Source organism: Acomys russatus, chromosome 29 (assembly GCF_903995435.1).
Source record: "Acomys russatus chromosome 29, mAcoRus1.1, whole genome shotgun sequence".
Taxonomy (NCBI): Eukaryota; Metazoa; Chordata; class Mammalia; order Rodentia; family Muridae; genus Acomys; species Acomys russatus.
In genome coordinates this window covers 11,434,784-11,575,719 of record NC_067165.1, presented here as the reverse complement: position 1 = coordinate 11,575,719, position 140,936 = coordinate 11,434,784, and the positions used below count along the sequence as shown (strand labels likewise).

General features: G+C 42.1%; 4 protein-coding genes and 1 non-coding gene across 6 annotated transcripts; 2 read left to right on the top strand and 3 right to left on the bottom strand.

The window, feature by feature from the left end:
* Positions 1-27,004: 27,004 nt before the first annotated feature.
* Positions 27,005-27,148, bottom strand: LOC127212097 (small nucleolar RNA SNORA48). Its single transcript, XR_007833482.1, has one exon. It is a non-coding gene; the product is annotated as a small nucleolar RNA SNORA48 (small nucleolar RNA).
* A 1,296-nt stretch (positions 27,149-28,444) lies between these two features.
* On the top strand, positions 28,445-45,728 carry LOC127211333 (cytochrome P450 4B1). Its single transcript, XM_051171155.1, has 12 exons — positions 28,445-28,687; positions 33,021-33,162; positions 33,338-33,382; positions 34,572-34,699; positions 40,319-40,443; positions 40,677-40,828; positions 40,958-41,064; positions 41,844-42,034; positions 43,502-43,635; positions 44,738-44,802; positions 44,902-44,984; positions 45,344-45,728. Exons 1-12 carry the CDS (start codon positions 28,508-28,510, stop codon positions 45,525-45,527), a joined length of 1,536 nt encoding a protein of 511 aa, XP_051027112.1. The 5' UTR covers positions 28,445-28,507; the 3' UTR covers positions 45,528-45,728.
* Positions 45,729-48,688: 2,960 nt separating this feature from the next.
* LOC127211586 (cytochrome P450 4A10) lies at positions 48,689-58,951 on the bottom strand. Its single transcript, XM_051171548.1, has 13 exons — positions 58,744-58,951; positions 57,198-57,342; positions 56,491-56,535; positions 55,967-56,094; positions 54,524-54,648; positions 54,044-54,198; positions 53,537-53,643; positions 53,255-53,445; positions 53,039-53,172; positions 52,017-52,081; positions 51,817-51,893; positions 49,314-49,487; positions 48,689-48,946 (listed from the first exon to the last, which is right to left on the bottom strand). The coding sequence occupies exons 1-12, from the start codon at positions 58,930-58,932 to the stop codon at positions 49,319-49,321; spliced, it is 1,530 nt and encodes a 509-aa protein (XP_051027505.1). The 5' UTR covers positions 58,933-58,951; the 3' UTR covers positions 48,689-48,946; positions 49,314-49,318.
* Positions 58,952-79,458: 20,507 nt separating this feature from the next.
* Positions 79,459-89,092, top strand: LOC127211542 (cytochrome P450 4A14). The gene is made up of 12 exons (XM_051171446.1): positions 79,459-79,679; positions 80,732-80,864; positions 81,487-81,531; positions 82,007-82,134; positions 83,324-83,448; positions 83,816-83,970; positions 84,613-84,719; positions 84,800-84,990; positions 85,094-85,227; positions 86,038-86,102; positions 86,222-86,298; positions 88,924-89,092. The coding sequence occupies exons 1-12, from the start codon at positions 79,485-79,487 to the stop codon at positions 89,090-89,092; spliced, it is 1,524 nt and encodes a 507-aa protein (XP_051027403.1). The 5' UTR covers positions 79,459-79,484.
* Positions 89,093-105,524: 16,432 nt separating this feature from the next.
* On the bottom strand, positions 105,525-129,384 carry LOC127211660 (cytochrome P450 4A12B). 2 transcript variants are annotated; one of them, XM_051171676.1, is made up of 13 exons: positions 129,195-129,384; positions 122,958-122,972; positions 122,656-122,788; positions 121,972-122,016; positions 121,434-121,561; positions 110,881-111,005; positions 110,366-110,520; positions 109,816-109,922; positions 109,531-109,721; positions 109,299-109,432; positions 108,360-108,424; positions 108,138-108,214; positions 105,525-106,078 (listed from the first exon to the last, which is right to left on the bottom strand). In XM_051171676.1, the coding sequence occupies exons 1-13, from the start codon at positions 129,381-129,383 to the stop codon at positions 105,910-105,912; spliced, it is 1,533 nt and encodes a 510-aa protein (XP_051027633.1). In that variant the 5' UTR covers position 129,384; the 3' UTR covers positions 105,525-105,909. The 2 variants fall into 2 exon arrangements, with proteins under 2 accessions (XP_051027633.1, XP_051027632.1); XM_051171675.1 differs by lacking the exons at positions 105,525-106,078; positions 108,138-108,214; positions 108,360-108,424; positions 122,958-122,972; positions 129,195-129,384 and adding an exon at positions 124,222-124,410 and having other exon boundaries at positions 109,240-109,432; positions 122,656-122,797.
* Between the last annotated feature and the right edge of the window lie 11,552 nt (positions 129,385-140,936).

Sequence of the window (140,936 nt, the reverse complement as noted above, 5' to 3'; positions counted from 1 at the left end):
ATATTATTAATTATTTGAACATAGACTTTAAAACTTTTCATCTGGCATTCCAATCATATTAATGTCTTTATATTTAGCTAGTGGAGAGTTATGAACTTTTGGAGGATCCATGTTTTCTTGACATTTTTTACATTTCTTACAGATTTTATTTGTTTGTTTTGAGATATAGTTTTACAATATAGCTAAGGCTGGCCCCAAACTCATGATTTGCCTGCCTTAACCTCCTTAATGCGGGCATTACAGGCATATGCCACCAGTCCAGGCTCTTTCTTATTTCTATGTTGCAATTTGCACACTTATTGCTACGTACGTCTCTTTTATTTTATACAGGTTCTTCTTAGTGTTCATCCCTTCCCTCAGAGAGCTCAGTTACCAATACCTCTTAAAAAGTAGAAAACTACCACAACAGCAACAGCATCCAAAGAAACTAGCCACAGAAACACAATTAAATGAATTACAGACAACTATCACACTACTACTAACAATGAAAAAGTGATGATATAACATAAACTATGAAATTACAAAGGGACGAAGGTAAAAGCAGTAGTAAAAAGTGAAGTTAATTATAAGATGAGAAAGGGAAAAATATGGTTAAATAAATGAAATTAGAAAAAGAAAATATTAGGAAGAAGAGAGTAGAGCAAGAGATTAAAAACCTCTAAGTATGAAATAAAAATGCATAGATGAAGTCAGATGAAGGTATGAATAGGAATGAAGGTCTAGGTGTAAAATATTTGAAAAATGGATATAAAACAGTAATAAAAGTGAATTCAAGATAAGTAACTTGCAAAACAACCCCAAAGCACTCTGTTTCACGCTTCTGCTAAATGATGTGATCGCTCAGCCTCCTGCTATGCCACCGTATGTGACATGTGCTGTCATACATCCCTGCTGTGGTGGACTCCCATTCCACTGGAACTGCAAGCCCAAATACATTCTTTCTTCTATAAGTTGCTGTGTCATGGTGTCTTACAGGGGAACGGGAAAGTGGCTAATACAGAGATTAGTAGCAGAGAGTGGGCTGTTGCCGTGACAAAACTATGTCTCTTTTGGTTGTTGTTGTTGGGGATTTGGATGGCTTTGGAACTTTGGACTAGAAAGTGGATGCATGCTGTACGCAGAACTCAAGAGGCAGTTTCAGTAGGAGCGTGGAAAGCAGTAGTACTGAGAGAGAGTGTGTGGACTGTGGAGGCCAAATGCAATAGTTTCAGAGGGAATGCTATTAGCACAGGCTAGAGGCGATTTACAGGGGATTTGTAGCAAAGACTACGGCTGGCTTCTGCTCTTGTCCTGAGAATTTTCCTGACGGAAATTGTGAAGTAATAGGCTAATATTTTTGGTGGAGGAAAACTTAAGACTGCGTAATGTTGAGTGCGTTGTATGGTTATTGACAATGTTTATGTAAATTCTACAATGAAAAAATACAAGTGGGGCAGAATGATTGGTAAAGTGGATGCTAGGAATCTTAGCGTTCTAGTCAAGGCATTCGCTAAATAACAATCTGTATTGTTAATGATATTAGCATCATTTAGTTACTTATTACTGCAATGAAGAAGTGTGCCTTCAGGGCAACATCTAAGCCAGATAAGCTTCCAATTTGTGAAAGAGAACTTAAGACATTTTCTACTTCTGCAAAGCAACTGCATACAAAACCTGCTGCAAATATGAGTCCACGGGGTGAGGGTCCAGTCCAAGATGGAAGCCAAATGGCAGTGTTGTCCATGTGGTGCTGGCTTTAGAGGCATGAAGGATGAAGAGTGAAGGGCTTGTGTATTCTTTCTTCACAGTTTTAAAGAGCTTCTGAGGCCAGACAGTGTGAAGCAGAGGAGTTCTTGTATGAAGGACCTGAAAGGGTAAGAGTCTGTGAGAGGCCATTGCACAAAGCTGCGAAAGAGAAACCTGGGTTTCAATGGAGACTTAAACAAGTTGGAGATTGTAGAGCCATGAGACATCTGCAGAGGAGAACTTCACACAGGAAGTGCAGCCATCTGGAGGAAGGGAAGGAAGGGAGGGAGGGAGGGAGAGAAGGAGAGGAGGAAGAAGGAAGAGAGAGAGAGAGAGAGAGAGAGAGAGAGAGAGAGAGAGAGAGAGAGAGAGAGAGAGATCACAAGCAGGCAGCAAGTTGGAGAAGCAGAGCCATCTATGCTTTTTGAACCAGATTGGAGCTACAGGATTTAGTGTTTTCCCTGCTGGGTTTTAGTCATGCTTTGGGCCAATATTTCCTCACTATTCCCCACTCCTCTCATTGGGATGGTAATGTATATTAAGTGTCATTATATATTTAAAGTATATAATTTGCCTGAGTCCCAGAAGGGACTCTGGAAATTAGACTTTTTAAAACAGAAGACTTACAGCAAATGTTAGAAGGGATGTGGAGAATAATTCTTATTCATGGTAGGTAGGGATACAAATTAAAACAGCCATGATGGAAATCAGTTTGGAGATTCCTCAAAAACTTAAAAATTTGGATTTCCATATGACCCAGATATTTCACCCCAGGGTACATACCCAGAGAACTTTATCCCCTATCATAGAGATATTTGTATCCACATGCTTATACTGCATCTAAAATGAAATACTAGTCAGAACTAAAGAAAAATGAAATCACAAAATTTGCAAGAAGACAGATTGGCTTAGAATATCTAATGTTAAGCTGAGGTCACCCAATCTTAGAAATAAACTCTCTCTCCCTCCCTCCCTCCCTCCTCCCTCCCTCCCTCTCTCTCTCTCTCTCTCCCTCCCCCCTCCCTCCCTCCCTCCCTCCCCCCCTCTCCTATCCCCCTCCAAGTGTGTGTGTGAGTGTGTGTACACATATATGTGTGTCTTAGTTAGGGTTTCTATTGCTATGACGAGACACCATGAGCCTGGCAACTCTGATAAAAGAAAACATTTAATTGGGGCAGCTCGCAGTTTCAGAGGTTTAGTCCATTGTCATCATGGCGGGAAGCATGGCAGTGGGCAGGCAGACATGGTGCTGGAGAGGGAGCTGAGAGTTCTACATCCAGATTGATAAGCAACAGGGAGTGAATGTCACACTGGGCCTGGACTGAGCATCTGAGACCTCAAAGCCTGACCCCAGTGACTCACTTCTTCAAACAACACCACACCTACTCCAACAAGGCCACGCCTCCTAATAGTGCCATTACCCGTGAGTCTATGGGGATGTTTTCTTTCAAACCACCACAATGTGCATGTGCATGCCTGTGCGTGAAATAAGAGAGAGAGAGAGAGAGAGAGAGAGAGAGAGAGAGAGAGAGAGAGAGAGAAATATTAAGGTGTGAGGGTATATATTTATAAAGAATAAGAAAGGGTAAATATTAGTTAACTAGAAAGGATGAAATTCATGTAATGGACACATGAGTCACTAAAATGATATAAAACTAATAGCTTTTCTAATATAATTCTGTTATTGATATTTTCTTTTTATATTTTGGCATGCATATGTGTGTAAGTGCATATAATATATTGATAACAACATTATAAAATCCAATGGGAAGCTCTATAGTTTCAATATCAGAATGGTTCTTCTAACCATATACTGAGTTGTATAGACTTTGGGTCTGGCTAATCTTGTGCATAGTGGGTTTTTTTTTTAAATTTGTAAGTCCTTTATAGTAAATTTTTAATGATTAAAAATAGCACTAAAATGTTAACGACTAGGGGACCTTTGAAGTTGATCTAAATGTATTTTGCATTATGACATGGCCATAAGTTTATGTGGTGGGTTGAGTGAGAAATGTTCATGCATTTGATGCTTGGTGCCAGTGTATTTGCTTGGGAAGGTTTGGGAGGCAGTGTCTAACTGGAGGAAGTATGCCTCTGAGGGCCGGGTTTAAGAAAACAAATACATTTAGTTTGCAAATTAAAATACATTTAATTGGAAATTACATTTAATTTGCCTTCTCTGTCTCATGTTTTCAACAAAATATGTGATCTCTCAGCTTTCTATTTCTGTTGCCATGCCTGCTACTTTCTGCAATAACCCACTGGCTCTGGGGCTTCCTCCTCACCCTAGAGGTGGACCCACAATAGCCAGATCTTTTCAGTCTGAGCTCCCTGCTACCTAAATCCCACCTCTGACTCTCCCTCTCTTCATAACTGCTTCTTGTGGCTAACTTCCACTCACATGCTGGCACAGTGTCCTTAGGATTCCTGGCTTATGTTTTTTTTTCTTTGTATTTAGGACTCAAGATAGTACCTGGCTATAGATTCTCAAATAATGACAAGTGATGCAGTGGGTTTTTCCTCCAATATTAGCCTGCTATACAGGTGAAGTTACTATGCTCCAAATCTCCCCACTGGACTTAATGTTTACAGACTCTTGGGGGTTGCCTACCAGCTTATGTAACTGAACACAATGGATTATTCCCTTGGTGTGTGCAAATAAACACAACCAGATGATGAAAGAACGGAGAAAAATTTATTACTTGCGGCAGATCATAGAATCAACCTCCAGACCATATGTTCCTTGACAAAATAAATACAGAAAATTTACTCAGAGAAGGCACATATACTTAAACAGGAAAGAACTAGAGGTGGACACGTTTCCAAGCATACGCATTTTATTCAGCAGTCTCAGGTTAAGATCACAGTTCAGGAAGGAAGGCTGATGAACTGAGTCCTGGGTATATGGAGCCCATTTCCGGGAGCTTCTGCTTGAAAGGTTAAAATGATGACTAGGAACACGTTTGAACATATTTATTTTGCATCCTAAAGATGGAAGACAAGTATTTTTTTGGGGGGGGCACTTAGCCTGCTTCACAAAGATGTCTGTCAAGGAACACTTCTGGTCCTCTTCAGCTTCTTTTCCCCAAAGGATTTTAGATGAAATAAAAGGAATTAAAGACAAGGTGTGTTAATATAGGAGTTTGCCTCTCAGGGCACCTGCCTCATTTAATGGCTAACATTAGAACTGTCAGTTCTTTTTCCTCAGGACTGTGGCCCCGTCTGGCTTCACCCTGTGGTGGTGGCTTCTGGTTGCTGACCTTGAGGAAGTTGCAGTTGGAGTTACAGACGGTCTCCTACACTCCTCCTCACCGTGTCGTTTAGTTGTGTGTCCTAGCTGTCTCATTTCTTTCTTGACCTCTGATGGTTCTTTCTTCCTTTTCTTGGACTATGAACCCTCCTTAACTCCCTTGACTTCTCACTCTGGGAGCTGCACGCAGGAAACTTCTAATCAGCCACCTCACCCCAGGAGAATGGGTAGACTTTCTGAAATGATGAAAATACTCCTGGCATTGAGTTTTAGTGAGACTATAATGATGATGATGTTATGTCCTGTCATTACAAGTCTTAAGATTTCATTCATTGACAATTTCATGTATGTATACAGTGTATCTTGATGACATATACTCTACTCCCCTTCCCCAGACCTCCCCAAGTCTCCCTTTTCACTTTCATATCCCCCCCCTTCTCTTCTTACCCAGTGAGTACTGTTCATGATACCCACAATGCACCTGGGTGTGGGCCCACTGAATGGAGCATGGACAAGCTAACAGAAGCCACTCCCCTGAAGAAAATTAACTTCCTCTAGTGGCCACAGACTGTCAATAGCTCATAAAGCCCATATCTCACTTATTTTGGAATATTCACTGCTTGCTCATGTGATGGTTACGAAAGCTCTTGTGAGTTCATGAATATAATTGGCTGCACCATGTCCAAAAAAACCAGCATTTTGTCTTGCCATAGCCTGTAAGCTCCTTGCGTTGGTGTTCTGCCTTCTGGGGAGAAATGGAAAAAAAAAAAAAAAGGTCTCTACTTTCTTCCTTTCCAAGGAACTCTTCCATGGAGGACAAGGACCAGACCTAGAGCATGTGTGTAGTGTCTTTCTTTTTTGCATATCTGTGGCTGATGACCATTTGGTGAGAGGTAAGTAGTGCTAACTCCTTCTCTGAGCACAGGACTTCCTCTTGTTCCCTTTACCACAGCTGTTTTGTCACAGCTGGAGAGACCTCTGATCAGGTTTGGAGAAGTGAGGAGAGCTGATAGAACAGCTTGGCATGCTTAGACCTTTGTGTCCCTAGATAAAATGGAGGCTCCTGGCTCTGCTTTAAAATACCCGTGGAAGCACTATAGGCTGCTGAAGTATTAAATCAGGATTCACTACTTGAAAAAAAATTTTTTTTATGAATTTTTGTTTTTATTTTTTTGAGACAGGGTTTCTCTGCATGGCCCTGGCTGCCCTGGAACTCTGTAGACCAGGCTGTAGCCTGGCTGCCCTGGAATTCTGTAGCCTCAAACTCAGATCAGCCTGCTTCTGCCTACCAAATGCTAGGGGTAAATGTGTGCCCAGCTAACACATTTTTTATGTTGTTGTGATTTGTTTTTTGAGACAGGGTTTCTCTGTGTAACAGCCCTGACTGTTCTGGACTTGCTTTGTAGACCAGGCTGGCCTTGAACACGCAGAGACTTGCCTACCTTTGCCTTCCAAGTGCTGGGATTAGAGGTATGTGTCACTTCTGCCTGACACAAATGGTTTGTTATTTATTGTTTATGTACTTATTTTTATTTTGTGTGTGTGTGTGTGTGTGTGTGTGTGTGTGTGTGTGGTGAGTGCATGTATGTGTGTCACATGTGAAGGAGCCTGTAGAGGCCAGAAAAGGATGGCAGATCCCTTGAATTTAGAGTGTGGGTTTTGGAAACCTAAACCTGGGTCTTCGGTAGAGCAGTAAGTGCTCTTGACTGCTGATCCATCTCTCCAGCTTGGAATTAAGTAATTTTTAACTTCATGTTCCCTCATGTGCTCCCAAAGCAATACCTACTGCGGTCACCTTTCCTTTGGCTATAGCTTGCCCAACACCTAGCACTTTGCTGTCCACGTCTTGATAGGAATCTGTACTTCCCTATGACTTGGCCCTGTGCTGTCTTAAATTTCTGTGAGCCTCTCAGGTCTCGCCATCTCAGAAAGTTAGCTCCCTTGGTTTCTGGTTAACGTAGGAAGCACACGGCTGGGGAAACGCTAAGATCTCAGTAGATAGAAGAGGTAAAACAGTGCCTTGAAACCAAAAGAACCCACTGTGGAAGTCTGGTATACCTCCTTAATCCAATCTAGGAAATGCATTGACCTTATCACAAGGCAATAGAGACATTCAGAAAATGAAAAAGTGTAGCCATTCCACTTGATAACAGGTTAGGTTAGGAGGGGCTAGGTTAGCATGGGTCTAACAGGAGACACAAGTACCCATGGAGAAGAAGTGGCTTAAGTTATGTAGATTTGAAATAGCAAAACACAGAAACGCATGGTCTCAACTCAAGGAGAATAGAGTCCACATGTCTCACCACCAATTGTAACTGGACATACCAAAAGAAATCATTTGAATTCCCCTTTGATCTTCTTTCAGTTCCTAGGTATAAGCTATCAGTGGGAAAAGGGGCCCACAAAAAACAGAGGAAGAAAGAGGGAAGTGTGCCCATGGCTGTAGGTAGAGACTGAGGTGAGGTAAAAATCTTTGTTACAGGACTTATAAGAGAGATAACTAGTATCTTACAGTATAAGGTGATTACATTATTAGAACATACTTTTGTTAAATACTGAAAATTTCTGAACTGTTTTGTATTAGGCTAGCTTAAAACATAAAAATAAAGATTATTTTAGGATTAACCTGTGTATAGAGATATTGTTACTGGGCTTTGATCCAACTAAACAATATATAATTAATGTTGAGATGGTATAATTATGCTAGTCATAAAATAAAATTGTCACTGAAAAATAATTTATACATAATAGGAAATATATTTGGTTATAAATGATATTATGAAATTGGACATTTTAATATCTACTTTGGTGCTTATGTATATTCTTAAAATATCAAGATTTTATATCTTATTAAGGTACTTGCAAGTTAAAATGTATTTCTGTACCACAATGTAAGCTTAAATAAAAGTTTGCTCAATTGCCTAGTAACATAAAATAAAAAAGATACTTGCTTATGTTTTCAGGTGCTTTTGCTGGGATTCTGACTACCTATCTCAACAAGGTCAAAGTTCATTTAAGTTTATGTTAAAGTCTTTTACATGACAACTCTATAAGAAAGCATTTAAAGTAATTTTAGTACAATTAATACCCTATGTGCCCATGACTAGAAAGGTGTATAGCTGTGTACATGAACTTTGTGTATTACGCAAAAGTTTGCAGCTTAAAAGACATGCAATTCCAATACATGTAAAATGCTTTTACTCATTGTATCTCGACTTTTAGCATCTAAAATGACCGTTAAAAATCTTCTGACATTTCTTCTATTTTTAATCCATACCACTCAGCCGCAAACACTGCCATTTATTCAGCCTTGCTCTTTAAAACTGTGATCCATATAATTTTTTCCCTGAAAATAAATATTTTGTTATAGTATATGTGTGATGCGCTTTTGTATCAGAAAATGAATCTGTTTGTGGTTTCTTGTACTTAATAAGAAGTCTAAATTCAGGACTGCTGTCAGCGCTGAAGACCTGTAAGTGGCAGTGCGCTCTGTCCATCACATGCACAAACCGAAATGGAATCTTTAAGCAGTATTTAATCCAGAGAGCCAGGAATCTGAGAAAATAATGGGTTAGTGTCCTAAAGGTCTATCTTCTGGTGGCACACGCCTCTAATCCCAGCACTTGGAAGGCAGAGGCAGGTGGATCACTGAGTCTGGAAAGCTAGTCTACAAAGCAAGTCTAGGACTGCCAAGATAACTCAGAGAAACCCTGTCTTGAAAAACTAAAACAAAACAAAACCTAAAAAAAAAAAAAAAAAAAAAGAAAAGAAAAAAGAAAAAAATCTTTCATGCCATCTTTAGTCAGCAGATTTTATAGGAGGTGGGAAAACAGAAGCAGCCAATCAATCATCCTAGGGGGTTGGTCATCTCTGTGGTCAGGTGGTCAGTCCTGTCTCTGAGACTTGTATTGTTGTTTTTTCTTATCTTCTCCCCAGAGCAGAGGAAGGTTCACAAACACCAAAGCCATTGAATCTTGAATTCCTCTCGAGCCAGTCATTCGGATGCCATTTAGACGAAAGGTTAAGGCAGGACAAACAAACATTAGCAGGGTGTACATGGGAATTCCTTCTTAGGGAATAAAGTACAAATGCATTATGTAATCTGCTGTGCCCTTATCATCGTGCCCCTATCATAGCTGTTATCCTATTGAACCAAAGATTCACAAGTAGAAGCTGAGGACTGGAGAGCTGGCTGGGTGGTTAAGAGTGCTTGATGCTTTTCCAGAGGGACTTGGCTTGGTTCCCATCACCCACTTTGAGTCACTCACAACTGTCTGTGACTCTAGCTCCAGGGGATCTGATGCTGCTTCTGGCATCAGTGGACACCTACACCTAAACACACACACACACACACACACACACACACACACACACACACACACACACACACACACTCTCTCTCTCTCTCTCTCTCTCTCTCTCATACTTACACACACACACACATACTCACACACACTCACTCACACTCACTCACACACACACTCTCTCTCACACACACACACACCTTAAAAAGTACAAGCTGAGTTTATTGTTGTGTCTATGTGTGTGTACATGTGACAGGGTACAAGCGATAGTTTTGCGGAGTTGGCTTCCTCCTTCTACCCTTACCTGGGTTCCGGGGATATAACTCAGGTCACTAGGCCTGTGCAGCAAATCACTCTACTTGCTATTTGGAAGGCTTCTGTGTTGTTCTTCTGTCTAATGATGCTAATTATTGTTGGCTTTGAAACTTTGGGTTCGGTCCTCTTGTATAAAAGCCTCCTAAGATGTAAAGTTTGGTAGGACATTTTACCAAGTTGGTGGTGGTGGTGCTAACCCTTCCTAGTGTCTGGGCTTTAACCATGACAACTCCTAGTAACATTAATGTGAGAGCTCCAAAGATTTTGGTCTCTTTTCTCTTCTGTTCTCTTCTTTCCTTCCCCTCCCCTCCCCTCCCCTCCTCTCCCCTCCCCTCTCTTCTTTTCTTTCTTCTTCCTATTCTCCCTCCCACCCCCATCTCTTTCCTCCCTCTCTCACCTCCCTACCGCTTCTCAATACTTATTTCTTTGACGTTCTGGAGTCCAGACTCTGAAATCAAGTTATCAGCAGGGTTGGCTCCTTCTAGAAGCTTGGAGGAGACAAGATGCTCCACACCTGTCTCTCAGCTTTGAGTGGCCCCAGGCACTCCCCAGCTTGTTCCGTATCAGTACATTTTTTTTTTGTATATGTTGTGGATTGATTTAAAAAAAAAAAAACAAATTGAATGAAAGTAACTAACTTCTAATAGCAGGAACATTTATGATGGGGTTATCAGAATTGACCAAATACCACAACCAAAAGAATCCCAACAGAGGCAAAGGTACAAGACTGGGAACTATAGAACAAGCCACATTTAATATAAATAAAGACATTTCTCAGAAAATTTTATTTAAAAAAACGAGGCATGTAATAGGAATGTTATTTTAGAAAGAGGGAAAAAGAGATGAAAAATACTTTTAAAAAGAAAGTCATGCTTTATAAAAACGGAATAAAAATAACTTTTCAGGACTACTTTTCAACTCAAGGGTGAAAAACAATAGCCCACACTACAATACATATTTAAATATATTTTTATTATTTTCATTATGTCTAGGTGTGTCTGCCACCAGAACCAGTACCGTGTGAGAGACACTTACATATTGCCAAGCGCAGCTGCATAATGTCTGGCTGCGGGTCTCTGTGCTTGTTCCCATCGGCTGCAGGAGAAGACTTTGATGATGGCGGGACAAGGAACTGATTTATGAGTATAGGAGTCCTTTCATTGCTTCATCTTTTTCCTTTTTTTTTTTTAAAGACCAGTATTATTAGTTTTTTTTTTTTTTTTTTTTTTTTTGTATTATTAGGTTTTACTCCAGGTCCTTGTGGTATCCAGTGTCAGGTCCTTGGTCACCCAAGCAGTGCCAGTTTTGGGTTCCATCTTGTGGAATGAACCTTAAGTCAAGTCAATTATTGGTTGGTTACTCCCGCAAGCTTCGTGCCACTGTTGCACCAGCATATCTTGCAGGCACTGCATCGCTGTACATAAAGGGATGCGGATGGCTCGGTGTTTACGCTTCTTCTTTTATAGAGAGTGGAGTGTCATCCTGTATCAATGATGCCGGAAAGTAGGGGTGATGGTTCTGTGCAGGCACCAGCTCTACATCTCCATGATTCACGAGTTGTGTAGGTGTTGTCTTCAGCAGTGGGGACTTTTAGCTACCTTTCTTACACAGCCTATGTCCAAGTGTTTAGGGGAGTGTGCACACACAGACACACACACACGTTTTCCACTAATTAATTTACTTATTCACTTTACATACTGATCACAGCCCCCTCTCTCCTCTTCTCCCGGTCCCACCCTCATACCCTTTCCCCCCCATTTCTTTCTCCTCAGAGAAGGAGAGGTTCCCCCATGGGTACCAACTTGCTCTGGCACATCAGGGCAAGACTAAGGGCATCCTCTCCCACTGAGGCCAGACAAGGCAGCCCAGCTAGGGGAAGGGGATCCAAAGTCGGGCAACAGAGTCAGAGACGGCCCAGCTCTAATTGTTAGGGGACCCACATCACAAGAAGAACAAGCTGCACATGTGCTACACATGTGTAGGGGGCCTAGGTCTAGCCTGTGCCTGCTCTTTGGTTGGTGCTTCTGTCTTTGTGAGGCCCCCTGGGCCCTGGTTAGTTTTCTCTATAGGTCTCCTTGTGGTGTCCTTTACCCTTCTGGCTCCAGCTTCCTCAGTTCTTCCCTCAGCTCTTTCACAAGACACCCAGAGCTCTACCTCTTGTTTGGCTGTGGGTCTCTGCATCTGTTCTCATTAGCTGCTGGATGAAGTCTCTCAGAAGACAGTTATGCTAGGCTCCTGTCTGCAAGCATAGCAGAGTGCCATTTACAGTGTCAGGGGTTGACTCCCTCCCATGGCGTGGGTCTCAGGGTGGGCCAGTCATTGGTTTGCCATTCTCTGAATCTCTGCTCCATATCTATCCCTACACTTTTTGCAGGCAGGACAAAGTTTTGGGTCAAAGGTTTTGTGGGCGGGTTGGTGTCCCCCTCCCTCCACTGAAAGTCACTCCCAGCTACAGGAGATATCTCCTACTGCTAGGACTCTCAGCTAGGGTCACCCCCAGGAGCCTCCTCTGTCTCAGGTCTCCAGCTTGTCCCAAGATGCCCTCCTACCAATTTCTATACTCTGTCCCAGCCCTCCACCTCCCTCTCCCCAGTCTTATCCCCACTTCTGTTTCCCTCCCAACCTCCTCTCCCTCCCAGCTTCCTCCCTCCAATGACTATTTTATTTCCTCTTCTGAATGAGATTCAAGCATGCTCCCTTGGGTCCTCTGTGTTACTTAGCTTCTTTGGTACTGTGTGTTGTAGCATGGTTATCCTACACTTTACGGCTAATATCTGTTTATAAGTGAGTATATACCATGCGTATCCTTCTGGGTATGGGTTAACTCACTCATGATGATCTTTTACAGCTCCATCCATTTACCTGCAAATTTCATGATGTTTTTGTTTTTAATAGCTGAGTAGTATTCCATTGCATAAATGTACCACATTTTCTTTATCCATTCTTTGGTTGAGGGACATCTAGGTTCTTTCCAGCTTCTGGTTATTATAAATAAAGCTGTTATGAGCATAGTTGAGCAAGTGTTCCTGTGGTATGGTGGAGCATCTTTTGGGTATATGCCCAGGAGCGGTATAGCTGGGTCTTGAGGTAAAAATATTTCCAATTTTTTTTAAAAAAAAAACTGCTAGATTGATTTCCAAAGTGGTTGTACTAGTTTGCACTCTCACCAGCCATGGAGAAATGTTCCCCTTGCTCCACATCTTCTCCAGCATGTGCCATCACTTGAGTTTTTGATCTTAGTCATTCTGATGGGTGTAAAATGGAATTTCAGAGTCATTTTGATTTGCGTTTCCCTGATGACTAAGAAGGTTGAGTATTTCTCTAAGTGCTTCTCAGCCATTACATATTTGTTTGTTGAGGACTGCCTGTTTAGCTCTGTACCCTATTTTTTAATTGGGTTATTTTGTTTGTTGGTGCTCATTTCTTGAGTTCTTTATATATTTTGGATATGAGCCCTCTATCAGATGTAGTGTTGATGAAGAGCTTTTCCCATTCTTTAGGATGCCATTTTGTCCTAGTGATGGTGTTCTTTGCCTTAGAGAAAGAAGCTTTTCATTGTCTTTTTTAAAAAAAATTAATTTAATTTTTAAATTTATGTGTGTGGGTGTGAGGGTGTCAGATCTTGGAGTTACAGACAATTGTGAGCTGCCATGTGGGTGCTGCGAATTTAACCCAGGTTCTTTGGAAGAACAAGCAGTACTCTTAACCACCGAGCCATCTCTCCAGCCCCAGAAGCTTTTCATTTTCATGAGGTCTCGTTTATTAATTGTTGATCTTAGAGCCTGAGCTGTTGGTGTTCTGTTTAGGAAATTGTCTTCTGTACCAGTGTGGTCAAGGCTATTCCTCACTTTCTCTTCTATTACATTTAGTGTATCTTGCTTGATGTTGAGGTCTTTGATCCACCTGCACTTGAGTTTTGTGCAGGCTCATAGATTCAGACCTATTTTCATTATTCTATATGCAGACATCCAGTTAGACCAGCATTTGTTGAAGATGCTTTCTTTCTCTTTTTTTTTTTCTATTGTATGGTTTTGGCTTCTTTGTCAAAAATCAAGTGTTTTTAGGCATATGAGTTTATTTCTGGGTCTTTGATTCAATTCCATTGGTGGACCTGTCTTTTTATGCCAAGACCATGTGGTCTATATTGTTATTTCCCTGTAGTACAGCTTGAAATCAGGCATGGTGATACCTCCAAAGTTCTTTTATTATACAGGATTATTTTAGATATCCTGGAGTTTTTGTTTTTCCATATATGAAGTTGAGAATTTTCCCCCAAGTCTGTAAAGAACTGTGTTGGAATTTTGATGGGAATTGCACTGAATCTGTAAATTACTTTTGGTAATTTTTTGGGCCAATTTTACTATATTAATCCTACCGATCCATGAGCATGGGACATCTTTCTGTCTTCTGATACCTTCTTCTGTTTCCTTCTTCAGAGACTTGAGGTTCTTGTCATACAGGTCTTTCACTTGCATGATTAGAGTTACACCAAGATATTTTATATTATATGTAGCTATTGTGAAGGGTGTTATTTCCCTAATTTCTTTCTCAGCTCATTTGTCATTTGTACTCAGGAGGGCTACTGATTTTTTAAAAATTTTATCTCGTCTCCAGCCAATTTGGTGAAGGTGTTTATCAGCTGTAGGAGTTCTGTGAGTAACAGTACTTTGACTTTCCCCCTTCCAGTTTGTACCTCCTTGATCTCCACTGTCTTACTGCTCTAGCTAGAAATTCAAGTACTAGATTGAATAGAGAGAGAGAGAGAGAGAGAGAGAGAGAGAGAGAGAGAGAGAGAGAGGGAGAGAGAGGGAGAGAGAGAGAGAGGGGAGGGAGGAGGAGAGATAGCGAGGGGGAGAGAGAGAGAGAGAGAGAGAGAGGGAGGAGAGAGGGAGAGGAGAGAGAGAGAGGAGAGAGAGAGGAGAGAGAGAGGAAGGAGAGGGAGAGAGAGAGAGAGAGAGAGAGAGAGAGAGAGAGAGAGAGAGAGGGCACCCTTGTGTTGTTCCTGATTTTAGTGGAATTGCTTTAGGTTTCTCTCCATTTAGTTTGATGTTGGCTCTAGGCTTACTGTATATTGCCTTTATTTTGTTTAGGTGTGTTCCTTGTATCCCTGATCTCTCCAAGACTTTTAACTATAAGGGGTGTTGGCTTTAGTCAAAGGATTTTTTCAGCATCTGATAAGGTGATCATGTGTTTTGTTTTTTTTTTTTTTTAATAAAAATTCAGTTTCTTTGGTGGGTTACGTTGATGAATTTTTGTATATTGAACTACCCTGCATCCCTGGGATGAAGCCTACTTGATCATAGTGGATGATGTTTTTGGATTTGGTTTGCAAGTATTTTATTGAATATTTTTGCATCAATGTTCAAAAGGGAAATTGGTCTGAAATGCTCTTTTTTTTTGTTGAGTCTTCATTGAGTTTAGATATCAGAGTAACTGTAGCTTCATAGAATGAGTTTAGTAATGGTCCTTCAGTTTCTATTTTGTGGACTAGTTTAAGAAGTATTGGTATTAGCTCTTCTTTGAACGTCTGGTAGAATTCTGCATTAAAACCATCTGTGCCTGGGCTTTTGGTTGGGAGACTTTTAATGGCCACTTTTATTTCCTTAGGGGTTATAGGTTTTTTTAGATTGTCTACCTGATTTTGACTTAACTTTGGTAAGTGGTCTCTATCAAGAAAATTGTCTATTTCATTTAGATTTTTTGATTTTGTGGAGTACAGGCTTTTGAAGTAAGACCTAATGTTTCTTTGGAGTTTCTTAGTGTCTGTTGTTATGTCTCCCTTTTCATTTCTGAGTTTGTTAATTTGGATACTGCCTTTTCTGCCTTTTAGTTAGTTAGGCTAAGTGTTTGTCTATCTTTTTGATTTTCTCAAAGAGTTAGCTCTTGGCTTTTGATTCTTTTTATAATTTCATTTTTTCTAATTTATTGATTATTATTTGAGTTTGATTGTTTTCTGCCCTCTACTCCTCTTAGGTGTTTTTGCTTCTTTTTGTTCTAGAGCTTTCAAATTTACTGTTAAGTTGCTAGAATGAGATATCTCCAATTTCTTTATGAAGGCACTTAGTGCTATGAACTTTCCTTTTAGCACTGTTTTCATTGTGTCCTATAAGTTTGGGTATGTTGTGCCTTCACTGTCATTGACTTCTAGGAAGTCTTTGACTTCTTTCTTTATTTCTTCATTGCCTCAGTGGCCATTGTGTAGAGAGTTGTTCAGTTTTCATGAGTTTATAAGCTTTCTGCTGTTTCTGTTGTTAAAGTCCAGCTTTAATCCTTGGTGGCCTGATAAGATACAAGGGGTTATTTTAGTTTTCTTTTATGTGTTGAGGCTTGCTTTGTGACCAACTACACGGTCAGTTTTGGAGAAAGTTGAGAAGTTCTGTGAGGTACTGGGAAGAAGGTATATTCTGAGTTTGGGTAAAAGTTCTGTAGAAATCTGTTATGTACATTTTACTCACAGCATCTGTTAGTTTTATTATTTCTCTGTTTAGTTTCTGCCAGGGGCCTTTCCACAGCATGAAGGTCTTTGCTGACACGGCAGCCCACAGAGGAGATAAGGAGTCAGAGAGGAGAGTGAGTGAGTCAGGCGATGGTCAGGGGAATTCAGCAGCTCTGACTTTCTAGCAACCAGGTGCTTCTTTATTTATACAAGTTTCACAGAAGAAAGACAGATTACCCAAGTGGTACAGAGTATGTGTTTTATTTGTTTTTTTTTATTACAGGTTCAGTCACAAATAAAAATATAGACAGAATAGAATTTATTCTTATTATTACTGCTGTAACCCCAATTTAAAGAATCTGGAGAATGTCTCCTCCAAAGCAGACACATATATTATATGGCAGACTGCTTTTAGGCTGGCAGTGCTTGCTGTTTGAAAGCACTCCTGACAAACAGAAAATATCTTAACTGGTCGTTTTATGAATAGCAAATACTGATACCTGTAGGCACAAGGTTATTGTGTAGTTTATTGTATAATTTGTACACCTTGCACATTCCATATATATGTACGAATATATCTATACTAATAATTTCAAAAGTTTGCTTATTTTCAGAGCAAAAAAACAGGATAATAATGAAGACAAAGTAGGCAGCCTGGGCTGGGTGATTCAACTTCGGAGACTGCCTCTGGCATGGAAAGCAAGTTGCTTCAGCTACTGTTTCCTCGAAAAATTACATGCATATCAACTTTAAAAGGGCTAGCCCAAAGCATCGATCCCAAAAAGAATGAACAAAAACAGATACAGCTAGCTTTTTCAGAGCTTGGCCAATATCTTATTTTTCTAAGGGTACCCAAAAGATGTTTATACCCCCAGACAGCAAAAGGTAATTTGAGAGAATGTCTACCCCATTCCCAATAGGTGGGATGGTTGTATTTGGTGGGCTGCCAATGTTCATTTTTGCCAAGGGGGTTAGTCATAAGTTAACAAAAGTTTTATTTAAGGATTTCTTCCTCCTATCCTTCTTTCTCTCTTATCTTTCTATCCCATCTAGCATTAGGGGAAAAGGGGGAAGGAGGGAAGGATATAAGGGGGGCTATAGATTTATAAAATAAAAAGTAGATTATTGAATCTACTAGACTCAAATATTTTACGTTGGTATTCAAATATAGTACGTTGGTATTGTAGATTGATCGAAATTTAAGACTATTCTATTCAACTTTTGCTTTATGTATTATATATTGTATGTTGATGGAAACTTAAACTTTATTATATTTTTTGTTGGTTGAAACTTAAGATCATTTTTTTTTTGACATTTACTCAATGTATTATACATGTTGCAACTCATTTGAAAAGGTGAAAGCTAACTGTTATAACCTGTTCAGGATGGTTGGAGATAAAAGTTGGTAGTTAATCACCTATAAATCTTACTAGATACTACATTATTTAATTATAGAATAGGCTTTATTTAGTTTCTTGCATGTTTTCAAAGGAATAGATAGATGATGGATAGATAGACAGTTGGTCTTCAAACACTTCAGAGACGCACAGAATATGACATTTAGTAATAAAGGGCTTTTATGACAGAGAGATACATCTGCTCCTGGCAGCACCTCCAGTCTAATTATGAGGGCATCAAGAAATGAGAGTGGCAGAATAACCACTGGACTGAGGAACTGTTCTTATCCCTAATGCTAATGACAGACTGACTGTCCACTATGATCAAGCGTGATACTGAGAAATTGGCTGCCCAGCCTTGCAGAGATTAGGTGGGTCAGTCCTTCAGGATTGCTGCTTCACAGAGCAATCTGTCAGAGGGTTTTGGGCTGGCAGGCTGAAGACTGGATGCTGTGACATTGGGGAGGAACCCGTAACTGTCTAGGCAGTCAGCTGTATCTGTCCTGTCAATACTTTTGGAAGTTGCTTGCCTGCACTTCCTTCATATTAGATAGTATTCCCTACTGGGGTCTCTGATGGGGTTGAAGACTAGATAGCCACAGTGTTACTATAAGCTTTAGTTTAAGAGTTAACAGAACAAAAACAAAAACAAAACTTTGGACACTAGGATAAGACTCAGTAGGATAGGATAGATAGTCCAAGATTGTCAAATACAAATGGACTGGTCATTGTAGATGTGACTTTTACTGGATAATTCTCATAATTATTTTTATTATATATTATTTTATTGTATATAGTTTTTCATATTTAGTAGAAAGGGGGAGATGAAGCGGAAATAAACTTGCTTTTGTTATGATCCCAAGTGTGGGAAGGGGAATGGGCCTGTGAGAGAACAGGTGATGTTAATCCACTAGAAGACGCAGGAACTTGATTGTTGCCAGCTGAAAAACATCCTTGAACAGACTCTGGGAGGATATATATATATCTCCAAAACAGAGGCAGAGCTTTTTGGGTCTTGGTATTGTTTGGCTGTTCATCCCTCCAATTCAAGATGCTCCTAGAGAGAACCATTCCAGCAAAGTCGGGGCTCCAGGCTTCAACTGCTGCTCCGGGGTTCTAGTTGCTGTTCCAGGTTCCAGCAACTTTTGTTGAATTGCTGATTTGCTGAAATCCTGCTAACTATGCCAGGAGAATCATTCATAGGAACTTATACCCAGAAGATTTCATTCTTGTTTTCTTTAATCTTCTTTTCCTCTTGTTTAGGATAGTCAGGTTATAAGGGAGGGACACTCATAAGTTCATAATAAAGTATAATTGTTGTTTATATTCTAATTTTTTTTTACCTCTCATGTCTGGTTGCAAGCTTTATTCTGAGAATTTACTGCCTAATGTTGTGTAAACTCTGCTCCCCAATTGTCCCCCTGTTATGTCCATAAATCAGCTTACAGCCAATTGATGAGCAGGGGAGAGAATGGTGCTGGACTTCATGCCAGCCAGGGGAGGAGGAGCTAGGAGAAGAAGCAAGGGATTCAGCCAGGGTTCAGAGGAAGGAGCTGGAGACAGGAAAGCTATAAAGTGCAAGTATTGCTGGGCTGTTTGCTGGGAACAAGACAAGATACCATAGAGGGTTAAGAACAGACTTAAACTACTCAGACGGTGTTGTGAAGCCTTGTATCATAAAATAGTCTAAATAATTTGTGTGATAGCTGGGTTAAGAAATAAGCTAAGAGAAACAAACGGTTTTATAAAAATAACTTCAACGAATACCTAATTTTTCTATATGTATCATATCATCACCTATGCTATAAAATAGGAAAAGTTTATTTCAGCCAATCTATCTTATTTACTGAATTCTATTCCTCTAAGTAGTATACCCTGCACAATCCCCTATCTTTCAACTACGTTTTTAGATAGCTCTAATCCTATAGTAAAAAGAGGCCTTGAATCTGTAACCTATTATCTTGGCCAGTCAGTTTGTCAAATATCTCTGTTTACCCTACACCAATCATGCTGTTTGAGGATTCCTGGGATAATGGCCTTTTCTAGCTATATGCTTATCTGTATATCAAGATCTCCAGGACATAAAGAAGACTTCCAAATAGCGGCCAGATAAAGTCAATTTTAGGATTTTTCTAAGAAGATTCAGATATAATCTTTCTCAGGAAAAGACATATTGAATCATAATGTAGAAAGTTACTAGCAATGCAACACATAGAGACCAAAACCCAGTGGAAGGACAGCAGTTGTAGCAATCCACCACTCAGCTTTGCTGGCACTGTGTCAGGCAGCTGTGATGGATTCATGACTCTTGCTGTTTCCAGTGGATATGGCTGTGCCAAGTTTCTTTCCCAATGACCTGTCCCTTAGTGAGAGTTAGGTGTTGAAGTCTCCCACTAGTAATGTGTTTTTGTTGTTGTTGTTGTTTGTTTTGGTTTTTCAAGACAGAGTCTCTCTGTGTAGCCTTGGCTGTCCTGGACTTGCTTTGTAGACCAGGCTGGCCTCGAACTCACAGCGATTCGCTTGCCTCTGCCTTCCAAGTGCTGGGATTAAAGGCATGCGCCACCACGCCCAGCTTAGTAATGTGTAATATAAGGTTTAGTAATGTTTCTTTTACAAATGTAGGTTCCCTTGCATTTGAGGCATAGATGTTCAGAATTGACAAGTCATCTTGGTGGGCTTTTTCTTTGATGAGTATGAAGTGTCCTTCCCAACCTCTTTTGAAAGTCTATTTTATTAGCTATTTGAATGGATATTCCAGCTTGATGCTTGGGTCCATTTGCTTGGAAAACTTTTTTTTCCCAGCCCTTTACTCTGAGGTAATATCTATTTTTGTTGCTGAGGTGTGTTTCTTGTATGCAGCAGAATGAGGGATCCTGTTTTTGCATCCATTCTGTTAGCCTGTCTTTTTGTTGAGGAATTGAGTCCACTGATATTAATGACCAATGGTAGTTTATTTCTGTTATTTTGATGTTGGTGATGTTAGTGTGTGTGTGTGTGTGTGTGTGTGTGTGTGTGTGTGTGTGATACATATATCTTATAGAATAGTAGGCTTCCTTAAAGGAATCTATATTTTTTATTTGTTTACTTTATATTTATTTTTGTGGTTTGAATGCTTGACTGCATGTACGTGTGTGTGCCTGGACCTCCTGTGGAGATCAGAAGAGGGTGTCAGATCCCTAAAAATGGGGTTGTAGATGGTTGTTAGCCAACATGTGAGTGCTGAGAACCAAACCTGGGTCCTCTGGAAAAGCAAAAGTGCTTGTAACTGCCCGAGTCATTTCTCCAGACCTAAGCCTATACTTTTTTTTTTTTCAGTTTTTATAATGTATTTTTGCAATCTAAGGTAAATAGCAAGTCAATCTCATTATTAAACAAAAAAAAAAAAAAAGAACTACCCGGTAAAGCAGTAAGCTATGCTGATTTTATTGGAAGTTTTTTTTTGTTCCTCACCATAATCATTTTATTATTTGGAGATTTCATTCAGTGCACTGTGATGACACTTGCTCCCCATTCCTTTCAGGTTCACCCTCCCACCCCTGTGCTCCCACCCCACCAAAAAAAAAAAAAAAAAAAAACCTACTAAGCCCAGTTTATGTTGCCCATACACTCATTGGAGCACGATCAAATTCCCAGTGGCCAGGCCATACTTAAAGGTAACTGAGCCCATCCCACCGCATGAAAGAAGCCATCAGTTGCAAAGAGCTGCACTTCATCATCTTTATCAAAAATCTTAAGGATGCTCTGCAATAGCTTCATGTCTGGACTCTTTCTTTGGGGCGAGGAGAGAGTTGCACAGAATCCTTCAATGTCTCTCCTTCTTGGTTATGAGTCTGCAGTCATTGACACCACTACAAAAGTGGCTTCCCTCCCATAGCAGCTGTAGACGGGATCATGAGCATCAGCATAGTTTCCAGAGGCAGTAGGGACTAAGGAGGTCTTTTGAGGAGACTTAACTGGGAAAATGAACCATTCTTCATCTCTAAAATATTGTTGTTGCTCAGACTCAGGGTGAGAGTGCTGTTGGGAGCATGCCTGGGGCCATGACATGTGTGAGTAGCTCGAAAGGTGTCATCATCATCATCATCATCGCCTTCGTCATCATCATCTCCATGTAGTAGGCTGGGGCATGTGACCAAGTGGTGGCTGCATCTTTAGATCTGTTTCTCTCCACCAATGTATGGCCTCCCCATTCTGCCGTCTTTTTTTTTCTTATTCAAGCCTATATTTTAAATCAACGGTGTTATTGAAAATATGAATACAGGTAGAATTTGAAGTAGCCATGATACAAAGGGCAAATATTCTCAATACTAAAATTCAGGCTTATGGCAATTTTATGCAAAGTAGCAATCATGGAAAATCATAGACTGGATTTGCAACCTAAGAACCTGTATCTGTAAAAAATATTTTTCTTAAACTTTTTGAATTCCCAGAACTCGTGTAAAATAATCTGGGCTTGATGGTGTACATCTGTAATCCCAGTGCTGGGCAAGCAGAGACAGGTTAATGCCTGGGTTTATGGAATAGGTAATCCAGAAAAACAGGTGGGCTACAGGTTCAGAGAGAGACTTCATCTCAAAAAGAAACCATGGAAAGCAATGGAAGAAGTCACCGAACATTAACCTCTGTTGTCGACACACCTGTACATACACACAAACATCACACACACGGAGAGTATGATCACACCATCTTACACAGATGGCCAGGGAGCGTTGGAGAAGCAGGGGTCTGAGTCTATGTTTTCTCTGTCATGTTATAGTCTTATGAGGATGTGGCAAAGCCATCACTGTGATGTGTGGGTGTGCGCAGGGACATGGGAGCATCTTGGAAGAAGCCTTGTATTCTCTGGAGGCTCAATTCAGGAGAGATCATGTAGAATAATTGACTTGATCCAGCCCAGTGGCACCATAAACCTGACAGCTCTCTTGCTTTTACCAACTCCACTATATTTCTTCTCCCTTCACACTTTCATGACCAAAGGACTCACCCAAAGTTGGCTGAGATTGACGCATCTCACATAGTACACCAACTTTCCAGGGTGTATGGGGGGTTTCCATGATCACAAGTTTCCTGTAAGAACACAGTGAAGAGGGCTGGTTGACCAGGAGATCAATAAAGAGGACAACGATCTAGAAATGGGGTCTGGTGTTTCAAAGCTCCTTGAGTGTTTCAACGTTCACTCACAGCAGAGAATGCTGCTCCAGCACGGCTATGAATATTATTTGCAACCCTGATGCTTTCATTAAGAATCTATACTCAGGGCTGGAGCGATGGCTGTGGGTTAAGAGCATTTGTTGCTCTTGCAGGGGACCCAGGTTTGATTTCCAGCACACACATGGTGGTTCACAACTCCCTGGAACTCCAGTTCCAGGGGATCTGGTATCCTCTTCTGATCTCAGTAGCACCAAGCACACATGTGGTGCACACACGTACATGTAGGCAAAACACTCTCTCAAACAAAAATGAATGAATCTTTAAAAAAAATACAACTATACTAATGACTTTCTCAGTTTACCTGACTTCACAGAGACCTTTGAGTGTCAATTGAATGTTTAGACAGTGGTGGATAGAGTGGTGCCACATTATGAGTGGCTGTTGGACCTGCATTCTCCACTTCTGCATCGAAGCACAGCTTTTGAGATTGTTTCACGAACATGGCTGTGGTCCCACTGAGTGCCTTTTTGCTCTGTGCAAAAGCAAGGGAAAGGTACATTTGGTCTCCAGAATGCCACAGATTGGAATGATTTGAAGAATAAGGCACACACTCAAATGGCTGCCAGGGGAGAAAGTGCACACACTCAAGAATAGTTTAGATTATGGTTTGAATTGGTGTATTTGGTGAGATAGGCACTGGAGGGAGGCTTCCTGGAGAAAAGCTACAGGGTAAAGGCATCACCCTCATCTATGGCACCTTCTCTTCCTCACATCTATAGCCCCAGTCTTCCTCTGGTAAGTGACAATTCCAAATTTGCAAATGTCCTTTTTGAACATCTGAGAAGGGGCCTTCCAGCCTCCCTAGAGGCCTGAATCATAGTGGCTTCTTAGCCATGTGCCACTGGATAAGAAATGCTACTTTAAGCCTAGGATTTGGGCCAATGGCATGTTGGGAGATATTTAACGGTTGACTTTCCAGGGAAGAAAGCTGTGATAACGTTCACAATTTCTTTGGTGCTAATGCTCCTACAACGACCAATTTCAAGCTGCTAATGTCATGTCACAGAACCTAAAGTTGGGACGAGACACAGAATCTTCCTTTGAGTCCCAGTTCCAGTTGGTTACAGCACACTCCTGGATTGTGGCTTGTCTCTAAGCCTCTCTTCACAGCAACTGTTTTTTTTTTTTTTTTTAATGGCCACCTTGAGAACCAGGCTACGACCAGTGGATGGAAGCTCCAGAGAAGTATATATGGCTTCCAGGGATCACTACTCATGTGGTAAAGTGTAGGCACCTTTTAGAGTAGAGCTCAGGACTTACCTGCTATTGACCCTGGGCATGTGGTCACTTGTCTTTGCCTTAGAAGCATGAGTGGTTGCTAGACTTTAGCTAGGGAGTGGGGAGTAGGGATTGAGTGATAGAATCATCATGAGCATGAGAAGATAAGCAGAATCTCTGAGGCTACTAATGACATCCTAGTTCTAACTTTGCCTCCTAGTTTAACATACACACACATGCACACACACACACAAACACACACACACATGAGAGAGAGAGAGAGAGAGAGAGAGAGAGAGAGAGAGAGAGAGAAAGAGAGAGAGAGAGAAAGAGAGAGAGAGGAGAGAGAGAGAGAGAGAGACAGAGAGAGGGAGAGGAGAGAGAAGAGAGAGAGAAAGAGAGAGAGAGACAGACAGACAGGCAGAGAGACAGACAGAGAGAGAGAGAGACAGAGAGAGAGACAGAGAGAGAGACAGAGAGAGAGAGACAGAGACAGAGACAGAGACAGAGACAGAGCATCCAGACTCCTTAATTTAAGACTAGAAGTGCTTTCGTTGAGTGACACTGGGTCTAGGTTTCTTCTGGAAATAACAAATCACTATGGGGGAAGGTGAATAAATAGATATGGACATCTTTAATTATACTACCAAAATGGCCCGGGATAGGTGGGGTCAGGATCTTGGAGTTGGTGTTGTTTAGCCCATGACTTTGGCCCCTGGGTGACCTGCCTTTTGCCCTAGAAGTGTAACTAGCTGTCAGATTGTAGCAGGAAGTAGATGGCTGGGTGTGACAGGCTATAATTTTGTTTGCTGTGTTATCTAAACACAGGGACATCCTATATTTGGGGGTAAGGTCAACCCCAAGCGTGTAAATTCATGGTACTAGGTAGAAGAAGGGTTCAGGAAAATGATGCTGGGGAAATACTCACCCAAAGTCTACCCTAACCACTCGAAGCTTTCTACATTAGCCGTTTTTACTTTTAGGTGAACCTCATATGGTCCTTGACAAGGGCTACGACTTATTAATCAGCTTGGAGTTCCCTTAGGTCCTTCCTCAAACACCCCTTATTACACTTCCTGGTGGGGACATAGTGATATACAATTCACTGTAAAACGCCAAGGTCAGCAGATGGCTCATCATGATCCCTAGCTCTCTGGCCCACGTGAACTGTGTTTTCATTGGGATAAAGTGAAACCTGGATATGAATTTTCAGAAGTGGGATAAATCAATAGAGAAGAAACTTACAAAAAATCTTTTTATTGATTCTTTGTGAGTTTCACATCACGCACTGCTGTTCTGCTCATCTCCCCATCCCCTCATACCTGCCCTTTGCCCTTGCAACCTCCCCTCCAGATAAAAAGCACACAAGCAAGCAAAGAAAAAAAAAAAGCATTGAAAACATCTTATCCGTGGAAGCTGTACTATGCCATAGTGTGTCCCACAGTATATTCCTCTGTCCACACATTTTCACTTGCGAGTGTTCATTGCAATGAGCCATTCATTGGTCTGGTTCAAGATCTTTGGCTTCTGTGACATCATCAATATTGGATCCTTATCGGGACTTCCAATTATCCTGTGATTGTTCTGTGTCATGGCGATCCTTCAGCTTTGGAACAGCAGGACTGGCCCTTTTGTATGTCCCAACAGTTTGGTTGACAGATGATATAGATTTTGGGGTAGGCCAACTCAGAACCCTGGATCTGGGCCTTGGTAGTAGCAAAGTTAGTCGGCCCACTGGCTCTGCCTTATCTGCACCACCAGGGCAAGCTCCCCAGTACTGCTCTGCTCTGGCTAGGCCACCCAGTGCCTCCATCAGCAGGGGGTGGGGTTGGCTATCCTGATTTCATGCCTTTGGCCCTGACTTACCCACACCCATGCCTCCAGAGCCAGTTCCACTGTGTTGCCCATTCAAGGTGCTGGGACCACTCTCTGTGAGGGGCTGAGACAGCTTTCCCACTCGCACACTCTTGGGGCTGCCTTATCTGTGACTTAGCCATCAGGGCTAGCTCCCCTGTGTAGCCCAGGATTGCTCTCCCAAGTGTTATAGCCAGCAAGGGGAGAGGGATAGCTCTCCTTTTCTCATACCCTGCCCAGGAGAGGTGCAGGGCCCCACTCTCTGCTGCAGCCACTGGGAGGCAGGGCCAGCTCACCTGCTCTCATGACCCCAGTGCCAGCTTTCCTGACTACCGCAGATGGTAAGGGGCGAAGGGGGGGATTCACCCCTCTACACCACCCACACCACCTCATGGGAGAAGATGAGTGACAGAGCCTACTCTCCCTTGCTCTTGTCCTCAAGACTGGCTCACCAATGCCCTCTCAACCAGGGCCAGCACTACTATGCTGCCCAGGCGAGGTTCAGGGCCTGCTCTCCCAAATGCCTCAAGTATAGGGCCAGATCACCAGCTCTCATGACTATGGGGCCAGTTATCCTAACTGCCTCAGATAGAGAGGGGCAAAGGGGTGCAGGGTAACCCCCCATAGGCCACTTAACAGCAGAGGAGTAGTGGGGTCAGCTCTGCCATGCTTGTGCCCTCAGGTTGTTCATTCGTGCCCTGCCACCTGTTCACTGTGCTGCCTGGGTGAGGCACAGGGCCCACTGGTGACAGATGGGGCCAGCTCTCCATAGTGCCATAACCAGTGAGGAGTGGGGCCAATTATGCACAGTACCATGGACATCCACATGGTCTCCAGTGACTACGCCAACCGGGGACATCCCATGTTCGTGAGTGGTAATATGAGTCATGGACATCAACACTGACCCTTGCCACTGTGTAGGTGTGGATCCAGACATGACCTTAAGTGACAGCTTTGGCTGGGACTTCACCATAGCCCCAGGGGGTGGGCCTGGCCACTCTCAACAGGCTACTCTTTCTAGTTCCATCTCTTTTCCTAATGCCCAAACTGCTCCCATTTGATCACTGCATACTTGCACCAGCTGTGATAGCTCCAGCTGCAAGCTAGCCATGCAGCTGATAGGTACCTGGGTGACATCTTTCATCCTGGTTGTGTAGTGTGGCAGGCACTGAGTGTCTATGGCCCATAGGTGACTTGCTAGAATGTATGTCTCCAGGTAGCATGGCAGCCTGCAGATCTCTGTCTGTCTTCCTCCTCCCATCCTGTGCTGCCTGGATTTGATTTGATTTGATTTTTATGAGTCCTAGACATAAAACAGCTTGGGGTACCAAGCCAGGCATCATGCTAGGATGAACAAAGGACCGCCATCTGCTCTGCCCCTGACTGATATAAGAACACCACTGTCACCAAGGTGTCTATTTGTCAATTGCCAGGGGGTGTAGAAAAAGTTTTGGAGTTTTCTTCCTTATACTATCTCTTGCTCCTCTGCCTGTGGGCAGGCCTGGGTATGCTAATTCCCCAATCTCCTCTGTCAGGTTGACAACTCACCATTTGCTGAGTCAGGCCCTACTGCTGGAGTTCGAAGTCCATTCGTGCCTCGGCTTGGCCCTGTCACCCTACACCACACCCAGTCTGCATTTTTCTGTCTATACTGAAAATACGACTCCCACGGATTGACCCTCCTTCTTGTCCTCCATATCCCCTTTCTGATTTGATTGACTGATAGGGGACACCAGGAGGAGGTTGGGGAGTGGTAAAAGAAAGGGTTGGGGGCACAGTTTCCTTTGCCAGCATTATGCTGAGCAAAGGCAGTCCCAGCCAGTTTGTGGGAAGGTCATTCTTGTTCCTTCATGCAAGAGCGATAATGAGATTCTTGCTGTTGCTAATTCACGGACGCCACGCCAGATCACGTTTGCTGCTTTCCAACCCCAACTACCCTTCTGAAAAGAGCCTTATATCAAAGTCCTTCACCCAAAATACTGGCGGCGGATTCTGTGCTCTGCAGTTGCCCAGGATGATACAACTCTACATCAGAGGGAAACAGCAGACATCTCTTGCAGCAAGGCAGGTGCTTCTGCCAAGATTGTCCTTCAACAGAGCCCTCAGCTGTGGCATTCGGAGCCGGGAATGCCATCCGGGAAATGACATTTCTCTATTCCTCACTGGGCCCGAGTAGCTCATTAACCATTAATCATCAGTCAAATCAAGAGAGATCCGATGATTAACCATCATTGCCTTGAAAGTCTATTCCATATCCCTGTCCAGTTTGTACTGTGGTTTTGGAGGTAGTTCATTCTCCTTTGATGCTTCTGGGGCTGTACCAGTCCCTAAGGTCATCTTGTTCGACAGTGGGAGCTGTCTAATGAGAAATCACAGGTGACCTTATCTGGGAAACAGAAGAATGAGTACCTATGACCTTAGTTGGTAGGTTAAATGAGATAATGTGTATTGAGTCTATTAAACATACAATGCACTTGTAAAATAAAAAGGCAGGTGTTATGCTAATGGTTATACCAAAAACTACCCTCTGTTCTCTAAGAAACCAAGGTGGGATGCTCATGGTCTGCTTTTTTTTTAAAGCTATGTTTCGGTGGAAGGCAGGCAGGCTCTCTCCTCTGTTGCTTATGAGCTTTGAGACAGCCATCTCCACCCTATGGCACCCAGCCCAGTCCCGGTTGCTGCTGGCTGTAGGGTGTGGCAAAGGGGGTAGGAACTGGCAGTGTGCCTGTGTCCAGAGTATAAGGCAATCTGGGAGCAGCTGCAGCCAGTTGGGAGCCTGGGCCCCGCAAATTTAGCCATGGTGCTCAGCCTCCTCTCCCGGAGCCTGTCCCGCCTGGTCCTGTGGGCTTCGGTAGTGATCCTGATCGTAGGCATCCTCAAGCTCGCCAGGCTGCTATTGCGGAGGCAGAAGCTGGCCAAGGCTTTGGACAGCTTTCCAGGGCCTCCCACCCACTGGCTCTTTGGCCATGCTCTTGAGGTATGTGAGGATGTGGGGGAGTTGGGCCTAATTCCATGGAGGCTGAGAAGGGAGGCTATAGGTTTGAGCAGGGGGTGATGCCTGGAACCCTGACTTCTAGTCATCTTTCCCAATCCTGCCTTTTGATCTGGCTTCAGAAGCAGCACAGCCCTTTAGAGTTGGCGCTTAAGAAGGCCTGAGATGCTTTCCCATTATTCTGAGGCCCAAAGTGCAAGTTTATGTTGAGGCTTGTTGATAGATCACATGTGGTGGTGGTGGTGGTGGGGTGAGAGGGAGAAACTAAACCCTCAAAGTGAGTGACTGATCTCTTAAGTGTCCTGCTCTGTGCAGCATAGATTTCTGGTACCAAGGAGGACATTAAAGTGAAGGCAGAGGAAAGTGTTGTCTCCTGAGACCTCCCAGCATGTCTGAGAGGTTGGTGCCCCAAAGTTGGGAGGTGCCTTCTATATCCCCTTTGCGTGGCCAAGGAACTATAGCGTTTCCCCCAGGCTCAGATCCTGGTTGGTGCTCCGGTTAAGGAAGCACAGTAGGGGTTCCCCTTAGCGCCCAGTCTCTGGAACTCCTCCTGTCACGGGGATCTAGATCTTTTGAACACAAGGCAGGGGTTTGGAATCAAGTGGGAGAAACTGATCTTCCACCTCATCCCCCCAGCATCTGAAGACTCTAATATTTTAAGTTGGAACTGGAAGGCTGGGGTCGAAGTCTTCTGGAATGTTTTGTAGTTGCAGGAAGGTTTGGGAGCCCAGGCATGGATGCCAGGGATGAGGTCTAGGATGGATGTGTAATTCTCTCTACTTCTTTATTCCTCCATCTGGGGAGGCATTGACACTGGACATGAACTTGATCTCTAATCTTACTCTTGCCCCTTACAGATAACCTGTTGAGGATAACGTATGAACTTCTCTGTACCACTGAACATCCAGGATTTAAAAAAAAAATGATGGTTTGGTGCGAGAAAATAGGCATTAGTGACTTCCCTGCTTCTAGGAGAGTGGGTGTGCTTCCTCTTGAGCCCACTTCTGCTTCATTCTTTTCATCTTAGCACCTTTCATCTTTTCTACTAGTCCGAAACTTCTGGAAACTGAAGATCTAGTCTGATATATTCCTGTGCCCTCAAGGTCCAGCACAAAACTTGGGCATGGGTGAGATATGGCTGAATGAACTATATACGGCTGGATTGTAGGGAGACGTGTCCAGAGAATGGAGAATGCTGGGAAAGGGGGGTGGGGAATCAGGAGGACTTGAGAGGGTCTCTGCCAAGTGTGGACAGTTGCGGCCACGTCCTGAAGGAGCATGAGAGGCAAGTGGGAAGACTTTTAATCTCCTCTCTCTGTGCCCCCTTTGTGCTTACCTGCTTTCTTCAGAGTTGGGGGGCCCTCAATCAGTGAATTTCTATGGCATATGGTCCTTACTCTCTCACAGCTCCATGCCGAGGCTGGTTACTCTCTTCTTCCCAGGTGCTCCACTCCACTTTGCTTGGAAATATACAGTGAGCCTGGAACACAGCCTAGCTTTAGTTTCTTGACACCAATACAACTATCTGGAGGGCATTGGCTTGACACCAGGAAGGAAATGCCAAGGTGGCTGATCTTGAGCACTGTAAAAGTGCCTGGAGAACCTTCACAGGCACAGCACCGTCGCATTTCTCCAGGGCTTGGCAGCCCTGCTGTGGTTGGATTCACACCCAAACCAGTGACTGTGAAGTTCAGGGCGTGGATTTGTTTCCCTAGTGTGAGTAAAGATGGGAGAAGTTGAGATTCAAAGGGGATAAGGTGCTCAGTTAATGGCACATCATGGTTCAGGGTTCAAGTCAAAGCTAGACTAGGGATGTGTGCATTTTAATCCACAACACAGTGAGTCAAAAAAGCAAACAGAAAACCAGTCAAACAAACAAAAGAGCCAAGCGACAGAAAAGGGATCCTAACACACGGCACGGAACGGAAAGGAAGAGAGTTGGCGGGTGAAGGGCCTGGGGGTGTGGAATGCCTACCAGGGTTGGGCTCTCCCTTCTTGGTTTCCAGTTACAATCTGGAGACCTTGGTAGCATCTACTTCTCATCCTATTCAGATTTCAGAATGAGTCTCTCTGAGGCAAGGAATATCCTGTTTTTCCAGGGTCCCCTGAGGAGCACAAGGAATAATTTGAATATAATAGATATTGCCTGTGGGCTTAAGTTTGAGGAACTAGGCAGGAGCTGACATACCCAAGCCGTGTGTGTGTGTGTGTGTGTGTGTGTGTGTGTGTGTGTGTGTGTGTGTGTGTGTGTGTAGTGCAGTGTGGGGATGTGTACATGTGAGTGCAGATGCTGGCAGAGTCCAGTGTCAAATTCCCAGGAGCTAGATTACAGGAGGTTATGGGAGGACCCCCCTGTGGGTGCCAGAGCAGTATGGCTCTTAAATGCTGAGCTGTGTCTCTACCTCCTTCTATCTCACTTTTTGAGACAAGGTCTCTTACTAAACTTGGAGCTCTCCATTTTTGGCAAGACTAGAAGGCTAGCAAGCTTCTCTTCTGCACCCCCTCCCATCTTTCTATCTCACCTTGGGGTCACAGATGCTAGCCACCATGCCTGGCTTTTAAGTAGGGAGCTTGGGTTCAAATTCAGGTCTGCATGTCTGGTAAGCAACTGCTTCCCCCACTGAGCCATGTCCCCAAGCAGATTGATTTTTGTCCTTAAGTGGTCTCCAAGTGTGCTCTCGCTGCTGCAGACTGGTGAGGCAGCGAGCATGTGCCTTGGACACCGGCCAGCTGATCTCTAGGTCCATTAGGGAATGGCCTGAGCAGAATTGTTTACAGGAAGGAAGCTCAGTCACGATCCCTGGTCTGCTCTGCCACGTGAGATAGTTCCGTTGGCTTTCAAATGCACTCTTCCCACTCATGAAGGGGTCATAGTTCAACTAAGCTCCATTAATGTCCCTTTCTGATCAGATTCTTGGAGTGTACTCACTTAGACTATTGGAGAGCAGGGCCTTCCTATTGTTAACTGCTGCAGGGGTCAACACTGGTGCAAATGAGTGGATGAGGCAGGATGCTTGGGGGAGCTGGGTGCAGTGACTTTATCTCCATGTCCTGTTTTTCTCCTGCTTCCTTCCTTTGTGAGAAAACAAGCTGTCCTAGATCTGATAATAAGTGTCCCAGCTCAGGGTATCCGAGGATACATCTGAGGCATCTGTTGTGTAACTCGGAGAAGTCTGCCAGCAGCCACACGGCCCTGTAGAACAATGTCTCAGCAGCCATTTTGAGGTATTGCAGCTGCAAAAGCGAGCCCAGCTGTTGTGAGCTGTCCTCACTCTCACTGGGCTCCTGGGGACAATTAGGGCCCATAGAAGAAAGCCGTCTCTAAGGAGGCTGTGACAATCTGTGACTGAGGCCAAGGTCTCATGTCTGTGGTTGAGATACTGCAGAGGACCATGGGAAAAATGAGGAGCAGGGTTTAAGGAAACCCCGAGTGTGGGAAATAATCCACTCAAGAAAGATATGGACAACCACACAGATTAATCCAAGAGCATCAGCATTCTTTAATTTTGGCCGGCAACCAAAATTAAGTCTGGGGTAATGCCTCAGAGCTTCTTGGTACCAAAGCTCAGCCGTGCAGAATTTTCAAAGACTAAACCCACAATGGCATCAATGTTAGGTGAGGATTAGAGAACCCTTGCAGCATTTACTTAAGCAGAACGCAGTAGTTATTTAGACATAGCGTGACAACTATTTTTTGACTTAGACCTTAACTATTTTTGGTTTGGAAATCCCAAATGCATTGCCAAGATGCACATGGCTATTGGGAGGGTAGAGGGTTGAGAATTCTCTAAGTGGACCAAAATGGTATGAGGACAAGATGGCGTCACCTTAGTCACTTCAAGGGCTGACAGAAAAGAAGAAAGACACAGCAGAAGGGAGCTGTTCAGGGATACCAGCTAGAAAGGAGGCAGGGGCACCACCAGTATTCCTTTTACCTGTAGGTGAAGATGTTCTATTGTCACTTCTGTTCCTTGACATTGCACACATAAGGCAGCCTTTTGGGTTGAACTCAGGATTCAGAAAGATGCTTCTGCGGGGAGATTACACCAAACTGAAGATGACTGGGAGCCAGACCGCAGAGAAGGCAGATGGGAACGAACGTGGGATAATGTCTGGGGTCTTTGAGGGGAGTGGCTTGGATGTGACAAGGACTCCTGGACTTAGAGCAGCAGCTCTGGGGCTGGAGAGGGCATTCATGAGGATGGAAGGAGGTCCCAGGGTTCACCTGGGCAGCATTCTTCCTTCTCTGTCTGAAGACTTGGGGTCTGCTGGGGACACTGGGTTCCTGAATGGTCCTTGTCTTCTATTATCATTTCAGATCCAGAAGTTAGGGAGCCTGGACAAGGTGGTATCCTGGACTGAACAGTTCCCCTATGCCCACCCACTCTGGCTTGGACAATTCATTGGTTTCCTGAACATCTATGAGCCTGACTATGCCAAAGCTGTATACAGCCGCGGGGGTGAGGTGCCCTGGAGAGAGGGTGGGACTTCCTGAGAATAATAGGCCCAGGGACCAAGTTGAGGGAGGTCAGGGCCTGTGTCTAAGAGAATGACCATGTCTCTACCTCACTCATCACTATGCCTCATTGTGGGAATATCCTATTTCTCCCCAACTGATGTCCGCTTGTCCTGCAGACCCGAAGGCCGCAGATGTGTATGACTTCTTTCTCCAGTGGATCGGTAAGTGGGCATCTGTATTTCTGTGTCTTCCCTTCCCCTCTCTTGTGCTAAGTGGCCAGAATCCTGCCACACTCAGCTGGCCATCCCTCTGGTGGACTGCCTGGCTGCTGAGTGCCTGTCCTAAGCTTAGTGTTGCCGTGGAGAGGCAAGGGAGCTCCTGCCTGCCAGGGATACAGGAGTTAGACACCATCCCTTGATGGACACTGATCTCTCCATTCTGAGCAGAGAGGCAAGGCAGTGTATACTTGGAGAGCGGCTTCCTAGAGGAGGCAACCCTAGAGTTGATCCTACTGACTGTTAAATGGGGTCGTGCTTTGCAGAAGAAGGGTCTGAGAAATGTCTAATAGTTATAGGACCATGGAGGCTGCAAGCTGTCTGAATGGCTGGAAAGCAGACTTCGATTAGTAGATGAGACTAGGCAGGGAAGATGGGCCAATTTTGGCTGTCAGTATGTAGACTAGACTGCTGTGGAAAACAGTGGGAGCTGTTGATTCATCTTCTAACGAACTAACTAACTAACTAACTATTTTGAGACAGGGTTTCACTATGTTGCCTTAACTGGCCTAGAACTCTCTATGTAGAACAGACTGGCTTTGAACTCACAGAAAGAGATTCATCTGCCTCTGACTCCTGTGTGAGTGCTGGGATAATGGTGCATAAACACCACACCTGGGCTTATTCTTATTTTTACTTTTATTTATCTGTATGTGTGTTTGTGTGGATGTATGCCATTTCTGCCCAGGTACCTATGGAGCCAGAAGAGAGCATTGGATCCCCTAGAACTGGACTTATATGTGGTTGTGAGCTGTATCATATGTGTGCTGGGAACTGAACCCAGGTCTTCTGTAAGAGCACTAAGGGTTCTTGAATCATCACTCGGGACTCCACTTGAGCTTTCTTGATCCAAGGCCGTATGTGTCTCTAAAGTTTCTGGGAGCTAAGAAAGGGGTTGTTGATAGGAAGGTAACACTCCTAGACTATTGACTTTGCCAAGATCTGCTACCTTCTCCATGTTGGAAGGCCCTGGCAGCCTGGAGTGGGGACCAGAGTCTATACTGGGTCTTGTGGTGCACTTCCCCGGACTGCTCCAGACTTGGGAGTGTCAGAGGCTGTGTGTGATTGATCCCATCTCTCAAGGGTAGAACATGATTATCTGGACTTTACAGCCTCCTTCTCATCTCCCTCTCAGGGAAAGGATTACTGGTTCTGGAAGGGCCCAAATGGTTCCAGCACCGCAAGCTGCTCACACCTGGCTTCCATTATGATGTACTGAAGCCCTATGTGGCCATATTTGCCCAGTCCACACATGCCATGCTGGTGAGTCCCCTCCCTGTGGCAGGCTCCTGGAATTGGGGGCTGTTCGACCACCTCTGTACCCATCCCCATTTGCCCTGATGAAGGCAAGTGGTACTCTCCTGTGGAGAAGTTTCCTGAGGCCCTGCTCTTGTTATGCCTGCAACAGTGGTGCCAAAGGCCTGCTTTGCCTCTCTCTGCTGTTCCCTACCGAGACTCTAAGCATTGGAGTAGCTTTGATTCTTGTCTTTGTCAAGAGACCTGGCTCTTTCTTGCTACTGCAGTTGGTTCTGGGAAGCCAGCCTAAGTCCCTTAGTAGAGCAGAGTTTGAAGGATGCCTGTGCTTCACAGTATCAGGAATTCCCTTTACATTCCAACTTCATTTACATTGTCACAACTGTTTAAATCTTCATTTCTAAGAAGGATGTCAGGTCTCACAGGTTTAGAGCTCTTCTTTGAAAGTCTGGTAGATTCTGCACTAAAAACATCAGGGCCCGGGTTTCTTTTGTTTTGGTCAGTTGACTTTTAATGACTGCTAATTTACTAGGCATTATAGGCCTATTTAAATTCCTTATCTGATCTTGAATTTAACTTTGGCCATCAGTATGTATCAAGAAAATTATCCATTTCTTTTTGGCAGATTTTTGTTTTTATTATTTTTTTCTTTTTCCAAAACAGGGTTTCTCTATGTAGTCCTGGCTATCTTGGACTCACTTTGTAGACCAGGCTGGCCTCAAAATCAGAGATCCACCTGCTCTGCCTCCTCCCAGGTGCTGGGATTAAAGGCGTGCACCATCATTGCCTGGTATTTACAGTTTGAAAAAATATATCCTCATGACTTTCTGCATTTCTTTGGTGTCTGTTGTTATGCTCCCATCTCTTCATCTCTAATTTTGTTAATTTAACTATTTTCTCTTTGCCTTTACTTAACTTAGATAAGGCAACAATTTCTACTTCATCCATTCATTCATTTCTTCACTTTGCATCCTGGTCATAGCTCCCTCCCTCCTCTCCTCCCAGTCCCACCCTCCCTTTTTAAACCCCCTTCCTTATTCCTCAGAAAAGGGAAATCTCCCTTCCCAACCATCCTAGTTCATCAGGTCACATCAGAACTGAGCTTGTCCTCTTCCCCTGTGGCCTGGAAAGGCAGTCCTGCCAGGGGGAAGTGATCAAAAAGCTGTTATCAGAGTCCATATCAGAGACAACCCCTGCTCCCCTTACTAGAGGACTCACATGAATCCTGAGCTGCCCTTTGGCTACACCTGTGTAGGGGGCATGGGTCCAGGCCATGCATGGTCATTGGTTGGTGCTTCAGACTCCACAGGCCACTCTGGGTCCTGGTTAGTTGGTTCTGTTGGTCTTCTTGTAGAGCTCCTGTCTCCTCCAGGTCCTTTTCTCCTTCCCCCGACTTTTCATTGAGACTCCCTATGCATTGCCCAAAATTTGGCTGTGAGTCTAAGCATCTGTTTTGAACTGCTGCTTGGTGGGGCCTCTCAGAGAACAACTCTGTTAGGCTTCTTTCTTCAAGCATAGCAGAGTATTGTTAATAGTGTCAGGGATTGGTTCTTTGCCATGGAATGCGTCTTGGGTTGGGCCAAGCATTGGTTGGACGTTCCCTCAATATCTGCCCTATCTTTATTCCTGCACATTTTGTAGGCAGGGTAAATTTTGGGTCAAAGTTTTTGTGGATGGGTTGGCCTTCCCCTCCCTCTACTAGGAGTCTTGTCTAGTTAGAGGGTATCATCTTCAGTCACCGGCCCCTGCTACTAGGAGTCTTTGCCAGAGTTCCCCTCGGATTCTCCCAGGAGCCTAACCTGACTTAAGTCTCCAGCTTGTCACAGAGACCCCACCACCACAGCTTCTATTTCTCTGCAGGCTTTCTGTCCTCCTGCTATCACTCTCCCTAGGTCAGATCTCCACCTTCATATCTCTCTGCGCTCCCTCTCCTAGCTTGTTCTCTCTCTTCAGCCACTACTTCTGTCTTTTCTATTTCCCCTTCTGAGTGATATTTGAGCATCCTCCCCTGGACCTTCCTTGTTACTTATCTTCTTTGAGTCTGTGCATTGTAGTATGTTTATCCTGCACTATAAGGCTAAAATCCACTTATAAGTGAGTAAATACCATGTGTGTCCTTCTGAGTCTGGGTTACCTCGCTCAGGATGATCATTTCTAGTTCCATCCATTTGCCTGCAAATTTTATAGTTTCTTTGTTTTTAATAGCTGAGTAGTAGAGTATTCCATTGTGTAAATGCATTACAGTGTCTTTATCCATTCTTCTGTTGAGGGACATCTAGGTTGTTTCCAGTTTCTGGCTATTATTAATAAAGCTGCTATGAACATAATTGAGCAAGTGTCCTTGTTGTATGGTGGATAATCTTTTGGGAGTGGTATAGCTGGGTGTTGAGGTAGAACTATTTCCGATTTTCTGAAAAACTGCTAGATTGATTTCCAAAGTGGTTGTACAAGTTTGCACTCTTATCAGCCATGGAGGAATATTTCTCCTTTCTCCACAACCTCGGCAGCATGTGCTGTCACTTAGTTTTTGATATTATCCATTCTGATAGGTGTAAGATGGAATCTCAGAGTTGTTTTGATTTGCATTTCCCTGATGACTAGGAATGCTGATCATTTCTTTAAGTGTGTCTCAGCCATTTGATATTCCTCTGTTGAGAATTCTCTATTTGTTCTATGCCCTATTTTTTAATCGGGTTATTTTGTTTGTTGGTGTTTAATGTTTTGAGTTATTTATATATAGGATTGGTGAAGATCTTTTCCAGCCTTTAGACTGTTGTTTCATTCTATTGACAGTGTCCTTAAGGCAACATTTTTCAACCTGTGGGCCACTACTCCTTTGAGGATCAAAGAACCCTTTCATAGGGGTAGCCGATCAGATATCCTTAATACGAGATATTTATATTACAATCATAACAGTAGAAATATTATGTTTATGAAGTAGCAATGAAATAATTTTATGGTCGAGGGTTGCTGGAACATGAGGGTATTACAGGGTCGAAGCATTAGGAAGGGGAACCATGGTGATAAAGCTTGTCAGCCTTATAGCTTCATTGATTCTATATTTTGTTTGTTTCTATTTCATTGGTTTTGGCCCCAAGTTTGACTATTTCTTGCCATCTACTGTTCTTGGGTGTGACTTCCTCATTTTGACCTAGAATTTTCATGTGTGCTGTTAAGTTACTAGTATGAAATCTCTCCAGTTTTTAATATAGATACTTTGTGCTATGAACTTGCCTCTTAGAACTACCTTCATAGTGTCCCATAAGTTATGGTATGTTCTGTACTAATTTTCCTTCTAGACTAGATTTCCCCATTCAGTCTTAGAATTCAATTTAATTTTTGTCTTGGCCATTTTTTTTTTGTTGTTGTTGTTGTTCAGAAGGGTGCGGTCCAGTTTCTATGAGTTTTTAAGCTTTCTATTGTCAGATAGGATGCAGGATGTTATTTCAATTTTCCTGTATCTGTTGAGACTTTCTTTGTATCTGATTATATGGTCAGTTTTGGAGGTTGTTTCTTTTATGAGGTGCTGAGAAGAAGATATGTTCTTTTGTGTCTGGGTGAAATGCTCAGGAAACATCTGTTAGGTACATTTGGTTTATAGCTCCAGTTAGCTTCAGCATTTCTCTGTTTAGTTTTTGTCTGAATGACTTGTCTATTGGAGAAAGTGGGATATTGAAGTCTCCCACAAATTTAGGTACTCTTTTTAAAATGTATTCATGGTGGATTTTTTTCTTCTATAAGAATGTAGTGTACTTCTCTACCTCTTCAGATTAGTTTTATACTAAAGCCTATTTTGTCAGATATTAAAATGGCTACACCAGCTTGCTTTTTGGGCCTATTTGCTTAGAACACCTTTTTGGTCCTTTTACCTTGCAGTGATGTCTATTCTTGATGTTAAGGTGTGTTTCTTGGATACAGCAGAAGGATGGATCCTGTTTTCAAATATATTCTGCTAGTCCGTGTCTTTTTATTGGGGGGAATTGAACTCGTTGATGTTAGGAGCCCATTGAATGAGCAGTGTTTGCTGATTACTGTTATTGTTGTTGTGATGGTGTTGATAGGGTGTGTGTGTGTGTGTGTGTGTGTGTGTGTGTGTGTGTGTGTGTGTGTATGTGTGTGTGTGTGTCCTCTTTAGATTTGCTGGCCTGGGATTATTTATTCCTTGTGTTTTTCTAGGTGCAATTAACTTCTTTAGGTTGATGTTTCCCTTCTGTGGGGCTATATTTGTAAATATATATTGCTTAAATTTGATTTTATCATGTAATGTCTTATTTTCTGTATCTAGTGTGATTGACAGTTTCGCTGGGTATAGTAGTTTGTGCTGGCATCTGTAGTCTCTTAGAATTTGCAAAAAATTTATCCAGGCCCTTCTGACTTTTAGAGTCTTCACTGAGAAGGTTAGGAGCTATTCTAATAGGTCTGCCTTTATATAGTACTTGGTGTTTTACACTTGCAGCTGTTAATATTTTCTTTGTTCCGTACATTTAGTGTTTTGATTATGTGCCAAGAAAATTTATATTCTGGTCAGTCTATTTGGTTTCTGTATGCTTTTTGTATCTTTTTAGGCATCTCTTTTTTCTTAAGGCTAGAGAAAATTTCTTCTATGATTTTGTTGAAAATGTTTTCTGTGCCTTTGACCTGGGTTTCTTCTCTTTCTTCTTTTCTACTCTTTTTAGATTTGGTCTTCTCATAGTGTCCCAGATTTCCTGGATGTTTTGTGCCAGGAGTTTTTTAGATCTAACATTTTCTTTGTCTGAAGTATTCATTTCTTCTACCTTGTCTCAAATGACTGAGATTTCTTATTCCGTTTCTTGTACATTGTTGGTGAGTCTTGCCTCTGAGGTACATGTTGGAATTCCTAAATTTTTCATTTCCTGATTTCTCATAGTTTAGGTTTCTTCTAGTCATTTTATTTTCCCTTTCAGGACTTGAACAGTTCTGTTCATTTTCTTCCATTGTTTGTTTGTGTTTTCATAAGTCTCTTCAAGGTATTTATTAATTTTCTCTTTAAGGAGCCTCTATCATGTTCAGAAAGGCTGTTTTAAGGTTGTTGTCTTGTGTTTCAGCTGTGTTGCAATTCTCAGGGCCTGCTGTGATAAGGTTGCTGGGCTCTAATGGAGACGTATTGTCCTGGATGTTATTGTGTTTTTATGCTGGCTTCTAGGCATCTGGGTTTGGGAAGATTGTAATTCTAAGTGTTGGTACCTGCTCGTGTCTTTGTTACATGAATCTGTTGGTCCTTGGCTTCTGTTTCCCTCTCTGTTTTTTAGGAGGGTTGGTGGCTGTATGTTGCCTGGTAGGTAATTCTTCTTGATTCTGATAGGTGTTGCCATGGGAGGTGGGTTTCTGGTAAAATGTATTTCTGGGTATTGGGAGTTGACACTTGGGAATAAAGGCTAGGAGAGGCAAGGGACCCACAGGAGGGAGGTTGTCAGGTGTTCCATAGGGATGTACTTAGTCCCCTGAGGATAGGACCTGAGAGTGAGGAGAGACCACAACAGGGATGGGACCGGGGGATTGGATTTGGAGAAGAAGGAGAGGGAAAGATTTCCAGTTAGCCTACTTGCTACCCTGGCCAGGCAGCCCAACTCGTTCCCACATTACCTCCCTTCTCTTTCTGGATTCCAGGACAAGTGGGAGAAAAAGGCTAGTGAAAATAAGAGCTTTGACATCTTCTGTGACGTAGGCCACATGGCACTGGACACCCTCATGAAGTGCACCTTCGGCAAAGGAGACAGCGGTCTAGGCCACAGGTTAGGAGCGTCTCTGCCTAAGGCTTTCAGATAGAGAAGCTGGAAGGGTTCCCAATCTCTCTTGGAGAGGAGATAGGTCCTGCCCTGATTTGTCCAGACCCTACTCAAGGTGGGAGACATTACTGCTAATGAGGCTTAAGGGGGCAATGAGAGGAACAGGAAATATCCTTGGTAGGGTTCCTAAAAGAAAACTGCTCAGGCCTATCCCTCTCCCTCCTCCCTCTTCTGTATAGAGACAGCAGCTACTACCTGGCAGTCAGTGACCTCACACTGCTGATGCAGCAGCGCATTGACTCCTTCCAGTACCATAATGACTTCATTTACTGGTGTACTCCACATGGCCGCCGCTTCCTGCGGGCCTGCCAGATAGCCCATGAGCATACAGGTGGGCCTTTCCCTCATGCCTTCCCTGCCTCGACACCAAACAGGAAGCTTTGGTTCTTCCTCTGGGATCCTCTGCACCCTTCTTGGTACAGGGTCAGGGTAGGCAGTAACACCTATGCTCTTGGTCCAGATGAGATCATCAGGCAGCGGAAGGCAGCCCTACAGGATGAGAAAGAGCAGAAAAAGGTGCAGCAGCGGAGGCACGTGGACTTCCTGGACATTCTTCTGGGTGCTCGGGTGAGTGCACCTGTCCTACCCGACAGCTGGTTCTACGGAGGTCTTTAGACTCTCTTCCTAAGGTAGGCTTTTTGTCCAGCAAGTATAACCTACTGCTTGCCATGGCACAAATAAACAAAGGTAAAACATGCAGCATATGTGTGTGTGGTTGGGTTGTGACACCAGGGAACTGGCAGCCTGGGTCATGTGTTGTAGCTTGAAGACATTTCTAGGTTTCCAAGATCCCTAAAAATCTTGGCATTGCACTCCCTTCCTTTCTTTCCTTTTTCTCCCTCCCTCTCTTCCATTCTTCCTTCCCTCCTGCCCTCGTTCCTTCTCTTCCCTCCCCCTTCCCCTATCCTTCCTTTCCTCCCTCACTTCCTTCCTTAATTTCACAAAATTCGGTGCCTATCCTGAGTCAATTCCTCTGTTAGATTGTGAAGGTGAGAAAGACATGGTACAGCCATCCTTCTGCGTACAGTATCGTGACCAGGTTTGGGGAGGCAGTAGGTAGATTTGACAAAAATGGTTTCCCTTGCCAGCTGGAGCAATGTCACTAATGAGCACTGTTGGGATTGAGTAGAGTCACAAGTTATATGTTCAGAGGGCTCAGGGAGCATTTCATGAATGGGAAGCAACTAGGCTGGGATTGAAAGGGACAGAGGGATTTGGAGGAAGACTCCAAGTCTACCAAGAAGCTTTCTTATGTTTCCTCAGTGTTGCATCTGACAGCTACTGTTGAGCATTCTTCTTACCCCTAACTCAACGGCTTTGGGCTGTTCCACTGTGCCTTCTCTCAGGATGAAAGTGGGATCACGCTGTCAGATGCAGACCTCCGGGCTGAAGTGGACACATTCATGTTTGAAGGTCATGACACCACCACTAGTGGTATCTCTTGGTTTCTCTACTGCATGGCCCTTTATCCTGAGCACCAGCAGCGATGTAGGGAGGAGGTTCGAGAGATCCTAGGAGACCAGGACTCCTTCCAGTGGTGAGTGAATCTGAGAGTGAGCTTGACGCATCTTGCTCAGCCTAGGGAGGGCTTGTATCCACCCTTCCAATGCCTGACAAGGACAACACACAGCTGTTCCTGAAATGAGGTGAGATTGGCAGCAGTTGTTCCCTTTTTCTGTTGGTGTATAGCTTTCTTGGGGGGTTAATTATAGATGATACAGCCCATTCTTCCCAAATGGAGGCTTTTCAGTGTCACATAAAGTTGTCAACAAAGGCTGGATTTCATAATGATAGAGGATGAATCCCTACTGGGCTTCTGGATGGAGTATAGAGGTCTGAGAAAGAAGGGGACACAGGAGATCAAAGTGAGAGGACATCTGGGAAAGCCAGCCTTGCCAGCTGCCACCTGCCTTTGGCCACAGCCCCAAGAGTCTATACTGGTGAAGAAGACTGATTCCTAAATGCCAACAGTTAAAAACATCTATGTGGTATCCGCCCGTTCCTCAGCTTGAGTCCGAAATCCTGAATGTGACACCAGCAGAAACAGCTTCTCCTTCAGAGTGGTCTCTGGGAGTCCCACCCGGGCCTCTCATGCTGCCCCCTCCTCTTAGGCACTTGTAGCCTGACAGTCACCTTCTCCCGCTGAGTTCCTCATGTGCCTCAAGCACAGGGCAGGACACACAGTAGGGATACAGAAAACTGCCTACCAGGGGCACTGATCTATAATATCAGTGTCAGAGAAGGCTGTAGGATGGAGTAACATCAAGTTACCCAGATGTCAAGGGTAGAGGAGTGAAAAGGCTTGAATAGACTTTGAAGAAGGTTACAACTCATGTGAAGAGAGCTGCGCATTCTAGGCTGGACAGTCGTGTACATAGTCTGAGGCAAGGAATTAAATACTTATTTTATTTTCAGTTACTTTTATCCAGAATCTGAAGTGACTTTAGAGGATGCTTATTTAATAAAATAGTAGGAGAAATGAAAAGTCATGATTAGGGGAAGAGTGACTTGGAGTTTCGGGCTCTCTCTGATGGCTGAACCTTACATTTGAGTCTGAGCTTCCTGGTTACCAAAGGGAACCGTGAAACTCACGTATAGTTTATCATTATTCATCCATAAATGTTTGTTATTTTCTTCAACTAACATGTATCAGGCTGCCTTTTTTTTCTTCATTCCAGGCCCACAAGGGAAGCCAAGTAGAAACTAAAGAAATGTCCCTTGTGTGACTTCCGTAAGGCCCCAAATGACACAAAAGTAGCCTTGCCTTTGAGGGTTGGGTACACACATGTCTTTGGGTTCCTGTGCCCTCTCTTTCAGATTACTAGGTCTGCAGGGACACCCAGTGTTGCACTATGTTTAGGCACTTGGAGCCCTGTGGCTCCTCTGTTGGAAGTGTGCTGGTGACAGGAATTGAAAATGATATCACGGTAAAGCTAGAAATGGGGCCTACCTTCTCCTGGGACCCCACTGCTCCCAGTTCCCAAGTGTCCTGTGTTGCTGGCAGGGATGATCTGGGCAAGATGACCTACCTGACCATGTGTATCAAGGAGTGCTTCCGCCTCTACCCACCTGTGCCCCAGGTGTACCGCCAGCTCAACAAGCCGGTCAGCTTTGTGGATGGCCGCTCTCTACCTGCAGGTGGGTTGGGGGGAAACAGTACCACTGGGCAATCTTTACAACATGAGGAGAGAGCTCAGGCTGGGTGTGCAGACCCTGGGCCCAAGCACCTGCTTCACAGAGAATGAGTTAAACTTGCTTCTGCCACCAGACCTCCAGTCTCTCCTCTGTAAAGTAAGACTGAGGGTATAAAGAGAATATAAAGTTCATTTTTCTTATAGGTTTCAGAGTGGTTATATGCACTCATCTTTCTGTAGATTAAAATAGCAAGAACTATTTTTCTTTTGTCTTCCAAAAGAATCCAACATGAGGTATTCCTTTGAGGCAGTGATTGGGAAAGCTGGGTTTTCTTTTGAGTTCCATTGACCATTACTGCGGTAGGATCTAGGCATGGCTAAGCACTGGGTATAGTGACTGCACTGTTCTCAGAGGAGGGGTTCTTGTAAGCTAAAACTTTTCACTTTTTTTTCTGTTAAAATTATAGCAAATCATTCTACTATGGTACTATTTGACCATCAAATTATAACAATATGTACACACCAAAATTTTTAAAAAAATGAAAATGGAGGTGAGAGAAGAATGTGTTTTTCATAGCTGTCAGAACTAAAAAGAGACAACGGTGTTCAGAGTTCTCATGTACACTGAGCCTGTTCTGACTTCAGCCTGGACAACTCCAGGGAGAAGACGCACATAGGCTATGACGCAATGCGTGTACATGCCCAGCTCTGTGTTGTGGCTTCGTAAACGTATTCAGACCTGAGCCTGACATGTAGCAAGCATCAAGTGAAGGGTGTCTTTTATTATTAATAGCACAATAATTTCCTGACAATCAGTTAGTTGAAAGCCAGCAGGTTCTAATAAGGAGCTCCTGCCTATCCTACTTTGTGCTAGGGTGGGTTCACTGTCTTTGTTTTCAATCCACAGATGTCTGACTCAGACACTATTCTTAGTGCTGGCCTAACGGAACTGAAGATAGTGATTATTCAAGTATGAATGTGAGCAAGAGCTCAGTGTTACTGGCAGGGCACAGGCAGAGGCTAGTGTCCCAGGTAGGGGTGTGTTAGGGGACTCAGGCCTCGCTGCCTCATGATCCCTCGTCATTAAACCTCTTTTCTGCTTACAGGAAGCCTGATCTCTCTGCACATCTATGCCCTCCATAGGAACAGTGCTGTGTGGCCTGAACCAGAGGTACTGCTTCTCTGGGCCTGGAGGTCAGACAGGGTGTGGGCTGTGGGGTTACCCTCTGCCAGGATTTGGTGAGTACTTAAGAAAGGCCCATCTCCTTAGGTCTTTGACCCATTGCGCTTTTCTCCTGAGAACGTGACAGGACGCCACCCCTTTGCCTTCATGCCTTTTTCTGCAGGGCCCAGGTAGGGAGAGGGATCCCTGGCTGTCAAGACTGGGTATGAAAAGTGAAGGCTGTCATTGGGGAGGCATCATTATGGACTTCTCTGTGACAAGGGGGCCCGTTTGCTATTTTACTGGGAAATGGGTTGGGTAGGTGTTTTTATTCTGTGAGAGATTGCGAGCTAGAACTTCTATATGAAGTTACCCAGAGGGGCCCTTTACCATGCTCCTAAGATTTGATTTTTAAGCCCAGGTGAACAAATCAAACAGCCATTATGTGTCCAAAATTTGTTAATGTTTTTCTGTGGGCCTCTAAGAATACTGGACTCTGTCACTCTAGACAGCCAATGGCTTAATGATTTTTTGTTGCTGCGTGCTGCAGGAATTGCATTGGGCAGCAGTTTGCCATGAATGAGATGAAGGTGGTCACGGCACTTTGTTTGCTACGCTTTGAGTTCTCTCTGGATCCCTCAAAGCTGCCCATCAAGATCCCTCAGCTTATCCTGCGCTCCAAAAATGGCATCCACCTCCACCTGAAGCCGCTGGGCTCTGGGTCTGGAAAGTAGGTCTCCAGAGCACAGGGCATGGACGGCACAGCCTGCAGCTTTTCCTGGGAAATCATCCTCCTAGATTGAATGTGGAGTCATCATGGATCCCTGCCTTTGGGAGGCTTATAGATATGAAATCGCCAGCACTGACAGTCTCCTGGAAGACACACCGCATAAACATGTGTGCCTAATGACTCAGTGCCTGGATTCTAGAACTCATTCCCTCACACCACAGACATCTGCTGAACATCTGGATGAATTGAGAATCTTCATTTATTTCTCATAACTGTCTTTCTAAAACAAAAACAGTGAACAAACCCAGCCCGTGGGAGGGAGAAGCAGGTAGATCACTGTGAGTTCAAGGCCAGGATGGTCACTCTGAAGACAGAGTGAGTTCTAGGTCAACCAGGGTCACCCAATGAAAGCCTACCCAAAAAACCCAACCCAACCCAATCCAACTCAACCCAACCCAACCCACCAAATAAAGAGCCAAATCCAAACCCAAACCCAAACCCAGCCCAACCTAATCCAAACCAAATAACAGAAACATACATTCAGCCAGGGAGGACAATGGAAATGTTGCCTTGAGATTTGTGAAGGCTGGGTGTGAAGGAGAGATGGGTTGGATAGAAGGGAAATTTCACTGACATGCATTTCTTTAACTGTCTCTGTGTGTATTTCGAATCTGACGGACATGAGGAAAAGTTGCTTAAACTAAATTTGCACAAAATAAATAATAATAATAAAAAAAGCAAACTCCTATCACCAAAGTCAAAGAATATGGAAGGTGTTTTTAGTGGTGTGATTTCCTTCTTGGGATGTGTTTCTGTGGCACTTTTGTCATTCTCCACTGGTGTTTCACAGCCATGCAGTGCTCTGGGCATGCACAGTATTTCAAAGGAACATGGTGCAGTAGCATTCAAGAGGGGCACTTTCTGGGAGAAGGGAAACTCCTTTCCATAAGGTGAGGCATGAAGGTACAAAGGACTTCTGGGGTGGAGTTCAGGGTGGGGCCTACATAATGACTTAGAGATTTTCCCCTGGTCATCCCTGCAGCAGCTGCTTGATACCTATGGGCACCTACATCTCTAGGGTTCAAGGTCTAAGGTTGCTGTGAGGATTAAATCCAGGAATTAGCCCCACATGAAAGAAAGGGCACTAGAAGCTAGGATCAGAGGCAGGAGGCAGGAATTCTAGCTCTGGGACTTGGTGAAGTCTTTAGGGCAGTGATTCTCAACCTGTGGATCATGACCCTTTTGGGAGTCGAATGACCCTTTCACAGGGACTACCTGAGATAATTAGAAAACACGCACATATTTACATTATGATTCATAACAGTAGCAAAATCACAGTTATTAAGTAGTAATGAAAACAATTTTCTGCTGGGCGGGGGGGGTGTTCACCACAACGTAAGGAACTGTATTAGAAGGTTGAAGCATTAGGAAGGCTGAGAACCACTGCTCTAGGGCGTCCTGGGAAATGTGCCATATACCTCTCCTTCTACCAATTCTTTACTGCTTAGGGGAAAGCCACATCTTGGAAGATCTGCCTCTGGACACTTGCTGACTCCTGTAAAGCCTTAAGACGTAGATCTCCTTGTACACTAGAAGCTGAGATGCAAAGGTGCCATTGTAGTATGCCCATTGGCTATGAGCCTTAATGTCACTAATGTTCTCTTTTGTCCTAGCACCCAGACAATCTATTCTCTGAGCAAATGTAGTAAGCTTTCAACAGTTATCATCACATGGATGCCGATTCTCCAGTCATAACCACTATGTTTCTTTGAGTGCACCTGCGTCTAAACTGTACCGTCTTAGATCGTCCTTGGCACTCATGTGGTATGAACAGAGTGGAGTTATCCTTCTCTGATAGGAAGAAGCTGTGGCTGCTTTTTAATATTAAGGGAAGGACCTTGAGGGACACTAGTCTAGGAGGACCTTCAGCTGAGAAACTTCCTGACTGATGTCTTTTGGTCAAGACACCATCATTAATATCAGCTCTTCTTGGATGTTTGTATCAGTGGGAATAAACCCAACAACTCTGTACTCTGGTGTGTGTGTGTGTGTGTGTGTGTGTTGGGGCCTCCTGGGGGGAGGGAGAGTGGACACTGGAACTGGTGGCTATCACAAATGACCACTGCTTTATCTTTTGACTTTTAAAACTCATCCTGAGGCTCCATGGATACTGGGCATGCATGTGCACATGAGGAGGTGGAATGTATTCTGGGTGTGTAGAGTGATTGCTTGAGTGTGTCTTTGTGTGTACCACGGAGGGGGAATGAAGGGGACAGTTAACTGAGCCAAAGTCTTGCTCATTGCTTCCAGGCAGTAGAACAGTAGAATCACTCTCTGGTTACATATTCGTCACATTTGGAATCCTGTGGTTAGACTATTTATTTATTTATTTAACATCCTGGGCATACCCTCATCCCTCCTCACCTCCCAGTCCTACATTCCCTCCCCCTCCCCATCCTCCCTTCTTTCTCAGAAAAGGGGAGCCCCATTTCCAGTTCACTGCAGATCAAGTTGTATCCTGACTGAGCACGTCCTCTTTCCTGTGGCCTGGCAAGGCAGTGCCACCAGGGGGATGTGATTAAAAAAAAACTGGCAACAGGTCCATGTCAGAGAGAGCTCCCGCTCCCCTTACTAGAGGACCCACATGAAGCCTGAAAGTCTCATAGGCTACATCTTTGTAGGGGGCCTCTGTCCAGTCCATGCATGGTCCTTGGGTGATGCTTCGATCTTAATGAGCCCCTCTCGGCCCTGATTAGTTGGCTCGTGGGTGCTCCAGTGGTGCAATTGGTTAGCACGAGGCACTTATAGAGTACTTGTCCTTGGCTGGCCACCTGGAGTTTTGGGTTCTTATTTCCCTGTGTTCTCTCAGCATGGCTAGCATGAGACTTTATGCACTGTTAGACTGAATAATGGCTTCACAGTGGTTTTCAGAATGGAAAGACGAGTACACTAACCACAGGACTCCAAGCGTGGTGACCATGTAACCAGAAAATGATTCTACTGCCTGGAAGCAAGGAGTAAGGCTCAGTTCCTGTCAGGCACATTCCCCCTCTATGGTACACACAAAGAGACACTTGTGTAAGCTCCTGAGTTTTGGAGCCTGGGAATGTTTCCTCATAATTCAAAAGGAACTCAGTAGGTTAGATTGAGTAAACCATACGGAGATAGGAAAATTATCTGGGATTCTTTTAGTGGGCTTGATGACATCACGAGAGCATTTGTAAAAGAGAAGGAAATTAGAAGAGAGAGAGGCTGAGAGAGGATTCTGGCTTTAAAGCAGGGTCACATTCCAGTGCCAAGGAATGGTGATCTGCACTGATAGGGGAGGAGGTCTCTCTGGAGCACTCTTCTGAAGAAGGTTGGTCGCAGCAATAACTTGGCTTCTGGCCAGTGATACCCATTTCAGACTTCTGAGCTCCAGAACTGTAAGGTAAAAATTTTTTTTGGTTATTTCAGATCAGCAGGGCTGTGATAGGTGATTATTGGTGTCATGAAGAAGTCATGTAGGGAAAAACAAGATGGCAGGGAAGAGGCAAGGAGAAGAGGCTGGAGGACTGAGGAGATTGGAGATCAGGTGCACAGCCAGAGGTGAGTAGTAGGAGACAGAAAGACAGATAGGGAGTCGAGAGGAAAGCGAGAGGGAGAGTTGGACAGACAGACAGGAGGCTAGGAGTTCAGAGCAAATGTGGGAAGGAAGATGAGTGGATAGAAAGCAAGATGGTGACAGAGACAGATGACAGGAAGACAGGGTGTCAGACAGAGTGCTCATAGAGTCTGTCCTTGTCCCTACCAGAATTAGTGGAGCTTCTTGAGACGCAGGTGGATCCCATTCTTGGATTTCAACACAAGTCTTGCGATGGGCGTGGGGACCCTGGTGGGATCTGGCAGCAGCTCAAAGCGGAGCAGGGTCAGGGCCACAATCACCTTCAGCTCATTCATGGCAAACTGTTTCCCAATGCAGTTCCTGGGTCAAGAAAGGACAGTAAAACTCATTAGCCTCTGACCCGTTTTAAGGATTGACCCCCAAAATAGCCCAGGATAGCATTCAGGCCCTCCCATCACAGGTTCAGTCTAATCTCTGTCATTGCAGGTCATGGCTATTTCTACCCCAGGCCTTGGCTCTCCTGACTTTTGATATAACTTCTACATGTTTCAAGGCTACTTTGACCCTAGTTCTTCTTTTAGAGATATGATCTGTTAGGCTAGTATTCAAAGGGTTAGACCTCAAACATGTGAATTATTTAATAAGTTAATCATTGCTTAGATTACTCCATTCAGGGAGATACAGGACATAGGTCCAAAGAGTGGAATTAGATGTCAGTAGGAAAGTTTTACAGGGGGACTGTGTTGGGGATCCTCTTACTTAGGGAGCCTCCACCTTCTTAATCCATTAGCATCTATAGCCTTCTAACTCTGCTTCAGAAATGTCCATTGTTCCTTCTTCGGTTTCCTTTTCTGGACTTCTCTGGCCTCTCTGACCCTCCCTCCACACTGACCCCCTCTATACCTCCATCAGGCAGACCTGTATTTAGATGCCTAGCTGCAGCTACCAATAGCTGGCTTCACCTCTTTGCTGCCCACCCCACTTCCTACTTCAGATCAAGTTGTTGAGGTGTCTGAGAATTCCCTTCCCCACCAGGTTTCATGTTTCTAAAGCTCAGGCCAGTGAACAGCTGGATTCTATTTTCTTGTGATTGTCCCTGTTCCTCCCGGGGAACCCAAGGTACCATCAGTGCTATATTTAAGAACATGCCACAGTCATGGTATGGGGGTGATGCCAGGAACACAGAACATTCTGCAAACTGCTCAAGGAGTTACTCAAAGAATGGAGGAAGAATATTTAACCACAGATGTATTCATCTTTATAGAATAGAGTTTTGAACTCTTGGAGGCAGGGATAGGATAGTCTCATTCATTCCCATGTTTTTAATCTAACATAGCACATGACATACATGGGAGTAGCTTAAAATTTTATTTTACATTTTAAATAATTATTCTTACTCGGTCTTAAAATTTAATTCATTTGAATTTAAGGAATAAGAGAAATGGAAGGAAATGTAATGACAATTAAAAAACTTCTGACCAAAGCAAAGTGTGGTGGCCTGTGCCTGAATCCCAGCACTTGGGAAGTAAAGACAGAGGGATCATGAGCTCCAGGCAAGCCTGAGAGTCCATCTCAGAAAACACCAGAAGCAACACGGTTCACTCCAACTCAAGCTGAGTTATCAAGTACTCCCCTGTAGTGACGGTGACACGATTTGCAGTGAGTGGAGACAGAAGCATTCAGTCCTGAGGCACACCAAATGCTAGGCAGCCTGTGTCCAGAAGAACAACTTACTGAAAGCCTGTTCTGTGAAGGCTGACTTGCCACTTGAGGGATTCGTGAAATACAGGCTCAGAAAAAACTGCATCTAGGCTGCCTTTTAAAGCTCACAGTAAGTTGCCTCCCACAGGAGTCTTTGAGGATTTTCCTAGGAACTGTTGGAAAGTCTTTATCTGGTTCAGTAGATATTTCAAGAGTGTTTTATATTTAATACACCAGAAACACTTATAAAATGCTATCTGTTATCTATAAAACAGAGGGTTTACTTAAAAGCAGTTTACTCTTCTCCTTTTTAATGCTTTTCCCCCCTGAAGTTAGACTACACAGCCTTTAAGTGTAAATCCAAGGAATATACATTATAAGTTTCGGCCACTGGGCAATTGTAAGAGGGATGTGGATGTCAACACTGATTCAAAAACCTATGTTGGGAGAGACTGCAAAGATGGAACAGATGCACATTGCATATGTGGGCCTTCCCTCAAAAGACCCATTGTAACATTTTCCAAGTATCTGAATGGAGAGTTGCGCACGGCAGACACCCAAGAAAGTTAATCACTCACAATTAGATTTTTAGAATTGGAGAATTACTCAGGAAGGATGGTGGGTCAGGCTGAGGTTTGGAAAAAGACATGCCCCTTAAGAGTCCTAAAATTTGAAAATCTAGACACCTGAAGTTAAATTCACATAAAAAAAAAATCAATTTAAACTCCTGTCCTTAAAGCGAGGAGGTTATCAGAATATACACAAGTGTGTCACACCCACTGACATAGAAATTTGACTGGCAGATGGGAAGGTCATTGGGTCAACATCTTCGTAGTGTGTCCTGAAATGCTACCCTCCTTTTGTGCACGGACACATCCTCAAGAAGCTTGCCCCCCCCATAGCCATGAATGAGGATCTACCTGGAGCTGTCATATATGCAAGAAGGCAAAACAATGTATACTCCCCCGTCACACGCAAGATGTCTCACCTTGCTCCTCCCGAGAAGGGCAGGAATGAATGGCTGTGTCGGGGAGAATCGGGTGCAAACCTGGAAGGGTCAAACACCTGCAGGGAGACATCATCTCAGTCAGGACAGGTAGAGGTCAAACTTCTGCTTTGAACCCACAAGGGTACAGGATGCCTTGAGATGAGAACAGTAGGAGACCCATTCCCCTGTCCTTCTCTTACCTCTGGGTTTGGCCACACCTTTGGGTTGTGGTGTAGAGCATAAATGGAGAGTGTGACTGAGATACCTGTGGGGCAGATAGGAGTAGGAGAGAAGATGGGTTACACCTAGGGGGTGAAGCCTTGGCACCTGAGACAGCAAGGGACATGCCTGCACAAAAGGTCTGGGTACTATAGCACATCACTTTTGGTAGATGTGGGTGAGTTGGAAATGAACATGAGGCACAGGTAAGGAACATAGAAATGGAGTCAAAAGAAGAGGATGATAAAAAAAAAACATGATAATTGGGCATGGGGAGACAGATAGACTGGTAAAATGCTTCTTGTACAAGCATGAAGAGCTAAGCTTGATCTGCAGAACCCATATAAAAAAAGCTGTGTGTGGTGGCCCATGTTTGTCATCCCACTGCTGTGAGGTGGGGGCAGGCAGGCCCCTATGGCTCACTGGCCAGCCAGACTAGACTAATTGGTGAGTTACAGGTCAGCGAGAGACCTCCAGAACTTAAAAAAAAATCCAGTGGAGACAGGACCTGTGGAATAATAAGTAAGCTTGTGTTCCTGGCCTCAAAATGAACACCACACACACACACACACACACACACACACACACACACACACACACGTGTGACTGTGATGACATATGAAGAGTGAGTTTGGCTATGAATTATATAGTGTAGGTACATGGAATTGAGTCTGGGTTATGAAAATCAAAGAATGTCAGGAGCATCATGATAAGAACGCAGATGGAAAGGAAGGAGGAGGAGTGTTAGCTGATAAATAAGAGATGCTTAAGACACTATTCATGCATGCAGTGCAGCAGAAGTGGAGATCACTTAACGTTAGAGGAGGTCATTTAATCTTATTTCCCATACTAGAAAAAGTACCTTCTGAGTAAAAAAAAACCATTTATTTACTGAAAAGGAAATGGGTACCCAGAGGATTCAGAACTGCTGAAACACACAGACTTCTTGGTCCTCCATTATCTCTGGAATGAGTTGAGGTGAACAGGCCTGGGGAACTCATACCTTTGGGTAAAGAGCGTCCATCAGGGAAGGTGACAGGTGTGCTGAGATCTCTGACAATGCCTGGGACAGGTGGGTAGAGCCTTAGGGCCTCCTTGATGCACATGGTGGTGTAGGGTATCTTGTCCAGGTGGTCCCTGAAATAATGTCTGTCCTGAAGGTCATGTAGACTAGAGACCAGAGGTACTCCAAGGGTACTTCTACCTCTCAAACTCTTACCAGGTGATGGAGGATCCATCCCCCAGGAGGCTCTGAACTTCCTCTCTGCATCTCTGTTGATGTTCAGGGTGGGTGGCCAGAGCATAGAAGATCCAGCTGACTCCACTGGCTGTGGTGTCATGGCCCTCGAACATGAATGTGTCCACCTCAGCACGTAGGTCCTTGTCGGACAAGCTGTCCCCATTCTCCATCTGAAGGAGGCAACAGGCATCATCAGCGCCTTGCTTGTTCTTTGCTGTGTGCTCCCAAGCAGACTCTCAGACCTCTTCCCTGCACACTCACTCTGGCAAACAGGAGGATATCCAGAAAATCCAAACGTCTCTTCTTCTTGACCTTCTCCAGCTCTCCCTCATCCTGCAGCTGGTCCTTCCTCAGCTTGATCACGCCATCTGTTTTTAGAACATCAATTATCACACAGACCTGAGAATGACTGGAATCCCATGTGTCTCCTTGCCTGAAGCTATGTGCTTTATACAGGTCAGCAATTAGGCAGTGGGCAGGGTTAGAAGACCAGTGCCATCTGATGCAGGTCAGACCTCTTTTTAGGACCATGGGCAATGGAAGCTCTGTTTGAGCTGCTGGGTCAGGCCTCACTAAACATTACCAATATGATGACACACATACAGCACCTGGCATTCTGATGTCTCAACTTGGAACACTTATAGTACGAAAGTATCCAGAATGTGTATGACCCAGGTATGATAGGGCCATGATCTACCTCAGAAGTCATCAGCAACTCCTTTGAGTTGATTCTGGGAAAGAGGGGGAGACAGGAGGTACCAACGGAACCTGTGTGATCATGGGCCAGTTGACAAGCACGATTGGCCAAGCGGCCATTGGAGGACAGATTGTAGATGGTATCATTTTGATGGAAGAGATTCCTCACACGGGAATGAAATAGGTTGTTCAGGTCCCCAATGGCCTGGATGTAGGTCTTGTAATTTCTGAGGAAGAAGATACATAATAGGTTAGACTGTGGAAAGATCAGATCCACAGATAGAATGGACTCTGGGGAGAATTCTTCTCTTTGGTAGAAACAGACAACATAGAGGCACACATTAATTCTGTCTTGTAACCCTTGTAATTTTCAAACCTGTAGAAGGTTGCATGAATATCTAGGCATCCACCTCAGCTAGGGATCAGTGGCCTGTGGTTTGGGTAAGGTTAGATTGGGTCAGAAATTGGCCTGGGCCTGGGATCTTGAGTATCCAAGACGCCCCACCTGCATCTTAAGACTAAATGCCCTGAAGTTCAAGGGTTGTTGCTTACCTGTCTACCTGGACACTGCCCTTGTGGCTGAAGGCACACTTCATGACGGTGTCTAGGGTCATCAAGGAAATGTGTTGAAAGATCTCTATAGAGGAGTCCTGACCAGCCAGCTGTTCCCACTTGTCCTGCAGTGGAAGGGGAATATTAGTCTAATTTCCCCAGACCACTTGTGCTCAATAGACTGGATTCTTTCCCTATGTTTTCAGATACTGTGTCCTTCAATTTGGATAACAGATGTTCTATAGATTGCAAAACAAGTCTTTGTGAAAAGACATCTATATTCTTATAAATTACTTCAAAATTAAACGTTGAAACCCATAAGATAGGAAACAAATTCCAAGTGTTTACAACTAGTTAAGATGTTTTATCTGACAAGCAATGCAGTTTTAGGGGGTAAAGAAGACAATGCACCAGTGTTTGGAGAGTTGAACTCAACCTCAGATAATGGTAGCACTTCCATGTATTGGGCATAAGAAATAAACAAAAATAAACAAACAAAAAACCCAAGTAGCTACTATGGGTATTTCTAATGGCAGTTACCAGTGGCTTCAGCTACTGTTTATTTATCAAAAGCTTGCTGAGAACAAGTGAGTGAGTGTGAATGAATGAAAATTTGAATTGATTTGAGTAAAAATGGCTTCCATAGGCCTGTAGAGAGTGGCACTATCAGGAGGCGTAGCCATGTTGGAGTAGGTTCAGCTTTGTTGGAGGAAGTGGTCACTGGTGGCTGGCTTTGAGGTTTCAGATGCTCAAGGCACACTCTGCGTCTCACTCCACTCCTGATGCCTTTGGATCCAGATGTAGAACTCTCAGCACCTCTCCAGCACCATGTCTGCCGGTGTGCCACCGTGCTTTCCACCATGGTGACGATGAACTAAACCTCTGAACTGTAAGCCAACTCCAGTTAACCAAGACCGACAGAAGCCAGGGTCCTGTTGGAAGGTGGTGGTATGGCAGGTTTGTCTATGACAATGTGAATGTGGAGTCCATTTCCTTGATGGTCACTCAAGTCCATGCAGAGGCACTGAGACCCGAGGGGAAACCCTGGCTAAGTATCATTCGGGGAAGTCCCTCTGAATTTGACGTTTTGAAGAGGGAATCAGAGTGTCTATCTACTATGACGTTCTTTGCCTTGGGCAATGAACAAGTTTGGCTGTATCCTGGTACCTGGAATGTTTCTGTTTCACCTGTATTTGAATAATCCCTGTTTATAGTAGAATACATATGTGGAGCTTGTTGATATACACTCTGAGTAGGTGGAGAGAAGGAGGGAGGGAGGGAGGGAGGGAGAGACGGGGGGGGGGTTATTAGGAGTAAGAAGAGAAGGGGAAGAAATAAGGGGTTGCTGCTGAAGCTGTGGCAGTAGCAGAACCAGCAGCAGATGATGTAGAAAAGACAGCAAAGCTGAGGTGGGTAGAGGAAAAGCAAGTCAAATGAACTCACCAGCATCAGTCGGATGGAGTCGGCCATAGTTTTCACATAGGGTTTCAGAATGTCGTAGTGGAAGGCTGGGGTTAGCATCCGCCGGTGCTGGAACCACGGCTGTCCATTCAGTAAGAGCAAACCATACCCTGGGCCAGAGATGGGTGTGTGTATGTGTTGGATGAAATCAGAGAGACCATTAGATAAACTGGGTGTAGGGGAGTGGTATGAAATGGAACTGAGGAAGACAACTCTGAAGAGTGGTACAGTTCAGGACTTGGATTTCCTAGCTAGTGGGACAGACATACACTCTGTGACTATGACAGCTGTGAGGTAAAAATTACAAAAGATGCGGGAGGAGGTAGATCAAATTGATGATCAAATAGGAGTGTTGGAGGAGTGAAGGGTCAGAAGTCACAAGTAGAGCTTTGGAGGACGATCACGACAGTGGTAGCCTGTCACATTTCATTCTCTGCGAACCAGAAACACAGCACTTGGAAGATCTAACTGGGAGTAGGTAACATTCCCAGTTTAGACATACATACCAATCCAAGGAGCCAGCAGTCTGTAGGCACCATTAGCCTTTGGATCTGAAAGGGAAAACAATGACTTCACATGAAATAGGGTAAATAAGGCAACCTTGAGGTAGCTGTGATTGAGGCCTTGGGCTTTTTGTGATCTTTTAAGTCACTGTCACTTGTCAACTGATCTATGTCTCTGTCCATTTCCCATATCCCCTTCAAGCTTTGTCCTAACAGTCAGGCTTAGGAAGGTAGCTGGACTCCACCAGGGCTGGACTGGCAAGTTGGTGAGAAACAGTCCATGTGCTCGAAGTCAAAGAATAGGACAAGTGTGACAAGTATGACAAGTGGTGTGTGTGTGTGTGTGTGTGTGTGTGTGTGTGTGTGTGTGTGTGTATTACAGTGGATGGTGGCTTAGTTATCCTATGATTCCAGGCAGGTAAAAATTAGAGATTTCAAATTCAAGCCAATATGGATTTGAATTTTGTTTTTTAGACCTGGGGCAATTCACATGACTTCCCATCTTAATTAGATTAAATAACAAAGAAAGATAAAGTCACTGGGCTAAAGGGTTTGGCTCTTCAGTGCTGAATGCTGTTGGCCATGTGCTGGGTTGAGGCCTGGGAGAATGGTAGATAGAGGGTGTAGGGCTACACTCTTCTGGAATTTGTCAGCCTACAAGCACCAAAGAGGAAGGGGCTTCCCTCTCCACAATGAAGTGTCACTCTCACCTGATCGTCCCAGAATCACCTTCATATAGTCTGGGTCATAGACAGTAAAGTAAGCTTTGCTTCCCCAGAACCAGCGAGGAAAGGCACTTGGGAAGTCCTCCATGCATGCCACAAGGGTCTTTAGTTCCTGGTCGTTTAGGAACTGCTGTCATGGGAGAGATGAGGTAATGGGTAGTGAGGCTCTTGCTTAGCTTTTGGACTGGAAACAAGAGCAGAACAAGCACAGAGGCATCATTCTAGGCTTTTCAGAAGCTGCCAGGAATGTGCAGCAGTTTGATGGACTGTCTGTGCTACCACCCATAGCTTTGCCCTACCAGGGGCCGGTCCTGAGCCGGACTTGAGAGTCCTGCTGGGTGAAGCTGTGCTTCTCAGAGGAGCTGCATGGTCAGGTCCCGAGCCCTGCACACAAGCACCACGTCCCCATATCTTTCTTTCTTTTTAAAAAAGGTTTATTTATTTATTATTTATTATTGTGTACACAGTGCTCTGCATGTACACCTGTGGGTCAGAAGAGGGCATCAGATCTTATTATGGATGGTTGTGAGCCACGATGTGGTTTCTGGGAATTGAACTCAGGACCTCTGGGAGAGTAGTCAGTGCTCTTAACTGCTGAGCCATCTCTCCAGTCCCACCCCATATCTTTCTAAGAGCATCTATCGCACAATCCTTTGTTGACTGCCTTTTCATGTATCCTCCTACTTGGCTCTGACCCTTATTTCCTGGGGTGACAGTACAAGGGGTCAGTTCTGTCCCTTCCCAGCCATACAGGCTGCTACACTATCTCCCTTGCTGGGAGATTTCATAATCTGTGCCTGGCTCCTGAACTGAGCACTATGGTATATGGAAATGATTGTGTGCTTGAATCCAGGTAGCTCACAGTACAGGGTGTGTGGAAGGAGAAGGGAGAGCTAAGTGGACCCTGAGGAAGTTCTAACATCAGTGCCCTCACTCCTTTAATGTGCTATGACTTTAGGACTTCATCTTGTAATTCACCCATCCCAAAAATTCCCCTGCTCTGGACAGCCACCTACTTATCCTAGCTAGTGTGAACTCTTCCTGTGCCCGAGAGCTTCTGAGATGTGTGCCATTGCCCCATCAAGAACCCCATGGGGCAAGGTTTCCATCTCACTGATGTTTGCGTTCTCAGGCAAGCTCTGAGCTTGGGAGAGAATAGTCATGAGTGACTAGGCAAGGAGCCACCTAGAAGTTGAGAACCACAGAGGTTATTAAAGGTGTCCAGACAGAAGAGGAGGAGTCTAGGTAGGACCAACCACAGCCTTCCAAATACAAGGCTAGCAGAACACAGTTGGACAGCAGCCAGACAGGTTGAGCAGCCCTATTGTTATGTGTACGAGCCTGAGCTGGGTATCACATGAAGTACTTGGATTTCTTATACAGCAGGCATTGTCCTGTGAACTTGATGTCTCTGAGAAACCCATCCCCCCTGCTCTCCCACCCACCCACCCACCTACACTTCCCTTCCCTTCCCTTCCCTTCCCTTCCCTTCCCTTCCCTTCCCTTCCTTTCCCTTCCCTTTCCTTCATACCTTGTGCCCAAAGAACCAGTGAAAGGGTGGGCATGGGAACTGCTGGAAAGCCTTGAGTAGCCATTGCCTGTGCAGGTAGAACTGGACAGCTTTGAACAGCAGCAGGAGCAGGCCAAGCACGGAGACCACTTGGAGGAAGCCAGAGACGCTGCCCAGGAACCTGGTGGGGCTCAGAGCAGAGACACTCATGGTGCAGCCACTGCTGGTTCACTGACCTCGCTCTCACTAATCCCTTCTACCTTGGCCCTAAATCCTGTAAGCATTGCCCGCCTACATGTGGGAGGAAGAAGGGTGGGAAGAAAAAGGCCCAGGCAGACATTGAGCTCAAAGTCCAGTTGGTTAAGTAATACGAGGGATTTACCTTTCAGCTGACAGTGGCTAATGACCAGACCTGCACCCACTTTCCTCTCTTTGTGTTAGTCAAGCATGTGTATTCTTTGCCTTTTATTTTTCTTTTCATTCTATTTTTTTTTGTATGCATTTATGGGATACGGTGTTATATTTCAACACATGGGTACTGCATACTTTAGCTAAGAAAAAAATTATAATTTCCTTAAATAGCCATCCGTTTATTTTTTTAATCTTCTATTACAAGATTTTACTTAATTAAAAGAAATCAAACAAGGTTGCTATATCTTGCTGAAGTAGTATGTGATGTGGGAGTCCCCAGGGGTCTCCACACAGTGGCTCTTTCCCAGGCTACATAGCTCAAGATTGTGGCTTTATTTGTTGCTCCTGGGAGTTCCTTGGTTTACACAGCAAACCCAGAACCTACAAAGTTTCTTTCAAGTTGTCTATGCCAAGTGGATGGTGAGTGGTTGCTAAGTCAGACTGGAGAGCATCCAGGCCTGCTGCCCTTCTCCCTCCAGGTAGGCCAGTCTTGTGGGTAGTCCATGCCTTATGATGCCAAGGGCTCTGGTGACTGTTTTGCATTGTTCTTGAGGCATTCATCCACTTCCTGAAAGGGACCAAGCACTGAGTACGTCTTCCAGCTCCAGTTTCTTTTGACAGGATAAATCTGAGCTTCAGCTCATGGGACATTCCATGGAGCTCAACCTTTTTCCTGAACATATCGATGCATTTCTTTCTTTTTTTTTTTTTCTGTTAAGCATTATGGCTACCAGGGTCATCAGGGATGTTTGAGATTCTATTATTTTTATTGCTTGAGCTCAGTCTGGGCTCTATTTCTTTGGATCAATAGAGGATGTAGATATGGCTTTCCTGACATTATGTTTTTTTTTTTTTGGATTGTGGACTCTGACAAAACGTTTGTCATTAATGACAGAGGGAGCCATGCTGGGCAGGGTCGTGGGTGCCATTTTAGCCACATGGACTGCAGCTCTCCCTTCCTTACCTCACTTTCTCTTTTCTTCTCTGCAACCCAGTGGCTTTCTTTCCATTTTTCAGCACCGTTCTGTGAGGTTTTGTAGATAGCATACAGTTGTATTTCTTTAAAAGAAATCTATTCAGCCAACCTAATTCATTTAATTAGAAAGTTTAATCCAGTGTTGGAAAGTTTCTGTTGTAGACTCTAATGCTAGTCTACTAGGGCCCTGCTTATATGTGACTTGGCATATTTCTCTTGTTTTTCAGAATATCTTGTCTTGGGTTTTTTTAAGAGTTTGTTTTCAACACGACCATATAAGTAGAATATAAGTGAGGTCCTTTGAATTTATTGTACTTGGATGCCCAAGCATTTTCCCAATATCTGGAAGGCTTTCAACTAATATTTAAATAGTTTTATTTGTTTATGTATTTATTTATGACTTATTTGCATGCATGTGCCATGTGAATGTCATAATGTATGTGTGGAGGTCAGAGGAAAACTTAGAGGAGTCAGTTTTCTCCTTCTATCACGTAGGTTCCAAACATGGAACTCAGGTTGTCAACGTGGTAGCAAGCATCTCTAACCACTAAGCCACCTCACCAGCCCTCACAAAACAGGTTTCTTTTCATTCTGCAAGTCCTATAATGTGAATATTTTTCACTTATAATGTCTCATTAGCCTTATGTACTTTATTCGTTGTCTTTTTCCTATTTCTTTTCCTTTTTTTGCTCTGATGGGTTATCTCAAAAGCCTGTCTTCAAGCTCAGAATTCTCACTCCTGGATAATATAATCTGTTATTGAGACTCGCAACTGTATTTTATTTTATTTATTGAGTCTTTCATGGATTCTTTTTGTTTTGTTTAATGATTTATATTTCTTTTTTCTCATTTAAGTGATGAATTTTTGTTTGTTTTTTTGTAGCTTCTGCCTCTCAAAAGCTGGGACTAAAGGTGTGTGCCACCACTGCCCGGCCTCTGGAAGTTTTGATCAGGCAGAACAAAGAAAGCCTGGCAGCAGGAATGTGGTATTCTTCAGTTTCTGCTCTGTCCTTGCATGTATCCAGGGACAGACCCTACTAGGGTGGTGAGGGAACAAAGAAATGACAAATACAGAAACATAGACAAGCAGAAAAAGCCGGGATTGAGTGGACTGGGGCCTCTGACAGAGAAGCTGACATTTCCCTCTCCAAGCTCAGTGTTTATTTATATGCTTGAACAGAGGAGCAAGGTTTTTGCACACAGCTGAATAAAATGGGCAGCTTTCAGTTAATTGTGGTAGCTGCAGTCTCTGTGGGGGAGCACTCTTCAGGCTCTCCAGGGGGGAGAAAGCTATGGTGGACACATTCTGCACACATCATAAATATCTGCACACAGCTTTCCTATCCCCATAAGCCTCACCCGGGGAAAGTAAAGCTTTGCCATTTTCCCATGGGTTTGAACGTCCTTGACATGTCCGTGCCCATGTCAACAGCACACATTTGCTCAAGATTTCATTTATTCAGGATTTTCCCACTCCCCAGTATTGTTTCAGGACCGTGCAGGGGCTGAGGTATAAATAGTAGGCTCAGGTAGGAGACTAGTTCACTGGCTGCACACTGTGTCTTCATGGGCACTTTACTCATTGAATTGATCAGAGTGGGCTGCCCAGCCACTCCTGGGGTTTCTTGTGGGAGGCAGGAGCCTTTCAGTCCTTTTCCTTGGCCCTTGGTATGCTGAGATGCTCAGGGCAGGCTACCTGTCTGCTTGTGGAAATTTAGGAAGTTGATTGATGCTGACTGGATACATCTTGGGAATGTGGGGTAAAGGTAAAGCTCAAGACAGCGTGCCTGAGAAGCGTCAGCTGTGGCTGAAGTCAACGTGCGGTGTAAGACTGACAGTGGAGCAGGCAAGCGCCTGTGGGTTGAGCAGACACACCTCCAACGTAAGCATTCTTTAGGTTTGATTTCACATGGAGAACTATCATGGTAGAAGTTGTGTGCTCCATTTCCTAAAGACTTCCTGTGTCTCTGGGCTCCATGTAATATTTGCCTTCAAGGGCCATTCCAGTGGAATAATGCTTGCTTTTTCTTGGTTTTGGCTCTTGTTATGGAGGGAAACATGGCAGATATGGCTAGTCAGCTAATTTGCTGATGATGCTATTCCACTGAGCATTTGTGTGCCAGGAAAGGTGTGGTGAGGGGTGTTCACAGCAGCAAAAACAAAACAAAACAAACAAACAAACAAACAAAAAACCAGACACATGAACCTTGACTTACAAGAACGGGCTAGTTTACCAAATGTTCAGTAAGTATGGTTGGTTGGACCCTTGACCCTATTTTGTGATAAGAAACTGATAACAGAGAGGCCAAGCGATGTTTAAAGGAAAGCAATCATTGAGAGTCTGTGCTGGTACTGGTACCCTTTCCTATTGGACTACAAGACTGCCTCCCCCAGAACCTGCTGACATGTTGGCAAATGCCTTCTCGTCTGCCTTTTTCTAATCACAGGGGATTCGTTTCTCAACTCATAGGGCCAAAGGTCTTTTCTTTCTCCCCTAAATCCTGGGCTATGTCAAAAACTAGAGCAAAGGGGAGTGTACCAACTTATACCCCATCTCACTGAACTTTCCCCCAGTTTCCTGCCTACCTTTAGTATCTACACTGTGCTCTTCCCTTCTGACCCTGGACTCTCGGACTGTGGCCCTGTCCCTATTTTGCCCAAGAACCCAGTTTTTTTCTCACTTCTAAAGTGAGGGACTAGATTGGAAAGACCTTTGGAGTTTCAACATGACTGTCAATTACAGTTTGGTGTCCTTTTTTCCCCTCTGAAAATTATTTATGAGTTCTTTGAGAGCTGTGTACAATGTATTTTGATTATATTCATCTCCTTTGCCAACTCCTTGCAGATCCATTCCCCATTTACCTGCATTTCTCAGCTCTTCTTCCCCCAACCCCAAGCCCATCAAGTTTAATTCATGCTGCCCGTGTGCTCCTGGGTGTGTGGCTGTCCTTTCACTGGAGCAGGGTCGATTCTTTTCCCTGCATTATCAATAGAATTTGTTGTCCTTTGTCTTCTTGATCTCAGCTGTTCTGTCCAGTATAAGATGAGATCTCAAAACTAGCATTTCCCTAACTACTATGAATGTTGAACACTCTTAAAGATATTTTCTAGCCATTTTTTTATTTCTTCCTTTTGAGAAATCTCTGCTCATATTTATAACCTATTTTTGTTTGTTTGTTTGTTTTGAGACGGAGTTTCTCTGTGTAGCTTTGGCTGTCCTGGACTCACTTTGTAGACCAGGCTGGCCTTGAACTCATAGAGATCCACCTGGTTTTGCCTCCCTGAGTGCTGGGACTACAGGAGTGTACCACCATAAACGACTCATAGCTTATTTTTATTTTTGAGGTTATACTATAATTATATAATTTCCTCTCTTCCTTTCCTCCTTTCCACAAATCCCCTTACTCTTATGTAAGAGGATCATGGCCTCTTTTTATATAATTTGTGTGTGTGTGTATGAGTTTCTAAACACATAAGTACAACCTGATTAGTCCATATAAAGTTACTTGTATGTATCTTTTGGGGGTTGACTATTTGTTATTGGATAATCAGTTGATGTGCTCTTTCATGGGGAAGATCATTCTCCTGCTCTCAGCATTCCTTAGCTGCCTGTACCTCTGTTTATAGAGTTGAATCCTCATGAGCTTTCCCCCCTTTCATGTTAGCAAGTCTTTTGGTGTCATCTTTGGAGAACTTACTAGTTCTATTTTCCTAAACCCATATAATTTCTAACTGTGTTCTAAATACTTATCCTTATACCCACAAAGTCCTTCATCAAAGAAACTTCTTCTTCTTCTCCTCCTCCTCCTTCCTTCCTTCTCCTCCTCTTCTACTTCCTCCTCCCTTATAATAGACAGATACTCTGGTCAAATTACAGAGAAAGAGTGATTTTGGGGTGCTCAGCTCCAGTTAGCATATCTATAACACGGAGTATATACCTAAGGCATAGGGAATGCCACAGATGTGGTGGTGGTGAAGATTGTGAGAGTCAGAAGACCAGGGTGCCTGCTGCTAGAAGTGTCTTCTAGACATGGCAGGGAAGTTGTATCCTTGAACTCTCAACAATACAGTTACCTAAAGACTTGCATGATCACCACACCAGTTAACATGCTAACAAGGATGGAGAAATCAGTACAAGAATTCATCCCTACAGATAGAAGACTGTGATAAGAGTAAATGTGAGGCAACCTGGTGGCCCTCAGAGGAAGGACAGCGGGCCACCAAGAAGAGACTTGATACCCTATGAGCATATAAAGGAGGAGGAAGTCCCCCTCAGTCACAGTCATAGGGGACGGGAGTAAGGGGAAAATGGGAGGGAGGGAGGAATGGGAGGATACAAGGGATGGGATAACCATTGAGATGTAACAAGAATAAATTAATAAAATAAAATTAAAAAAAAAAAGAATTCATCCCTAGATGAATGGTTTTAGGCACTAAATGCCTGCTGAGAAGGGGAGAATTAGTTTAATCCAGGGTTGAGCCCCGATAGGTCAAGTTATCAGCCTTAAGTGCTTCTATATATTCAATATATAATTAAAGAAAATTTTGAATTGGAGAAAGACTAGGAGTGGGGACATAGGAAAAGTTGGAGAGGAAGCAGGAGGTGTGGGAATGATATAATCACTGTTGAGGCATGCCTTCTGGTGTAGGCTGTTACTGATAATAGCCAGCGATTAAAAAAGGAAGGGAGGAGAAAAAGAACCCCCCACGCATGCATGCACATGTGCACACATGCATGCACATGTGCACACACACACACACACACACACACACACACACACACACACATGATAGATGAAGCAAGACAAGCTCCAATGAGCAAGTTCCAACAAGTTTTAACCATTTATTGAGTGGGTGGAGCAAACTTCAAAGAGTGAGCTCCAACAACTGCAAAGATACACATATATACATATATACATTTGTTGGATGGAACGCCAAAGAGTGAGCTCCAACCATTTTACACACACACACACACACACACACACACACACACACACACACTTGTACATACATACATACATACATATATACACATATACATCTACACATATATGTATACACACACACACATATGCATGTTTGGTGGATGGCGCAAACTCCAAAGGCTTTGATATCATCCACAGCTTATATATCCCAGTAAAATCTTTCAAGCAGTACAAAAAAATCACATGGTTACATTCTATTTTTTCTTCCTTTTTAAAAAAATTAATTTATTCAGATTGTTATGCCATCCCTTGTATCCTCCCATTCCTCCCTCCCACTTTCACCCTATTCCCCTCCCTTATGTCTGTGACTGAGGAGGACCTCCTCTCCCATTATATGGTCACAGCCTATCAAGTTTCATCTTGGTAGCCTGCTTATCCTTTCTCTGAGTGCCACCAGGCCTCCCCACCAAGGGGAAGTGGTCAAATATGGGACACCAGAGTTCATGTCAGAGTCAGTCCCCGCTCTCCACTCAGCTGTGGAGAATGTTATGTCCATTGTCTAGATCTGAGTAAGGGCTCGACATTTACTGCATGTATTGTCCTTGGTTGGTGCAGTAGTTTGAGCAGAAATCCCTGGGCTCAGATCTGCCCATCATGATGTTATTCTTGTAGGTTTCTAGGACCCTCTGAATACTTCCATTTCCCCATTCTCCCCTACTTCTCTTACCTAGAGTCCCAATAGGATGTGCTCACATGTCTCTCCGTCTCCTGGTAAATGAAGACTTTCATGGAACATGCCTTATAAGTGAGTATATACAATGTGAGTCTTTCTGCTTCTGGGTTAACTCACTCAGTATGATCATTTCTAGTTCCATCCATTTGTCCAGAAATTTTGGGGTTTCCTGGTTTTTAATAGCTGAGTAGTATTCCATAGTGTAAATGTACCAGAGATCCTTTATCCATTCTTCTACTGAGGGACATTTAGGTTGTTTCCAGGTTCTGGCTATTATGAATAAGGCCACTATGAATGTGGTTGAGCATATGTCCCTGTTGTATGCTGGAACATCTTCTGGGTATATTCCAAGGAGTGGAATAGCTGGGTCTTGAGGAAGCCCTATTAAAAGTTCTCTGAGAAAGCACCATATAGGTTTCCAAAGTGGTTGTACAAGTTTGCATTCCCACCAGCAATGAAAGAGTGTTCCCCTTTCTCCACATCCTAGCCAGCATGTGGTGTCTCTTGAGTTTTTTATCTTAGCCTACATTCTATTTTTTTTTTAAGTGAAGGATTACAATGAGTATACGTAGGAAAACATGCTCTTCAATTCCCTTACATGATCAAATGTTTTACATATTATGGGTAACAAACAAATTATTCCTAAAGAACCCATATACACTTTAACTAGGCAATTTGTTATAGATTAACAAAATGTAAGTAAGAAGTTTTTCAGCCAGTTTCAGCAGGCTGCAATTTGCAGTTACAAAGAATCAACTCTCTCAAAAAGTAATCTTGTAGATTTTTTTTAAAAAAAAAAGAATTGCAAATTGAAACTTTTATATAAAAACAGTCATTTCTACTTTATATCCTCCAGATGCATAACTACTCATTAACAATTTTTATTAAATCATATCAAGAAGCTGAGGGCAAAAATGAGTACAAGAAATTAATCATTACCTTTCACCAGCCCAGTGCCAGCCTAAGAGTCACATCGGCCAGTGCTAATTTGGGGCGTTGTTCCTGCTCCCTAACCTCAGAAAGTCCTGAGCTCTGAACTTCAAATTGTCCCCTAAGATTTTCTACATCACAGCCATTAACAAAAACATCTTTACTTAACCTTACTAAACATTTCACTTTTCCCACATTCACTGCTCACAATCTGCATCTCTAAGTTCTTTCCAAGGGTGGTGGCTGAATCATTAACCTGCATCAGCAGCAACGCCTGAAAGATATCCAGCATTATTATTGTGAGTGTCAGTGATACTGCCCAGTGAGGGGCTGGGGGCCCCCTTAGAGTTCTCATATGACTCATGTATCATGAGGGATAAGGTGACTACAAGGGCAACAAGCATAGTGATGCTTTATAACAGCATGTAGTCCTCAGGGTTCTGCCTCCCGAGGTACACCCATCACGGTTGGGCTAACCGGTGGGCTGCATTCCATGAGTTCTAAAGCTGTGTTGCTGTTTTATCTTGCACTGCTCCCTACAAAGCACAGTACTCAGAACTCGTGTATAAAATGCTCAAAACAAAAAATAAAACAAAACAAAAAACCCAACCCTCCCAATAAAAACAAAACAAAAAAAACCTCCCAAAACAAAAAACCCAACCCAAGCCAAACCAACCAACCAACCAACCAACCAACCAACCAACCAACAACCCTAAAAAATAAAAAACAGAAAAGAAAGAAAAAGAAAAATTAAACAAACAAGCAAACCACTCAGGTATTATTTGCAGTCAGGCCCATGATGTGGTGATAGGTGAACATTTAGTGAGTAAGTTAGTTATAAGATCAAATATTGAGTAAAAAGTTTCACATACAAGCTGAGTGTGGTGGAGCACGCCTGTAATCCCAGCCCTCAGGGAGGCAGAGTCAGTTGGATCTCTGTGAGTTCGAGGCCAGCCTGGTTTACAAAGTGATTCTAGGACAATTAAGGCTACACAGGAAAACTTTGTCTTGAAAAAAAAAAAAAAGCTCACACATAAATTTTAAAACGTTTCACATACTTCCTTTCAGAACAGTACCCTGCATGTTTCTTTTTAATCTTGTATTATAGATGGGATACATAATAGAGAAAATAGTTATTTGGTTTCCCAGGATGATCTTGCTGGTTAGAGGTGCAGCCAAGATTCTAACCCAGGCAGTCTGTTTGTGGGACTTGTTAACTAGTGGTGTAAAGAAAATGATGGTTGGGTTGAGCCTTTGGTCCATGTGGCATCCCATGAACGTCCCAGGAGTCATATCATGTTTGCTTTACTATTCCCACATAGCAGAAGATATCACAGATTATCTATGTTGGCACAAAGCTTCCAGTGAGATCTTGTGAGGTGTGTGGCCAGCCCTTTGGGATGTGGGACATGTTGTCTTCTCCATGATTTTCATGAGGGATTTGGAAGTGTTTAAGTCAAATTTACAAGAAAGTAAAATATATGGCCACATACATAATACTAGCTTAACTCTTACCAAAAAAATTGTCCTGGTAGCATCAAAATTTATTAACAAAGTAAACCGTTTCCTATCTAACTGTTCTCCAGATAGTTCAAATAATGCTCCTGAGAGGCTGAGACCAGGCGTTCACATCAGGATGCTTCCTGCAGAATGCATAAGAGACCTAGTACTGTAATGATATCCAGTAAATATCGAGTGATTTGGCAAATGATGAATGGGAGGGGGAGAGCTAGGTGTTCAATGCTGGCCTTGAGTATATACTAGACAAGTGCTCTACTGCTGAGCTACAGCTGAGGTAGTTAGATCTCCCACCTTAAACAGGGGAGGTTCTATTTGTGGTGCCATAGTTATAAAGTATTTAGTATTCTTCTTTTTGTGGTGCACTTTATGGTTCAGTGTGTCCCCACAGTGGCATCTTGGATTATGAACTCCTGTGGGTACAATACCCTAGGTAATTTGTGTTTTCTGTTTTATCTTCATCTTCGTGTTTTGCAGTAGTGAGGGGGGGGTGCTGAATCCAGGACCTCACCAATGCTAGGCAAGTGCTCAGCCACGGAGCTGCGTTCCTAGTCTCCTTTTGATTGCTTACTTCAAGACTGTTCTTCGTTAATTATGCAAGCTGCCGTCGAAGTTGCACTTTTGCCCAGGCGTGCCCTTGAACTTGTGATCTTCTTCCTTCATCCTCCTGAAAGGCTGGGGTGACAAGCCTGTGCCTCTCTGCCTACGTCTGTTGTTTTTCTCTCTCTGTTTAAAAGCAGTTCATTCTTAGGCTAGCATACAGAGCAACGTGCTCCATCCTGCCGTCTATGTACATCTGCTTCCTCATGCTTTGTTCTCAGTTCTTCTTTTGCTTCACACTTGCCCCCTGCCTCAGTTGGTTCCCTTCTGATTTCTTATCACACACACCACACTACCTTCTCCATTTCCCACCTCTCTTAAGATCTCTTCCTCTCCTGTCATGATACCCTTCTTACTTTTGTGACTTGTACACACACGTAGGTAAACAGGCATTGCTGGGGTATGCTGGCCACTAGGCTAGTTGAAAAACAATAAGTTCCAGGTTCAGCAAGGGACATTGCCTCAAAGTATAAGACAAAGAATTATAGAAGAGGGCGCCAAACACCATTCTCTGGCCTCTGTTTATGGGGGCACAGGTGCGCGAACCCACAGGTGTGCACACACACGCACGCACACACACATACCCACTCACTCATGTGTATCATGTCTTATGGTTCAGTTATGGATAGACATTCGGGCAGCTTCCATCCCCTGTCCGTTATGAGTAATGCAGGTATTCCTGCTGTATATTGGTCTGGAGTCCTTTTGGTTTACCCAAGAGTGGTAGAGCTGGGTCCTATGGTAGTCCAAGTTTTAGGTTTTATTTGAGAAACCTCTGTAATAATTTCTATAGTGGCTGCTTAAGTTTACATTCAATGTCAGTAGGGAATAAACGTTTTCTCCCCACAGCTTGCTAGCAATTATTATCATTTCTTTCTCTCTTTAAAAAAATTTGTCCCATAATATCATGTCTGTTCTTTTTTTTTTTTTTCTTTTCTTTTTTTCTGAGACAGGGTTTCTCTGTGTAGCTTTGGCTGTCTTGGAGTTGCTTTGTAGACCAGGCTGGCCTCGAACTCACAGTGAGCCGATCCGCCTGTCTCTGCCTCCCTGAGTGCTGGGATTAAAGGCGTGCACTACCACGCCTGGTACCATTTCTCTTTCTCTCTATTTTAAAAAATATTTTATTATAGTTTATCATCTTACATCCTGATTGTTATCCCCTTGCTTGTATCTTCCTGTTCCCACCCTCCCTCCCTCTTCCGCCCTATTCTCTCCTAATAATCATGCTGACTGTAGTGAGAGGAATTCAAATCAGTTTTAATTAATTTTCCCCTGATGGCTGAGGTTGCTAAACACCTTTTCACATATTTAAAAGCCAGTTGTATTTCTTCTTTGGAGAACCATCTATTCAATTCGTTAGTCCATTTGTTTTTTGGGTTATTTTTTGTGTTTAATTTTTGTAGTTCTGTGTATGTTCTGATGCGTAGTTAGCAAAGGCTTTTGCCATTCTGAAGGTTGTCTCATCCCTCCTCTCCCCACCCCCCAACCACATCCCTCCTTCCACCACCCCTCCCCCTGGGTTAAATGTTTTCCTTGTGACCCTAAAGCTTTTAAAATTCATGTGATGGTATTTGTCATTAGGGGGAATTATTTTCTGGGTTATTGAAATTCTTTTAAGAATATCCTTCTTTACATTATATTTTGAAGTACTTCCTCTCACATTAAGGTCTTTTTTTTTTTTAAGTTTGTTTTTGTGTGTGGCAGGAGATAAGGGTCTAGTTTCACTCTTCTCAATGTGGGTATCCAGTTTTTCCAAATTAGCTAGGTGGCTATAACTATGTGTTCCCCCCCCCCCCCCCCCGGGCCTTGATTCTATTCTACTGTGTGTGTTTTTAGTATTCACCTTTCTTTTTTTGTGACAGCACCATGTTGTTTTTGTTACTATGGTTCTGTAATATAATTTAATGTCCAGTATTGTGGTACTTCCAGATTTTCTTTCTTTTAAAGATCGATTTTGACGCTTTTGAGTCTTTTGTGCACATATATGAATTTTAGTACTATTTTTCTAGTTCTGTAAGGAGAGTCATTGAGATTTTTATGCAGATTGCATTGGATATGTATAGTGTTTCCACTGATATAGTAATTTTCACAATATAAATTCTACTAGTTGGTGAGCATGAGGGTAATTTCATCCTCTGCAGTTTCATTTTTCCGTGTCTTAAAGTTTTCATTGTAGAGGTCTTTCACTTCCTCGGATATGTTTATTCCTTGGATATATTGGTGTTTTGCCTACATATATTTCTGTGCATCGTGTGTGCCCAAGGAGGCAAGGAGAGGACATTAAATCCCCTGGAACTGGACTTAGAGACAATTGTGAGCTGCCATGTGGATGGTGGGAATTAAACCTGGGTCCTCTGGAAGAATAGCAAGTGCTCTTAACACCCGAACCATCTCTTCAGCTCCATAAAATTTTTTTGAAGCTATTGGAAAAAGTATTTCCCCTAACTTATTCCTAAGCAAACTCGTTATAGGTCCATAGAAAAGCTGGTGGGCTTTGCATATTGATCTTCTATCCTGATAGTTTGTGGAAAGCGTTTATTGGGTCTAAGAATTTTCTGGTAGAGTCAATAAAGTATAGAGGTGTGATGTCTGCAAGGAAGGATAATTTGAATTTATTCTTTTCTATTTAAATGCCTTTTGTTTTTCTTTTAAGTTCTATCTAGAACTTCAGGTATTATGTTGAACGAGAGAGGAAGGAGTGAGTACTTTTGTCTTGTTTTAAATTTTAGAGAAAATGATCTCATTTTCCCTTGACTTAATACAATGTTAGCTATGGGATTGTACATTACCCTGTGATTCTATTTCTAGTTTCTTCAGTGCTTTGGATCATGAGAGAATATTGAACTTTGCATCAATTGGAACTGTCAGACGATGTTGCCCTTAGCTTTACTCAGGCGCAGAGTGAGTTTATTAATTTGTGCATGTTGAACCAGTCTTACATCTCTGCAACAAAACCTATTGCATCGTGTTGTAAAGCTTCTTAAAATATTCCTCAATTTGGTTTGCAAAATTTTTATTGAGAATTTTGCATCTGTTCTCATCATGAGAATTAGTTTATAGCTTTTCTTTCTTTTTTTGTGTTCTTCCAGTTTCGACATCAGAGTAGGGCAGGCTTTGTATAACAGAGGGAGCCTGGAAGGTGTTGCTTCCATTCCTATTTCACGGAACAATTGGAGGAGCATTGGTCTCCTCTAAAGGTTTGGTAGAATTCACTGTGAATCCGTCCAATGTCGGGCTTCTCTTTGTTGTAAAACTTAAACAAAAATATTCATTTCTGGGTGTGTGCATGTAGAGTTCAATTTTTGTATTTTTCCTTTACCACATTTTTTCTAGAAAAATGTGAATCTCAATGTTAAAAATAAGTGTTATTTCTAGTAGCACAAGAGAGTTCTTAAAATAAATCATTTCTGTTATTTCCAACAATAGAAAGCTGCTATGGAAACCTTTTTTGTTGTTGCTGTTCTTTTATGACAGGGTCTCTCTGTGTAGCATTGGCTGTCTTGGATTTGCTTTCTAGACCACACTGACCTTGAACTCACAGAGATCCGCCTGCCTCTGCCTCTGCAAGTGCTAGGGTTACAGGCAAATGCCATCATGCCCAGATCTTCTATGAAAATCTTAATGTGCCAATTTACTAAAAATATTATTTAATTATTAAAACAATTATGAATTGTATAATGAATAATGTAATCATATAAGTTCAAATAATGGAGATTTCTGTTTTGTAGCACATGTATGAAAGATTTTGTTTATAATAACTAAAATTGAAGGAGTGTTGGAAAAAGTTGTTCTATTTGAAAGGGCAGTAATATCATATATGTTAAATGTAAGCATTCATAGCTATAAGCTTTCCCCTTAGAACTGCCTTAGCGGTAGCCCAAAGGTTCTAATAAGTGGTGCGTTCACTTTCATTTGGTAATTGCAAATTTTCGTTTCTTCTTTAATTTTTTCACTGACCCACTGTTCATTCAAAAGTATGCTGTTTATTTTCTATGTATTTGTGTCATTTCTACAGTTTTTCTTGCTGTTTACTTATTGTTTTATTGCACTGTGGTCTGAAAAACAACCACAAGAACTTTATTGTGTACTCTTTTTATTTGGTAAGATTTGTTTTGAGACCTAGAAAGTGGTATAGTTTAGATGAGATTCCATGACCTGGTGCAAAAAATGTATATTCTGTATCTGTTGAATAGAATATTCTGTACACATCTGTTAAGTGCATTTGCTGTTTGGTGCACCTTAACTTTCATTTGTTTGGATGTCCTAAACATTTGGGACATATATATTTACAATTGTTGCTTTTTGGTTAGTTGTTCCCCCTATTAATATTAGTGACCTTCTTTATCTCTCCTCATTAATTCTTGTTGAAGTCTACTTCATCAGACAGCAGAATAGCTACCGTAGCTTTTTTCTCAGTTTCCAATCACTGATGTATGCTTTCCTATTTTGTTCTCAGCTTGTAGTGTTATGACCAATAATCTGCATTTCTTGGAAAAAACAGTTGGATTTAGTTTTTAAAATACAGTCAGGTAACTTGCATTTTTTTATTGAAGAGTTGAGGCCACTTATTTTTTTTTTTTAATTATAACAGAGATGTTTACTGATTTTTGTAATTTAGTTGGCTGTTTCTGGCTGGTTGGATTGCTGTTTGTTCTTTACTTTCTTCTCTATTAGGATCAGGAGTTGGTTGTTTTACTGTGTTGGGTACCATGGATTTCCCTAGCTTTCCTTTATCTATTCTTTCGGTAAATTTTATCATTTTTTGAACTGGAAACTGTATTTCTTCCTTGTGTATAATATTTTCAAGTATTTTCTACAGTGCTGGTTTGTTGATCATAAGTTGGCTGGCTGTATGTGTGTGTGTGTGTGTGTGTGTGTGTGTGTGTGTGTGTGTGTGTGTGCGTGCGCGCTCATTTATGACTTTCCTTTCCAGGTCATGAGGTCATGAGTTGAATTCATCTGGTTGTTTGTATATTTGTTAAGGTCATTGGTCATATTTTTCCAGAAAACCTTTGAAATCATCATCTAACATTTACCCATTTCAGCATTTTTGAGTTCAATAGTTGAGGAGAAAGAATCATGTTGTTTTGTTTTTTTTTTATGTTTCTAGCATTTCTTTGATGTGATTTGTACATTTGTTAGTTCGATATTTTTCCATTTTGAAATGGGATCTTCTCATCAAGCATTTTTTGAAAGGTGAGTCCCCAGCATCATTCAGTATCCCTCAGAGAGAAGAAAGCAAACTTTTATCAGCAACACCAAACTACAAAATACACTTAAAATCAAGTAAAGACGAATGTGACCTGAAAACAGCAGTATTATAAAATGTGTTGTAAAGATAATTGTTATTCAGATTAAGTGTAGGAATAGTAAACTAATAACATAAAAGAAGGAAACAGAAATGGAGAGAAACAGAGGAGAAACAAAGTTAAATAAAGGACAGATAAAAGAAGAGCAACGAATGTAACAGAGGGAAGAACAAGACAAGACCTTAGGATGAATAAGAAAGAGGAAAAGAAAAAACAAACAAACAAAAAAGATCCCAAATTAAAAATCAAAATTAGGTAAATTTAAGAGAGGAAATTAAAAAGTCAAAACATGAATGTTAAAGAAGTAACCAGTAAGTGTGTTAGAGAGATGGCCCCACAGTTAGGAGCACTTGTTGCTCTTGCGGAAGACCTAAGTTAGATTCCCAGTACCCACATGGCCGTTCATGATAATTTGTAACTCAAATTCCCGATCTGACATCCCTTTCTAACACTCATAGGTACTAGATACACACATGGTGCACAGACATAAATGCAAGGTGAAATATTCAAACACATCACATAAAATAAAATAAAACTTTAAAAAATTAAAACCACCCCCTTTCCCCCCAAAACCCACCCAACAAAGAAAGCCAGATTAATTAGATGTAAGGGCAGCATAAGGAAGAAAACAGGGTTGAGGAGGATCCAAGAATTAAAAAAAAAAAATATTGCTGTCAACTGAAAAAATGCCTAATTAAGATCAGATGATGAATGAAAGGGAATACTAAAAAACATATTTTTATAAGCAACAGGCTTATTTCCAAGACTTCCTGGACCACACCCCATCAGGCGTGTGGTACTTTAGTTGGAGTTTGTTTCTCAGGAGCTGTGAGAGGGTGGTAAACAGACTCACTTAGCACCGGAAGCAGCTGTGGTGGTTTGAAGACTTTGGGTGGAAAATGGATGTCTGCTAGGTCCATTTGATTTATGATGTCATATAACTTCAGGGGTTCTCTGTCAAGGTTTTTCTTTGTGATGGGAATAACCTATATATTGGTGTACGTAAGATATTGAAATCACCCAGGGTTACTGTGCTGGAGCAAATTTTTGGTTTTAGCTCTATTAGTGTTATGTTTATGAAATTCGGTGCCTCAGTTTTGGTGCATATACGCTTAGTAGACTAAAATTTACTTTAATTTATTTTGTCATTCTTTTTAAAATGGAAGGAAGAAGTGAATTACCACTAGTCACTCATTTTCCTGACGGTTCCCCTACTTTTTAAAAGAAATATTTATTTATGTGCAAGGGTGTTTCGCTTCCTTATGTGTCCGTGTAACACATGCATGTAGTGACCAGGGGCCAGAAGAGGGTATCAAAGCCCTTTGAGTTGGAGCTACTGATGGTTGGCTGTGAGCTGCCATGTGGGTGCTGGGAATAGAAAACAGGTTCCCTGGAGGGCAACCAATGCTCTTAGCTGCTAAACCTGTGAACATGATAGAGTGTGTTATACAGACGAACAACATCAAATCTCCAGCCTCATTTCCTGATATTTTTTTTTAAACAACATTCCCTTGGGGAACTATTATGGGAGAGAGCAGGGCAAGTTCCTTGTACCAGTGCCTGGAATGTAATACCAGCACACGCTGTGTTCGTTATTGCCATGGTAAAAGAAAATGATGAAGAACTCAGATTCAGAGAAGGAAGCAGCCAAAACTAGTATTCAACACTAGCCTTGGATGCCAAAGCTCTTTCCACTACATCCTCCCTTTTCTGCAAGTGAAAAGTAGGAGGTGATCCAAGTAGAGAAGGGGTAATGGTACAAGATGACCCATTCCGTGGGATAGGATCATAATAACTTAGCTAAATATTCACAGCATGACTGAATCTTTCAATCATTCACTCACTCAACAAATATTTGAAGCTGTAAAATGACCACAGAGTGGGGCAAAAGTTCAGACGGATGGAATGTGAACAGCCGCATGTCCCCTCTGCCTTTGGTTTTGACAAGAGCTCAGGATTTCGGGGGGGGGGGGGGGAATATACATGCGTTATGCATGTCGTGCCATGGCAGGAGACAACGTAGGAATGTGTTAGAGAAAAACATTTGAATAGGTGATGGATCAGTTTAGGGGCAAACACATATTCCTGGAAGAGTGAATAAGCTGGCTTTCTAGAGATTCTAGTTGAAATATATTTTGTGTACGCCTCTGTATTCTTCACAGCTTGACTTGATGTAGGGAAGACAATCATGAACGAAGTGAGGACAAGTTCCCCATAGAAGGGCTCATCTCCACCCCCCCTTTTTGTTTCTTTTCTTTTCTTTCTTTTTAAAACTTTTCTCATTTAAAAATAATTTTATGTCTGATGAGTGATTTAATTCTCATACATGCTGAAATTGGCTATAAGCCATCAGTAACATGATGGAAAAAGCACTTTCAGTTCATGTCTCACAGCAAATTTCCCACTCCCTCGATTTTTTAAATTTTTCTTTTTCTTTTTCTTTTTTTTTTTTTACATACACATTCATATTATTACCTATAAATAAAATAAACTACATACAGCAAGAAGAGCCACAAAATAATCAGGGATTATAAAAATGTTACATTCAGAATGTTTTGGCTATTTGTATTTGGCAACCTTGAAGAAAACATCTTTCCTATCTGGGTGAGTCTAAAATTCTGAGTGTAAGTCAATATCTGTCATATCTCATCTTTATCAACTTAAAACATCTATCTAGACCTAAAAACATCTTAACCCCTAAACAAGTAAGGTTAATTGTAAAACTAAACTATCTGGTCTTCAACCCCATCAGAGACTTGAGAAGGAATAAAAATTAATTACCTGAGTAAACCGGAAGTGCAGGTTAGCAGTTTAAAAAAAGAAAGGAAAAGAAAGAAAGAAAGAAAGAAAGAAAGAAAGAAAGAAAGAAAGAAAAGATAGAGACAGATTGCTGCCTGAGCAATCACCCATATGTTTTCAGAACAAAGGAACCAGACACTGACGCTGGATCAGGCCTGACAGGATTCATTCCTCTAAGCATGATGGACGTTGACATCCGTATCCTTCATGTTCCAGCCCCAAGTGCTTCAGGTGTTGTTCCTCATCAGAAGCTCCCAGAACAGCTTCAAAGAAGGTTCCTGATCCCAATTGGTCCAGCATTTCAGACTGTCCCACACAGGACTTCTATTAAGCCTGAAATTTCTCAATATTTAGAAACTGGACCAAAACTGCTATTTCTGTCTTGTTTAACCATTTTCCCCAAATTTATTTGGGCCCCTACAAGGTGTTATTCACCTCAAATCAGCCAGAAAAAAACCTTAAGAGAATGACTCCCCCATTTCCCCTAAAGAGGGTTGGATAGGTTTTTGGTTGCTCTCTTGGGCTACAGATATTTATTTTCATCAGAAGTTGGTTAATAAGTTCTTATTGATCATATTCAGAGAGAAAAGGAGGTTGGACTCAGGCATGTCTCTTTTCCCTTATCTTTCTTTTGTAGGCATGGAGGGATTGAAAAGAAAGAAGGTGGAATATAGAAATATATAGGAATGATAAGACAAAAAGTAGATTACTGAATCTACTACTCAACTTAAGGCCTTAATTGTTACTCACAAATACGGTTATTTTTAATTCATTGGTACAGAATTTTGCATATTGTTGCAAAATAAGTTTAATTTTGATACATTGAAATCGAATTCAAATGTGATACTATTATTCACACATTATATATATTATATGTATATTTCTACTCTAATATGAAGTATTGTACCCATACCACTCAAGTAGAATACAAGATTTACCTCCAATACCTTGAAAGTGCTATTTCAGGCTGTGTAGGATAATTAAATAATACAAGTTAGTTGTTAGCCGATTAACTCATGGTCATGTCAAGTACTAGTCTAATTTTATCACAAGAATATAATTCCAGGTTTAACATATAGATACGATTCTATAGCTATATAAGGTAAAATAGAAAGGTAAGGTATTCAAACACCTCAGAGACCTACGGAACATGGCATTTAAATGTTTTTTTTTTTATTATTATTTTAAAGATTCTTTGACAACAAGGCAGGTTAACTTCTGGCAACACCCAGCCTTACCCCAAAGAAGGCGATAAACATGTAAGAATCTCCTTATGGAGATGGCTTCAACTGTGGCAAACCGGCCACTGGGCAAAATGTTCTGTTTTGGCCACAGACAGAATTATGCCGAAAAATGGGCAACCTTGGATGCAAGTAGAGTCGACAGCCAAACTCTGCCAAGACAGGGGAAGCAGGTCCTCAATAGTTCCTGCCTCACAAATACACCTATCAGATATACAGGGCCAGGAGGCTGAAGATGATATTGCAACTTTTTATTTTAAAATATATTATTTATTTATTTATTTATTTATTTTCATAGAATATATATTTGATCACGTTCCTCCCCTCCCCCAAGCTGCTCCCAGTTCCTTCTGGCATTCTTACACACCCAACATTATATTGAAGACTAGGCTCATGACCAAAACATTGCTTCTCTAAGTATAATCTCCATGAATTTATTAGAAACCATCTCATCACTGTCTAGTTGATGGGCTAGTAATCTTTCTAGACCTCATTTTTCAATTTTTGCTTCCTTCATCCTGGGTGGACATTTAATTTTTTCCAGGCAAGCCATAACATGTACAATTACAATGATTTCATTTTTAGAATTTGCCCAATCAGAGCTCAAGAAATATGTCTTAAATTGATGAATGTCTGAATAAGCGATTTGCATTTTATGTATGTGGTAAAGAAAGGTATTTTTATCCAACCCAACCAAGATAAAGAGGCACAGAAAGAATGTGTAGCAGGCTACGTATGTGGTGAGGCTATCCTCACCTTTTGGCACATTCATCCTGCATCACAACCAGAAAGTGGCTGTGACAATCCCCGAGGAAATGTAAGAAAGAGCTGGAATTGGAGTCCAGATAATGAGTCGCTATGTGCAGAAACTCTCAGCCACTACACTCACGTCAACACATCAATTTACTCATTGTCATCACTCTCACCCTGAAGTTATGAAAATGGTACACGCAGCTATACCTATTAAACGTTTGATAAATTAGAATATGAATCTCTTAATATCAAGGTTAATATCATTTGACTCTTCCTCATCAACTAAGATACTACATAACACATAATAGGTCTTCAATAAATATCTGTGAGCAGTGCAGAGACAGGAAAGTGGGTACATACATAGATATTACCAAGATCAGCAGCCAGAGCATTGTTTTTTTTTACTATTTACCAAGGTTGGTGTTATAGATTAATAAATTTGGATCCTGAGGTCAATGTCTATTTTACCCATTCTCCCTCCCACAGGTAGGTGGATCTGCCTCCTCATGAGTTAAATGTGAATGTTCCAAAGGTTTAGTGACATTAGAGACCCAGGAGCCACCGACCATGGGTTTCTCTGTATTTAGTCCCACCGGAAACCTGGATGGTGTCCCTGGGTTCTTCCAAGTGGTCTTTCTGCTAAGCCTATTTCTTGTGCTGTTCAAGGTAGTCCATTTCTACCTGCAGAGGCAGTGGATGCTCAAAGTCTTCCAGGAGTTCCCGACCATGCCCTTCCACTGGCTTTTGGGGCACAACATGAAGGTAGGAAGGAGGGAGAGAGTGGAAGAGTAGGAAAGCCCAGAGTTCTGGTAGTTTAGCATCAGAGCACAGGGCAGTGTGCTGTGTGAGGAGCACATGGTTTCTGAAGAACGCTGGGTGTATTTTTAATGGTGAGCTTGCCTTAACCATGCAAAGCACACTCGTTTAAGAAGATGTTTGTTGACAATAGATTTAACTCTCAGGATTTGCCAGGGCTTGGGAAAACAGCCGACCTTTATGGAGTGGGTGTGTGACGCCAGTTACGGAGAACAAATATTTAGGCTGTGAGAACTTTGAGAAGTGACGACTTGAGGCTATGCTGTCTATCAGTTTCTTCTGAGATTAAAACAGCCCATTTTTGGAGGGAAACTTGTGATTACTATATAGTATGTTTTAAAGAGATGTAAAAAAAATTCCACCCAGAAAGGAAGCCCCTTAAGAGAAAGGCTTTCTACCAGGGAGGTGAAACATTTGATCCTGCGCAGAAGCTCCTTAAGTTCAGGAGGCAAATAATTCAAAGGCTTCATGAAGTCCCTGAAACTGGATGATTCACTACCCTTCCCCATCTCTAAGGGCATATAAGCAGTAAGAAAGGCTTATTATGCTACTAGCCCTCAGTAAAGTATAGTTTGGTAAGGGGCTGCCTGAAGAGGCACTCAGTGAGGGACCACAAACTAGCTATATGGAAGAACAGATACATTTAGAGGTACTACAGAATGCTGAGGCGCTTACCTTGATAGCTTCTCTGAGGAGGCTTAGCTCCATATAACAAGGCAAGGCTACAGGATCTGGCCAGGGCAAGTTCTTGGACACAGCAAAAGTTTGGATGAAAAAAAAAGAAAGAAAGAAAGAAAGGAAGGAAGGAAGGAAGGAAGGAAGAAAGGAAGAAAGAAAAAGAAAACCGGGATCACCAAACTGGCCCAACTTTCTACATTTTCCTGAACATTCCAGAGCTATGGCCCTGTGATGTCCTGCCTCTCCCATACCACACAAAGTTCTAGATGTCAAAGAACATTTTCGTTTATTTGTCTTTTCCTTGGTGTCTGTTTCCAAAGGACGAGGAGCTTCAGCAGATTCTAAAATGGGTGGAGAGATTTCCAAGTGCCTGCTTACACTGGCTCTCGGGGAGCAATGCACGAGTCCTGTTGTATGACCCTGACTATGTAAAGGTGATTCTGGGGCGATCAGGTGAGAGTCCAATCTCTTGGCAGCTGTAGCATATCTGCTGTCCAGTGTTCACTCCCGAGTCTGTGAAGTTTTTGAAAAGAGTGACAAAATCATACTTACTATTCTCCCTGTGCAAAGACCAACACACTTGCATAGTTTACAACACGTAAAATAGAAGCGCAGGTCTTAATTTCTTTTTTCTTTTTCTTTTTTTAAAAACAAACTGAGTTGATTTGCTTTTAAAAGTTTCCCAAACATTACAGTGACAGAGACATTCAGCTGCTGGTACAATGAAGTCTGCCTTCCTAAGTCTAGAAAGAAATGGGAGATCATGTGAGGTGATAGGAAACAGCTGTTAGCTAAAATCCACCAAGAACCAGTGACACGGTTGCTGAGATGGCTCAGATGGTAAAGGGGTTTGCTGCTGAAGCCCCATGGACTGACTTAGAGCCCTGAACCCCACATTGAAGATGGGAAGAAGGAACCAAGTCCACAAAGGTATCTTCTGAACTCCACACATGTGTCACCTGCACATGCAAATAAGAAAAAGTTTTAACTTTCTAAAAAAACTAAAGTATTCATAAAAGCTTACAGGTTGATAGGATCCCCTTGCCTGGTCCTCAAAATCTGCCTTACTTTTCAGATCCAAAGGCTTCTGGTATTTACAATTTCCTTTTACCTTGGATTGGTAAGTATGTTAACATAAAGTGTTTTCTGGACTGCTCTTTGGCTAATGGAAAACAATGGGTACCTGGCCACAAGTATCATGATCCATCTCTAAACCAAGCTTTATTTCTGTTCTAGTCAGCCCGCAGTCCTTCCTAACCCTGGTGTGATTGTGCATGATACCTAGTTTCTCACATACCGTTTCCTCAGACATTCATTGCCAGACATTATCTATGTCCTTCTTGACCTGATCCCAACACATCTTGTTCCTTTATTTTACCTCTGGCTTAGGCACAGAAGATTTATCAGACAAACTGGAAGTCTCACTTTCCATGTCTTAGTCTAAACAAACAAACAAACAAACAAACAAACAAAAATCCCTCCATTACTGGAATTTTCTTTCCATGTTTTGTTCCGAAATATCCAACTTAAATGACCCCAGGGTACCTTTGATTCCACCTCTCCCAGACACATTCATATACCAGTCTCCGGCACAGGTTACGGCTTGCTCCTGTTGAATGGGAAGAAATGGTTCCAGCACCGGCGGATGTTGACCCCAGCCTTCCACTATGACATCCTCAAGCCCTACATCAGAATCATGGTGGACTCTGTCAATATAATGCTAGTGAGTTGCTCTGTCTCTTTCTCACTTCATTACACCTGCTCACAGCAAACTCACAATGACCCCCAACTTAAACAAGTTCCACGCAGTCATGTAGACTAGTAACTCACACCATTGCTGGAAAGTAAGTGTCCATCAAATGCATAAAAAGAAGAACTGCTGCTCAGCAGGTTGTAGTCACACTCTTCAGAGAGCAGTTTGGTAAGTATAGGACCAAGTTTTTACCACAGTGGAAAAGACGCATATAGTATAGACATCTTTCTGTGGTGGGACTAAGAACAGCAGCATCAAGATGTTATAAGACAGGAATTTCTTGGACCCCAGAGCCACTATGTGATGTGGAGTGACTTACAAGAAACATAGATACAAAGTCCACATCGAAAAGTCTAGTTCACTATCTGAAAACAAAGGGGCTATTTTTTTTTTTTTGGCATTTTTTAAAAATTTTATTTTATTTTATTTTTTTATTAATTTATTCTTGTTACATCTCAATGTTTATCCCATCCCTTGTATCCTCCCATTCCTCCCCCCCCCCGCCATTTTCCCATTATTCCCCTCCCCTATAATTGTTCCTGAGGGAGATTACCTCCCCCTGTATATTCTCATAGGGTATCAAGTCTCTTCTTGGCTACCTGCTGTCCTTCCTCTGAGTGCCACCAGGTCTCCCCATCCAGGGGACATGGTCAAATGTGAGGCACCAGAGTACGTGAGAAAGTCATATCACACTCTCCACTCAACTGTGGAGAATATTCTGACCATTGGCTAGATCTGGGAAGGGGTTTAAAGATTACCTCCTGTATTGTCCTTGGCTGGTGCCTTAGTTTGAGCGGGACCCCTGGGCCCAAATCTGCCTATCATAATGTTCTACTTGTAGATTTCTAGGACCCTCTGTATCCTTTTATTTTGCTATTCTCAAAGGGGCCATTTTTATAAACTGAAAGATTACACTTGTTTCGAAAAACAATCAAATAATAATTGTACCGTGTGAGGAAATGTGGTCTGTTTTGTTATAGAGTTTGGAAGAAGCAGGTATCAGATTATAAACATTTACTTCATGCTATTAATTTGATAGAAGCATACGAGCTTAATGGTGAGCAATTTAGGACTGATTATCTGAAGATAAAGAGGAAAGTCTTAGTATAAACACAGGTCTTCTGAAGAAAATGAAGTAATTGTCTCATTCTCACCACAGGACAAATGGGAGAAGCTTGATGACCAGGACTACCCCCTGGAGATCTTTCACGATATCTCCTTGATGACACTGGACACTGTCATGAAGTGTGCTTTCAGCCACCAGGGCAGTGTCCAGTTGGATGAGTGAGTGACAACACTTCTTTTATAGTCTTTGGTCTTATCACTTCATAAGGGCTTGGTAAGCAGTAAGCACGGCAGCTAAGACAGATCCCTCCACAAAAAGCAAGATTCTCACCCAGCCCTAGGCCAAGATCTAATTTCAAACCAGAACCAAACCAGCCCTGGGAAGACACTGTAGAGCCGGCAGCAATTGTGGGAGCTCAGTTGTCCATCCATTTTCTTAAGTTCCAAGGGTCAAAAGACTTTTAAGACAGAAATGATATGTGCCTTGGTAATGCATTTTCCACAGTTGTAAGGAGGACTATAAAGAGCCAACTCTATTCTTAGGTCTGACACTCTAATACCAGTGCACTGTATCTCCCGTCCTCAGAAATTCCAGGTCCTACACCAATGCTGTCAGTGATCTGAACAGCTTGACCTTCTTTCGAATAAGAAATGTCTTTTATAAGAACACCACCATCTACAGCATGTCCTCTGATGGCCGTTTGTTCAACAGTGCCTGCAAGATCGCTCATGAGCATACAGGTTCTGTCTTCCCAACCCTCCTGTCTGTCTTCCTTTGTCAGGTTCATTGCCCCCCCCCAGCCCCCAACAAATGATGAACTATCTCAGACATAGTGAGTTTACCAGCAGCCTCAGCAGGTCTTAAGACACTCATGTTAGTTACTACAAAGATACAAGTTTGGGCTGGGCGTGGTGGTGCACGCTTTTAATCCCAGCACTTGGGAGGCAGAGGCAGGTGGATCTCTGTGAGCTCGAGGCCAGCCTGGTCTACAAAGCTAGTCTAGGACAGCCAAGGATACACAGAGAAACCCTGTCTCAAAAAAAAAAAAAAAAAAAAAAAAAAAAAAAAAAAAAAAAAAAAAAAAGAAAAGAAAAAAAAAAGATACAAGTTTGGGGAGCTAGGACCTTGGCACATTACAAGAACTACCAGTTTCATTACATTGGGTAACACTGGATGAGGCCCATCCAACAGCCTTCAACTTAGCTTTTTGTCCCATGATCCTAATTGGAGGGTTGAGGTATATGAGATTGTGTAGACTTCAAATCATGACCAAATTCCCATCTGCACATGCATCTGGGCCACCGTTGGACACACAGACTGGGTTCAGGGAGCCTGTGAACTACAGGAGCTCTGGTTGTCTGACAAATGCTGTCATGGAATAGATGGGGTGATCAAGATGAGGAAGGCTCAGCTGCAGAATGAGGAAGAGCTGCAGAAGGTCAGAAAGAAGAGGCGCTTGGATTTCTTGGACATCCTCTTGTTTGCCAAAGTGAGTGGGGGTGCAAGGGTAGGGTTTGTCCCAGAAACAGATTAGCTACCAACTCTGCTGTCACCTGTACATTTACTCAGATGGAGGATGGGAACAGCTTGCCTGATGAGGACCTGCGTGCAGAGGTGGACACATTCATGTTTGAGGGCCATGACACCACAGCCAGTGGACTCTCCTGGATTTTCTATGCTCTGGCCTCCCACCCTGAGCACCAACAGAGATGCAGAGAGGAGGTGCAGAGCATCCTGGGTGATGAGACCTCTATCAGCTGGTGAGAAAAACTCAAGATGAGGGAGACCCATGTCTTGTTATAGGGAAGACCTTCCTTCTGGTCTTTCCAGATCTGGGTGACTTTCAGATGGGCCTAATTTCAGGGAACACCTAGACCAGATGCCCTACACCACCATGTGCATCAAGGAGGCCCTGAGGATCTACCCACCTGTACCAGCTATCAGCAGAGAGCTCAGCACACCTGTCACCTTACCTGATGGACGCTCCTTACCCAAAGGTAACTAAAACCAGTCACCTACATCCTCACATATGTGTCCGTTGTCCCACTAAATTAGATCCTTATGTTGAAGTTGAGATGAGGTTATAAAGTTGAGACTGAGAGTATCTTCTGAAAAAAAAAATGCCACGCTCTAGTTAAATGTGATTCTCAGTCTTGAAATTACAGTCACTTAAGATACTTGGGTTGAGAAAGAATGGCAAAAGTCTTGTGGTGATAAGGTTTTCTCATGAATAAAGGCCAAAGAAAATGATAAGGTAATCCTGTATGTAGCTATAATGTCTCCCAGTCTCTCAGGAAACTTTGAGATGCTGAAAGAGAGGAGCTGGTGATAAATTCAGAGTGCCTTCTTGTCGCAGGAAAACACAGATTAACAAACTCATCATTGGATATGATCCCACCTCTGCCACACCCAAAGAGTATAAACATGAGAAAAGATAATGGGCCTCACTGAGAATTTAGTATTTCATGTGAAGAAATGGGCATAAAACAGTGCCTTTGCGGGTGGTTATGTGAGCTAATGTATGTTCTGCAGTGGTGGATGTCAGACATTTAATGACTACATGTTGTCACTTTACTTACTAGAAGCAGGATACCACCAACACTTGTTTGATGTCACCACCAGGTTTATGGTTTTCTAATGCATCTTTTACTAAACTCTCCATCCCCAAAGGATCATTAGCTTCAAGTGATGACTCCTTATATACAGGCCATTTGTACATGCAGGTCTCCTATTGGGCACGTGTCTAAAACCCTATTTCTTTGGCTTAATTATGTTTCACTCCATGTCTTCTTCCCTTCCCTCACCAGGTGTCACAGTCACAATGTCCATTTATGGCCTTCACCATAACCCAAGTGTGTGGCCAAACCCAAAGGTATGAAAGCCCTGAGAAGAGAGAAGGACCATGCAATTGCAACTTTAGACATTCTGTATCCTTTTGCATTGTAGATGGGCTTGACTCCCTTTCATCCTATCCCTTTGCTTTCTCTGCAGGTGTTTGACCCCTCTAGATTTGCACCAGATTCTTCTCGGCACAGCCATGCTTTCTTACCCTTCTCAGGAGGAGCAAGGTGAAGGGAAAGGGTTGAAGGGAAAGGATGGAGGGTTGGCACATATTCATAATTTAAATTTGTTTTTTATTTTTTAAAATAATTTTTATTTATGGTCATTTGTGTCCCTGTGTTGTCTACATGTATGTATCTCTGTTGGCATATGTGGGCAGAGGTATCATGTATTTGTGCCAAAAGGAAAGATGGCAATTTGGTATACCACAGAGGGTTTTTTTAAACCCACTCTCCTGGTGGCCACTGAAACATCTATATTTTAAAAAATAGTATATTCTGGTATTTTAACAAAATATGAACTTTATATTTCAGAATTACATTTCTTATGAAAATTAAATCAAGAACTTTTAGTGTTCAATTATCTTAAAGAGTGAATTTTTCTTTCTCAAAATTCTCATTATAGGCTAAAAGCTTTTCTTGTTAATTCAACAGCTGGATGCTTCTACGAATCTTTAAAATATATGTACCTATAAATATATGTTAAGTATTATAATGTGACATATTTAAAATTCTAGAAACTGTATGGGCTCTTGTGTTAAAGTTATACATATATATGAGTTCACAGTTCATTGTAGGTTGGACATCAGTGGCTGTCATCACACATTTTTTTGCTTCTAGCCTTACAAAAATTTTGCTGCATGTACAAATTTTTACAACTTGTATATACTTTCCCAATTTTTAAAGCTATGCGTGCAAGGATGGAACTTCAGTGAACATGCCTGGTTTATGTATTCCAGTGGTGACAAAAAAGCAGGAGTGGGGACATTAAGTAGCTCTTGAGAAAGCCCCGTTGAGTGATGATGCCTGTCGTAGCTGACGTGTGCAATGTCAGACAGCTGAGTGAGACAATCAGCTAACAGGCTGCTGTGGAATCCACAAAGTCTACAGGACTCATCTTGTAGGACACAGATTCCCCAAAACTTCTTAAGGTTTTGATACAATGGTCTTCATGAATTAAAATGTCTCTAGGGATTCCATGGAGGATAAAATTAAAGCTAAGATATTTTTTCTGATTCACCAATTCCATAAAACCTACAGTACTGAATAAACTCCCATAGGACATCTTAATGCATGGCATCCCACCAGAAGACAGATGACAGGGTTTATCCCATGGTTAAGGATTTCATTTTAACCAGCTAAAAGCAAGCTGGAGCCGTTCGAGGGTAGGAGAGTTGTGGGTAGTTAGGTCCCTAGGTCCTCTGTGCATATTATGTTATTTTTTAAATTCAGCTCAACTAATTCAAATGCAAAAGTGTTGTAAAACCATGCTTTTCTGCCATGCCGCTTGCTGAGACAGGAATACAGAAGTGTAGGCTTTGATCCTGGCTTAGCAACAGGACCGGAAGAGTATGTCGTCAAACCCCTACTCTTGGTGCAGCCATCATTCGTTTTTTCTGTCTTTCACTCACGCATCACTCATTGACGGTTTATGAGAAGTTACACATTTCTTGCTGTCTTATAACCCGAAGTGTGGTGGATCCTTGAGTAAAGCTACCTTAGAGTCTAGGATGAGATGGAGTGCCAGCAGAGGACATAGAGCTGACTGGCTCTTAGCTTATTCCTTTGGATGTGGTAGTGAGAGGGAAGAGATGCATTACTGGTGACGTCAGCAGTATGAGCTCAAGTGGGAAGTGGGGCTAGACAGATAAGAGATGGTGACTCAACAAACCCAAAGGAAGTGTGGTGAGCCCCCGGGGCATCTGGACACTGCTCTACTCATGGAGTGCAGAGGAGGAGGTGTGTGCAGAGAGTGGTTATGGAGAACAAAAGACTAAGATAGGACATTGAAAAGGCAAGTAAGGATTTTTTTTGGGGATAAAAGTAGATGGCTGCAGATGATGGTTATCTGTGGGAATGAGGAATTGGAGCCTGAAAACTGAGTGAGAGGAAGATGGCAGAGCAGCTTGAAGATGCCCAATCAGATGCGTTCACCAGAAGCTCCTACAACCAACATCTGATCACCATTCTAGGATGAGTGCACATTTATACATAGATACTCTCTCCAGATAGCCACCTCCTCCTCCTCATAGTGCCCTCAATAGGAGTACTCACAGTGGAGGTCCAAAATTGTTAGTAGAGAGAGCTGGCTAAAAAATGATTACTTCATTAAACAGCTCGTGTGCTTGGAGTCTATGTCCCACAGTGCTGGCACTGTTCAGGTGACATTCCCTACACCTGAGAACAGGACTAGGGTCAGAGATAGTCCTATGCAGAAAGACAAGGGCTATGGGCTGGAGAGATGGCTCAGTGGTTAAGAGCACCGCCTGCTCTTCCAGAGGTCCTGAGTTCAATTCCCAGCAACCACATGGTGGCTCACAACAATCTATAATGCGATCTGATACCCTCTTCTGCAGATAAAGCACTCATATGCAATAAATAAAAATTAAGTAAATCTTTAAAAAAAAAAAGAAAGAAAGAAAGACATGGGCTTGAGGTGGTTGTGTGACTTATAAGGAAAGTCATCTCAAAGCAGGGGAATGATTTAGGTGTGTCCCCTATAATGAAAATGATTAGGCTGGTACCATGAAGGAGACACTAATGCCCTTAAGGACTGAGGCTCAAGGAACAATGCTCACTGCACCCAGAACAGGTCTCAGGTCACATCTCACTTCATGTCTTTTCTTGGTTCAGGAACTGCATTGGGAAACAGTTTGCCATGAACGAGCTGAAGGTGGCCGTGGCCCTGACCCTGCTCCGCTTTGAGTTGTTGCCAGATCCCAGGAGAGTCCCAGTCCCTGTTGCAAGACTTGTGTTGAAGTCCAAGAATGGGATCCACCTGTGCCTCAAGAAACTAAGCTAATTCTTGTGGAGAAAAAGGACAGCTCTGCAGGCCTGTTGCCTGCAATACTTTGTACTTGTCACCACCTTTATCCCTGGCTTATTTATATCTACAGCTTTCTCTCTGACCCATGTCCCTCAGCTTTCTGTAGTGTCTCCTGTCATTTTTCTGCCCTTATTTCTCTAGATTTCCTCCAGAAATCTTGTGCATGTACCTGTTTGTCACCTGACTGTATCTCTGACTGGCCATATAGCCCCCGAACACAAGTCTTCCAGGCTATTTACCCTTGAGAACCATCACCTTGACAGAGGAAGAGATATTTTAAAGGGAGACACTGGTGTCTCTCCATTCGGCTATCAGACTCTTGAGACAATGGATTCCATGAAGTAAAATATTCTTAGTAATCACATAATGGGAGAAAGTTAACCCTCAAAATCTTCCCACCCCTCACACTATTAATAATATTCTGCCATACTTGTAGACAGGATCCTAGCACAACAGTTATCCAAGTGGCTTCATTCAGCAGCTGATGGAAACAAATGCAAAGACCCACAGCCAAACATTAAGTGGAGCTGGGGATTCTTATGGAAGAGGCGGAGGCAGGAGTGAAAGAGCCAGAGAGGTCAAGGACACCACAAGAAAACCTACAAAAACAATTGATCTGGGCTCATAGGGGCTCAGAGAGACTAAACCTCCAACCAGAGAGCATCCTTGGGACCGGCCTTGGCCCCCTACATATATGTAACAGATGTGAACCTTGGTCTTCAGGTCAGTCCTCTAACAACTGGAACAGGGGCTGTCTCTGACTCTGTTGCCTACCTTTGAACATTTTCTCCCTAACTGGGCTGCCTTGTGTAACCTCAATAGGAGAAGACGCGCCTCGTCCTACTGTGGCTTGATATGGCAAGGTAGGCTGATATCCATGGGAGGCCTCCCTTTTCTGAGGAGAAAGGGAGTGGAGAAAAGGAGGAGGTGTGGTGAGAGAGAAGGACTGGGAGGAGAGGAAGAAGTGGAAACTGGGAAGGATGTAAAGTAAATTAATTAATTTTCTAATGAAAACGAGAACACTGAAAATCTGGCACCAGCTAATGGAGGAACTAGTCTTACAGGAAAAGATTTTACGTACTTCTGTTTGTCTCATGGTAACACTAAGGAGTTTTCTGATTTTTAACCTGGTCTTATTTGTTTAGAGTGCTCTAAGTATTCGGTTTAGTGATTTGTAGAATTTCTATTAAAGTCTCGTGACCTGGACCTGGATTCTTTTGTGACAATGGCACTAACTATAATGAAGGATGTTCAACACCTGTGCACCAATTATGTGGGCACCGAAGTTCATAAGTCACTACTACAGTTAAAATCCCAGATTGACCCCCACATAGTGATGGTAGGTGACTTCAATACCCCACTTTCACCTGTAGACAGGACATCCAGACAAAAGTATACTAAATTTCTGAAGCTAAACAATTTCATTAACCAAACAGACCAAACAAATACTTTCAGAGCACAAGAGAATAGAATTTTTTTTCTCAGCACCTCATGAAACTTTTTCCAAACTAATCACATGCTGGACACACAGCAAGTCTCAACCAATAGGATAAAGTTGAAATAACACTTTGCATCCTATATTATTGCTGTAGATGAAAGCTGAATATAACAAACAATCAAAAAACAGAAAGCCAAAAACTCATGGAAGATGAACAACTTGCTACTGAACAAAAAATGGGTCAAGATAGAAATCAAGAAGAAATATAAACTTAAAAAATATTTCAATAAAGATAAAAACACAACATATCTGCACCTATGGGACATAATAAAGGCAGTGTAAGAGGCATATTTATACCACTAAGTGCCTATAAAAAATGTTGAAGAGATCTAATATTAGTAATTTAGCAGTATACATGAAAGCTCTAGAATAAAAAAAGAAAGAAAAACAGTGCTCAAATCAACTGTAGACCTAGAGCCCCTAGTGAAATAGAAACAATCATGAAAAGCCTCACAAAACCCCCAAAAGCCCAAGGCCAGATTGTTTTAGCACAGAATTCTACCACACATTCGATTAATTCCACAAAATAGAAACAGAAGGGACACTGCCCAATTAATTTTTCAAGGCCACAGTTACCTTGATACCCAAATCACATAAAGATCCAAAGAAAGAGAATTACAGACCAATTTTTCTTATAAACATATTTGCAACAATTCTCAGTAAAATACTTGCAAGCCAAATTCAAGGACACATAAAAAAGATAATCACTATGATCAATTAGGCTTCATTCCAGATCTGCAGGGACAGTTCACCATACATAATTTTATAAATATAATCCACCATATTAAAAAACTGGGCACTAAAAAAACATGATTATTTCACTGCATCCAGTAAAGGCCTTTGGCAAGCTCCAACACCGTTTCATAACAAATCCTGGAGAAACTAGAGATACAAGGGACATGCACCAATACAATAACCGCAGTTAACAGATAGCTCACATCAAACATCGACCCAAATAAAGAGAAACTCAAAGCATTTCCATTAAAAACAAGGCAAGGTTGTCCACCCTCTCCATACCTATTCGATATTATATTTAAATTTTCAGCTAGATCAATAAGACAACTGAAGGAGATCAAAGGGATAAAAACTGGAAAGGAAGGAGTTAAAGCATCTTTATTTGAAGAAGACACGTTGGTACATGTAAGTGACCCTAAAAATTCCTCCAGGAACCTCCCACATCTGATGAGCACTTTGAGCACTGTAGTAGGTACAGTCTAAATCCCCTGAGACTAAACATTGCTACAGTAGTGTGGCTTACCAATTATCCCTAAGTTGCCAAAAGGTATTAAGTATCTATATTACACTCTTTTAGGCTCTAGAATATTGAGCAAGAAGAAATGAAAACAATTTACGACCCAGAGGAAAGAGTGGGATATTGAATAACTATTTTTTTTTTCTGAATGGAAATACTCTATTATGTCACCAGATTTAAACACAATATAGAAGTCCCCAGGAAGTCCCCGAAGCTTGCAATGGTTAACAAAGGCCTTCCCCAAGATTATACAAGCTGGAATAACTTCTAGAAAGAAGAGACAGATGAACTAACCTGCCTAGAAGTTAAATTCCAAAGCTACAGCTTTCATTGGTAATCATCCAGTTGGGGTGGGCTTTTGGTGAGACAGCTAACTTTGGGTCACCCGTGCTCAGTAAAGTCACCCCTTGCTATATTTTTGTTAGTAACCTCAGTAAACTGACTGCTTCACTGAGATGAGCTTGGCTGGAATCTTCTCTTTTGTCTGTTGTTAGTTCCCTAACCAGAGTGAATGAATGTTTGTCCAAGTCATCCTTGGAAAAGACAGCTAATAATCACAAAGTCAAACTCTAGCCATTTAGCAAACGGCAGAACTGAGCCTTCAAAACACTGCTCTTCCTCTTCTTCTCCTTCTTTCTCCCCATTCTCCTTCTTCTTTATTTTATTAGAAATAGGTTTCTTTCACACAATCATTTCTTATTCTGATTTCCTCTCCTTTAAGTCTCTGAGCTCCTCCTCCCCACCTCCCATTCCAACTGAATCCACACCTTTTCAGTCTCTCATTAGAAAACAAACAGGCATCTAAAGAATAAAAATCAAACAAGATAAACCAAAACCAACTAACTGGATTAGGACAAAACAAATAGAAGAATAAGAGGCAAAGAAAAAAACACGAGAAACATGTATAAATACAGAAGCACACACCTTCAGACACATAGGAATCCCACAAAAACACCAGAAGCCATAATATGGTAAAGGACCTGTAAGGTTTAAAAAAATGCCCTGAGAAAACATGATGAAACCAAGAGCCTCCAAACATACCATTGAGTTTGGTTTCTGTTGGCCACCTACTGCTGGCTTGCCCTTAAGAGTGGTTTGCATGCCCAGTGAGAGAGAACTGTTGGAGAAGACTTCTCTCTGTTGGAGAGACTAAGGTTTTGTTAGTTATCAACTTCAGATAGCTTCTGGGTTAGGGATAGGCCTTGTGTCCACTTCTCTCAGCTCTGGGACTCCATCTGGTGCACGCATGCCCATGTGTGTCTTCCCTTCCACATGTGTGTCTGTGAGTGAAGCCATGCAACCTGAAAAGGTAACAAGTGAGTGTCTTCCGTGTACAGCAAGATCAAGCGACAGAGACTGTGATATTACGACTGATGTTTCTCACTAGAGGCCATTTTTTTTTCTCCTTTAGTGTTACTTTAGGCCAGGCTTGAGGAAAGAAATATATTAAATATTCCCTTTTTTAAAAGTCTGGGTCTAACGGATACATTCTCAGTTATCTCCTCATAAAGAAAAGGAACATATTGGAGCACTTTAAAAGTTCCTTTTGTTTCTCCCACCCCCCAAAACAACTTTCTCTTTCCTTCCTTTGAAAGTGACCATAAAAATGAAGACCTGTTGGACCAGTTGATGTTCCTAATGGAGACTTGGACTCTCTGTGCTATCACTTCACTAGTTAGGAACTATAGAGAAAGAGAACTTACTATGTTCTTACCTATGTGACTCCACCTGACCTCAATACCTGCATATTTCTTGATGAATCACAGTCGGCTTGTGTAGGACCTGCCATCCAAAACAGATAAAGACCACCAGTGTGGTGTGTATCGAGCCTCACCTGTCAGGGAATCCTGAGGTAACTTCTAATAAGTTTGGAAACTAGGGGACATCTTGGCTCCCTTGTGTTTTTAGCCTCTGATGTTTTTCTTAAACATACTTTCTGATCACCTCCTCTGTTTTTTTTTTTTTCTCCACTTCGTAGTCTATCAGTCCCCATCATGTTTCTCAGTCTAGCTAGCAATCAAGTGTGGTAGAGCACAGGGTGAACTTCCGGCTTAACGAGGGTGATCAGGGGAGCTGCGTGGATTAGGAGAGCTTCTCTGTAACTTGCCACATGTAGCTTGAATTTAAGTCTTGGCAATCTAGAGACTATCAAAGACAAAACGCAAAAACATTAACAAGGAAAACCAAAACAAACCTCTGAGAGAGCTGTCATCAGAATGTGCTTTTTAACTTTAGCCCGTCTCTGCCATGGCAACCAGAGAGTAAAACAAACAACAACAGCAACAAAAGCAAAATTAAGGCCATCTAGGGAGCAAAATGAAAGCCAGAAAAGTGTGGAACAAAGGAATTTTGGTGTCTGTGTGTGTGTGTGTGTGTGTGTGTGTGTGTGTGTGTGTGTGTGTGTGTGTACGTGCACTCTGTTGCAAAGAAGAGGCCTTGAAAATGCAGGTAGAGCAAGCAATCAAGACCCCTGCAGCCTGCGTTGATCTCCAGCCCCCAACCCAAGCAGGCTGCCCCATCTCTGCCACCACAGCTGCCCCCACTGGCAGTTGCCTGACAAAGCTATGGCACTCTATCATTTGGACCCTTCTGCTTTTCCAAGACTCAGCTTATAGGCTGCTATAAATTCATATCCAACTTCCTGGGTCTAGCTACAGCAAAGGTGTCAGCTCCCCCTGGTGGCTGGTCAGTGTTGGAGGCACAAGGCTGGAGAAACTCCCAAGTCTCTCTCTTTTTTTAAAATTAATTTATTTAAAAATTTTTATTAATTCATTCAGATTACAACTCAATTGTTATCCCATCACTTGTATCCTCCCATTCCTCCCTCCCTCCCTCTTTCACTCTATTCCCCTCCCCTAGGTCTATGACCAAGGGAGACCTCCTCCCCCACTATATGGTCATAGGCTATCAAGTCTCACCTTGGTAGCCTGCTTATTCTTTCTTTGAGTGCCACCAGGCCTCCCCACTAAGAGGAGGTGGTCAAATATGGAGCACCAGAGTACATGTCAAAGTCAGTCCCTGCTCTTCACATAACTGTGGAGAATGCCCTGTCCATTGGGTAGGTAAGAGTAGGGGTTTGACGTTTACTATTGTATTGTCCTTGGTTAGTGTAATAGTTTGAGCAGCCCCCCCCCTCCAGAGTCCCAATCCACCCATCACAATGTTCTTCTTGTAGGTTTCTAGGACCTTCTGGGTCCTTCTACTTCCCTATCTCCTATATTTCTCATACCTAGAGTCTCAGTAGGTTGTTCTCACATCTATCCCAATCTCCCGGTAAGTAAAGACTTTCGTGGGATGTGCCTTTTGGGCTAGTGTCCAATTATTAGTGAATATATACCATGTGAGTATTTTCTGCTTCTAGGTTAACTCACTCAATACGATCATTTGTAGTCCCATCCATTTGTCCACAAAATTGGGGATTTCCTTGTTTTTAATAGCTGAGTAGTATTCCATAGTGTAAATGTACCAGTTTTTTTTTTTTTTTTTTTTTTTTTTAAGCATTCTTCAACTGAGGGACATTTAGGCTGTTTCCAGGTTCTGGCTATTATAAATAAGACTTCTATGAACATGGTTGAGCACATGTTCCTGTTGTGTGGTGGAGCATTTTCTGAGTATATTCCAAGGAATGAAATAGCTGGGTCTTGAGGAAGCCCTATTCCTAGTTTTCTAAGAAAGCACCAGATAGATTTCCAAAGTGGTTGTACAAGTTTGCATTCCCCCCAGCAATGAAGGAGTGTTCCTCTTTCTCCACATCCTCGCCAGCATGTGGTATCACTTGAATTTATGATCTTAGCCATTCTGATGGATGTAAGATGGAATCTGAGTTGTTTTGATTTGCATTTCTCTGATGACTAAAGACGTTGAGCATTTCTTTAAGTGTATCTCAGCCATTCGATATTCCTCTGTTGAGAATTCTCTGTTTAGTTCTGAGCCCCATTTCTCAATTGGATTATTTGGTTTGCTGGTCTTTAATTTCTTGAGCTCTTTATACATTTTGAGTATTAGCCCTTTGTCAGATGTAGGGTTGGTGAAGATCTTTTCCCAGTCTATAGGCTGTCGCTTTGTTCTCTTGACAGTCTCCTGCCCTACAGAAACTTTTCAGCCTCATGAGGTCCCATTTATTAATCGTTGACCTTAAGGCCTGGGCTGTTGGAGTTCTGTTCAGGAAGTTGTCTCCTGTGCCAATGTGTTCCAGGCTCTTCCCCACTTTTTCTTCTAACTGATTTAGTGTCTCTGGTTTTATGTTGAGGTCTTTAATCCACTTGGACTTGAGCTTTGTGCATGGTGACAAATATTTAAACATCCAGTTAGACCAGCACCATTTGTTGAAGATGCTATCGTTTTTCCATTGAATAGATTTGGCTTCTTTGTCAAAAATCAAGTGACCATATGTGTGAGGATTCATTTCTGGGTCTTCGATTCGATTCCATTGATTAATCAGCCTATAGCTGTGCCAGTACCATGCTGTTTTAATTATTGTTGCTCTATAGTACAGCTTGAGATGGGGTATGAAAATTCCTCTGGAGGATCTTTTATTGTATAGGATTGTTTTAGCTGTTCTGGTTTTTGTTTTGTTTTGTTTTGTTTTTGTTTTTCCATATGAAGTTGAGAATTGATCTTTCAATGTCTTTAAAATATTTTGTAGGTATTTTGATAGGGATTGACAAGTCTCTTAACAAGCAGCTCAAGCAGCTTGTTAGCAGCAAAATTGGAAAACTCCAAGTCTACCGAAAATAGTGATCATTTTGACATTACAATATTTTATATCCAAAATACATTATTCACCTTATAAATCATTAATGGTGGGTAATTTGTGTGATATGCATTGTTGCTCTCCAGCATTCTTTTTTTTGAACACTAAGGCCAGAAGGATAATGAATTCTTTGTAGAAAAGTTTCCCACTTATATTACACTATATACATGCTTAAAATGTGTTTGCATTTACTGCCATTTAATTTAGATAGAAAAATGTAGTCGTTGGTGTGTGAATTGGAGTCTGGCGAAGCTTTTAAGAATCTACACTTGCTTCTTTAAAAATACTGTGAAAATGAAATATAACAATGCATCTTTATTTCCAGCCATATATCCTCTGTGTTAATATTGTATTCCAAAAATTTTCCAACATAATATTTTTATTGATTATTTGGGAATTTCACATAATGCACTCCCATAGACATCACTTCTCAGACCTCCCAAGTTCACCCCGAACCCTTGTGACTCCCCTTCCCCCAAAACATGAAGAAAAAAAAAAAAAAGAAAGAAAAGAAAAAGTGCCGAGTTCATTTCGCATTGCCCTTATACTCACTGGAGCATGGTCAAGGTCTCAGTGGCCAGCCCCTTACAGAGTCCTTCCCCACTCCACCCCCAGCAGAGGCTGTCAACTGTGAAGAGCTACAGTTCAGAGTTCATATCACAACATTTAAGAGTTCTCTTCAGTGCCTTCCTACCTAGACTGTTTCTCTTGTGGGGGCAGGGTGGGGAGGGGTTGTCACAGAAGCCTTCGGTGTTTCTCACTCTCACGCATGAGTCTGCAGTCATCGATGCCACTGCAAAAGAAGCCTCCTTGCCCTTTACAGTCAGTGGCAGCACAGATCGTGGACTTGTATGTGGCTTCTGGAGACAGCACAGACCATGGACAGCAACACAGCCGTTGGCTGCAACATGGACCATGGATGCCTTCGTGGTCTCCTCCTGTAGCAGCATGGCCCGCAGTCTTCAACATGGCTTCAGGCGGCAGCACACACCACAGATATCTGCTAGTGTCAGCTAGCTGCCCTGATGATCACTGGCCACTACTGTTGGGCAGTGCCACTGTGTCCCACTCTCCTATTTCCAGCAGGGTGAGCAGGTTGGGCTGCAGCCAGGGCTGTCCCACGCTGCTGGCCTGTGGCAGGCCAAGAAGCAGCCCTACTCAATAATGATAAGCTTAAGAGGGAGCTTCAGGCCACTGCAACGCACCTCTCTGTCCTCAGTACAGGCCACCTCAAGGCTCACCAGGCAGGGCCGCTGTGCTTGTAGTCTGTGGGTAGTGCCATTGCCCTAAACTTTCCTCCCAGCAGCGCAAGTAGCAATGGGAGCTCCAAGTTGCTGGCCCTACTCAGTAATGCCATGTTCTTTGTCCATAGTGTCTGTGCACCCATATCACTCCCATACCCCTCTGCCCATCTCTAGTTTTGCCATTCTCCACCATGCCTAGGTTAGGCTCTGCTCACACACCTTTCCTTCCCATTTTGTGAGCTCACTTTTGAAGAGCTTCTTCCCGTGAGACCTGCCTCTCTTAGATGACACCGGTGATACTGCCGACTCTGCAGACCCATGCTCTGCTGCCGAGTCGTCCCCAGGAGCCTCCCAGGGAAGCTGCTCCCATACTAAAGGCCGCTATCTTCTTGGCTCCTCTCCATATTCCACACTTTAAAAAAAAAACATTTATTTGTTTATTTGTTCACTTTACATCCTGGTTGTAGCTCCTCCTCTCCTCCCAGCCCCACTCTCACTCCTCTTCCCACATCCTCCTCCCCTATTCCTCAGAACAAGAGACTCTCCCTTCCCATCCATCCTAGCTCATCAAATCCTATCAGGACTTAGTGTGTCCTCTCCCCCTGTGGCCTGGGAAGGCAGGCCTGCCCATGGGGAGTGATTGAAAAGTTGGTAAGTGATCCCATGGCAGAGAGAGGCCCTGCCCCTCATACAATAGGGCCCACATGAATCCTGAGCTGGCCATCCACATTTTTGTAGGGGCATAGGTCCAGGCCATGCAAGGTCCTTGGTTGACACTTCAGTTTCAGCAGGCCCTTCTGGGTCCTAGTTAGTTGGCTATGTTGGTCTTCTTGTGGAGCTCCTGCCACCTCCAGGCTCTTTTCTCCTTTCCCTCCACTTTCCCTCAAGGTTCCCTATGCATTGCTCAGTGTTTGGCTGTGGGGTTCAGCATCTGTTTCTTGGTGCTCCTGGGTGGAGCCTCTCAGAGGACAATTCTCCTTGACTCCTGTCTGCAAACATAAGAGAGTATCTCTAATAATGTCAAGGGTTGTTTCTTTCCCATGGCGTGGGTCTTGTGCATTGGTTGGAACTTCCCTCAATTTCAGCTATATTTCCTCTATCTTTATCCCTACACATCTTGGAGGCAGGGTGAATTTTGGGTAGAGGGTAGAAGTTTCTGTGGTTGGTTTGGTGTGCCCCTCCCTCTATAGACTTGTCTAGTTAGAGGGTGTCCTCTTCAGTCTCTATGGCCCTGCTACTAGGAGTCTCTGCTAGAGTCCCTCTCATATATCCCTGGGAGCCAACCATGACTCAGATCTCCAGCTTGTCCCAGAAATGCTCCTGTCCAGTTTCTCTTTTGTCTACACACCTTTTATTCTCCCACTCCAGATCTCCCCAGGTCTGCTCTCCCCAGTCACATCTCTCTGTGTTCCCTCTCCTACTTTGTTCCCTCTCTCCTGCTACTATTGCTGTCTATTCTATTTTCCCTTCCTAGTGAGGTATAAGCATCCTCCCTTGGTTCTCCTTGTTACTTATCTTCTTTGGGTCTGTGCATTTCAGTATGCCTAGCCTCTACCATATGGCTAAAATCCACCCATAGGTGAGTACATACTCTGTGTGTTTTTCTGGGTCTGAGTTTTCTCACTTAGTATGATATTTCTAGTCCCGTCCATTTCCCTGAAAATTTCATGATTTATTTGTTTTTAATAGCTGAGTAGTATTCCACTGCATAAATGAACGAGTTTCTTTATCTGTTCTTCGGTTGAGGGACATCTAGGTTGTTTCCAGATTTTGGCTATATTACAAATAAAGCTCCTATGAACGTAGTTGAGCAAGTGGCCTTGTTGTATGGTGGAACATGTTTCTAGTCTAGAAAAATGTGGACTTCAACGTCAAGAATAAATAGTATTTACAGTAGCAGACAAAAATTCCTAAAATATATAATTTCCATTATTTCCAACAACAGAAAGTGATGATGGGAATCTTTTTGTTTTGTTTTTGTTTTTGTTTTTTTTTTTGAGACAGGGTTTCTCTGTGTAGCCTTGGCTCTCCTGGACTCACTTTGTAGACCAGGCTGGCCTCGAACTCACAGAACTCCATCTGCCTCTGCCTCTTAATGTGCCAGTTCACTAACAATACTATTTAATGATGTAAAACAACTATGAGGACTATGAAATGCTGTTATAAAACCTTAAATAGTGAAGATTTCTGATTGTGTAACATACACCTATAAGACTTTACTCATACATAACTAAAATTAAGGGAGCATTGGCAGTAATATCATAGGACATTTACTTCTGATCCATACTATCATGCTTTTCTTAGAAGAAATAACAAAGAAATCTTACATGGCCCAGGAATGATTTCTCTTTAGGAATATATGTTCTCAGATTATTGTTGAATGGTTCTTTTTATTGAATCAACTGTAACTCCCTCCACTTTTGTCCCTAATTGCATTAATTTGGGCCTTCCCCCTCCCCCTTCTCTCCTCACTCCGTAGCCCTGTGTGGCCTGGAACTCACTTTATATCAGGGTGGCCTTGAACTCACAGAGATCTGCCTGCCCCTGCCTCCTTTTTCTTTCTTTTGGTTAGTTTCAGTAAAATTTTGCTGTTCTTGTTTATTTTTTTCTAATAATCAACACTTTGACTGATAATATGCACCATATTTCTAGCCTCAATCTCACTGATTTCTCTCCTGTTACTTATTATTTATGGCTGTTCATTGCTTGTGGATCTGGATTGTTCTTGGTTTTTTTCTTAAAAAGACTTTGAGATACATCATTAGATTGTTTTTGTAAGTTATTTATTTTTACCTTTATGTATATTTGTGCCTTGTCTGTGTGTATGTATATATGTATGTGTATGTATGTATGTATGTATGTATGTATGTATGTATGTATGTAGTCAGAGGCTCTGGAAGTGGAGTTACAGATGGTCGTGAGCTGCCATGTGGGTGCTGGGAATTGACGCTGGGTCCTGTGGAAGAACAGCCAGTGCTCTTAACTGTTGAGTCATCTCTCCAGCCCTCATATATGTTAAATGTAAGCATTCAGAGCTATAAGCTTTCCCCTTAGAACTGCCTTAGCTATAGCTCAAAGGTTCTAATAAGTCTTGAGTTCACTTTCATTTGGTAATTGCAAATATTGATTTCTTCTCTAATTTTTTTTCAATGACCCACTGTTCATTCAAAAGTGTTCTGTTTATTTTTCTATGTATTTGTGTCATTTCTATAGTAAGTAAATAACAGTCAGGTGCTGTTTACAATCTAAAGCAGCCGCATATCCCACACCTGGGACTAAAACAAAAACATTCTATTTCTGTGCTTTTAAAGAACCCAAAAAATTCTCAGTACAGTTATGCAAAGTGTTGCCATAAACACATGAGTGTAGATATCCCTTCAACACACTAATTTCAATTCCTTCATGTGTACCCCGTTAGTAAGACTGCTGGATCACACTATAGATCATTCTAGTTTATTTTCTTTCCTTTTTCTTTTTTCATCATGGTAGGTAGAAACCAAGGCCTCCCAGGCTGGAAAACACTGTATCAAAAACTATCCCACTAGCTTCTATATCTGATTTTTAGACACAACTCTGTTTTACACAACGACTATCCCGGCATTCCTAAGCCACTATATGAATGTTCTCTGAAGTTTTGCTCAGATTTAATTTTTTCTGTTTGATCATAATTATTTAAATTGTGATGAGATGATACCCAATTTTGGTTGTTACTTGAATTCCCCTAATGATTAGTGATGTTGAACATTTTTTTTCACACACCTGTTTCCCTTAGTACATCTTTGAGGAATTTCTAATTCAGGCCCACTTGAAAATCTGACTTTGTTGTTGTTAGTCTTTTCTGCTGAGTTTCCTGTGCATTCTGTTGATTTATTGGATGAATAAATGAAACACACTGTCTCTGCTCTGTGCAACTGTTTCCTCTGCTTTGCAGAAGCTATTTTAGTTAAATATAATTCAATTTAGTCTAGTTTAGTTTTTGTTGTTCTATTAGAGACTATACCAAAGATTCTCTCCATCCCAATATCCTAAAGTATTTTTCTTTTCCTGTATTCTGTTGTAGTGGTTTGAGAGTTTGGTCCATTTTGAGTTGGTTTTACATGTTGAAACATACAGTTCTAGTTGGACGTCAGCTTCCTCAGTCCCTCTATTGAAGAAATTTTCCATTCTCCAATACACATACACACACACGCGTGTGCGCGCACTCGGGCACGCCATCAATTATATTCTTACTACCTTTGTAAAACTCAGCTTGTTGTAAATATGTGGCTTTGCTCCTGGGTCCTGGGTTCTGTTCCTGGATTCTAGATTCTTCTCCATTTGCCTATGTGATAGGTTCTATCTCATGTTTTTGCTTTATGGGTCATTGCAATGTGATTTAATGTTAGTTATTATAATTTTTCCAACTTTGTTCTTTTTGCTCAAGGTTGTCTGGCTATTTGGATTCTTTCTATAGTTCTACATTTTGTACAGAATATTACTGATAATTTTCCAGGAGTTTCATTGACTATGTACAATACTTTGGGTAGTATTGGTATTTTAACAATATTATTTCTTGCAGTCCAGAAGTGTGCCTATCTTTAAATTTTCTATTTCCTCACATTCTTTAATTAGTGCTTGATGATGTTTATTATATATATCAGTTGCTTCCTCAGATATATTCTTATAAATCTTATTTTTCTAAATATTGTGGATGAGATTGTTCCTTATTCTTTCTTTAGGAAGTTTGTTATTGATGTATAAAAATACTGTATTATTTCTGTGTTTATTTTGTATCCTACACCCTTACTATAGTCACTTATTAATTAGAATAGTTGATAGATGGAGACCTTGAGTTTTTCTACATAGGAAATTATGTCATCATTAAATCAAAATAATTGTGATTTCTTCTTTCCCTTTCATCATTTGTGTCTGTCTTATTTCACTATCACTTAGCATATTATTGTCAAGATAACTTCTTAGTTAGAGTTTTATTGCTGTAAAGAGACAACATAACCATGGCAACTCTTATAAAGAAAAATATCTAATTGGGGCTGGCTTACAGTTTCAGAGGTTTAGTCCATTTATCATCATGGCAGGAAGCATGGTGGCACGCAGGCAGACATGGTGCTGGAAAAGGAGCTGAGAGTTCTACATCTGGATCCGAAGGGAGAAGAAGACTGTGTACCACACTGGGTGTAGATTGACCACATAAAAGACCTGAGAGCCCGCCCCCACAGTGACAAACTTCCTTCAACAAAGCCACACCTACTCCACTCTCTATGGCCAAGCATTCAAACACATGAGTCTATGGGGGCCATACCTGTTCAAACCACCACACTGCTGCACCATCTATTAGAATTCATTACTTTTTATAGTTTAACTATATATAGATATAGGTATAGATATCAGTTTATATATATATATATATATATCAATTATTGACATCAGATCACCAGTTGGTAGGTATTTTCTTTTAAGTTTTATCTATGTCCATTGCAAACAATACTGCAGCAAAAAAATAATTCTCAAGTATTTACTTTAGCACAAGTTTTTGGATCTTTTTGGTACCTACATGGGAGTCAAATAACTTCCAAATCTACAATAGTTTTGGAGGAACAACTACCTTGTATTCCAGGTGGAAGTACTAATTAATTTTACTTTGCCTGGAACACAGAAGAGCTCCAGCTTAGCCACATTTTGTCTAATGTTTTATTTTCCATAAGTAAGTAATGACAGTCACTCAAAGAGTTATCTCACGGCACGTTTGATTCACATTTCCTAATGCCTAAATGCAGCGGAACATATGTTCTTGTGTACACACTAGTCATATCAACGTCTTCTTTGGTGGAGTATTTGTTAAAATTTCATGTCTGATTTTGCATAGGCTATGCAGTTTTATTATTGAACATAGGACTTCTTTATATCTTCTCATTTTATGTGACAAATATATCTTCTGCCATGATGTGGGCTACTTGACTCTCCACTTCAGTTTTAGTTGTTTTGTGTATATAGCATAGGGTCCAGGTCATCCTGTAAAAGGCAGACATTGTTTTCTCCCTCTTGTTCAACTTCTCCATCTCCTGGGTCAGTGTCAGGTCATCACCTAGTCTATTCACCTTGGACCTGAGTATTGACACTTTCTCTTGTGTGGGTCAGCTCCTTTTTTCACTCCCTGGGCTGTTCTGTGAACACGGACACTGTGAGCTTCATTATATGCTACCTAAGTAACTGCCAAGAGGCTGTCCATTCTCAACTCACTTTCCTGCCTCAGTCTTCAGGTCAAATACTGATGTCCAACCTGCCCTTTTCTATTCTTTCTCAGAACATAGCTGAGCTAGTCTGGCTACCTGAAAAGCCAAAGAACTTGGAGATAGGTCCTGCTTGAAGGTAGTACAAGTTAGGTGAAACCCACTCAGGAGATCATAAAGTGGGAAGCAGAAGGCTCCAAGGGAGTTCTGCTTATGACATCCAGGGTTCTAGAAATAATTTGAAAAAATGGGGAACTTGTGTTTATAAGAGTCAAGGGAAGCCACTTCAAGTTCAAACAAGGTGTTAGAAGCAGAGGCAGCATCCCAGGAACTTAGTGCAAGTGCATGGGTGATATGTGTAGGTAGCAGTCCCCAGGGTCATGAGCTCCAACACTCAGGCAGTACTCAGCTATGGGCAGACTGACAAGGTCCTCTCTCATTTAGGGAGGGAAGCAGGAGATTGCCAAGGAATCCTGTGTGGGAGAATCTGCTTGGGATCTCTCACTAGCAAGGCCTATTTACCCCTTTGAGCAGTTGTTCAATCATCAAGGCTTCTGAAGAGCTGTCAAACACTTGTGTTGAGGCAAGCTAGCAGATGGCATGGCTAAGCTACACAGTCTTCTTAGTATTTTGAAGAGCAAGGTTCCTGAGGATCATGTGACTGACCAAACCTGACGCCTCTCTTGCTCAGTTCAAACCTAGCTCTGGCTTGATGTACTTCTGAAGAATCAAATGTGAGTGATATTAATCCTTTAATTGCCTGGAGGACTGATTCTTTTCCACAAGAGGTGTGTTTCTTCCTCTGCGTTCTAAGACAAGAGGCCATTGTCTAAGCTCAATTACACTGGAACATTACAGTTGGGTAAGTTTAAATATCAGGTGTCACACGAGTGAGGCTTCCTGCACATGCAGGATCCATATTACTAGTCTAGAGAGGATCCATAATACCAGAGACCATATGTCACCTTCTTTCTTGGCCTCTTAAAGTCTCTCTCCCCCTTAGTCTCTTTCTCCCCCTTTCCCTCCTTCAAAGAGTATAGGAATAATAAGCCACCTTGTGAACTTGTGAGGCTTGCTTAAAGTATAAGCTGGTAGATGGAGAGTTTGAAGGAGAGATTTAGATAGGGGTGGTGACAGCCAGGGATAGACCGTGTTAGGTTGGTTGAACAATGGCTCTTCTAGATATGCATATCCTAATCTTGGTAGAACTATGAACATGGCCAGTATTGCCACCTTAGACACAAAGTAAGCATACACATAGGAAAGATGGAGAGATGCTGGCAACAGAAGCAGAGGTTCTTAAAGATGGTGCTGGATTTAACACTTAGGTGGACTCTTGAGACCTAAGAATGCAACTATAGGTGGTGGGGAAAAAACAAAAAGAAGAGGCAAAGGAATATCCAAGAGGTTAGTACGGCACTGCGATGACCTTAGCTTCATTCCAGTGAAATGATGTAAAATGTCTGATATTTAAAACCACACGGGCACATACTTCTATTGTAGTCATTTATGGCATAGGGGTTAAGCTCATTTAAGGACAGATGAGCAGCAGAAAGGAAGTCAGAGAGCTCATTAAGGTGGAAGGTCAGACGTGAAGTCAGGTAGGAGGCAGGTAGAGAGAAAAGCAGCTGGGGATCCCAGAAGGTGAAAAAAAATGACCAAGAGACAAGGAAATAGGAAGCACGGCAGAAGGTGGGTGGAAATAAACAAGGTGAGCAGAAAGAAAGGGATGTAAGCAGATGGACTAGGGACAAGAGTGAGTGACAGGAAGAAAGATGGCAGGCAGCATGCCATTGGAGCTGTCTTTGCTCTGCGAAGATTATTGGAGCTTTTTGAGACACAGATGGATCCCATTCTTGGACTTCAACACAAGTCTTGCGATGGGGACTGGGACTCTGGTGGGATCTGGCAGCAACTGGAAGCGGAGCAGGGTCAGGGCTACGGCCACCTTCAGCTCATTCATGGCAAACTGTTTCCCAATGCAGTTCCTGGGACAGAAAGGAACAGTATAATATGTGGCTTTGGGTTCTGTCATGAGCTGTGTAGGCATTGCCCTCTGTGCCTTAGCAGGACACTCTTTCACGGGACTCAGCCTGACCCCTTTCCTTACACTTCATGTACCTTGGGCCTTGATTCCATCTGTCTTAGTCTCTCACAAATACCCCTCTTTTCTGAGACTGACTCTAATATTGCTTTGAGAGGCAAGGAATCAGCCAGTTAGGACCAGCCCTCTTAGTGACAGTCTCTGACTAGCTGACTCCCATAATAAGAGTTTCTGATCCACCAGTGTGGATTTCACTGGTCAGGGCAACATGTAAATGGATGGACCACACTTTTAGGAATCACTATCTTGGGGACAAAGTCTCTATGATCCTAACTTGGGAGTCAGATGTTGATGGAGAAATTCCTGGAAAACATACAGGTTGGGGATCCTTAATGGTCAGACTCCAGCTCCTTGTCAGTCCACTAGCACCTGCAGCCCTTTAATTCTATTCCAGCAGTGTTCCTGTATGCCACCTTCAGCTTCCTATATGGACTCCACTGGTCCCCACTCCCACCCCAGTTCTCTCTCTTCATATTGTCCATCCTATCCTTTCAGACTGATAGGACAGTAGTGTCTAGATGGCAGCTACGCCGGCTGTGAGTTGCTGCCTCCCAACCTCTGACCTGTCCAGCCCCTACTTTTCTCTGGTTTTGCATACTCAAGGCTGGAAACAATGAGAAGCTAGCCCTCACTCTTCTCCCAAGATGTCTCTTTCTTGGACACTCAAGGTGCTTTATATGAGGCCACAGACTATTCCAGGGCCTAGGACAGTGCCAAGAGTGTGGACCATTCTACTAACTCCTCAGTAAGTAAATGGGAGTATCAAAGAAAAAAGAAATGATGTCTGTTTCACACAGGTGTGGCTGCTGTAGAGTAGCTTTCTGTTCTTGCTGATGAACTAGAGACAGAACTCTGTGTCTCTACATTTCTGTCACAGCACAGGACTTGGCACAGAGAAAGATAACTTTAATAAATGCGTATGTGTGGATTTACCCAATTAAAAAATAAAATGCATTAGAATACACTATGGGTAAATATAGTGATTGAACTACACCATGTGCCTCTATTTGCCAATGATCTCATCATGATTTCTACCTGATCCCTAAGAGGAAGTGTTCACCCCTAGGTAAACTTATCCTAGATAAACAGTACGCTTACAGCCTGTTCTGTGAGAACTGATTCAGCATGGTAGAAGTCACAGAAGTGTGGACACAAAAGCATTTTTTTCTCTTCATTACTTCCTTGGCAATTCACATTCCACAAGAGGATTGAGTCCTTCAGCCTTTATGCATTTCACAGCAGCCCTCTGCACCTTAATTTTCAAGCTCAACAGCTATTTCAGGATGTTTGTCAGTGTACACACTAGTACATGTTATAGATAGGTCCTGCCTAATGTAGTCTCTCTATTTTTGAAAACTAGTTAAGTAGACCACAGCCCTACAAATGTAAAATTCTCTCGAAACTTTGATTATTGGGGGGAACTAGATGTATTAATATACAGTGGAAATTTTGTTGGACTAGAAACCAAAAGAGTGTAGAAGAAGCCTACCCTACCACAATAGGCTCTCAACATTTCCATACATGGCTTCAACATAATTAAAAACATGAAAATATTTCTATATTCTTGGTTGTGACTGATTGGTGAATTAAACAGAAATGGTGGGATGAGTTGAGAATGATGGGAATACACACACACATACACACACACACAATGCCTGATGGTCAGTTTACATAAGAAAACCCAAATATAAACATTCATATTCTAGAAATGGTTAAAATGTCAACATATAATGAAGTTTGAAACACACACTGACACAAACTTACATGGCTTTTGGGAAGAGTATTCTGCCAAAACCCCATGTTGCATCTTTAAATACAAACTCATTGTGGGGCCCAGAAGATGCCTCCCACTCACAAAGCCCTGAAGATGTCATGTTGGAACCTACGTAATCACAAATCCTAGACATGATCCCAAAGACTATTACACACAGTGAACACCTCACCTTGCTCCTCCTGAGAAGGGCAGGAATGCATGGCTGTGTCGGGAAGACTCTGGGGCAAACCGAGAAGGGTCAAATACCTGCAGTATGAATAACAGGTCCAGGACAGGTGGGAGTCAGACTTCTGCTTCCAACTCATGAAGGGACCAAGTGCCCAGAGTGAGAGTGGGGGAAGTATTGGTCCTGAGATATCTTCCCCTGACCTACTCCCATTGCCCCTTATACCTCTGGGTTTGGCCAGACAGTCGGATTGTGATGAAGGCCATAAAAGGAGAGCAGAACTGTGACACCTGTGGGATGATTAGCACAAAGTGAGACTGGTTATACCCATTAGGCAGGGCACCTGCTCCCATACTCGGCAGGGAACATGCACACACAGGTGGTTGTATGCTAAAAACATCATTTTGGTCATAGGGGAAATGGACGTGCTTGGTAAAGCACTGAGCATGAGTCAGCTGCCTAAAATCATGAACCAGATGGGAAAACAAGAAAGCATTTGAGAATCACTATTACTACTAAGTGAAGTGATAACTGTCTTTCATCAAATGTGAGCCTTTGCCACACACTCAACATTCACAAGCAGCTTTCAAAAATACACTATTGTATACAGAGTTTTCATCATCATCAAGACTGATTATCTTTTCTGGTTCACACATCTTCAATGTGGCAGAGCGGGAAGTCATGAGTAATAACGAGCAATTGAGTGAGTATTTTTCTACAATGATATGGGACTAAGATCTGATCATCACCTGAACTCCTCCATAAACTTGAGGGATCCTCAGACAGTGAAACCACATTCCATCCATGACATCTAAGTCCCTGAACTTTCTCTTTTGCCTTCGCCCATAGGGAAAAACACACACATATCTTCCCAACACATACCTAATTCTCTTTTGTATCACGTAATAATTTAGCAACTAATGCCTAAAGGCTGAAATTTAATATAGAGGTAGAATTTTATTTATTGATATTTTTCTGAAGTCCAACTATATGTAAAGCATTTATTTCATACACTACGTTCTAACTTAAAGCAAAAAAGTCCTTTCATCACTACTGATAAGGAATGGGAGAGTCATTAGAGACTCCACTAGTTCAAAACTGCAGAACAAATATGGAGTTCCTATTCTTCTTTGCCCCTGCTGAGTTGGTCTGGGAAGCTCATACCTTTGGGTAAAGATCGGCCATCAGGAAATGTGACAGGTGTACTGAGCTCTCTGCTCACACCTGGTACAGGTGGGTAGATCCTCAGGGCCTCCTTGATGCACATGGTGGTGTAGGGCATCTGGTCCAGGTGGTCCCTGAAATGAAACCCTGAAAGGTCACACAGAGCTTGGATGACCATGACCTCCCCATTACCAAGAGATAGAAATCTCTTCCATCTTGAGCTCCCACTCACCAGGTGATAGAAGCTCCGTCTCCTAGGAGACTCTGCACCTCCTCCCTACATCTCTGCTGGTGTTCAGGGTGCATGGCCAAAGCATAAAAGATCCAGGAGATACCACTGGCTGTAGTGTCATGGCCTTCAAACATGAATGTATCCACTTCAGCACGCAGGTCCTTGTCAGACAAGCTGCTTCCGTTTTCCATCTGGGTAAGGACACAGGTTAGAGAACAATGTTTGTTCATCAATCTGTGGTTCTAGGTCAAATCTCAAGCCTCTCATAAGGTTTCACACACTCACTCTGGTAAACAGGAGGATATCCAAGAAATCCAATCGCCTTTTCTTCTTAATCTTCTCCAGCTCTCTCTCATCCTGAAGTTGAACCCTCCTTGATTTGATCACTTGGTCTATCCAAAGGACAGTAGTTACCAGAAAGAGATGAGAGCACCACTCCCAAGAGTCCCATGTGCCCTCTTTCCCTACTTCTATTCCCTCTAGAGGCCAGGATGCATACGGTCAAGGGTTGGGTAACATTTGAGAGGCTAGCACACCTGACAGACATCAGGCTACCCCTAGGGATAAGAACTAAAGAGGATCTTTTGGAATGCTGCTGGGATGACCCATTAATTACCACCAATGTGATGCCCCAAGTTACTACTGCATACCTTCCAGCATCCTACATCTTAGCTTCCTTGTACTAGGAAAGTACCCAACATGAATTAATCTTACATCCTTAAGGGGACCAAAGGACATGGCTTTCCCTCAGAGATCATGGTTAGCCTCTTTAGACTGACCCTGGTGGGGAAAAAAAAAGGTGAGGGGGAGAGAAAAGAGAAAATAAAAATAGAACCTGTATGATCATGAGCAAGTTGCCAGGCACTGTTGGCCTGGCGGCCATTAGAAGTTACACTGTAGATGATGTCATTTTGGTGAAAGAAGTTCCTCACGCGAAAAAAAGAGAGGTTGTTCAGGTCCTCAACTGCCTGGATGTAGGACTTGTATTTTCTGTGAACACAACACGATGGTGATAAGGAGACATGACTCAGAGATAGAGAAGTAATTCTCTCAAATTGGACAGAGATAATATTAGAACTTGTGTTGTCTCCATCTTATAATCCTTGTAACCACCATGCCATTAGAAGATGGCATGGTCATTCTGGCTTCCACCTGTCTGGGAATCTGTGGTACACCTGAGGCAAGGTAGGGTCTGGTCTAGAGTTAGAGCTTGGCCTACTTTATCACTGCATAAGGAAGAATTTTGTGTTTTGTGTACATTAACATCTAAGCTGTTCTACTGGCTTCTCAGGTGAAGCCACATTAGTTGGCAAGACCAAAGACCCTATATTCCTCAGGGATATTTCTCACCTGTCCAACTGGACACTGCCCTCATGGTTGAAGGCGCACTTCATGATGGTGTCCAGGGTCATCAAGGTGATGTATTGAAAGATCTCCAGGGTGGAATCTTGGCCAACAATCTGTTCCCACTTATCCTGTAACAGACATAGAGATCTTAGCCCAAGTCTCCTGGAAGGCTGGAGATAATAGCCCGGATTTCAATCTCTGCATCCCTAGATATCATTTTATCGCTCCCTGTGCCAGATGATATGATGTCTGGTTTCCATTGTCACCTTGCGTGGATTAATTAACACCAAGGGGACTGCCTGCAAACTAACAGAGCACTCCAGCCAGGGAAGCAGGTAGGCTAACTGAAGATCATTACTCTCTTTCTGCTCTTCCAACTTAATCCCCCAGCTCTGCAACAGAACACCTCCTGCCGCTTTTCTCCCTGCCCCCCTGAACCACCTCCCCAGCCACTTCAGTGGATTCCATAGAGGATCTTGTCTTCCTAAACTCCCTCCCTCAATGCACTGATTTATACCGGGCCCCCAACTCCAGCAGGCACTACCTGGGAACCCACAGGCCACTCTGACTAAGGAAACAAGTAGGCTAGTTGTAGATCTTCACCTCTTCCTCCTTTCCTCTAAGTCCCTAATTCCCTAGTCACAGGCCCAGATCTTTAGCAGACATTCTGCTGTCAACTCTCTTCACTATCTGCCCCCTTCACAGCGGACTAGCTAAGGAGATCGTGGTGGAACACCCTGACTTCCCCCATGTTGTGAAGCCTCTCCAGCCCATCTCCGTTCCTAAGTTTCAGGTCCCAATACTCAGAAACAGCTTTTATCTGGGACCCCTAGTACCCAGACCTATCAGGACTCCAGAAGATTTTCTTATGAGCAATATACAGTTACAACATTCTCCTAAAAACTAGAGAGGAAACAGAAACTGAGGAACAAAACACCTTCTCAGCAAGACAAGACCAGACATCATCACCTAGAATTATAATCGTCCCAATCCCAGTTCTCTAGATGCCAGCATAAATACACAAACTATAACAGCCATGGCAATATGCCTCTACTAGAGCCCAGCAACCCTACCACAGCAGACTCCGGATATTCCAATTTAGTTAAAGTACAAGTAAAAGACTGCAAACAGCCTTTATGAATATGATAGAAGTCCTTAAAAGGGAAACAAATAAACTCCTTAAAGAAATCTATGAAAATACAGACAGATAGTAGAAGGAAAAGGCAAAAAAATCATTCAAGTCCTGAAACGGAACTAGAATCAGCAAAGAAAACTCAAGCTGAGAAAAATCTGGAAATGAAAATTTTAGGAATGTGAATAGAAGCCAAGGAGGCAAGATTCACCAACAGAGTATAAGACAGGGAAAATAGAATCTCAGGAGCTAAAGACATAATAGAAAAAAATACATATGTCAGTCACAGAATATGTTAAATCTAAAACATTCCCGGCATAAAACATCCAGGAAATCTGAGACTCTATGAAAAGACCAACTCTATAAGAATGGAGGGAAGAGAAAAAATACAGGTCAATGTCAGGCAATATTTTCAACAAAATCATAGAAGAAAATTTCCCTAACCTAGCTAGGTAAGTCTATAAAAGCATAAAAAGCATACAGAACCTCCAAATATACTGAACCAGAAAAGAAAGTCCCTTTGGCACAATAATCAAAACACTGAATGTGTAAAACAAAAAAAAGAATAACAGCTCCAGGGGAAAAGACCAAGTAACATATAGAAGCAGATGTATTAAAATTTTACCTGACTTCTCAATAGAAACTTCAAAAGCCAGAAGGGCTTGGACAGATGTGCTACAGATTCTGAAAGACAAATAATACCAGCCCAGACTAATATACCTAGCAAATCTTTCAACTACCATAGATGGAGAAAACAAGACATTCCATGATAAAACAAATGAACAAACAAACAAACAAGCAAATTTAAGCAACGTCTTTCTACAAATACACTGCTACAGAAGGTGCTAGAAAGTAAACTCCAATCTAAAAAGGTTAGCCACATCCAAGAAAACACAGGGAATAAATAAACCCAGACCAACAAAGTCAAAAAAGGGAACACACACACACACACACACACACACACACACACACACACACACACCAATACCACCACCAGCAGCAACAACAACAATAGGAATCAAAAATCATTCGTCATTGATATTTCTCAACATCAACTATCTGTATTCCTCAATAAAAAGACTAACAGAATAGATGTGAAAACAGGATCAATACTCCTGATGCATCCAAGAAACAAATATTAATATCAAGGAAGTACATCACCCAGGGTAAAGTGTTGGAAAAAGTTATTCCAACAAAGTCACCTAAGAAGCAAGCTAGCGTAGCCAAAATAAATTTCAAACCAAAACTAATCAGAAGAGTTAGGGAAGGACTTTTCAAAGGGAAAATTCACCAAGATGACATTGCAATTTTAAACATCTAGGCTCTAAGCACAATGGCACTAGAATGCATGAAAGAAACATTACTACACCTTAAATCACATATTAACACTCCCACCTTGATAGCAGAGACTTTAATACCCTATTCTCACCAATCATCCAGACAAAAACTAAACAGAGAAATTCTGGAGCTAAATGACATTATAACCTAAATGGATCTAATGGATATTTACAGAACACTTCACCAAAAAACAAAAATAAACAAATTAAATTCCATCTTCTTCTCAACACTTCATAGAACTTTCTTCAAAACTGACCACATAATTCTGACACATAGCAAGTCACAAAAGATACAAGAAAATTCAATGCCCTGCATCCTATCTGACCACCACAAAGTAAAGCTGCACAGCAACAGCAACAGAAACAGCAGAAAGCTTACAAACTCATAGAAACCAAAAAAATCTACTGAATGAATGAAAAAATAGGTCAAGACAGAAATTAAGAAAGAAATCAAAGACTTTCTAGAATTGAATGAAAATGAATACACAACACCCAACACCCAAACTTAAGGGACACAAGGAAAGCATTAAGTTCATAGTACTAAGTGCCTACATTTTAAAAACCTTGATACCTAAACCACATAAGACCCAACAAGAAAAGAGAAGACCAATTTCCCCCTATGAACATAGATGAAAAATGCTCAATAAAATACTTGCAGACTGAATCCAAGCACACATCAAAAAAAGATCACCCACCATGACCAAGTAGGCTTCATCCCAGAGATGCAGGGATGGTTCAACATATGAAAATTGGTCAATGTAATCCATGATATAAACAGACTAAAAGCAACAAACACATAATCATCTCATTAGATTCAGAAAGAGCCTTTGACAAAATTCAATATACCTTCATGATAAAAGTTCTGCGAGATTAGGGATTCAAGGGACATACCTCAACCTAATGAAAGCAGTTTACAGCAAGCCTACAGCCAACATCAACTTAAGTGGAGAGAAACTCAAATCCATCCCACTAAAATGAGAAACAAGATGATGCTGTCTACTCTTTCCATACCTATACAATATAGTGCTTGAAGTCTTCGTAGAGCAATAGAAAACAAAAGGAGATCAAAGGGATACAAATAGGAAAACAAGGAGTTAAATATCTTTACTTTATGATAGTATTCATAAGTCACCCCAAAAAAACCCACCAGGAAACTTTTATAGCTGATAAACACTTACACACACACACACACACACACACACACACACACACACACACACACACACACACACACAAGAAATAACCAAACCAATTCTGAATAATAAAAGAACTGTTAGAGCTATTATCATCCCTGAATTCTTTTACTACAAAACTGTAGTTAAACAAAACTAAACAAAACAAAACAGCAACAAAGGCATAGCATGATATTGTAACAAAAACAGATACATTGATCAAAGAAATCAAATTGAAAACACAGGTATAAAAATCCACACATAAAGAAGCCAGACATACACAGTGGAACAAAGATAGCACCTTCAACAACGGGTGCTGGTCAAACTGGAATGCCACATAGAAAAGAATCCAAATAGATCTATACTTATCACTCTACACAAAACTCAACTCCAATTAGCTCAAAGACCTAAACATAAAAAGAGTTCCTCTGAACTTTATAGAAGAAAAAGTGGGAAGTAGCCTTGAATTTATCGGGGCAGGAAAAGATTCTCTGGCCAGAACACTTAATAGCACAGACACTGAGATCAGGGACAAAGATAGAGCAAAGACTGAGGGAATGGCCAACCAAAGACTAGTCCTACTTGAGACCCATCCCATCAGAGAGAACCAGTCATGGCACTATTAATTTTACTCTGCTAGAATGGCTAAGATCAAAAACTCAAATGTTGGCGAGGATGTGAAGAGAGAGGAACACTCCTTCATTGCTGGTGGGAATGCAAACTAGTACAACCACTTTGGGAAAGCTATCTGGCGCTTTCTCAGAAAAATGGGAATAGGGCTTCCTCAAGACCCAGCTATCCCACTCCTTGGAATATACCCAGAAAATGCCCTATCACACAACAGGGACATATGCTCAACCATGTTCATAGCTGCTTTATACATAATAGCCAGAACATGGAAACAGCCTAAGTGTCCCTCAGTAGAAGAATGGACTAAGAAACTGTGGTACATTTACACTATGGAATACTACTCAGCTATTAAAAACAAGGAATTCCCGAAATTTGTGGACAAATGGATTGATCTAGAAATTATTATAATGAGTGAGTTCACCCAGAAGCAAAAAGAGACAAATGGTATATACTCACTTATATCAAAACACTAGTCCAAGGGATACGTACCGTGAAAAACTTTACTTACCAAGAAAGTGGATCAGAGGAGAGGACATCCTACTGAGACTTTAGGCGAGAGTAACATGGAAGAATAAGCAAATAGTAGGACCCACAGGGTCCTGGAAACCTACAAGAAGAACTTTATGACAGGCAGATCTGGGTCCTGGGGTCCTCCCTAAACGAAGGCACCAGCCAAGGAGAATATAGGCAGTAAGCTTCGAACCCCTACCAAGACCTAGCCGACGAACAGGATATTCTCCACCGTTGAGTGGAGAGTGAGATCTGACTCTCACATGAACTCTGGTGCCCCTTTTCTGACCACGTCCCCTGGATGGGGAGGCCTGGCGGCACTCAGAGGAAGGATAGCAAGTTACCAAGAAGAGACTCGATATTCTAAGAGCATATATAGGGGGAGGAGGTCTCCCTCAATCACAGACATAGGGGAGGGGAGAAGGGGGGAAGTGGGAGGGAGGGAAGAATGGGAGGAAACAGGGGAAGGGCTAACAATCGAGATGTTATATGAATAAAATAATAAAATGGGAAAAAAGAGAACAGAAAAAAAATTTTACTCTGTTATACTGATAGACAGGAGACAAGCATAACTCCTCTGAGAGGCTTCACCCAGCAGCTGATGGAAACACATGCAAAGACCCACAGCTAAACTTTAGACAGAACTCAGGGAGTCACATAGAAGAGTTGAAGGAAAAATTGAGAGAGACAGAGGGGTCATGGACTCCAATAGAAGACCTACCGAGTCAACTGACCTGGGCCTATGGGGCTCACAGAGACTGAACCACCAACCAAAGAGCATGAACTGGTCCTAGGCCCCCTGCACACATGTAACAGGTGCATAGCTTGGTCTTCATATTGGACACAAAAAAACTGGAGTGGGAGCACTCTCCGACTCTGATGTCTTGGGTCCCATTCCCCTAACTGGGCTGCCTTGTCTGGCCACAGTGGAAGAGGATGTGCTTAGTTATGTAGTGACTAAGTGTGCCAGGGTGGGTTGGTACCTATGAGGGACCTCCCCCTTCTCTAAGCATGAGAGGGGACAATGGGGGAGGAGTGTATGAATGGGGGCTGGGAGGAGATCAGAAGGGCTACAATCAGGATGTAAAGTGAATAAATAAATTTAAAATAAAAAATCAACAATTAATAAATGGAACCTCATGAAACTGAGAAGGGGGCTGCAAACAGGATGTAAAGCGAACAAATAAATAAATTTAAAATAAAAATATCAACAATTAATGGGACCATGAAACTGAGAAGCTTCTGTGCCTCAAATAATACCATAATGTGTCTATTGCCATCAAGATGGCAGCCTAAAGAATGGAAACAGATTCTTGCCAACATTCAATAAAGGTCTAATATTAAAAGTATATAAAGAGGCCAAGAAACTAGGTACAAAAAATAACCCAATTAAAAATGGGGTACAGATCCAAACAGAATTCTCAATAGAGGAAACACAAATGGCTGAGAAACAGTTAAAGAAATTGTTCACCATCTTAGCCATCAAGGAAATGCCAATCAGAGCTACTTTGAGATTTCATCTTACACCTGTCAGAATGGCTAAGATCAACAAAACAAATGACAGTTCATGCTGGTGAGGATGTGGAATAAAGGGACTATTCATACATTGCTGGAGGGAGTGCAAACTCATACAGCCACTATGGAAACCAGTGTGGTGGTTCCTCAGGAAGATGGGAATTGATCTACCTCAAGATCCAGCTTTTGGCCATATACCCAAAGGATGTTTCATCCTACCACAGAGGTAGTTGCTCTACCATATAAATTACTTCTCTATTTATAATAGTCAGAAATTAGAAACACTCTAGATACCCCTTAACAAAGAACAGATAAAGAAAATATGGTTTACTTGCACAATGAAGTATTACTCAGCCATGAAAAAAGGCACCATAAAGTTTGTAGGCAAATAGATGGAACTAGAAAAAAATCATCCTGAGTGAGATATTCTAGACCCAAACAGACAAATAAATGATATATGTCTTCTTATATGTGCAGTCAGTGATAACCATAGAATTGCAGAAAATAGGTACAAATTAAGGGACTAAATGGAATGGGTAGATATTGTTAGGAAAGGGAAATAGAATAAATAGATATGGATAAAAAGAGGAGGGTTAGAATGGGAGAATCAAGTAGAGAAGAAGAGGGGGTTGTGGGAGGGAATATGAAGAGACATAGCTAAAATGAAGGGACATTTGAAAGGTAGTATGGAAACCTAATACAACAAAAACTTCCTAAAATACATACATACATGAAGATGATCTAAATGAAACCACCAAAATATTAAGGGAGACTGAGTCCCAACTGGCAATCTCTGGTCACCCAATGAAGATTGCAGTACTGAGATTTGATTATATCTAAATTGTTGGCCAACGTGGCCCAATAGGAGGAATCCCAGACAACCCAGGCTGTTGCCAGGACTACAGGCTGTTCTCTGCAAACTGACAGTAAGACCCCATTCCCGAAGGTAACACCTATACAACTCACTGAACACAGAGATGTCAAGTTGGTGCCTACATAGAGCCTTCACCCTGTATTCCAGCATATTTGGTAGAGGGAAGTGCTCTGCATGTTATTAAAAGGGAAACATAACACCAAACTAACAAGCTATGCTAGGGCAATGGTGGCACAAAGCTTATGGGCATAACTAAACCAATGTCTTACCTGGCTTAAGGCCCACTCTACAACATGGAACCTATACTCAACACTTTATGGGTGACCAAGAACCTGAGACTAAATATCCCAGAGCCCTGGAGTAAAATCAAATAATACTGGTCTAAAAAGCAGGGGAGTGGGTGTTGTGATGATAAAAATGACTCCTAATGATATTCTGCTGTGCTTGTAGATCAGTGCCTTGTTCAGCCACTTTCAGAGAAGCCTTCTTCAACAACAGATGGAAAAAATAGAGATGCCCACAGCCAGACATTAGGTGGAGAGTCAGGGACTTTGGAACACTTATTCTTAAATGAGATGTCCCCCACTAAATCTCATGCTCAAACCTCCGGAAACCCCACAAAAGAGGAGGCAGAAAGGATATAAGAGCCAGAGGAGATGGAAGATGCCAAAAAAATGAGGCCCTCTATACCAACACAATGAAAGCTAATCTGAATTCACAGAGATGTAAGTAAGCAGCATGTGCAGGACCTGGAGAGGTCTGCACCAGCTTCTTTGACTATATAATAGGTTCCAGTTGACTGTTTTTATGGGACTCCTGAGTGCGTGAACAAGTGGGTCTCTGATTTTTGTGCCCTCTCTAGGGACCTTTTTCTTTTGTTGGTTTGTCTTGTCCATTGTCCAAGTGACATTTTAATATTATTTTATCGTATTTTATTTTGTTATATATTTTTGAGTGAGTGAGTGAGTGAGTGAGTGAGTGAGTGAGTGAGTGAGTGAAATCCTAGCCACTAGGGTAAAGATTAAAAACTGTCCTTTATGTCTCCTGGGAGAGGGAAAATAGTTTTCTCCAATTGAGTGACACTGGATGTATCAACCGCTTCGTGGCGAGTCCTCATGTTCAGGAGTAGCTGACCACATATAACAGGCTCCACAGTTTCTTTCTTCCTTCCTTTTTTATTCATTTTATTTGTGTGTGTGTGTGTGTGAAAGAGAGAGACAGAGGGAGAGACAGAGACACAGAGAGACAGAGACAGAGAGAGACAGACAGAGAGAGAGACAGAGAGAGACGAAGAGAGACAAAGGCAGAGAGAGGAGACAGAGAGATATTTTATTTGATTGCAATTTTGTGGGCTTTTTGGAGAGGAATTATTTTGTTTTCTTGGTTGGGAGGGGTTCATTGTTTCCTGTCATTTGCAATCCAAACTTCTTCTCAGGTCTTTAATCAACAGAAGTGATTAATACAAACCTCTTTTATAAAATTAAGTGTGAAGAAATATTTGTAATCTGATACTTATTTCTCAGAAAAAAATTTCAAACGTAAACACTGGTACAGTGATGACTAATGAAAATGGTGCCAGCCGTGAAGCCAGCACAGCTGCTTGACACAAAGCTGGACTGAATACAGTTTTCACCATGGTGCTGTCTTTCACCTTGGGTTTCTTTCTGATCTCTATGTGTTGCATTTGTCGGTGACTTCCTACATTATGATTCATTTACATCTTTTCCCCAGAAAATTCTTTCTTCTCTCAAAGAAATAATCTTATCTGGCTCTACTTGGGAGTCTTCCTTGCCATAGAGATTATGAAAAGCACAAAAAGAGTTGATTAGGCTCAGAGTTTTCTTGGCACAGCTGCCCCTAAGCAAACTCAGAAACAATAGATTTGCAATTTGGTAACAGAAGAGATTTCAAGCTTTCTCCTATATATAGTCTACAGGACATCCCACCTCCCAAATAAAAACTGAATAACAAAGTTAGTTTGCCTAAAACAACCTTTGATGATGTATATAAATGATATAAAATTAATATAAAAGAGACATAAGAATTTTTTCAAGCATAAGTTTCACATTATGTTACAGTGAGGTCTTTTAACTAAAAAAACAAAACAAAACAAAAGAACAACAACAAAAAAAAAAAACGAAGAAAAACAAATGAATAGAACAAGTCAGCCTGCAGCCTGCGAGAGCTTGCAAAGTTTTAGGCTAGGCTAACACACAAGTTGTACTTCAAACACTACACATTATTCAAGGCTTGGGAACTCATCTAGACTGACTGAGATATTTTTTTAAAATCTGTTTAATGTTTCACTTTCCTGCAGAACAGAATGTCATATATCATAAGTGCTTACATAAGTCTAAAAATGATTTGAGATCGATAATACCTATTCTCTCTGTACTTGTAAAACTTGTCCAGGGACAAAATGATATGATCTGTATTCCTTTTGAAATCACTAAGTTTGCCTCTTTTGTGGAATCTGTATAAATAAAGAAACAGTTGGTTGCTGGTCAGTCAGAGATGCAAGATTTTTTGAGGCCCAGTATCTGAGTCCTTCACCCATTACTACCCTCTGCCTGTTCCTTATCTCTTCTCCTGGGACATGTCTGACTGCTGGGATGGGTTCCTGACAAAATATTTCTTCACTTTGAATATTGTGAATCAGTTAGTTACAACCTTTCAACTGATGATGAAGATCCCAGGGAACCTTTCATTTTTCTAACGGACAAATGAAACTTGAAAGCACTAATGGAAACTCAAGTATGAGAATAAAATAGTCAAAGAAATGAAAGCCTATGGGCCTGCCCTTGTGCTTCTATTCATCTTGGTCTTCAATGCTTTTTCCATTCATCAACAGTCTAATGAGCACTATGAAGTCAAACATTAGAGTCATGTTGGGTATGATGGCACATCAAGTTTGGCTGTGAGGATGTGGTCCTGGTGTGTCTTTCAAGTCTATGTAGAAGCTCCGGGTCTCAGGACAGAGTGACACCTTGGGAAGTAGCCCTGGTTACTGAGCTGCCATAACCAGAACATCCAGGGACAGCTAATACTGATGTCTAGCAGGATTCACTATTCAAATGTGCTGTTAGACTTGGCCATGTTCCTACTATGATTTTTCCTGTCCTCTGCTCTCCTCTCCTCTCCTTTCCTCGGCTCTTTTCTTCTCCCCTTCCCTCCCCTCCCCTCTCCCCCTCTCTGGGCCCTCTCTCTGGCATTAAGGAACCTATTTCACATTATGAGTTGAGTATTATTCCATTTGACTGTGTCTGATGGTTTCTAAAGAGTAGAATCTGAGAATGTGTTGTGAGTCGGTTGTGGACATGAGAGTGAAAGGGGAAGAGAGAGAAGAAAAGAAGGAGGGATAGAGAAACCCCAGAGAGAAAACTCACCAACATCACACGGACAGAGTCTGCCATGATTCCCACATAGGGCTTCAGAATGTCATAATGGAAGGCCGGGGTCAACATTCGTCGGTGCTGGAACCATGGCTGTCCATTCAGCAGAAGCAAACCGTACCCTGTGCAGTGATGATTGTGTTAATGAGTGTATGAACCACAGGAATGCAAGGCTCGGGGAAAGTTGGAGAGACAAACATGGGAGATCTTGGACGAACCAGAATACAAATAAGGAAGGAAAAAGACTACTACTCTTCAATGTTTTCCCCAGTTGGCATGGTACATATGGTGTGATCATGATAGGTAGAAGATAAAGATTTAAAACAGTGAGGGAAGCACATACATATCAAGCTAAGAATGTTTGTAAGCAGGAGATACGGAAGCAGGAGGAGGAGGTTAATTTCTGGTTGCATGTCATGCTGCATCTTGAAGGTAATGGCCCATCTCCCATTGTTCTCAATGAGTCAAGATGCCCTTCTTGGGAACCCAAAGCAGAGAGTGGCCACATTGACATTCATATGGCTGTACATACCAATCCAGGGAGCTAGAAATCTGTAGGAACCATGAGCTTTGGGGTCTGAAAAAAAAAGTGAGGTATTAATTAAAAATAAAGACGATGAAGAGGCCTGAGATGGCAGCAAATAAGACCAGAAAGCTGTGAAATCTTGATAACTACCCATTAGAGGTTTGCCTCATGCTACCTCCCACCCGTCTTCCACTCCCTTTTATCCATCTTAACAGTTTGGCTTAGGGATGCAACCTCCTTGCACTAGAAGCTAAACATCCCCAGGATGAGACTCGTGAGTTAGCAAGAAACGTAGACTACTATGTCCTCAGAGTCAAAGAGTAGGACAGCCTTGTGGTTTTACTGCAGTGGCTAGTAACACTTTTTTTTATCCATGATACAGAACAGAAACAATTTAGAACATTCAAACCCAAGTCTCTGTACATATGACAATTTTTTTATATATATAACTGACCACCCCAATTTAGTTGGGAAAAAAGGTAAATAAACTGAATCCATACTAGTATTTTAATGTTGCAGTACTAAGTACCAAGCAAGTATTAAGTAAATATTGATGACCATATGCTAAGTTGTGACCAGGAAAAATGAAAGGTACTGTTTTGTCAGTAGAAGCATGATTCATCACTTTGTCCTGAACTTCACGGACCCGGGTATAAATCCAGAATGGAAGTGAGGAAGTTTCACCCTCACCTGATCTCCCCAGGATCAACTTCATGTAGTCAGGGTCATATACTTGGAAGCGCACTTTGGTCCCCCAGATCCACTGTGGATAGGCACTTGGGAAATTGTTCATCTGTTTTAGAATAACTTGCAGCTCCTGGTCCTTTGGGATCTGATATCAGTAGAAAAAGTAACCACTGAAAACACTTTGTGCCAGCTGTGGTGACTTATGTTTGTAATCCCAACACAACACTTGGGAGGCTGAAGCCAGAGGACTTCTGTTGGTATGAGACTAATATAGGCTACATAGTGAGTTCAAGGCCAGCCTGAGCTACCTTGTAAAGGCACTGCCAAACACCAAACCAACCAAACAAACAAAACCTCAAGAGTAAAAAATTTTAAAAATCTTTTGTTTTAGCTGTTGGTCCTAAATAAAGAGTGAGGCTTATTTAACAGAACCTGGGACTGGAGCACAGTCTGATGGCTTCTCTGTGCAGTCATCCAGGCCGTTGCTCTCTCCTTGGACTTGATCTGAGCCAGATGCTGTGGTTCTGTTAGATGAAGCTGTAGTCCCCAAAATCTGGCCCCAGAACCTCAGCTCTGGCTTACATCCCACATACTCTATCTCCTCCTCTTAAATGTGACCAATGTGCAACAGTTGTCACACGCTTCTTCCTGAAGCCTTTTACCTAGTTCTGTGTCCATCCCCTCAGAGAGGGGGGACTGTTTAAGGCCCCCCAGCACCTAGGCTATGCTTTCCTCTCATTTCTGGGAGACTGTGCACTTGTTCCAGGCCCTTGATCAGGTATTGAGGTACATCGTGTGCTTAGCAAGATGGAACACACACTACAGGGTGTGCAGCAGGAGAGCCCATACACAGACTGATTAATGTGCATCTCTAGCAATGGACCCTCACATCTAAAGAACAACCTTCCTGACCCTCAGGATTTCAACGTATAAATCATCCACCCAGGCAGCTCTTTCAGCCTTAGGTAAACATATAGGGTCAGTTGCCTCACCCCATAGCAAAGTGAGTCCCTTTAGAACACCTGGCACTCCCTGTGATTCCTGCCTGTTGTTACCATACATAGGACAGATTCTACCACACTGGTAGCCATGTTCTCAGACAATCTCTGAGCCAGGAAGAGAGGGTGACAGAGAAATGAGGGCAGGGAAGCCCTGAGAAGCCCAGGTTTTTAAGAACAGGTAAGGCTGCAGGAGTTGCTCAGCCTGGAAAGAAAAAGGCAGAGGTAGGACCAACCACAACCTCCCAAGTCCAGGACTCTCAGATGATAGGTTTGCATAGGCATGCAGCAGAGCTGACAGAAGCAAGACCGGGCTCTTTTGAGCAGTGAGCCCCTGTTGCTGGAGCGAGCCAGCATGAGATGTGCCCCATCCTGAGCAGATCGTCTCACGAGCAACATGAGAAACCTGTATATATATATATATATATATATATATATATATATATATATATATATATATATATATATATATATATATATATACATATATAAAACAAACTCTGTTCTGTAAGTTTGATGACTATTTTCTGGGAACCACACCCTCCCAGCCACCCATCTCTCCCCTTCCTACCTGGTGCCCAAAGAACCAGTGGGAAGGTGGGCATGGGAACTGCTGGGTAGCTCTGAGTAGCCATTGCCTATGCAGGCAGAACTGGGCTGCCTTGAAGAGCAGCAGTAGCAGGCTGAGCACAGAAGCCACTTGGAGGAACTCATAGATGCTTCCTGGGAATCTGGGGGAGCTCAGAGCAGAGACACTCATGATATGACAGCTTCTGTCCCTCACTTCCCCTGAACACCCTCATGTCTGCAAGGCCCCAGGAAGATTGCCCCACCTACTTGTAGGAGGGACATGGGTGTGAGCAGAGCTGGATTTCAAGACCAGGCTTTGATTCACCTGAACAACCTACTTTGGAGAACAGTGAAATGAAAGACATATCAAGTGGCATGGTGTCACCTTACCCACGTAGCTCACAAGAATTTGTGAACGAGCTACCAAAAGGGCAGAAGAAAGCTGAATTCAAGGAGTTCATACTTTACCAAAAGTTCATTGGAAGTGGCTGTTTGCATGATTTTCAAGACTTCGGGGATGGAGAAACTATGACAAAGAGGTAAATTGAAGGTTTAGGTGGAAAAAAGCCATTAAAAGCATGTGGTACTGGATGTCAAAGCTGTCGCTACCCAGGCCCTCTGAAATACTCCCCTGGTATTGTTGCATTCACCATCCAATCATGACCTACAGTGCCTTTGCTGGTGAAGTGTGCATTGAGCATGGATTCAGGAAGCTTGGGACCCAGGCCACCTCACTGCAGCCAGGCAACTTAACTTCTGCCAGCTCAGTGCCTTCTTTTGTAACATGAGATCTTAATCCCTTCCCAGACATCTGATAGGATACACTGGGCTTTTTTCAGATCACTAAACAAATTCCACAAACATTTATTGAACTTACAGTCTTGAGATCAGTGGCCAGAAACAGAATTGGTGCGGTAAAATTTGATAAGGTTGTAGTGGAAGAATGAAATGTGTTTCTTACTTTCCTGTTGCTATGAAAAAAAATATAGAAACTAATGCAATTTATAGAAAGAGGATTCATTTTGACTTATAGTTCCAGAGGGATACATAGCCATCATGGCAGAGAGGCATGGTGGATAAAGCAAGAAGCTGAGAATTTGTATCTTCAACTACACGCATAAAACAGAGAGAGAGAGAGAGAGGAGGAGAGGAGAGAGGAGAGAGAGAGAGAAGAGGAGGAGAGAGAGAGAGAGAGAGAGAGAGAGAGAGAGAGAGAGAGAGAGAGAGAGAGAGGAGAGAGAGAGAGGACCGGAAGTTGGGGTGAGACTCTGAATTCTCGAAGCCAGTGAACCATTTCCCCCCAAGCAAGGCTTCACTGCCTCCCCAACTGCACCACCAAGTACAGACCGCTTTTTCAAATATCTGAGCCTAGGAAGGGCATTTCTCACCTAAACCACCACAAATGTCTACCACAGAAGGAAAACACTAAAACAGGATAGAGCCTTAAAGGACGAATGGAAAAAAAAAATCACCCAGTAAAGAGACAACCGCCAGTAAGTCGGGCAGAGCAAGGACTGGAAATATGTCCAAAGCCAGGACGTCACTCTCACTTTGGCATGATCTTCCAACATCAACAAGGAAAGTTCAAAAGCAAAAGCCATTTTAGGAAGAGTCCTGTGAAAGGCGTCTCTCCCCAGGCCACAACTTTGCCTGCTTCCTCACCCTTCCAAGTACTTTGTCCTAACACACACTGTTCTTCATTGCCTTACATTTGACATTTGTCTTCTTTCTTCTCTGAACCCTGTCAGAACCCACGAAGCTATGAATACCTTAATCCACACAACATTCCTCTATTCTGAGATTATTTTTCACCTTGAGTTCTTCCTCAAACTCAGGCTCATAATTGCCAACATGAATTAAGCATAATTTGTTTAGGGTAACCATCAGATTTCACTTGTTTTCTCTCTTAACTATTCCATGAAGCAACATAAAAATTTCAGCATCTCAATCTAAAGTAGAAATCCCAGGTTCATTCAACTGGTAAGATTTGCAGCCAGGCACTCTGGGTCAAAAAAAAAAAAAATTCACATTGACCATTAATATGGAGAAAATGATGACTAGGCTGAGCGATTGGTCCATGTAGCATTGCTGATTATAACAGGATCATTCCATGTCAGTTATCCTTTGTGTGTGTGTGTGTGTGTGTGTGTGTGTGTGTGTGTGTGTTTCAGGTGGAGAGAAGACATGCTTCATTATATAGGCTACATATTGACATAGATGTAGCTTCTCTGTACAGAAAAACTTCCATGAGAAGATGTATGGCAGGCAAGCCATGTGGCTGGATGTTCACAGTCAGTGGGCACAATGTTCATGGAGAATTCTGGAGGACTTTAAGAAACCTTACAACAAAATAATAAAACCACTGTAGGGGCTGGAGAGATGACTCAGTGGTTAAGAGCACTGGCTACGCTCCCAGAGGACCTGAGCTCGATTCCCAGCACCCACACAGAAGCTCATGACCATCTGTAACTCCAGTTTTATGGAATTTGATGCCCTCTTCTGGCATAGGCATGCATGCAGTCAAAACATCCATACACTTAAGATAAAAAATAAAATTTAAAGCAGAGTGTAGAATTGTGTATAGACAATGAACTTACATATTATTAAAATTGTAACTAAGCATCATATGCCCTTATGTTTTTCATAGAATGGAATACAGGTCTGTCCCTTCTATAATGACTAATAAATACTAGTTTGGAGAATGAAGAAAATGAAATGTGTTATGTCAGAGTTCAGTTTCAGAAGCTACAGCTTAAAAGGAAATGGATGTTTTTATTCCTATGTGCTACCTGGTTTGTTTTACTTGCCAAAGGTAAAGGTGAGGTCAGCCTGTTCCCAGGGCAGTGGTTGAAGAGGTTTTTCCTGGGGGTAGATCACACCAGTAGTCTTTTGATTTCTGAATTTGGTCGAGTTGAATTTGATACCGGTGTAATTTTATATCACCCATTTACATTACGTCTCTCCAAAAGCCAAATATCTCATATAAACCTCTTGATTTAAACTTTTAATTACCCTTTTATTTTTATTTTTCCAAAATGAACAGCTCCCTGGTAGAAACTACATAGAGAGAGAAAACATAATATAATTATGTGCCTGTGAAATTATTAATAGGACTGACATAAAAGCTATGAGAAATTAAATAGCTTAATGTCAAAGAACTTTATATGCCCTTTTAAAGAAAAAATACAGGAAGAGAAAATCTATGCACATTGGCATTTCAGCATTTTGAAACCACTAAGCATACTGGTTTTTCTTCTGAAGTCATGATACAATACATATTGTATAAGAATGGGCAGATAACATAAATAAATAGACATTTTAAAGAAAGTAATTAGTTACACAGTGAAATGAAAAAACACCAGGGTTTTGTTTTTTTGTTTTTTGTTTTTTGCAGGGGACTAGGGTCTCACTTTGTAGCCCTGATTGTCCTGGAACTCACCATGTAGACCAGGCTAATCTAAAACCCACAGAGATCTCTGACTCTGCCTCCTCAGTGCTTGGGTTAAAAATGTGTGTGTGTGTGTGTGTGTGTGTGTGTGTGTGTGTGTGTGTGTGTTTGTGTGTGTGTACCTGTGGATGCTTTCTTAGTGCTTTTATCCTATCTAGTACCCACAGGTTATTACTGCTGCCTATGGTTATTACCTTTAGTTGTCTACTTGTCTATATTTTCCTCTGCTCCAAGAAATGAAAGAAAAGCACGCTTTTATCATTGTCTATAAGAAAGCCTTTGGGCTTCTTTCTCCTCCTCAGGAAAACACAAAATGGCAGAGGGCCCCAGAGGATGGGGAGGAGGGTAGTGGGGCACGAAGACAAGGTGTAGATCCCCCGCACCAAGCAGAGCCGCCTGGTTAGGGACGTGAAGATCAAGTCCTTGGAGGAGATCTATCTGTTCTCCCTGCCCATAAGGAATCTGAGATTATTGATTTTTTTTCCTGCCCACATCCCTAAAGGATGAGGTTCTCAAGATCATGAGTCACAATGTGGTTGCTGGGAATTGAACTCAGGAACTCTGGAAGAGTAGTTAGTGCCCTTAACCGCTGAGCCATCTCTCCAGTCCCACCCCATATCTTTCTAAGAGCATCTATTGCACAATCTTTTGTTGACTGCCTTTTCATGTATCCTCCTACTTGGCTCTGACCCTTATTTCCTGGGGTGACAGTACAAGGGGTCAGTTCTGTCCCTTCCCAGCCGTACAGGCTGCTACACTATCTCCCTTGCTGGGAGATTTCGTAATCTGTGCCTGGCTCCTGAGCTGAGCACTATGGTATATGGAAATGATTGTGTGCTTGAATCCAGGTAGCTCACAGTACAGGGTGTGTGGAAGGAGAAGGGAGAGCTAAGTGGATCCTGAGGAAGTTCTAACATCAGTGCCCTCACCCCTTTAATGTGCTATGACTTTAGGACTTCATCTTGTAATTCACCCATCCCAAAAATTCCCCTGCTCTGGACAGCCACCTACTTATCCCAGCTAGTGTGAACTCTTCCTGTGCCCGAGAGCTTCTGAGATGTGTGCCATTGCCCCATCAAGAACCCCATGGGGCAAGGTTTCCATCTCACTGATGTTTGCGTTCTCAGGCAAGCTCTGAGCTTGGGAGAGAATAGTCATGAGTGACTAGGCAAGGAGCCACCTAGAAGTTGAGAACCACAGAGGTTATTAAAGGTGCCCAGACAGAAGAGGAGAAGTCTAAGTAGGACCAACCACAGCCTTCCAAATAGAAGGCTGGCAGAACACAGTTGGACAGCAGCCAGACAGGTTGAGCAGCCCTATTATTGTGTGTACGAGCCTGAGCTGGGTATCACATGAAGTACTTGGATTTCTTATACAGCAGGCATTGTCCTGTGAACTTGATGTCTCTGAGAAACCCATCCTCCCTGCTCTCCCACCCACCCACCCACCTACACTTCCCTTCCCTTCCCTTCCCTTCCCTTCCCTTCCCTTCCCTTCTCTTCCCTTCCCTTTCCTTTCCTTCATACCTTGTGCCCAAAGAACCAGTGAAAGGGTGGGCATGGGAACTGCTGGAAAGCCTTGAGTAGCCATTGCCTGTGCAGGTAGAACTGGACAGCTTTGAACAGCAGCAGGAGCAGGCCAAGCACGGAGACCACTTGGAGGAAGCCAGAGACGCTGCCCAGGAACCTGGTGGGGCTCAGAGCAGAGACACTCATGGTGCAGTCACTGCTGGTTCACTGACCTCGCTCTCACTAATCCTTTCTACCTCTGGCCTAAATCCTGTAAGCATTGCCCGCCTACATGTGGGAGGAAGAAGGGTGGGAAGAAAAAGGCCCAGGCAGACATTGAGCTCAAAGTCCAGTTGGTTAAGTAATACGAGGGATTTACCTTTCAGCTGACAGTGGCTAATGACCAGACCTGCACCCACTTTCCTCTCTTTGTGTTAGTCAAGCATGTTTATTTCTTTGCCTTTTATTTTTCTTTTCATTCTATTTTTTTTTGTATGCATTTATGGGATACGGTGTTATATTTCAACACATGGGTACTGCATATTTTAGCTAAGAAAAAAATTATAATTTCCTTAAATAGCCATCCGTTTATTTTTTTAATCTTCTATTACAAGATTTTACTTAATTAAAAGAAATCAAACAAGGTTGCTATATCTTGCTGAAGTAGTATGTGATGTGGGAGTCCCCAGGGGTCTCCACACAGTGGCTCTTTCCCAGGCTACATAGCTCAAGATTGTGGCTTTATTTGTTGCTCCTGGGAGTTCCTTGGTTTACACAGCAAACCCAGAACCTACAAAGTTTCTTTCAAGTTGTCTATGCCAAGTGGATGGTGAGTGGTTGCTAAGTCAGACTGGAGAGCATCCAGGCCTGCTGCCCTTCTCCCTCCAGGTAGGCCAGTCTTGTGGGTAGTCCATGCCTTATGATGCCAAGGGCTCTGGTGACTGTTTTGCATTGTTCTTGAGGCATTCACCCAGTTCCTGAACGGGACCAAGCACCGAGTACGTCTTCCAGCTCCAGTTTCTTTTGACAGGATAAATCTGAGCTTCAGCTCATGGGACATTCCATGGAGCTCAACCTTTTTCCTGAACATATCGATGCATTTTCTTTTTTTCTTTTTTCTGTTAAGCATTATGGCTACCAGGGTCATCAGGGATGTTTGAGATTCTATTATTTTTATTGCTTGAGCTCAGTCTGGGCCCTATTTTTTTGGATCAATAGAGGATGTAGATATGGCTTTCCTTGACATTATGGTTTGGTTGTGTTTTTTTTTTTTTTTTTTTTTTGGATTGTGGACTCTTTGACAAAACGCTTGTCATTGATGACAGAGGAAGCCATGCTGGACAGGGTCGTGGGTGCCATTTTAGCCACATGGACCGCAGCTCTCCCTTCCTTACCTCACTTTCTCTTTTCTTCTCTGCAACCCAGTGGCTTTCTTTCCATTTTTCAGCACCGTTCTGTGAGGTTTTGTAGATAGCATACAGTTGCATTTCATTAAAAGAAATCTATTCAGTCAACCTAATTCATTTAATTAGAAAGTTTAATCCAGTGTTGGAAAGTTTCTGTTGTAGACTGTAATGTTAGTCTACTAGGGCCCTGCTTATATGTGACTTGGCATATTTCTCTTGTTTTTCAGAATATCTTGTCTTGGGTTTTTTGAGAGCTTGAATGTAGTTTGTTTTCAACACGACCATATAAGTAGAATATAAGTGAGGTCCTTTGAATTTACTGTACTTGGTTGCCCAAGCATTCCCAATATCTGGAAGGCTTTCAACTAATATTTAAATAGTTCTATTTGTTTATGTATTTATTTATGATTTATTTGTATGCATGTGCCACGTGAATGTTATAAATTATGTGTGAGGTCAGAGGAAAACTCACAGGAGTCAGTTTTCTCCTCCTATCACGTAGGTTCCAAACATGGAACTCAGGTTGTCAACATGGTAGCAAGCACCTCTAACCACTAAGCCACCTCACCAGCCCTCACGAAACAGGTTTCTTTTCATTCTGCAAGTCCTATAACGTGAATATTTTTCACTTATAGTGTCTCATTAGCCTTATGTACTTTATTCGTTGTCTTTTTCCTATCTCCTTTCCTTTTTTTTGCTCTGGTGGGTTATCTCAAAAGCCTGTCTTCAAGCTCAGAATTCTCACTTCTGGATAATATAATCTGCTATTGAGACTCACAACTGTATTTTATTTTATTTATTGAGTCTTTCATGGATTCTTTTTGTTTTGTTTTGTTTTGTTTAATGATTTATATTTCCTTTTTCTCATTTAAGTGATGAATTTTTGTTTGTTTGTTTGTTTTTGTTTTTGTTTTTGTTTTGTTTTTGTTTTGTTTTTTTGTAGCTTGGTTGGTTTTTTTCCCCAATGAACATAAATTTTATTTCAAGTTTATTTGGGATTTCTGTTAAGATCTTCAAAGAAAATGTGCATATCATTACATGTGAGTAGTATTTATTCTCTCTTTGTCTTTGTCTTTCTCTTCTTTCTCTCTTCTTCCTTCCTTCCTTTCTTTCTTTCTCTTTCTTTCATTCTTCACTTTACAGCCTGATCTTAGCCCTCTCCCTCCTCCCTTCTCAGTCCCACCCTCCCTCCCTCTCCTTCTGTTTCCTCTCCCCTACTCTTCAGAAAAGGAGAACTCCCCTTCACCAGGCCCCCCCACCAAGTTGCATCAGGACTGAGTGCATCCTCTTCCCCTGAGGCCTGGTGAGGCAGCCCTGCCATGGGGAAGAGGTAGAAAAGCAGGCAACAGAGTCCACGTCAGAGACAGCCCCCATTCCCTTACTAGGGGATCCACAAGCAGACCAAGCTGCCCATTGGCTACATCTGTGTAGGGGTCCTAGGTTCAGTCCATGCATGCTCCTTGCTTGGTGCTTTTGTCTCTGCTAGTGCCCCTGGGCCCAGGTTAGCTGAGTCTGTTGGGTTGTGGAGCTCCTGTCACCTCAGGGTTGTTTGGTTGGTTGGTTTTGGCTTTGGTTTTTTGAGACAGGGGTTCTCTGCAGCTCTTCCTATCCTGGACTCGCTTTTGTAGACCAGACTGGCCTTGAACTCACAGCAATCGGCCTGCCTCTGCCTCCTGAGTGCTGGGATTAAAGGTGTGTGCCACCACATCTGGCTGTTTTGTTTTGTTTGTTTGTTTGTTTGTTTTGATTTTCTAGACAGGGTTTCTCTGTGTAGCCTTGGCTGTCCTGGACCTACTTTGCAGATCAGGCTGACCTCAAACTAATAGCAATCCACCTGCCTCTGCCTCCCGAGTGCTGGCATTAAAGGCGTGTGCCACCATGCCTAGCTTGTTTGGTTGGTTTTAATAAAGTATGTATTCTTCCACATCTTGTCAAGTTTCCTTAAAATTATCATTTTGAGATTTGCTTTTTTTTCTTTTTAATTTTTTGAAATTTTTTATTATTAATTCATTCTTGTTACATCTCAATGGTTATCCCATCCCTAGTGTCCTCCCATTCTTCCCTCTCTCCCATTTTCCCCTTATTCCCCTCCCCTATGACTGTTCCTGAGGGGGATTACCTCCCCCTGTATATGCTCATAGGGTATCAAGTCTCTTCTCAGTAACCTGCTGTCCTTCCTCTGAGTGCCACCAGGTCTCTCCCTCCAGGGGACATGGTCAAATGTGAGGCACCAGAGTACGTGAGAAAGTCATATCACACTCTCCACTCAACTGTGGAGAACGTTGTGCCCATTGGCTAGATCTGGGTAGGGGTTTAAAGTTTACCGCTTGTATTGTCCTTGGCTGGTGCCTTAGTTTGAGTGGGACCCATGGGCCGAAATCTGCCTATCATAATGTTCTACTTGTAGGTTTCTAGGACCCTCTGGATCCTTCTACTTTGCCATTCTCCCATGCTTCTCTCATCTAGAGTCCCATTAGGATGTCCTCCCCTCTGTCCCAGTTTCCTGGTAAGTGAAGGCTTTTGTGGGACATGCCCCTTGGGCTAGTATACAGATATAAGTGAGTATATCTATAAGATTTTATTGATACATAACTAAAATTAAGGGAGCATTGGCAGTAATATCATAGGACATTTACTTCTGATCCATACTATCAAGCTTTTCTTAGAAGAAATAACAAAGAAATCTTACATGGCCCAGGAATGCTTTCTCTTTAGGAATATATGTTCTCAAATAATTGTTGAATGGTTCTTTTTATTGAATCAACTGTAACTCCCTCCACTTTTGTCCCTAATTGCATTAATTTGGGCTTTCCCCCTCCCCCTTCTCTCCTCATTCTGTAGCCCTGTGTGGCCTGGAACTCACTTTATATCAGGGTGGCCTTGAACTCACAGAGATCTGCCTGCCCCTGCCTCCTTTTTCTTTCTTTTGCTTAGTTTCAGTAAAATTTTGCTGTTCTTGTTCATTTTTTTCTAATAATCAACACGTTGACTGATAATATGTACCATATTTCTAGCCTCAATCTCACTGATTTCTCTCCTGTTATTTATTATTTATGGCTGTTCATTGCTTGTGGATCTGGATTGTTCTTGGTTTTTTTCTTAAAAAGACTTTGAGATACATCATTAGATTGTTTTTATAAGTTATTTATTTTTACCTTTATGTATATTTGTGCTTTGCCTGTGTGTATGTATATATGTATGTGTATGTGTGTATGTATGTATGTATGTATGTATGTATGTATGTATGTATGTATGTAGTCAGAGGCTCTGGAAGTGGAGTTACAGATGGTCGTGAGCTGCCATGTGGGTGCTGGGAATTGACGCTGGGTCCTGTGGAAGAACAGCCAGTGCTCTTAACTGTTGAGCCATCTCTCCAGCCCTCATATATGTTAAATGTAAGCATTCAGAGCTATAAGCTTTCCCCTTACAACTGCCTTAGCTATAGCTCAAAGGTTCTAATAAGTCTTGAGTTCACTTTCATTTGGTAATTGCAAATTTTGATTTCTTCTCTAATTGTTTTCAATGACCCACTGTTCATTCAAAAGTGTTCTGTTTATTTTCTATGTATTTGTGTCATTTCTATAGTTTTTCTTGCTGTTGATTTATCGTTTTATTGCACTGTGGTCTGAAAAACAATGATGAGAACTTTATTTTTTACTCTTTTGTATTTGGTAAGATTTGTTTTGAGACCTAGAATGTGTTATATTTTAGATGAGGTTCCATGACCTGGTGCAAAAAAAAATATATTCTGTATCTGTTGAATAGAATATTTTGTACACATCTGTTAAGTGCATTTGCTGTTTGGTGCACCTTAACTTTGATTTTTCATTTGTTTGGATGTCCTATCTAGGTATAGAGTGTATTGGCCTCATGAAGTTTGATGTCTAAACATTTGGTACATAGATATTTAGAATTGTAGCTTTTTGGTCAGTTGTTCCCTCTATTAATATTAATGAACTTCTTTACCTCTCTAATTCATTTTTGCTGAAGTCTACCTCATGAGACATCAGAATAGCTACACCAGGTTGTTTCTCAGTTTCCAATCACTGATGTATCTTTCCTATTTTTTTTTTTACCTCAGCTTGTGCTTCTTGGAAAAAAAACAGTTGGATTTAAATTTTAAAACACAGTCAATTAGTTTGCATTTTGTTATTGGAGAGTTGAGGCCACTTACTTTTGAGATTATAACTGAAAAATATTTACTGATTTTTGTAATTTAGTTGACTGTTTCTGGCTACTTGGATTGCTATTTGTTCTTTACTTTCTTCTCTATTAGAATCAAGAGTTAGTTGATTAATGTGTTGGGTACCATGAATTTCCCTAGCTTTCCTTTCTATGTTTCTTTCATAAATTTGATCATTTGTTGTAATAGATACCGTCTTCATTTCTTCTCTGTGTATAATATTTTCAAGTATTTTCTACACTGCTGGCTTGGTGATCATGAACTCTCTCTCTCTCTCTCTCTCTCTCTCTCTCTCTCTCTCTCTCTCTCTCTCTGGTCATATTTTTTCTAGGAAATCTTTGAAATAACCATCTAACATTTAATCCATTTCTGTATTTTTGAGTTCAGTAGATGAGAGGGAGGAAGGATCATGTTTTCTTGCCTTTTTATGTTTCTAGCATTTGTTTGATGTGATTTGTATATCTGTTAGTTTGATGTTTTTCCATTTTGAAATGGGATCTTCTCATCAAATGTTTTGTTTTTGAGAGGTCAGTCCGTAGCACCATTCAGTATCCCTCAGTGAGAAGAAAGCAAAGGGCAATATCAACAATATCAAACCATACAAAATACACTTAAAATCAGGTAAAGAAAGTGACCTGAAAACAGCAGTAGTATAGACTGTAGTGTAAATATAAACATTATTCAGATTAAGTATAGAAACAGTAAACTAATCAAATAGAGGAAGGAAACAGGAAAAGGAGAGAAACAGAGAAGAAGTGAAGTAAAGGAAAGGAAAAAAGAAGAAGAAGAAAGACCACAATAGAGTGAAGAATAAGACAAGAAGTTAGGATGAATAAGAAAAAGGAGAAGATAAAAAGAAGATTCCAACTTAAAAATCAAAATTAGGGATCCAAGATGGCAGTGCCAATCACTGTGTCCAATGGGCAGGACTGAGCCAAGGGACCAGGCTGGGAACTACGGAGCACCAGAACTGGAGTGTCCTAGGTGAGAAGGGCCCACACAATGTGGAGTGCAGGTGGGTCTGGCCTTGGGCCATCCAGCTCTTCTAAGGAGAAGTCCCTGGGTCCCTGTGGGTAGGTTCCCAGTCCCCAGAGTATAGGCACATACCTGCCTGTAAGATGCACCTGTGCTCTATATCTCAGAATGAACTTTGGGTTTCAGAGCACCAGCATCTGGGCCTGTTAGCACAGGGGAGACCCCAGGTGTGCATCCTGGGTAAATCTGGCTTTGGATCACCACACAAATCCACAGAAGGCTCCAGAACCCAGGTGGGCACAGGCACATTCTCCAAAGCCCACCCAAACACAGCCTAACACCTACACCAGCAATATGTCTTAGGCTGAACTATGCACTGCAGCACACCAGGGTCTGGGGTTGCTAGGCTAGGGGAGACCCCAAGGCATGGGAAATGGGTACAAATGACCTCAGGTCACCTGGCTAATTGACAGAGAGTTCCAGAGTCCAAGCAGGCTCAGGTGCAGACTCCAAATGCAGGCTGGCCACATACAGCACCCATGAGCTCTTTTTCAGATGGAACTGTGGGTCACAAGACAATAGTGTTTGGGTGTTGGTGCCCAAAGGAGACCCCATGGTGTAGAGTGAATCTGAGCTCAGGACACTTGTATAATCTACAGACAGTTCGCAGATCTGAAGCCAGGTCACCCATCTGATCCACAGAAGGATTCCCTGATCCCCGCAGATAAGAGGTCTCAATCTATAGCCACTCACCTATGAGATGCTCTCGATGGCCAGTGCTGGATACCAGAAACTAATACCTAACACTAGAAACAGCAAGATGACTAAAGGCCAGCATAAAAACTAAAACAATAAAAACCAATCATTCTGGAAAATAAAGTATAATTGAAACACAAGAAAATGACCTAAAATTCTTCATAATGAAGATGATAATGGAGGAAATGAATAAAATTTGTAAACAAGTATAGAAAGATGCAGCCAAACAGATTGAAGACCTTAAAGGAGACATGACAGAAGCCTATAGAAAGGAAATGAGGAAATCAATGGAAGATATTCAGGTAAATGAAAACAATAAGGTGAAGGAAATCAATAAAATAATTTAAGATCTGAGGATGAAAATGGAAATACTGATAAAGCACAAATTGAAGAAAACCTGCAAAGAGAGAATTTAAAGAAGAAAACAGAAACTATAGAGGTAAGCATCTCTAACAAAATACAAAAGATGGAGAAAAGACTCGCAGGTTTAGAAGATACAATAGAAGAATTTGATGCCACCATCAAAGAAAACGTTAAACAAATAAACAAACAAAAATTCTGGAATGAAAATATCCAAGAAATCAAGGACTCTATGAAAGATGAAATCAAATCAAAATATAATAGGAATTGAGGAAGGAGAATATTCCCTGCCCCTAAGGAACAGAAAATATTTTCAATTAAATCATAGAAGAAAAATTTCCCAGTTTAAAGAAAAAATATGAAAAGAAGCAAGGGGAAAGGGCCAAGTAACACATAATGTCAAACCTATCAGAATCACACCTGATTTTTCAACAGAGGCTATAAAATCCAGAAGGGCCTGGGCAGAGGTCCAGACTACTATACTCAGCAAAACTTTCATTAGCCATAGATGGATAAAACAAGATATTCCATTACAAAAACAAATTAAAGCAGTACCCATCCAAAAATCCAGCCCTACAGAAGTTACTAGAAGGAAAACTCCAACGCAAGGAGGCTAACTACCAGGATAGCACAGGAAAAGGATAACATCATTTTATCAAAACAAAAAGCAAAAATTTAAGATAAAAGAAAACTTCTCAGCAGGAACCTCAGTGCCCTGAAGCAGTTTTGGCAAGCCAGCCATCAAGGAAACATGCCAATCTCTGGTCCCCCACTATTAGAATGCCATAGAATTCTCAGCTCCTGGGAGGTTTTTCTTTGCCTTTTTGACCCTTAGGCCTGGTTGTCTATAAATGCAGGTTAGTATTTGATGACACTAAGGAATTTTGTGATTTTAACCTGGTCTAAAGACTACTCTAGTTATTCAGTTCAGTGATTTGAAGAATTCCTATTAAAGTCTCATGATCTGGACATGGACTCTTTTGTAACAATGGTACCAACTATAATGAAGGGTATTTGCCATCCAAGCACCAAACATAGGGACACCTAAGTGTATAAATCACTACTACAGCTCAAATCTCATATCAACCCTCACATAGTCATGGTATATGACTTCAATACTCTACCCCTACCTGTAGACTAAACTAAGCTAAAATTCTGAAGCTAAATACTTTTATTAATGAAACAGAGCAAACAGACATTTTCAGAACATTTTATCCAAACACAAGAAAATATACATTTTTCCCTCAACACCTCATGCAACTTTTTCCAAATTAATCACATACTCACACATATCAAGTCTCAACTGATAAATAAAGTTGAAATAACACTCTGCATTCTACCTGATCACCATGGATTAAAATGGAATATCAACAACAGAAATAAAAAACAGAAAGTCTAAAAACTCACAGAAGCTGAACAAATCACTACTGAACAAAAATGGGTCAAGATAGATATCAATAAGAAATATAAAAATGTTTAAAATAATTGAATAACAATATAAGCATAACATATCCAAACCTATGGGATATAATAAAGGCAGTTGTCAGAGGCAAGTATATACCACTAAGTAACTACATAAAAATGTTGAAAAGATCTAATATTAGTAATTTAACAGAAATAGAACAAAAAGAAAAACCAATGTTCCAAACAAATATATGGCCAGAAATGATCAAACTCAGGGCTGAAATCAATAAAAGAGAAACAAACAAAAATAATAACAACAAAAACCAATGAGTGAGTTATTTGAGAAAATCAACAGCCAAATTAAGTATAAGGAGGAATGGGAAGACCAAAATTAACAAAGTTACAGGTTAAAAAGGGGGACATAACTACAGATACTGAGGAAATCCAGAGAACCATAATAACATACTTTAGAAACCTGTCTTTTACCAGATTGAAAGATCTAAAAGAAATAGATAGTTTTCTTGATACTAATCTAAGATAAATCAAGAACTGATAATCAATTTATTTAGACTTATAATCCCAAGTAAAATAGAAACAATGATGAAAAGTCTCCCAATCCCAAGGCTGGATGGTTTTAGAAGAGAATTTTACTAGACTTTCAAAGAAGAGTTAATGACAACGCTACTCAAATTATTCTACAAATTGAAACAGAAGGAGAACTGCCCAATTCATTTTTCAAGACCACAATTACCCTGATACCCATACCACATAAAGATCCAACAAAGAAAGAGAATTATAGATCAATTTCTCTTATAATACTTGCAAGACAAATCCAAGAATACATTTAAGAAAGGTCATCACCATGGTCAAGTGGGCTTCATCCCAGAGCTGCAGGGATATATCACCATCTATAGTTTGACAAATATAATCTACCATTTGATCACCTGGGGACTAAAAAAAAAAAAAAAAAAAAGCAGGATTATTTCATTAGATGAAGTAAAGGCCTTTAACAAATCCAACATCCTATCATAAGTTGGCAAAAGTAATTAAATATCTATACTATATACTCTTTTGGGCTCAAGAATATTGAGCAAGAAGAAATACAAAGAATTTAAGAGTGAGAGGAAAGAGTGGAATATTGGATAGCTATTTCTTCTGATTTGAAATACTCTTAACACATGAAATCTAACACAGAACTCCCAGGAAGCTTCTGAAACTTACAGTAGTTCACAAAGCCCTTCTCCAAGATTGTCCAAGCTGGGATATCTGCTAGAAAGAAGAGACATAACAACTAACATGCCTAGAAGTTAAATTCCAAAGCTACAGCTTTCATTAGTAATCATCTAATGAGTAAGTAAACCCTTGCTATACTTTTGTAAGTAACCTCAGTAAACTCGCTACTTCACTGAGATGAGCTTGGCTGGAATCTTTTATTTTGTCTGTTGTCAGTGCCCTAACCAGGGTGAGTGGATGTTTGTTCAAGTAATCCTTGGAAAATACAGGTAATAACCACAAATTAAACTTCAGTCATTTAGACAAGGCATGGTATTGGTCACACCTTTAATTCCAGAACTCAGGAGTCAGAGATAGGTGTATCTCTATGAGTTCAAGGCCAGCCTGGTCTTCAAAGCCAGTCAAGGATAGCCAAGGCTACACAGAGAAACCCTGTATGAAAAATAAAACAAACAAACAAACAACAACAACAAATCATTATCCATATAACAAATGACTGAGCTGAGCCTTCAAAACATCCTCTTTTCCTTCTTTCACCCCTTCCTTCTTTATTTTATTAGAAATAGATTTTTCACACAATATATTCTGATTATGATTTCCTTTCCTCTAAACCTCTGATGTCCTCCCCACTTCCCATCCCAACTGGATCCACACTCTTTCTGTCTCTCATTAGGAAACAGTCATCAAAAGAATAAAAATCAAATCAGGTAAACCAAAACCAAGAAAACTGGATTAGGAGAAAACAAACATAAGAAAAAGATCCAAAGAAAAAGTATCAGAAGTATGTATAAATATAGAAACACACACCTTCAGACACATAGGAATCCCATTAAAACACAAAACCAGAAGCCAAAGAACCTGTAAGAAAAAAAAAAACACCCTGAGAAAACATTATGAGACCAAGAGCCTCTAAAGATACCATTAAGTTTGATTTCTGTTGGCCACCTATCTGCTGCTGGCTTGCCCTTAAGAGTGGTTGGCATCCCCAGTGAGAGAGAACTGTTGGAGAAGATTTCTCTCTGTGGGGGAGAACTAAGTTTTCTTTTTGACAGTTATCAACTTCAGATAATTTCTGGGTTAGGGATGGGGCTTGTGTCCACTTCTTTCAGCCCTGGGACTCCATCTGGTGCATACCCATGTGTGTCTTCCCTTCTACCTGTGTGTCTGTGAATGGATTCAGGCAACCCCAAAAGATAACAAGTGTCTTCCCTTCTACAAAAAACCAAGTGATAGGATACTATGATGTTATGACTGATGTTTCCCACAAGAGGTCATTGTTTTTCTCCTTTAGTGTAACTTTAGGCCAGGCTCAAGTAAATAAATACATCAAACATTCCCTTCTTTGAAGTCTGGGTCTATGAATATACCCAGAAGATGCTCCAGCATACAACAGGGACATATGCTCAACCATGTTCATAGCAGCCTTATTCATAATAGCTAGAA

Excerpts from the sequence above, each read along its gene's own strand:
- LOC127211333 (XM_051171155.1), top strand. The coding sequence starts at position 28,508 with ATGGTGCTCAGCCTCCTCTCCCGGAGCCTGTCCCGCCTGGTCCTGTGG. Across the intron at positions 28,688-33,020 it reads TCTTTGGCCATGCTCTTGAG|ATCCAGAAGTTAGGGAGCCT; the intron begins GTATGTGAGGAT and ends TTATCATTTCAG. Across the intron at positions 41,065-41,843 it reads ACATTCTTCTGGGTGCTCGG|GATGAAAGTGGGATCACGCT; the intron begins GTGAGTGCACCT and ends GCCTTCTCTCAG.
- LOC127211586 (XM_051171548.1), bottom strand. The coding sequence starts at position 58,932 with ATGAGTGTCTCTGCTCTGAGCCCCACCAGGTTCCTGGGCAGCGTCTCT. Across the intron at positions 54,199-54,523 it reads GGCAGTGTCCAGGTAGACAG|AAATTACAAGACCTACATCC; the intron begins GTAAGCAACAAC and ends CTTCTTCCTCAG. Across the intron at positions 52,082-53,038 it reads TGGACGCTCTTTACCCAAAG|GTATCTCAGTCACACTCTCC; the intron begins GTATGAGTTCCC and ends TCTGCCCCACAG.
- LOC127211542 (XM_051171446.1), top strand. The coding sequence starts at position 79,485 with ATGGGTTTCTCTGTATTTAGTCCCACCGGAAACCTGGATGGTGTCCCT. Across the intron at positions 80,865-81,486 it reads GGTGATTCTGGGGCGATCAG|ATCCAAAGGCTTCTGGTATT; the intron begins GTGAGAGTCCAA and ends CTTACTTTTCAG. Across the intron at positions 84,720-84,799 it reads ACATCCTCTTGTTTGCCAAA|ATGGAGGATGGGAACAGCTT; the intron begins GTGAGTGGGGGT and ends ACATTTACTCAG.
- LOC127211660 (XM_051171676.1), bottom strand. The coding sequence starts at position 129,383 with ATGAGTGTCTCTGCTCTGAGCCCCACCAGGTTCCTGGGCAGCGTCTCT. Across the intron at positions 108,425-109,298 it reads TGGCCGATCTTTACCCAAAG|GTGTCACAGTTCTGCTCTCC; the intron begins GTATGAGCTTCC and ends ATCATCCCACAG. Across the intron at positions 108,215-108,359 it reads CTGTCTGGCCAAACCCAGAG|GTATTTGACCCTTCTCGGTT; the intron begins GTATAAGGGGCA and ends TTCATACTGCAG.